Here is a 142,062-nt window from a genome sequence, read left to right as displayed (position 1 = left end):
AACCGCACAGTTTTGTTTTCAGCTTTGTTTTCAAATGTATTTTTTTTTGAATGATTTATTCATATTTTTGATTTGAGTGTGCAAGTTTCTTTTGTTTAATTTGTTTTAAAATGAAACAGTGTCTCAACCACACAACTTTGTTTTCAGCTTGGTTTTCAAATGTATTTTTGAATGATTTATTCATCTTTTTAGTATGCAAGTTTTGCCACTCAACGTTTTCATTTACCTAAGTCTGTAAGTTTCTCTCTCTCGTCTGACATTGACATTTCAGATCATGAGAATACGCAACAAGAACACGGTTTGATTTGAATTTCGCAACCTCACTAAAATGAAAAATATAATGAATAATAGCAACATCAATAAGATCATAAAAATTAGAAATAAAAATAAATGAAAGATGATAAAAGATTGATGACAAAAAAGATTGACGACAATATGGATATTAGATTTTAATCCTCCTTTACTTGAGAAGACACCAGATTGCCATTGTCATTTTCTTGAGAAGATACATCAGAATTAAAGTCAGAATAATTCCCTACTACAGAGTCTTTCTCTTGGGATGTTACACGATAAGAAACTGAAGAACCTGATTCAGAGTCGGACATTGAGTCCTTCACAGCTGAAGGAAAGGGACTTTCGAGACGTAGTATCGAGCGATAAGGATACCAACCGTACTGACTCTCAATCGAGAGTAGAGGATAGAAAGGAAATTGTCTAATGGCAATGGAAGCAGTGCTTATGTCATATATTTTTCTCCTCAAGAAATTATGATATACCAAAATCCCCCAATTTTCATCGCCAGTCATGTCGACAAAAGCTGGCACGGGGAGAGAGTGTTTGATGCATAGGACATCCACTAGGCGATGAAGTCTGTCGTAGTCAAACTTAGAGTTGAGAGGCCCAATCGTAATTAGCCGGAACGGATCCACATCGTCCGCCGAAGCAAACCTCATCGGTTGGTGTAAACGTCCAGATTTGTCAAGGATGGCTTGATAAAGCGGCCTGCATTCCATGTCTGTAAATATTTGCCATAGAATCACACATAAAAGAATCAATTACCTTCTAAAATAGCGTTCCAAATCCAGACGCGAAAGCGTAGGAAGATAGTCCATCTGGTCCACAAGGTCCATGGTGGGTTTCAGCCTATTTCAAATCAAAGCAATTAGTCAGTAAATAGACAACATCCAATCATAATGGACGCCAGCTTAACGACGTCTATCTGGTGGCGGCTTGTATTGCAAAAGCGCAGGGTGTCTCAATGTATCATTTCGCCAGAAAGCACTCATATTGCAGTAAAATGATTAATAGGTCAATAGTTCAAGGTTGCCTGGTAGAAAAGGAATTGATTTGACAACGGGAAATAAGACTAATCAGATCTAATAATCTAGATCATCTTCCATTTGTCACAGCCACACACTGGACATCGTGCTGTGATCGAATCCACGCGCCTGATTGTGCAATAATTGAAGATTTTGAAGTCAATCAACTCGCAACACGCCTGGAGATTGCAGTTGCAGTGTGACAAAATCCAAAGGCTGTGGGCAAAAATCATTGGTTTTTCAACCGATTTCGGTTTTAAAGCAACTTCCAATGAAAGTTGTCATTATTTGTCGAATAACTTTTGAGAATGGACAAATTGCCAAGGCCTGTGGGTATAACCTTCGGTTTTACAACCGATTTCAATTCCCAGATTGTGTGATTTTGATATAACAACAGCGGTTTTACAACCAATTCTGGTTTTAAATGTATAACCAGCGGTTTTACAACCAATTTCAATTCCCAGATTGTGTGATTTTGATATAACAACCAGCGGTTTTACAACCGATTTCGGTTTTAAAGCAACTTCCAAAGAAAGTTGTCATTCTTTGTTGAATGACAACCTTCAAGATTGGACAATCTCGTTTGATTGCCAAGGCCTGTGGGTATAACCAGCGGTTTTACAACCGACTCTCCTTGTTCCTCGTCCAAGAGGCGCTTGAAAGCTCTGTGGGATCGGATCATCAAAAGTTGTCATTTGGAATATTGTTTCTAATGAGCGAGCCAAAGGCTGCTTGTTTGATTGAGCAATTTGAAGCATGATGAGGTGTCAAAGAGGAGTGAGAGAAGAAATCCTGTGTGGAAATGCGAGGATCTTTTTTTGCTTGTCTTATTTTTTCCGCACCCGGGCCCATAAAAAGGGCAGGGCTCTTGTCTTTTTCACCATTCATCAACTCATTTCATTCTTTCACATCATTATCTTTGTATTTTTCGATTTCACCTTTATCCAACCATCATCTCATCGGCCATTCATCATCGACACCTTTCACTCACTCCATGACGACATGACTCGACGCTATCAGCCTAAGCCATACAGTAAAAAAAGCCAGACTGTAAACGACAGTGCTCACAATCGTTCCTCGCGTGGTTCCAAATCAACTCCATCTTCCGCTCCTGCTTCATCGAGTCAACCTTCTGAACAGTTACCACATCAAGTCACCGGAAGTCGCATCCAGATGATGCTAAATCGTTCCAGAAGCACTGTCACTCCGCTGGGTCCAACCAACCCTCCTCCTGATGCCAACCCTCCCAGCCACGATGTCGGCGATGACGACCTGAATGACTTCAACTTCGAGAACAACCATGATGACGATCTCAACCTTCAAATCACCCATGCTCTTCAAGAACGTAAGGTTGTTTTCTTTCCGATCTTTAGAAAACCCCTTTCCTGACCATTTGTACTTTACATCCATCTCTACTGCATACAGAAGCAGCGTTAGAGAATGACGAGCATCTTTCACAGGCCGCCAGTGTATCATCAGGAAATTTATTAGGAAATCAGATCACCAGCTCAACAACCGCTCCAACTCACTTGACAGGTAATAGATTACAAGTTTTCAATCGTCTTGCTACGCGCACACACCTTGATGATGAGAGTCAGAGTCTTGGTCGCTTCATGTGCAGTGTAAGCACCATTCCCTTTTCATTTAGAATGTTCCTTCCCATTCTACTCAACTTTGAATCTTCTGATATTGGTTGGCAGTTTGAGTCTCAAGACGAACAGTTCCTAGCCTGCATGACCACTGTCCTGGCAGTCCATCAAGATGTCTCGTCCATCCGTGATGAGATAATCGAAGCCATCAGAAGAAACTCATTCCCTGGGGAAGCTTCCTCCCCTGAACGTGTCACTTGGAAGGGTGATGGGGCTGAACTCAAAGTAAGTTGTATGTTTGTCTTTGTTTGTCATTTGTGTCCTTCACTATATTAACGGTTTGATTACATGTTATCCTATACTAGCAATGCATGCGTTTGTTAGCAACACAAACCATTCTAAGTGGCAATCTGCAAGCTTATACTGCCAGGGTAGACCCATTGGGAGGGACGGATCAGCTGCCTTTAGGTTTGTATGCTAAAGTCATGGTAAGTGACATTTCCTTTAAATTTTAATACATTTGTGAACCAAACTGAAGGCATATACAGACCTCCATGTTATCCCATCCTAGCGAATGGAAGAATAGGGTTCTGCCACCTGGTTATGGCACTAACCCCGATCCTCGACATACTCGATCTTTGGAAACGACCCTGAGCTATCAACACACATTTTCTGATGTAGAGCAGCTTCTCACCCACATCAACCTTCCAAATTGAGTACACTCGGGCACAAACGCCAACGTACCAGTCCTTGACACAGTGATTGTCAAGGTGAGTTAGCACTTGCTATCTATCAATGTCAAGTTGTACTGAAATTACATTTATACACAGCTTTACCAGAAAGAACGCGGCCTTATTGGGGGACGAGTGCGTGTGCGCGAAGAGATCCTTCAGGAGGTTGATCATTTACAAACTTCTCGATATGCTTGGCTGGTAATTCTGTCGACTGATATCTCAATCAAACCACAATTCAGAAGCTGACAGTGTTACCTGCGATCCAGAGGATGCAAGCCATCCACTGGGGCTTGAACTTTGCAGAATATGAAGGCCGATCTTTTTGGAATGTTGTGGACCGGCAACTGGCCTTTTTGCGATCTCAGACCACGCGGTACCGTTACGCGTACGTTAGGACCTCCTTCAATTTGATATCAACGTACTAACCATTCCACTCTTTTGCATAGCTTCTTTCTGTTAGTATTGCAATTCGACCTCGAACGCATTGATGGCACTAAGACATTTGAGGAGTTGAGGGGGTCCACCAACTTTTCTTTACCTACTGAGGCGCAAATTCAAACCACTATGGACGATTTGAACACGACCTTTGGACAGGTGGTGCAACCTGATGAGGAGGCTTACACGGTGCTTCCAGAGCCCGCTACCCCCATTTGAAGGTGTTTCACTTATGTTCTCTTCGTCTTTTGTGTATGTGTCTCTCTCTATGTTGTTATTTTATCTCTGTGAATATAAATTTAAATTTATTTATTACATAGCCTGTATCTTCTGTTTAAGTATGTATATTCTGTTTTCTCAAGATCGTTTTCTCTCTTTGTGTTATTGTGCCTGTCTCTACGTTGTTATTTTATTTGTCTGAATATGTCATTTTGTGTGAATATAAATGTATTGTATATTTTTCTTATTTGCGTGTTTGTCTTCATTCTATTTTATTTGTGTGAATATGTTATTTCGTGTGAATATAAATTTATTATATATTTTTCTTATTTGCGTGTTCGTCTTCATTCATTGTGAGAAAAGAAACACGCAACTGGCCGTCCCAAAGAGGGTACCGGTGCCATTTTAGAAATTGCCAACTGGTTTGACAGTTGAGGTTTAAAACGGGTGAATAACTACATACAAAAATTGCGTTGGCAAAACCCCGGTTTTAGAACCCTCATTGAGACTGTGCAGGAGATCACGTTGTAAAAAACGCTGGTTTCCAAACCAGGATTCAGATTCTTCTCAGGAAAACCGTTGTCATTGTTTCGGTTTGGAAACCGGCAGTGAAATCCTGGTTTGTTAAATACTGGGTTAGCACACGGGTTTCAAAAGAACCGATTTAGACCGCGCGGTTTAAGCTTGTTGGGCCAACGTAGCCTCTCTGCAAAGAAAACCGGGGTATCAACCGGGGAGATACCCCGGTGGGATAACCGTTTCGGAGGGTTTGTGGTGTACCAGTACAGTATTGAAGATACTGGTACAGTACCTATAACAAAAATACTCAAAATCAAGGTACTCAGTACAGTACCTACGGGGAGATACTGTACGGAGTACAGTACCTAGAAATTAGGTACTGTAAAAAACCTCAGGCAGTACAGTATTTTTGGCCACCCCTGATCAATACTGTACTGTACTGGTATCTTGGGGCGATACTTAGGTACTATACCGTATCGTACCTTGTGCAGGTACAATACGGTATAGTACAGTACCTATGTAAGTACCTGGCACATTAGGGAGAAGCATGTATTCAAATTGAGCACCATAGAATGTAAAACAAATCTTATTAAAGAGACATAAAGATTAAAGCTAAATATTATTAAAAATTTCAATGTTGAAGTAAAATAGAGAGGAAAAGACAATTAGGAAAATAGAAATTATTGGAGGGAACACATTCCCTCAAGACCTTCTTGCACGGATAGATGCATCATTGGAAATGCATTGATTCATAATTTCCCCCGCTTTGACAAACTGGCCTTTCATTTGCACACCTTCCACTGACCACATATGGCCACATACAAGTCTCTCGATTGGTCAAGGCTTGAGCAAGCTCCGGTCTCGGGTGCAGATATCGGCAGCACAGGAGAAACCCCTCTCACAAGCGCATGATGTGCCGCTGATGGCCAGGTAATCACGAGCAAGGCAGCTCAATATCGGATGCTTTCCTTCGTTCAACTGAAGAATGTTATCAAACTTAGTAATGAATTTGACCATGACAAAGAGTGAAATAAAGACAAAGTTACCTTCCACCATTCCAAAGCCAGATGAGGGTTCTCACCAACCTCTTCTGAGGGATCCTCTGCCATCTCCAGGTAGGATCTGAGTTCATTAGCCGTGTTGCGTCGGTTCTTGGCTTTGTGTTTGCGGAATTCCTTGTCTTCTTCCACAGCTCCTAAGCTTTTTCCATTTGTAGCAGCACGGCTAGAGTTAGATGTTATGGGTTCATAAGGCCCATCAGTTTCCATTTCGAGTTTTTTGTTTGCATAGGCTGTTTCGATGAGCTCCTTAGCAAGCAGGATTTCATCGGAGCCTTCTCCAAAGGCAAAGTCGAAATAATCGATTCGTAAACTTGGATGTAATATAGTTGCAAGGATAAGAGCGTGCGATTCAAGTGCCTCTTTAAGATAGGCCTTGAATCGCACGTGCATAGAGTGGTACATTGGAAAGAGCGGCTCGGCCCGTGATTGAGTCGAATCGATGTGCTTTTGAAGAGCTTTCTTGAGCTTCACGTATTCACGTATTACTAATGAGCCAGTGGGACCGCTTTGCTCAAAGAACTTGGTCAAGTTCTCGAACTCCTAGTACAAGTAACCACATATTAATATTGTACAAAACTGTTTCAACCACTAAGACAACAAAGGAAACACAATGGCTTACCTGGAGAATCTTGATCAGTCCTCGCACCTGTTGCCATTCATCTGGCGATATCATAATCTTATTGAAGATTCCTCAAGGTTGGTGAAGGTCTGGAGCTAATGGAGTTTTGACAACTCGGCTTGGTCCAGCCCTGCGTGGAACGTCCATTTGGTCTTCCTTCAAGATTTGATCGATCACCTTGAGTTACAAAAACAAATGTAAGTCTTCAATAATCTAAAGGGATTGATATTGTGAACTTACTTCTCGGGCGTTGTACAATCGTTTCCAGCATTGGAGCTTGATGTTCCAACGTATGCCGTATCCAGGAATTGGCCTGGGGAGTTTTTCCGAGAGCATCGTTTGGCTGACGGCATCAACGAGGGAGCACATCACTGCCGAACCACCAATCTTACGTCCTACAACATCCAGCTTAATTAATGTAACACAAAGTTAGCAAACACATACGCTATATATAAACAAAGTGAAAAAAGTGAGGAAGGTATCTTACTTTGGTCATCAGCAAGGCGACTGCATTTGCAGCATTGCGATTGCTTGGCAATGGATCGATTGGAGGGGTAAGTTCTTCGTGAGGCCCATCGATAACACCATACCAATCAGGACTCTCCACAGCAGGCTGCAGATTGGAGTCGTCAACCTCGCCAGCATCATCTTCCTCTCCTTCACATCCTAAAGCACCTTTGGCCGTCTCGTCTTCTTCAGGAACAGCTTTTAGAGTCGTGTTTGCAATCGGAAATTCCCCAAGCATGGTCGATTTCACAAGAGGAGGTGGAGGGGCCTGGATACCGAGGGATTGAAGACCTCCACTGACAATCAGTGCCAACTTATGACACACGCATTGTACTCGGTGTGTTTTGTGGTTCCACTTAAAAACTTCGTTGTTGTCCTCGGCGTGTTTCTGGAGTCGTATGTTCATGGCCTCAGCTAGTGTATTGTTATTGCTTCCTGAGCCGTGAGTCTGGGAGATCATGTAGATGAAATAAAAGAAACTATAATGATTAGTTAGATTAGAAGTAAAACAATGAGACAAAGTCATAAAACGAAAAACCTATCTTTGTATGTAGCCTGTGCTTGATCAGGAGATTGTTCAATGGCTCAGCCAGCCAATCTCCCTTATGATGCCATGCGATGAGCTTCAAGGCAAAGTGCCTCGTGACATAGGTCTAATCCTTTGTGACAAAGGTGACACTTGCACCTAAGAATCCATATCGATTACCAGGGGTGGTCCAAGCGTCATGTATGAGCCCAAATGAGCTTTTAAGAGACTAATACAGATCATTGATCATCAATCATCAGAAAAAGAGGAGAATTAAGGAAAATATAATGTAGATTTCACACCAAAGGCACGACATGTGGAAGTTTTCCATAGTAGCCGAAGGAGTGTGAAAGGACAGTAATCCTCCCATGTCACATTGGTGACAGGGGAGGTAACTCGCTGACAAGTGGTGAACTCTGACTTAGCAAAATTTTCACTAGCCAGAACACCACTCCCTAGCATCTATCAGAACACCACAAACACGATCCTTAGCCGTTGAACACCTTCAGTTTTTCTCTCTATAGTTTCCTTTTTTTTGTCCCGCCCACCTTCCCTAGGCTAGGACCGGCCTCTCGGGTGTTCACAGGTCTGTCGGGTCTATGGGAGGCCTACCCGGAAACAACCGTCCCGGCCTCGTCCGAGACGCCCCCGGCTAGAGCTGCCCCCATAGGACCCCCCCCCACCCTAGCATGTACCTAGCTGAATGTAGGATGTGTTAGCATGACCTGTAATACAAAAGAAAGGAAGAGAGATAAAAAGGAAAAACTAAGATAAGACGGCTATTCCAAAACACGATAGAGGAGTAGATGGATGACAATAGTGAAAAAAGGAAAGCGAAAGAGGCACTCACCTGGAGTTCATCAATCACAGAAGATCGCATGCCCGAGATAGGCCTCATGTGCGAACTTGGCTACCCAGGTCCTTCCAAAAAGATGGGCGTTTGGATTGGCATATCGAAAGGCGGCGCGTAAATAGGGATCTTCCATGCGTCGCCATGGCTGAGCTGTCCTAATAACCCACATACCCAAAAGTTGGTTGAGAATCTGATGATCGAATTTTGGTACCACCTGAGCAAATGAAGTCATTGAGGTTTGGCCTTGGGTCGAGTTGTCATCTTCAGATCGCTGTTCTGCGACGGTGAGTGGCAGTTTACAGCCAGAAGCGATCGCAGTAGATCTCTTCTGGCAACCTGGTTTGCCAGACTTACCATCCTGCGTGGAACCATCTCGATGGGCCAACAGATTTGTTGCCAAAGACAGAGCACAGGCTACGTTGAAGCCACAGTACTTGCAAGGAAACACCGTGACTGACTTCTTTTTTGCCTATAACAAATTGGCGAGGAGGTGAAAAGTAGAGTTTAAATAATTAAAAAGGGGAAATTAAATTTTGAAGAAGAGGATACATAAAGGGAAATTCAATGATAACTTACATTGATGATTGTAGTCATCTCGTCAAAGTAATCGCGAATGTTATCAAAACGGTGTTTGGTCTTAGGTTTCTTTGCAACCTTTGCATTCTCCTCGTCGGAGTCTTGCACCAAATTGATCTGGAGACCGACAGGCTGACTACTTGCATTGTTGTCACTTGCTTGTGGCGCTTGCTGAGATAGATCAGATTGAGTTTTTCGACGACGCTTTGAATGTGTCTTTGATGATGATTGTCTTGGTTTGTTGGGCTTGGGCTTGAAGCAAGGCTGACGAGATTGTGAGTGGTCCGAGGTTCCGTCATCCGTTGAAGGATCATTGCGCTTGCGTTTGGTACTAGTTGGCTGATAGACTGAACCGTCGGATTCAGAGCCATGATCTTGGTGATGGGCGGAACGGCGCGAGTCAGCAGGAACTTCAATCATTCGGGATTGCTGCCTAGCTGGGGATGGTCGGGAACTGCGACGTTGATTGGAGGAATTGCCTACGGCAGAAGAAGATGGGGATGACATGATGACAATGCGGAAGAAATGGATATAACTATAGTATTGAGAAGATGTAGAGTAGAGTCAACAAATATGATTGAAGATATAAAAATTTAAATGGTGGAAGTGAAAGAAAAATAAGAAACAAATGGGCATACCTTTTGGCGACAAAGAAGCCCCCGCCGATGGAACCTAATGGAAAGGCTTGGTGTTTCCATCGTCGCTTGTCTAAATCGCTGCTAAAGATAAATTAACACCACATTGGTCAGTTAGAGAAGGTAAGGAGGGGGATCTAGATCAAAAAGGGTAGATTGATCCATTGGGCTTACCAATTAGGCAAGATCATGGCACGATCTTTGGTGGCCTTCGTCGTTTGAGGTTGTTTGAGGTGATGTATTGGGAGAAAATCGGGATCGGATGTATTCTGAGCGAGGAGGAAGGGCTGGTACAGTACAGGTACTTGCCCGGTACTTGCCAGGTACTTCGCAGGTACTTTACCGGTAAAGTACCTAAAGTACCGGGCCAGATACCCGGTACTGTACCTAGTATCACGATACTGACAGAGCCGGTACTGTACTGGTACCTTGGTGACCGGTACTATACTAAGTACAGTACCTACACTGAAAAAAAAAGTTTGTACGCCCTGTAGTACAGTAGTGGCAGCCAAGGTACTGTACTGCCAGGTACTGTACTTGTACTTTTAGGTACTTTACTTTACTATACCGATACTGGTACAGTACCGGCTGCTGCGTTGACACCAGCTTCAGCCTCCTCCCAGCGCCCGTCAGTGTCAGCCGGCCGCAACGCAGTCAAAAAGTTTGGCGACCTCCTCAAACTCACAAAAGAGAATGTAGATCTTTTGCAGAAGATGTACGAGGTGAGCTTAAATCGTTCTGTATTGGACTGTCACAAAGGGATCATTGACTGCTCATTCATTCAATGTGTAGAACACACTGCCCAATGAAGAGTATTTAGGGACCCTGGCGTGTGTGGTTTATTTTTCTCAGCTCTCTGGTGGATCGGGTTCCAAGTGGGTACCTGGGCGCCGCATTCGAGTGAGCCCCTCTTTTCCTTTCCCCTCCGATTAAGCACTTGTTTTTAAATTTCTTACAACTGTTTTATCCCTTTCTTCTGTGTATGAATAATCTAACCGCTCTTAGGACACTTTCAAAGACACAATCGGCAACTTCATTCTCCGGCCCACCCTTCAGGCGTTCAGCAAGACTGTTGCTGCAAATCACACTACTCTGGTGGATAGCTTAGAAATATTGACTTTTGTAAGTTATTCTTTCATTCGGTGATAAATCTCCAAACTCACCGAGTCAAGCGTTCCCCTCCAGAACTACCTCAAAGAACTTGACCCCGAGATTGTAGATGAACAATGCGCCGGAGATTACATTGCTGGCGAGGCCTGTGTTCCTGGAACCGCGATGTATTCTTTCATTAAAGAAACTTTGAAGAACCAGCGTAGCAAAGTCCGTTCTGTGGTAGGGCTTATCCTCTGAATTACTTACTACAGACCGCTAATCGCTGACTACGTTGATGCCAAAACCACTAGCTTCTCACCAATATCCTCGGTGTTAAAGAGGATAGCGCTCTTACTGTTCCGTCTGCAAAATCGGTTGTCCTTCTGGTAGGTTTTTCTTTCTTCAACTTCTAAATTCCCACAGAGTTACAAGAACTGACTCTCAAACCCACAGGTTGCACGCACGTTTGTCCCCAAGTTAAAAGATCTGGGGGACAAGGCCTTGATGATCAAGCTGGGGCCTGAGAAGATCAGGTGGATCATATTTATGGTCAGCCTTCCTTATTTACCTCTTTAGTTAAGACTAAGGACGATTAGACTGACCTGGCGTATCATCTTAGCGATACGTGACAGCTTACCACCATCTTAACCACACTGAAAACAAACAACGTTGCCAATGGACCATCATGGACGAAGCTTTGGCGGACCTTCGCGCGAGGCCTGACAGCGATCGACCCTTGTAAATCTTCTTTTTCCAACATATGTCCTTGAGTGCACGAGCCCTGATTGACTCTTTCCTTGTTTCAGGTTTCTCAATCAGATTGTGCGCTATGATCGAGAGGCCTTTAATGGCAAACGAACCTGGGCCACTATCAAAGTCTCAGAACCCCTCCGAGCCCCCATCGCGAGTGAAGTTCTGGCAAGTGTAGAGGCAAATCCAGGAGGTGGGTCTGGCTCTGGGGATATGGAGACAGAGGAGGTAGACGACGGTGGAGGGGATGAATGAAACCCAGATTATGGTAGTGGATATCTTTGTACTTAGCATGAAATCGACCATTCAAAGGTCTTTACCGCAATGAATCCGCTTTTCTCCTCCCGTACATGAGCATGCAAGAGAGGGGGTTTTTAGCAACACAATGAATTGCAGCGCTCGCATTCTCGTGCAAGCGCGAGGTGACATACAGCGCTGCACCGTGACTCGTGCGTGTTTGCCCTGTATCGAGAGGTCACGCGGGTTGCTGGCTCCCCACTGCGCGTCCACCCGACACGAGGTCGATATCATCCAGATGTGACATCCATGACTCTGCCACGGGGCCCAGGACGTCTTGTTCCTGTGTGACGAACACGTAAACACGATGTGTTTCATTCCAGCGTGGTTTGGACGCGGAAGGCCCCTGCCAGAGGATTCCACGTGAATTTCACGTGCCCACCCCTTAGTGGTGTACAAATGGCCTTCCATCCGTTTGGTCACGGCAGCAAGAGGAGCTAGAAACTGGACTAAGTTTTCGACCAAAGCCCACTCTTCGTGATCAAGTTTGAAAGCCTCAAGTTCTGGGTTACAATTAAACTGATACTCTAAGACGACTCGAAGGTGAATGAATCGGGCAAGTGATGCATGGGTTGATGACCATCGAGTTGAAACCTCATGAACTAAACCAACTTTCTGTTCCAACACACCACAGCTTGCAATCGCATTGTCGAGGGAGGTCTTGAGCTGGCTACTGTGCTTGACTTTCTTGTGAAATCCACGGATTCGAGTAAGTATGCTTCCGATCTCGGCAGTAGAGGTAGGTTCAACAAACAAGGGAACAGAAGATGGATCTTGAGGTATGGCAGGATCAAGAGCGTTGACGGATGAAAATTGATCCTTTCGATCAAAGACAGCAAGTCCAGCCTTGGCCACAAGGTTGATGACATGTGCGATACATCCATGAATACTTTGAGAAGTGTCGAAGTGAGGAATCATGGTTGAGAGGGCTTGGCCCATGGTGGTGTTGTTGGATGCGTTGTCGGCAGTGATGCAATATAAGCGCTTGGAGATGTGGAAATAGTCCAAGATTTGCTTGAGGTGAGAAGCCAAGTTGGAACCGGTGTGAGGTCCATCGATTGGCTTCAAAGCAAGAGTAATACCACGGAGCTTAAAGTCGTCAGAAATCCAGTGCGCGGTCACACCAAGCATCGCGATGTTGGTTGGAGAAGTCCATCCATCGCATGTGATACTGATATGCTTGACGGAAGAGAGAAGGTTGATGATGGCTGATTGTTTGGCTCGGAAGGTGGTTAGAATTCCTTCGGAAATCACAGTCCGTTTAGAAAGTATGGCAAAAGCCGCGGGGTTGATCATGTTGATGATCTCGCGGAACTCCCTGCCGTCGACAAAAGAGACAGGAACCTCTCGATTAACAACCAAACGGATGAGAGCCTCCTTGAGGTTGGCTCTGTTGAGAGGTCGAACCTACAAGAGGAAATAAAGAAGGAAAAATGAAAGAAAAGACCAAAAAGGAAAGTAAATATAATAGTCAGTGAAAAACAGAGTACGAAACAAAGAAAGTGTGAAAAAAACATACTTCAACTGGCTCCCCGTCGATGTAGAAGGCCGCAATGCTGGGTTGAATGGTTTGAACAGGCGGTTCAATATGATGTGCACAATCAAGATGTTGGCTCATCGATTTTGTAGAGCCGTTCTTGTTGATAGCAAGAGCTTTGTTGCAGATGACAGTGGGTGCGTCGGCGTTGTTGGCAGCGGTGTTGGCATTGATGAAGCCTTGTTGAGCTCGGCACACGTTCTTGAGGACGCTGTCGACCTCTTCGGTGACAAAGTATTGCCACACCCAAGACAAACATGCGGTAGTTGTAGTATCGGAGGCCACTTCGGAGATGGAATCCAAGGGAGCAATACTAGAAGACATGACAGAACGATGTAAAGAAGAGGCAGATCTTGTGACAGGGATTCTAGGCGATGAGGTTGACATAAAACAATATGAGACGATCTGACAGGAACTTGTTGATCGAGAATCTACTCCGATCGCGACAATTGTGAGAGAAAATGGCCTAATGAGAGTTGGCTGCCCGGGCCGGGCGGGTCGCCCGGGACGCCCGCAGGGCATTTGTCACTCTCATCAGGTTAGGTTTAAGTGCCCCAGAGCGCGGACTGTGAGCTTCCTAGAGACCCTCGGGCAGAGTCGGCCGGGCAGGGCCGGGTCCGGGTCACAGCCCTACTATGGGCGATGAGAAAGTAGCCTTATACTGAAGGTAGGTTTCTCCAGGCTCGCATATGAATTTGCAAGAAGTGGAAAGAAAATCCCTTTCTCCCTCTTCAACTCACGCGTTGACTTTCCCCATAGCCGTCTACCCCACACTCGTATAGGGGAACAGGACCCCGGAAATCTCCTATGGAACCATCTCAGGGGAAATTGCGGAAAATTGATTGATTGATACCTTGAAAAAGTGACTTTTTGAGCCCACGGTTTTTGCCTTGATTTGGGCAGTTTTGACCCTTTTCCACTGGTAACATGCTGTTTTTCAAGGTTTCACCTCCGTGACATGTCATTTGATAGAGAATTGATACCTGTATTGCTATTTTCTGCTGGTATGTTTTCATAGGTTTTTTTGAAAATTGGCGGATTGATACACATTTTGTCGGTACCTCAGCCAAGATCTTGACCCCTGATTGATACATTTTTTGTCAGATGGTTTCATAGTGGTTTTCCGGGGTCCTAGGGGAACCCTCTCACTCTTCTCTCACGGCTTAAGCTCTGACGCTTAGCCTTATTTTTGGACCCACCTGCCGCCCTAAATGGCAAATTTTTGGGTGAAAAGCTAACCACTAAGGAATGTCTAATAATCCTCACAGGCTGTGTAATTTCAGAACAGATATGTATGGTCTTGACCCGGTAATCAGAGTTGGGTAAGCCTTGGTAGCACGTGTTGCAGTAAGTGTATGGTATGTTTGTGAGTGTATTTTGTGTAGATGAGTGCTTAGCCCAGCTGTTCAGCGCTCTCATCTACAGTGCTAGGTGGTCCTATCTCCCCCTGCCTATCCCAGGCGGGGGGCCCCCAAGAAACCAAAAGTATTCATGAATAGATACTCTACGTTTGACTAGGACATGTCTAGGAAACACACTTAACACATATTGAGACATAAATAGATAAGTATAGAGTAATGCATGAGGAAAGAACTAAAATGAATTTGAATCAAATTCACCTTCCTGCTGAGACCCCATTGAGAAAAGAGTGGAAGAATTGATGGAGGGGAGCAAACTTATATAAGTCCTCTTGTGTGGCGGCCCTGGGGTACAAGTACCACATACCTCTGAGGCGCAAAAAGATACCTCAGATTTTTCAATCTGAGGCATCTATGTTGGCTGTGAACTCACCCAAGAAAGTACCATATACCAAGCACAAGGTCTAGTTAAGCCCATAATGGGCCAAAGACCACAGGGCCATCTTCAACACAACAAAAGCCTTTTGGGTCCTTTGCAGGCTCCATCAACCTGAATTTGTACTGACTATTGACTTTGCTGAAAAAATGGATCAAGCCATCACCATTCTCCTAATGGCTTGCTTTCAAGATCAACAACACACTTACACTACACAAAATGTCATCTTTACCGGGCGGTAAAGAAAACTACTGACATAGAAAAGTCCTGAGGCAACAGGAAGAGAGCTAAAAATCTGAAAAAATATGCACCTTGTTCCTAGATGTTGGGGCGTCATGACAAGTACTTTTTTGTATTTTACACACAGATATTGGTTAATGTACTAACAATAAAGGCTGAGAATCATCAAAAACCCACCTGTAACAATACCTGAAATTTGGCCCTTGACTTTGAAGACAGGATTTTGGAATCTTCAAACATCAATAACTTTTGCAGTTCTGAATCAAATCACTCGATTTGAAGTGCATTAAAAAGGGGAGCCTTTCCTCTACATTTTTCATTGAGACATCACATCTGTAGCTGGTCTAAAAAAGATCCTACAGAGCTATTCATGCAGAACTGTTTGAACATATGTAGAGTGTTTACATGACTAGATAGCACCTTACTAACATTATGAAGTGTGAAGGAGAATAGTTCAGCTTTTGAATGAACCAAAAATCGAGTTATTTGGAGCAGAATTGCAAAAGTTATTGAAGTTTTTAGACCACAAAATATTGTCTTCATACTCATGACCCAAATTTCAGGTATTGTTACATGTGAGCTTTTGATCATTTTCAGTGTTTATTGTTAGTACATAAACCAATATCTGCGTGTAAAATACAAAAAAATACTCATCATGACGCCCCAACATCTAGGAACAAGGTGCATATTTTTTCAGATTTTTAGCTCTCTTCCTGTTGCCTCAGGACTTTTCTATGTCAGTAGTTTTCTTTACTGCCGGGTAAAGATTACATTTGGTGTAGTGTTAGCTTCAAACACCAGCAGGTTGACATCATTGTAAAAGGATGACAACACACTGTGTAAAATACCTTGTAGCACGTCAACGTGCACACACGATGAGATTTTTAAAAAAAGAATAATGTTTTGTTGAACTCAGTGTGTGCAAAGCAGCTCAGACCTGCATATTTGTCTCACAAAGGGCTTGATTTCTGAGCACCTGGAAAAAGGGATAGTCTTTGGATCCAAAGATCTGTTCAAAGGGAAAGTCTTTGGATCCAAAGACCTGTTCAAAAGTTCTATCATTCCTCTATGACTTTCTTTTTGTGTGTGCACATTGACATGCTACCAAGAAATTCACACGGTGAGCATGCATGCTTACTTGCTGGTCTATGAAAGACTGGCTGGGATATCTCTCCAAACCAAAGCTCCTCAAAATTCTTATGACAGCTACCATCCAGACTGCCAAAGACTATTGAGCCATGGCATGGCTCCCAACAGAGCCATTGGCATCCTTTGCCAAGAAAATGACCAATATCAACAACATGCGTGCAAGAGCAGCTCTAGGTTCCCTCAGCACCACCCCCACAGTAATTGTCCGCCATGATGTCAAACTGATCCCTCCAAAGCCTTGCCTGCAAGGCCAAACACTGAGTTTCATGGCAAAATCACTTGCAAAACCAAAGGCTCACCCTTTCTTCCAACTGATCCAACAGGCGCAGCACTTGTATCCCAAAGAGCCACAAGAACCCATATCATCAGTTCTTCCAACATCCACTTCACAAGCAGTTGAGGAGTGTGGTACAATTCCCAGTTGGCCCAACATCAACTCTCATCAAGCCTCCAAAATTCTATGGTCCTCCAAGAAGACAAAGAAATTGCCAAAGCCAACACTTTACACCTAAAACCATCACCCCAGCACTTACTCATTTTCTTGGACTGCTCTTACATCCTGTCCAAGACAACAACAGCAGCAGCCTGGTGCACTAACACTAGGTCATAACAATCCAAGCACCTAGGTCCAGCATACTCCCATGGTACCTACTAAGCAGAATAGCAAGGAGTCTAAGTAGGATTGAAGTTTGCTCTTGAAGGAGCTTCTCAACCAACTCACCAAATTACAATTTTAATTGACAACAAGGGGTAGTCAAAGAACTTGAATACAACTCATCTTCACTCTCCCAATACCGCAACCGCAATGCAACACAATGGGATTTGAACCTATCCCGTTGCGTTGCACGGTCTGTGCAATGAAACGCTGCGCATTGTGACCACAATGGTTATTTTTTATCTCTCTCAGGGTGTGGTGCGCCAAAGGCGCAATATATTCGCAATATTGAGCCTGATTGCGCTACACGCAATATTTCTGCAATATTGTGGCGAAGGCGAAATATCGCACTGATATTGATTCAGAAGAGACAAACAAAATTTATCTTTATTGTATATAAAAGATAAAAACCAGACTATTTTTATTGTATATTGAAGACAGAATGAACTTGAAGATGTATAACAATCGGCTTCTTTTTCTTTTTGGTGACACCATCGATATACGCTTGAAGGACCTTTGCTGCTTCTGAAAAATCACCTTTGGGTATAACCCCCTCTTTCAACCAGGCTTGAGATCCCACAAGTTGCACCATGGTCTTGGGGAGCATCCCACCTTGTGACGGGGTGCAAATGTTGGCCGCTGCTGAGAACGTTTGCTTGCAAGCACACAAAGTGGCAGAAACGGAGAGGTAATCACGTGCAAGTTGTGTAAGAACAGGGAATTGATGCCGATGTTCCTGTAAAGAGCAAAAGTCAGCACACTCTGATGTGAACCAAGGGGAGAAGGGAGATAAGACATACCCTCCACCAACCCAGAGGGGTCTGATCCTTCCTCATCACATACTTCCTGTTGAGGTAGTCTTCGAGCTCAGAAGATGTTGCTTTGTTAGTACTGGCATTAGAGCCTCCAAAGATGTCGAAAGAGTCAGTCTCAGTAGTAGCGGCATTGTTGTTGTCAGTCGGGGCAGGCTCTTGTTCTCGAGATTCTTCAAGCCAATTGTTGAAGGCAAGCTCAATTGCCAGATCAGCAGAGACGTCGTGATTGGGGTAATGAATTGAGAAGAACTTCCCTCAAAATTGAGGGTTGAGGATTGTGGCTAATACTATAGCCTCACATTCAACTGCTTTGTCCATATGCTTAGTTAGCCACTTGATCATCTCGGTGATGGCTTTATCAAGGGTTGAATAATCTGAACACTCAGCTTGAAGAGCTGAGAGTTCAGAGATAACCCGCTTGTATTCCATCAAGACTATACATCCGGTAGGTCCGTTTCCCTTGACTTGAGCTGTTGCTTCTACAAATGTCTGTTGATACAAATAAAACGACAGACATACAAGGTTAGTTGTTAGTTGATAGCAATAATTGAGAGATGGCTGAGGATACTGACCTTCAATACCTTATTTACCAGTTTGACAGCATGCCACTCGGCTGGTGAAATTGTTAGCCCCTTGAAAAAAGCAGCCTTGCGATCAGCTGCAAGCATCGAATTGATGACCTAGTGATCAATATACAGTCAGCAAGTGTTGGATAATGTCAATTAAAGAAAAAGAAAGATTAAATTGAAACCTACCTCATGTGCCTCACACGCTACCTTCCTGCTCTGGTAGTGGGAATTCCAACAAGTCTTACAGGGGCACATAAGCATTTGACCTGTATACCCCATTCAAGAGGCGCGAGCCTTGAAATCTGATTGTCTAGCCACACTGCTGGCAATCTGTCCACTGACAGTATCAACCTGGTCTCATGTGATCAACTTGAAGTTTGATAGAAAGAAGAAAACAAAGCAAAGAATACATGACTTACCTTAAACAGTGCCAGAGCAACTAGGTCGTCTTTGTCAACTACATCTTCTGTAGTGTGATCAATACTACCTTCCTTGTCATCAACACCATTGGTTTCATTGATCTCAATACCATTCTGGCCGCCATTCACCTCAAGAACAGAAACTGGGAGTGGAATGCCTTGAGGGGTTGATGGCTTTGCTTTACTCACCTTCTGACCAAGCAGACTGAGGCCATGCCCGACTGTGAGGTTCAGTTTATGGGCGTAGCACCGGATGTGGCGGGCAGAGCTGTTCCAACCGACGGGGTTGTCGGCGCCGGCAAACATTGCTTGAAGTTCCTGCACCATTGGTCTGTTGTTGCCACCGCTGTCAGTGGTCTGGGCCAACATGTAAGTGAAAAAACAATGATTAGTAAAATAATAAAAGACCAAACAAAAAGAAGCAAATTGGGAGGACTTATCTTTTCATGCAGATCATGATGAGTTAAGAAACAGCCAATTGGCCTTGCCAATAGAGCTCCAAACTGTTGCCATGCAACCATTTTGGGGGTCAGATGAGTCAATTGATAATTCCAATCCTCATCGACATAATCTGCCGTGGCCCCAATGAATGTGTAACGGTTCCCTTTGGTTGTCCAGACATCGTGAATCAAACAAAACTTGCCCTTATTCATCTGTTTGAAATTAAAGAGTAAAAAATTCAATTTAGAATATGAAAAGATGAAATACATTTGAGAAGAAAGACTTACCTTGACTTTGTTAATTGCTTGATTGTGCAGGGCTGAATACAGTACCACAGACTGCTATGCAGCCCAGGTTCTTGAACGGATGACAGCTTCACAATTGACTGAGTGGAATGCCGCTCAAAGAGCCTGATCTTCGAAGCGAGCCCAGGGAAGTGCATGTCGGACAATCCACATGACTAAGATCATGTTCAGGAGGTTGACGGTGAAGGCTGGACCGCTGACAAAAGAAGACAGGTTACCTTTGTTGTGTTTTTTCTGAGCTTCCAGTTTGTCTTCATATGAAGGTGCAAGTACCACGCCTGCTGCAATGGCCTTGTGCCGTAGCTTGCATGAAGGACAAGTTGCATTGCCATCCTGATGGCCTTGTAAGTTGAAGTACAATACCTTTGACTTGCCGCCTTTGAAATTTTGGTTACACCATCGGCATTTGTAATCACGGCCCTAGAAACAATCAACTTTGTTAGTCTGGCTAATGAAGCTAATGAAGATAGAAAAGATAAAATGAGACGATGATAATCAAAAACTTACTACGGGTGGGTAATAATATTTGAGGAGGTCTTTTACTTCAAGAGTTTGGACTTGTTGTACCCAGGCTCGTTGTTCTCAATGAACTCAATATTGGACTCTTGGTCCATGTCCACCCCGTCTGGGATCTCATAGACCTGATGAAACAATCATAGGAAAATGAAACAATCAAAGCAAAAGTGTAGGAACTATAAATACCACATAACTTCAAGAAGAGAAACAATATAGAGGTAAACTTACATCTGTATTAGTTTTTTTCGGTGGTTGGGACGTTGTGGTGATCAGATTCACTTAAAGCTCAGCCTTTTATAACTGAAGCTTTGGTGTGAACAATTTTTTCTTACAACTATCATTCTTTTACTTTCCTCACCGGATCAAGATTCTCTCACATGGCTAGGTTGGGGCTCAGCGGACTAAGAAGGCATTCAATAGAAGATACAATTTTGTTACTTCAATTCAAGACTAAATGTATATTATGATCATATTAAATGAGCCAGTAGAATGATATTACATGAATAAAGAAGGAAGTTTTTTTATAATTAAAATTAGAACTAAAGACAATAAAAGAATCGAGTAAGATAAATAAAGTAATCTTAATCAAAGCGAGATGAGAATACAAGAGGAGGGAAGATAAACTAAAAAGAAGTGGGGAATGTGAGACAAATGAGGTGATGAAAGGTTTTAAGTTGAAATCGAATCAAGTGAGGTGGAGATCGATTGATAGGTACCTAGAGGACGATCGAGGAAAGAAACAAATAAATTAAATGAAAAAGAGTCAGTAAAAGTTTAAAGAAAGGGTCAGATCGATAGAGAACTCACAGTTAGAAAGTAAAAATAGAACACTGAGAGATGAATCAGTGATTGATAGCGAGAGAGAGGTAGGATGAGGTGATGGGGCATGAGTGCGAGTGGGGATTGCATATATGAGGATGGGAATCAATCGAGTGGGTACCTAGAAGGAGGATGGAGGCAAACAAATTTAAAAGAATCAGATTGAAACTAAAAATCAAGAAGAGATATAAGGAAGTAAACTTACTAGAAGTTCAAATCCAAGAAGATCAAAATTAAAAGAGAGGAGTGAGACCAACATGCAGGCAGTCGAGATCGAGATCGATTGTAGGAGGTGAAGATTCATGAAGATCAAGATGAAAATCAATGCTGAGAGATAAAATTGGGTATTACATTAGTAAAAGTATAAAGAGGAACATAGCAGGGAAGAGAAAGTAAACGTACGAGTGATGGGGATCAATGGAAGATGTGATCGATATAGTCAAAAGCAAGAGGTGCTGGGATAGAAGCTTAGAGTTGAGAAGGAGATAGATTAAAATCGAACGAGGGGAATGGATCGCGGTGGTAGAAAAAACAAGGGTGTAGAAAGAGGTGCTGAGGATCGATCGATCTGAATCCTACAGTAAAAAAAAAAAAAGACTAGATCAAGAAGAGGAAATGAGGTGATCAAGGTAGAAGTAGTACTCAGGCGTGGAAGAGAAGGAATCAAGAGATAGTTAGTAAATGATAAGAAAGAAGAAAAAAAAAAGGATGAGTAAGAAGAATGGGGACTCACCTGAATAAAAAAGGGAAACCTTATCGAAAATCAAAAGAGAAAATGGACTTGATGTGATCTGAGCAAAGTTGAGTCCAATCGGCGTACAAGTAGATGAAGAAAAAGGTGGGCCTGGTTCGTGTTCGTTTGTTCGAGAGAGAAGTGTGTTTTTTTTTTCTTTTTTTGGTGATTCATCTAAGAAAGAAAAAGAAAGAATTTGTCGTTATTAAGAAAAATAAGTCTCTGAGTGATTGATTTTAAAAGAGTTAGCGTATTATTGAGAGTGTTTGTTCTTTTGAAGAATTAAAATTAAATCAATAACGAGTCTTGTTTGAAGTGTTTTGATTGTTGTCTTTAAGCTTAGTTATTCCTAAATCAAATCAGTGGAGTGATAGTGTTCTTTTAGTATCTTGAAAGATTGAAATCGGTGGTGTTTGCTGAGCTGGGACAAGAGTTCATTAGTTATTTTTTTTTATTTTTTTTATTGCTATATTTCACAATACGTGAAAGTCCTTTACACAGACCTAGCCAGATCCTTGGTTCAAATCCCTCCTAGACCTTAGCCATTTTTTTTAGAAAGTTTTTTTTTCTAGTGTAGTTCTGCTAAACTTATACTAGAGTTTAGAAATTTTATTTTTCTTGATTCTATCCCGTCTCCCTTTATAAAAATTATCTAGTTTTTTATTTTTGTTCAATTAGTTTTATTATTATAAGTAGTAAAACATTACGTCTAACTCGAAACTTACTTAGTTTTGTGTTAATTGTGTGTGTACAGTTGGTAGGGTATTGTTGGATTCCGCGGAATCTTGAGGTTCTTTTAGAAATATTAGATTATTGTTACGTGATAGATTTGTGAAGGGAGAAAAGTTGTTAAGAATTGTTCCGGTGTTAATTTTTTTATTATTGAACTTTTAGTTAAAGGTTGAGGGCAGTCTACGACAACCATAGTATCATCCGTGTGGTTATTCCTTCTGCACGGTGATTCTTCCCCTCTCCAGCTCAGCCTACGCCACACAGCGTAGGAGTTCTACACCGTATCATTAGGGATAATTTCGTCATCAGCGTTGAGATCGATTACTATTGATTGTTTTTGAGGGAGGCGAAGAGCTTCCATTGAGGTGGCCTCATCCAGATCCGCCATTGACTCGATGTTGTCCAGGGGTGTCGCTGATGGTCGATCAGCCATCACCGCATTGAGTTCATAAAAGTGCGGGCACATATCCTCAATTTTTTCTGAGGTTCCAAGGGGTTAGTTTGAGGTGTACAATTCAGAGACACAATCAAAAGTTTTTCTTACCATCATAAGACTTTTCTCCAGGGTACCCGACTAACCCACCACCAGTCCTCTTAGTCTCTTCAAGGGCCAAGCGATATTTTTTCTCGATTTCACGTACCTAGCCATAATGAAACCAAACTGTTAGCATCTGGATACTAAGATTAAGCATGATAACATAGATACTTCACCTGGCAGCAGCAGGAATCAGCTGTCCTGCCAGTGATTCCCCTTTCGATTAAAAAGGTGGATATCTCGTCAGCGACTTCTTTCTTCTTTGAATCTTTCGCACACCATCTGTTGTAATTTCCAGGGACAATCACCCATTCTACAAGTATGCTATAAGCTGATTGACCATTCTCATTTTTATGCATCAACCAATAGCGATGGTAATCAGTCTCAGCATTGGATTCCGCGACACCGTTTGAAGCCGAAGGTTGGGATACCGGAACCTTTTCGGAAATTGGGCCCTCGGTAGGCTTAGGCTTGGCTTTCCTGCCTCTCTTACGCTTTTCCGGAGGACTGGGTATGGGAGTAACCGTAGCAGCTGGTGCAGGAGCTGGCACAGTGCTAGGTTGAGGTTGAAAAGAGGGCACCGGCATAAAACTTGAAGGTGAATAAGCTTGAGATTGGGATAGGCCGTAAGGGGTCTCGTAAGGGGTCTCATAAGGGGTCTCGTAAGGGGTCTCGTAAGGAGAACCATGAGGAGTCTCGTAAGGGGAACCGTAAGGCACTTGATGGTGTGCATCGTACTGAAAATTATCGTAAGTAGGGTGATGTCCGTAAGAAATGTGGGAGGAAGGCGTGGATTGGTAACCCAAGGCCATCTCAGGCGTAGAGTTCGTTGGCGGACCAGAATCTAGGGAACCGTGTTGAACGTTAACATCAACGCGCTGTGATTGAACTTCATCCGGAGGGAAGATCCGTGGTAAGGGTTGAGAGGGGTAGCATGGACGTGAGTGGCCCATTGCGATGTATTGGGTAGGGAGGAACTCCAAGATGCGTGGGGGGAGAGGTCAGCTGGACTTCAAGTTCGGCACTCCAAGTTGACAAATCCAACTTTGAGAGACCCCCCAAAAACTTGAAGTTGAGCAAAAGCAGCTCGCTTCGTACAGCTCATGTACGAACTTATGTAGATCTCATACAAGCTCATACACTCATACACTTCATGTACAAGCTGTACGCAATTACAGAGTTCCAAATTCTCAACTTCAAATTTCCAACTCCAAATTTCTGTTTTATATTTGAACAAGTCTACTGTAAACCATTTACACTCAAAGTTGGACGTGAACCTTCGGAGTGTACTTTTTTAAAATTATACCATGAAGATTGAAATTTGCACTCGAACAAAAACTCTAACAAAAAGTCCTCCGATCGGCACTGCACTGACGGCATATCACCGGAATCACCGGAATCACCGGATCCCCTTTCTGGAAGTTCATATCCCCAAATCACCTTGACACCATCTCAGCTAATACCACACTAGCTGCTACTTTTAAAGAATCAACGTCTCCTACCGACTACATCACCACATTCAAAGATCTCAGCCAATCCAACTATCTTAAACTGACCACATCACGATCTTCGAAGCTATCACTCAATCGACCTACCTGGAACTGACTACATCTCCGGATTCCAAACTATCATCCAATCAACCCATCCTAAACGGACTACATCTCAAGATTCGAAGAAAATTCATCTTAAACTGACTACATCACCAAACGCAGGATGACAACTATCATCCTGCGTCAGCGACTCCCTGGTGTCGATGGCTACCCCCAACCAAATCCATCTAATTACTTTGGCCGCACCCCTTCATCATCTTCTCCAACGGATTCATCTCAGTCTCTCCAAGAGTTAGAGTTATCCGTCTTGATTTCACTCTATCGATCCTTCCAGTTCGATTTTGATCATTCTTACCAACTCTATCCCTATCAATACTGCCATACTTCAACGTTTACTATGTCTGAATACGATTCCGAGAGCTCATTAGACTTACCTGGTCCCCCTGAAGGTGCTCCTTTCTCGCAATACCCAACTCAGACCGCCTTGACTTCTCCATTTGATCCTGTGGTAGCTACTATGCCGTCCACTGCTCCTGATTCAAACACCACCTCACCCGAGAAGATCAAGAAGAAGAAGCGTAATCGACCAAAGAAGACTGGCAAAAAATTCAAAATCCCCGTACCGGCGACTGGCGAACTCAAGACTTACATTGACCATGGCTCCCAATGTGATGGTCAAGGGTATCCAATCTGGCCCAACGGTGAAACTGTCTATGTTCGCGAGCCAGGATGGGGCGATTGAATCACCAACTTTGGCCACTTCGCTTTTGCTCACACTCAAAGGGTCCACGGTGCGAAGCATGGGCCTTGGAAGACGACTTGGTATACTTGTCTTGGGGTACTTCACTGTGACGACAACTTCTGCGACTACGCTGCGCCGCCACCCACTGCTGAGGGGAAAGCAGCCCAGGCCATCGAAGAGTAAGTGTGATCAATGGCTTTGTTATCTTCTTTTGATCGATCGATTTCTTTCTTATCTTTTTTCGCATCATCTTCTGTGACTGTTGAATCTCACACATTCTTTCTTTTCATTTGCATCATTTAGTCATCCGGAATGCCCTGCTGTGGAATGCAGTGGCAAGCACATCTGGACCCAATGTACTCAAACACATTGTCGGGTGGATGTCGAGAAAGCTACTGGGTGGGCGGTCCTTCGCCACTCTGGAACTCACGACCACATCTGGCCAACTCCAAAAAAAGCCGATCCTCTGGCTATGCTCGACCTCACCAATGAGTTGGTCAAGAACCCAAAGGCTGGGCCTTTAGTTCTGAAAGTAAGTGATAGTCTTGGACGCTTTATACCTACGTGTCTGACTTTAGCTGTGGGTTTCCAGGTCGGCCAGGCTGGCGCTAGCCAAACGATCACAGCTCCTCCAATCATAGAGATCCACCCGGCTTTTGCAAACGCAGGACGCCTTGGCTACTTGAGACGCAAAGTGCTGGTAGCAAAAGGACTTATGCCCGAGAAAGAAAGTCTGGGTGGGGGGGATCGGTTGATCATGGACCTCATGCACTGGGGCAGGTTGGTCAATCCCACATCTCACCCAATTATATGACACTGATTGTGTTTTTGTATTCGCTTCTTTTTTGGTCTTTGTTTGGTCTTTGTCTTTAGAAACGGCCTCAGATTGATTTCGACGTCCCTTCTAGGGTCAAACGTACATATCACTTTCCAGACAGAATGGATGGCTGAACAGATTGTCCGACGCGACCAAAATGGTAAAACGTACTCCGGAGGCTTTCTCTCCGACGTGACCTACCGGTTTTTTCACAACGGCTACCTCTTAACGACCTCGATGTACAGTGACATCATGACCCGATGGATCCCAATCCAGCTCACCTGGTTGTGGGGCCTTGAGACTGCTCACTATAGGGCCCACTTTAAGACACTCCTGAATCAGATCAAGGACGCCGATCTCACTCATCACGAACAAGATCTCCTGACTCAACAGGTTGTCGACTTCTCAGTTGCGCAAAAGAAGGGCTTCATTGAAGCTTATATGGAGGTATTCAACGAAGCTGACCCAGGTAAGGCTTTGGATAAGCTGAAAGGCTGCCGAGAACATTATCGTCAATCAATTACTCGCATCAAAAAGAATCGCAACGTGGTCGATGCGAGTCAAGTGGTGGGTTTTCAACAACACTCACCTTCTCATTCTGAAATCTATTCTTATTCATGACTTCTATTCCACTTGCATTCGCCTCATCTCACTCCTGTCTTATTCCATAATTCGTTTTGATAGAATAACTTTGAAAAGCTAGCGATGGATCTCCTTGAACCAGATAAGGAGGGTGGAATGAAACTAGCCGAGAAATTTGATCAGATCGGTCGACTTTTTCCAAAATCAAAGGCCTGGCTCGACTGGTGGAACACGGCGGACATTCACTTGATGCTCTTTTGTTCTCGCACCCGCTTACCCCTTGACGATCCACCACTTGAAGGAGAAGAAGTCGATGACGGCTTGCCTGACACCACCAATGGTCAGGAGTCGATGCATCGACAATACTACATCATATCGTGAGTTTCTTTGGTCTCTATCTGTCTGACATTTGTATTCAACCGTAACTGACCTTGCCGCGTAATGGAAAGCTCTGGCCATTGTACCCTTGTTCAAGGTTTGGTCCAGTTGCTTCTCTTTGTGGAATCGTTGAACAAAGACTTCAACCAGCTCCGGCGTGGTATTCCCGTGAAGTACGGTAGCAACTGGGAATCTGTGGTGGAAACTATGGGGTGGTCGAAAGAACGCACTCGACGCCAACCGGACAAAAATGACGCACGTCCTCCGGATACAACAGATTCACTCATTCGACCTAAGAAGGCTGGCCGCCCTGCTGGGTCAACCAACGTGCACCGCGACCCTTTCTCCTCGTACCAGTCTTATTCAGCCAGCACCGAGCCAGGAAAGCAAAACCGCTGCTGGGAGACGGCAGCCATGGAATCACTTTTGCCAACATTCTCTCCAATGTGGATGGAGGGTTCCAACGGGAAGAGTAAGGATATCGTGTCAAAACTGATACGACACTTTTCTTCAAGGCTCTCAGCTGAGATGCATCGGGGATCTCACCTCAAGTCTGTCCTCTCGCGTGGCCTCAAAGCTTTACAATCTGCTGTACAACAACTCTCTCCGGGATCTTTCGTGACTGATACCTTCTGTTCCGCCGACGGCTTCATTGAGCACTTGCTCACCTCCAGGCGTAATCAACCCTCATCAATGGGACGCTTTTTCTCTTACCAGATGGCATGTGACTACCAGTGCACTCAGTTTTCTTCTCATCAAACTTCTGAAGTCTCGATCCGAACTGTGGTGGTGCTTACAACCGATCTCTTTCACGAGGCCAACTTGCGATACGCTGAAGTCTTGAAGCTTATCGCTCTCTGGCAGACCGACGGTCTGTTCTCTTTGAACCCACGATGTTGCCCGACATGTCTTGCTGTCCATCGGCAGCAAGATACGACTTCGATGCGACCCAATCCCTCTAACGACACTGACATCGACATTCTCACTACTGATCCTTCCGGTGATGTGCCTCGTTTGTACGAACGAACTCGTTTGGACTTCACCACGAACCCAATGCACGTTTATTTCCACCTTGGCGGTGTTGCTGGCCTTTCCGGTGACGATCGGGCCACTTTCATGAACGAGATGGAGTGGCCTGAAGTTTTGAAACTCAATGACATCGAGTATACCATTGTTTCCCGTGGTTTTTGGGCCTACAACCATTACTGGTGTAAATTGGTCAGGTATCTCAAGGGTGTTCGTGGGGTTTGGTTTTTTGATGATCGCCAAGACGATGGGCGAGCACAGCTACTCGGTCGAGAGCTCAGCTTGCTTTCGGGAGCGCAACCATCAACCAGCTGGCTGGTCTACTCTCGCAAACCAAGCACCGACGAACAGAACGTTATTGATCGTGGTATAGCCAAGATCATGAAGGCGAACCCTGATCCTCTCGGTGATATTCCATTTACCTCAGCCGCCGACTTGGAAGGTCTTGAGGAGCAGATCTTGGAGGTGTCTGCTGCGACTCAAACACTTTCTGGCTCTGGCTTTATTGGTAATAAAGCGAAGGAGGCTTTTTCATCATCAGGTATGTTTGATGACGCTTATCTGTTTGGGTTTAATCCAATCCGAATGGTTAACATAACCTCTTAATTGCAGCTCCGCCTCCTCTCCCAGCAGTCAAGATCGAACCGGATGTCAAGGTTAACCTGGCGAAAGCTATGGAAGCTTTTTCATTATCAGGTATGTTTGCAAAATGTGGCCATCTGTTAGTATCTAAATCAAGATATTAACATGTCTTGTCCTTCTTCTCCCAGCTCTGCCTGCTCCCCCAGCGGTCAAGATCGAACCAGAACTTAACGAGCGTCTTGTGAAAGCCAAAGATGCTTTGGCGTCTGTGAAAGCGAAGGAAGATCTTGAGTCATCAGGTAGCATGTTTTTTTTTTAGTTTTTGTGGGTGAATTCACGTAATTCACGAAGGTTTTCATCAGTAGTGAAGACCGAACCGACCGACACAACCAATTCCGGCAATGTATTGCGCCTTTGTATCAAGCGACCACAACATGATAGCCCGAGCAAATCCCCATCCGTATCTCCTTCCAAAGCCGTTGTGGTCAATGGCAAGGGTGCCACCCAACCCAAGAAGCGCGCCAAAGCTGAAAAAGATCAACAGAAATTACCGGAGGTAATTCAGGCAAAGCCGAAGGCTAAGGCCACCAAGGGCAAGAAGAAGAGATAAATTGTCTTTGTTTCAATCCTTATTTCACAAATTTTAGTTCTAATACAAGTTGTTAACCAATCATCTACTTGGCAATGATCGTGACGGTAAGCACAGGAGTCAAAGTTTCCTTCTTACTTCTCTCTTTTTGTTTGTTTGTATCTTTTGTTGTTAGTTAGGGGGCCTTGTTGACGTAATGTAACTTGGCAAATAAGTGGTGGAAATCCATTGTGAGGCGAGTAAACACACGCGGAGTACACACAACTGCCTCAACCGCACTCTTGCGCGCAATTTGAACAGTAAGTGAGGTGTAAAATTCGACAATGCCACTTTACACTCTCATCGGAACTATTTTTTTCAAGTTCAAATTTTTTTGATCACTAAGTGATGTGTAAAATTGTAAATTGGCGGTACGACTTTACACTTTTGCACTCCAGTGATTTGCAAAGCTTATTGAGTGCAAAATCTAGGAGTGCAAAATTGGAATTTGGCCTACGAAATTACAATTTTGCACTCCTAGATTTTGCACTCAAGATTGAGTGTGAAATCTTTGGGTGTAAAAATCTAATTAGGGCCGGGTCATTTAGGATTTTACACAGAATCATTTACACTTGATTTTTTGCACTCGAGAAAAATCGAAATATTGAGTGTAAAATTCTACTTGACCCCCGTGTAGATAGATTTTTACACTCATCCGATTTTACACTCAAAATTGAGTGTAAATCGTTGAGTGTAAAAATCTATCGACCCATTTTCAATTCATTCGGTGAGCGAGACCGGATGTTTTTGATTGATCATGTTTTCAAAATGAAGACATCCCGTGATCCAAACGCAACTTTGTAGTTATCAGAAGCAGAGAACAATAGACCTAGAAAATGGGAGGAACCATATCTCTTACCGCTGAAGCCTGCGCGTAGATGTAAGGGACCAACGCAGCGTAGGGATTGATATCCGGGGGGAGTGCTCTTAGAAAGGCCGTGATATTTGTATTGACTGTGTCGACCTTTCGATAGCGGACAAATAAATAAAAACTCCATGATCTGCAGGCGGTAAGATTCTTTCAGTGAAACTCACCATTTCTCGAAAGATTCCAGTATGATAAATAATGCAAGATAAAAAACTATGATGATGAGACTGGAACAAGAACTTGGATGTTGTATAGGCTTTTTGTACTGAGTCGAAAAAAGGCCTTGCTCCTCTAATCAGCGAAATCTATGCCTTGGTCTCTCCCCTATGACCGTGAATTGTCGACTACTCGATCTCTGTGATCATTCTCGTTAAGGTGAGGCCTGATGAGGACGAACTGAGAGGAAATGACACGTGACATGGGACGCCTGTGAGCTCATGTACCCAGCTCGTGCGCCTAAGTGTTGAAGCGCGCGCAGTGTGATGGTATGTATCATGGAGTTCCATGAGGAGAAGCTCGCAAATTTCGTTGATGGAAATGAAATGAATCGATAACATCGGAAGATAGTGCTGTTGGATTTCATAATAGATTCCAAGTGTTGGAGGTTGGAGCTCAGAAAACTTCGGAGCACCCTGTGTAAAATTCTCCCACTTGTCTTTTACTAATTGAGAAACTCAATCAAAAGCTCTCTTTACCTTTTACAGAAATCCTTGCCAAATTGTTACCTTGCCTTGTAACTTCAAGCAGGGCGAGACGAAGAAAGAAATGCAATGGATTATTATTTTAGAGTCTAGACAGGACTCTCTAAACTGCAGTTTGATTAATTACGACGAAAGTATACGAAACCGTCGGTCTCTTGACCATTCTTCCTTGAGTTTCGAATCGGTTAATCGACCTTGTGATGAGAGGCCTACTAAGCTTAAGATAAGCCCCTCTTTGCGCGTTCGCCGCGCCCTCGCTACCAACTTCAAATCGCTCCCATCCACGGCTGAAATCGTCTTTCCGGGTTCGGTCATGTCAGCGCTTATCATATTGAGACACACAACTCGGCGGGACGCTAGAAATGTCATCTCGGTTTTTACGGCGGATCGCAGATCAGGCCCCACAGGTCATCGAGGAACCGGATTGATGAGAGACGATGCTGTCCAGTACCATCCATTCCGAATCGAATGAAGTACATGTATAGTCCGAGTCGATTCTGCTCAGCATATCCTCAGGCAGGAAAACGTATTACGATGATTCCTTGGTTTGGAAAAACGTTCCAGCTGACATATTTTCGCTTTTGGAAGCTTTTGATTTGGGAAAGTTGACACGGCTCGGGTCGAAGCACACCAATATCTTCCATAGGCTGATGAGTAGAAACCCAGATAGCTTTTCGATTTGAAAAGTAATCATCTTCTTCAACTAACGATATGACTTTCATTTGTGACATTTTCCATGATATATTATCACTTACTTTTGAATTCTGGCGAGGAATTAGCAGCCGCACTTTTTAATGGCCGAAGAACTACGCTTCAATGTTACGCTTGAAGTTGATAATGAACTTTTCTCGAAATGCGGTTTTCGTACGGGAACAAGCTTTTGCATTCCCTCACTGTGATCATAAAATGTTTCCATGCCATGGGACGAGTGGGTCAATATGTTATAAGAAGCTATCACCATTTATCCAATGTTCAAGTATTGATCAATAATTTCTATCCAATCATCATTCACAATAATCTACAAATCAAACTCAATACATCCATCAATCCTAGGCTCAATTTTAACCGTTGACAAGATGCTTGACCAATTACCCACAGAGATTCAAGAAGCAATAATCTACTATCTAATTGATTTGGATAGTCAAGGGCTCGTCCAAGTCCGTAATCCATACAGTGGAAGGAGTGGAACAGGTAAAAAGAATTCAGAACTTCGTCTCATGCAATACATTTCACCCAAAGCTAATTCACTGTTGATTGACTCCATATGATTTCACAGCTCGCTCATTTTTGGCACTATCTCAAGTAAATTGGAAACTAAGGCGTGTCTGCGAATCTTTTCGCTGGAAGGTAAGCACAATTTTTATGGACCATGTCCCTTGATGCACAATGGATACTGATCTACAATCCTTACGAAATTTGTTAACTTTGCACCGATAGACAATACGCTTTAGCCAATCACAAGATCTTGATGCGCAGGCGGCTCATTCAGATACGGAATACCTAACCAGAAATGTTCGCGTGTTGCAAGCTAGCGTACTTCTCTCCACCCCGGACGGCCTCTTTGACCAGACCTGTTTAAATACTTTTGTTCATCTCAAAGATCTCCTAGATCATTTGTCTCAACGCACGGTAAAGCATATACGTCTTTACACTCCTGCTGAGCTCGACGCTACCAGGATCGCCATACTCAACGATCCCGATAACTTACTCTCTAAACATCTCAGGCTCGCTCATAGACAAATTACGTCTTCTCTAATCAATTTTCCCCTTCTAACTTCTTTAGACATTAGCGGGGTTTGCTATTCTTTCATAGCTGAAGATGATATTGCTCAATGTGTTTGGCAACTACCCAATCTAACTCGATTTCGAGCTCATAGTTCAGAAGCTCCTTCGCAGCTTAATGATACTGATAGCATACAACTTGGTGAGTCTCTCGCCTCTCGTTGCTCATTAGAATATCTTTCTCTTGGATGTCTTCAAGGTCCAAATGAAAGATGGGCCAGACTCGACTGGAAGGGTCCTTTGAAGGTTCTATCTATGAAGTTCTGCTGGAACATTCAGAATGATGGGCTTTATGGATTCATATCTAGATTCCCGACGTTGAAGAAGATTCGGGTCGAAGGTCAAACCATGGAGCTTTCTGGCGGTTTCTCCCTCACTGATCAAAATCCATTTCCAGTCTTAGAGAGCTTTACTTTTTCGGGATTCGAAGTTAATCCCTATATCTTCAAAACCTTATCAAGCGCCCCTAAGCTCGAAAAATTCCACGTCCATCTCGCTAGGCCCCGAAAGGCTCTTCAAGAAATGTTGGATTGCATTGAAAAGGACACAAACGCTTGGCCAAGCTTGAGGTTGGTCATTCTTTCACAAATCTTCCCTCTAGATCAACAAAGGATCTCGCTTGAGAATTGGGGCCGTGAAAGACAGATAAGTTTCAAGTTTCATCACCGTCAGAACTTACATCAGGAAACCACCGAAGCTGAAGCTTTAACCGCAAACCCAATGGAAGTCGACGAGCAAAACCAAGAGCACATGGAAGCGGACGATGTTCCCCTGGGGGCTCTTCATATCGAAACCGTAGACACAGACACGGTAAATCCCCTTGATGAAGCGGAGACCGATGTACCAGCTATCGAAGGTGCAGTACCTGACTTGAACTTATCCAATGTTGAAGAACCAGAGCAAGATCTATCTGATGTTGATACTAACATTTCCGAGGAAGACTTATCTGAAGAAGAAGAAGACGATTTTTCTGATGACCAGAGTGAAATCTCGGTGCCAGGTTCAGACGATAGCGAGTTAAGCAAAGACGAAGATTGGACAGTTCCAAGTTGGATCAGAGACCATGAGTAAACTATCAATTTTCGAATTTATTTTACATCTTCAATTCTTTATGCTCTGTTTGTATATATTTTGTTTCTTCTGTTGTTTAGTTTTGTTACACGAGGAATATATTCAAAGTTTCCAATAACAGCATCCATGGATTTTGTGCTTCAAACTATGCACAACAATTTACGAAACTTGCATTCTCCTAGCTGATAATAGAAGCTGATACATATTTGAACACATTTTCATAAGGCACTCGACCCATTCACCAAGTACCAATCCTCCCTAATCCTCCCTTATATGTAGGACTTGATTCAAACCTATATCTCTCTTCCCTTCAAAACGTAGTTCAAAATTAAGTTTGAAGTTGAACAACCGAGTCCCGAAACAAGTAGCACTGAATAAGCCCATAAGTCATAACACCAGTCAAATTTTATCAAGATCACCTGACATGGTCATGAAAACCACAAAACGGGATTTCATGACCTTTACAAATCTTGTCACCAAAATGCTTCAAAATTGGTATTTTATCAAACTGACTAGATGATCAAGCTAAGTCTCATCGGAACTTTTGCTATTCATAGCTCAGAAACCCATAGGAAATCAGAAGTGCTGATGGCTCGAATTTGATGATTTGGAAGTCTCGATCACTTCTGGGGTTCAAAGAGTAGCAGGTAACAAGCTACAGAAAATTGCTCTTGTACAAAAAAAAGCTTGTACATGTAGAACTTTCAAGCCCATTTAACTTTGATTTGCTTGAAGCCTAAGAGTAAAAAAAAGAAAATAGATGATTGAGGGGTTTTTTTGGGGGAGGTAAGAGGATTTTAAGAGAGATAATTGGCTCAAAACTACAATTCAATGAATTACAAATCAGATATGCGAACGATCTTTAGGTCTTCTTCTGTTTAATTCTTTAGGTTTGATCAAATGTTTTTTTGATTAAATTGATCTATTCTTTTTTTAACATTCAGAATCCTGTTCCGATTAAATAATCTGCTAATTGTTCAACACATTTGGTTGCATCGCCTATATATTCATTTGGATAAGGTTGAACAACAATTAGTTGGATAGTCAGCTTGAGTTTAGTGCTGGTTAACAAATGCAACGATGTAGGGTTAGGGTAGGCCGTACCTGGTTGGGCACCGGCTTTATAGATGGCTACAATGATAGCCTGCTTTGTTTTCACACAGATACATCCCGCACCCTATTCAAAAGAGGTTTCAAAGGCAGGAACGGTTAGTCCAGACGGATGATATATGTTGGTGACTGAAACAGATCTGTAGGTTGATGATGAATAATAGACTCACTCCTTTCCTTCCATAAATGCTTCGCTCATTTGCTTGTAAAGTTAAATACTTGACACCAGCTAAATGAACCCCACTAGCTTGAACGGTGGATTGGTCTTCAAAACCTCGAGTAAGAGCACTTTGTTCCTCCGGCGAGACCTATAAAGTATAATAACCCATCAGAATGAATCGTGATGAGTGGCGTATATGCAAATTGAAAATGGTAAATGGGTTCTTTACTTGAAAATTAGATGAGGATGCCCATGAACCACCTGCTTGACCCAAGATAGCAGCGTCGGAGAAGTGACCAGTCAGGAGCAAATTGGAGTCAACGTAAGCTATAAAGATGTATCAAACAAAACATTAAAGAAAAGGTTTAAGTCAGTGAAGAAGGTCTAATGTATGATTCGAATCAGCTACTTACTTTGCCAAGACATGATGCTACGATTTTGAAATAGATTTGAAGATGGATGATGATGCTAAAGATGATGAGAAGTTAGAAAGATGTTGTAAGGTAAGTAAGTAAGAGAAATGAGAAAGTTGAAATACCTTTTGATGATGATGATGAGTTGTAAATACAATCACTGCCGGTCTCTCGGAGATCCTTTGTTCTTGTCACCGAGACCGGTCACCAAAGTGGTGTGTGTACGATTTCATCATCGATCGACTGTATGTAACAGGCCTGTAACAAACCTGTATACATGGTTCACAAGATCAAAAATATCATCCATGATTCAACGTATATCTTTGGCAATCACCTATAGTTACCATAATGACGCATTACAAGCACTTTGTAAGAAATGGAGTCTTCAAAAAGAGACTCACAGTTTCCATAGTAAGGCGTGATCTTATCAGCAGGACATAAGCATGTGTTCATTCTGCTTTTTTCACAAGAGTGGCAGGGATAGAGTGTAAGCATAGAAGCTTTCTAGATCAATTCTGAGGAAGATCACGAGTTTTGATTAATTTTGATGCCTGGTTAGGTGAGGTGAGTAAAATTAACATCATATCAGATCTCCCACAGAAATGATAGCCAGATTCTTGCAAGCTTGATACATTTCCACTTTGAAAGCTCATAAAAAGCAAGAGCCATGAGGGACTTCTAATTGTTTTCAGTCATGATACTTTCAGTTTCAAGGCAAGATAAAAAGATTGAAATTTCAATTTCTTTCCAGATAGAGAAGGATAGGTCCCGAGTGCCTTGAGGTAGGTATATATGCTCCTCAAAGTTGCATTTTTTTACATTCTTGAGGGTCTCATCTTCTGGAAAGTATCAAAAATCTTCCAACCTCAATTTAATCGGAATTATATTTTGGATGGATAGTTTGAGAGCTCAACTGATGCATATTGATCACAGTTTAGGTATATCCGGGATGCTCCCAAGCATTGTAATATGTTATACTAACACATCTTGGCCCTTTGCATCAAGCATCAAGGGAAAACAAAACAGTAGATATGGATAGTTTTCAAAATGAGCTTGCACCTTCATTCAGCCCAGGAACAGAGATAGCCAGTTATTTTCCATCTAGCATTGGTTATGTATTTATTTAACTGCCCTGTCTGGAGAAGTGGTGGGTTCAAGAGCTAATCATCGCACCAATCTGAAGTTAAGCTCAGTGGAATAGCTCTCTTTCTCCTTGGGCCAACTCTCCTTACGGTCTTTGGAGACTTCGTGCTTGGAGCACGTCTCTGATATTTAGCGAAAGTCAAGTTTTCATTGTATCATATCATATAACCGCTGGCGTGTCTCCCATGGATCACTGGGCTCTATTGAGCTGGGATTTTAAGCATGTCCATGCATATGTTGGTAGAGCAGGGAAGCTCGACTCAAATCTCATCCCAATCTATTATAAGTTGAACTTATCTGTAAGCCCGCTACAATCTGCCAGATAGGAAGGTAACTCGAACCTTATGAGAGGGGGTGCTCTCCGATCAGACTTTTCATTGCAACCTCAATGCCAGGAGAGTCTATCACACAGCTTCCATAGGTATATATAATATATGTTGTGGGTTGGGTACGCTTCTTACCTCCTCCTTCAAGTTAGTCTTGCGCAAGGGCACTGCACAAACTTTACATCGCAACTGTAATGGAAAGTTCGAGCTATAGTATTGAATCCTTTCACAGACTACCGGAATTGAAGGATAAAAGATGAGAGCTTTAAAGGTAACAAAATCTGATTCTCTAAAAGCTATCCTTCTGATACACGTTATAAAGCCATCTCGCATTCCGGAATGAAGGACATTGATAAGTTTGGTTTTGCTGAAATGTGGGTACACAAGCTGAAAAAAGGTTTTCGAAAGAGTAGATGACAATAGAACTTGAGGAATGATTCTGATCCTGATCCTAATGGTTCTCGTAAACTTCAAGATAGATGCTCTCAGGGCAATCGGGTCTGAAAGAGATAGTGTCGTTGAAATACCATGTATCGGGACTAGTGTAGACTGGAGAAGAGTGTCTGATATATATCATTCACAACCGAATTGATCAGATAAACAAGTTCTCCATGAATTTTGTGGAAAAAACAGATTTCAACATGACTTACGGATTCCAACCTGTCGTATTAGTTCCCAAAACCATACTACAATCAGTCAAGTTAACCCTAGTTTGAGCATAGCAAATATGACTTTTGGTCGTTCCACCTAGATCAGTCGGTGCTTTGATTCTTCCTTCTACGGTTGCATCTACGATTCCTTCTGTAGCATGCTTAGGACTTTTCCATTTCACATTTGGTTTTTCCCAAGAATTTCCATAGGCAGCTGAGTTTAATGTTGCTGTACATTTCCGATGTGATTTAGAAATCGAGATGGAGATTGAGAATAGAGTAAGAGTTACGAGATGAACGAGTATCTTTGCTGGGTTCATTTTGAGGTAATATTTGTGTGAAAGGAATGTATCGAGATAAAGGAGTGTAAGTTGATTGGTGAGTTCCCTTACTGGGGAACGTTCGGTAAGATCTTTGTAGCAGATGAGAGACGATCAAGTGGGAAATGCCACGCAATCTTCAAACACAAGCAGACCTGAATTCGAAACACTACATCAGCTTGAAGCTTGATTCACCCCCCATACTGCGGTACTGCCGATTCGAAACACGCCTTGCACCAGTGGCCTGGTCGCGAGCTTTCCGCTATACATTGTATATACTGAAGCTGAGACCTTTGAGGCAGAGAAGCGCAGTTTGTGGGACGACCGAAAAGTAACTAAAAACGTGAATAGTATGACTGTCAATTGATTACTGAGCTTTAGCCTGCTTCGTTACACTGGAAGCAAAAATGATACAATCTTGAAGGCTATTAGTGGTTTGAGAAAAGTATTGATCCATACATGAGAAAAGTTGCAACAAAAAACGCTGGTCAAGGGAGGTCAGAGGGATTTCAACGTCAGCGACTGCGATTAACTCGCCCAGACTTGCTCGATGAGAGAACTGTGGATATTCTTGCGATTTGGAAGCCATCATCGATCCTGCAGCCGAACCGTTTGTTTCTTCTGATTTTTTTGCCTTACTTAAAGCAAACTTATCGTCCTACGGTATATGCAATTTAGCCAAAAGTACTTTTTTCAAAGAAAGGGATGCACACAGAGTCCCGGTCTGTCCCGGTGTAACTTGGTTCTCTTCAGGACCTGGTCGATTTCGGACGTCATGGGTACTCATGAGGTCCAAAGTACTTCACTGTGTTTATTACTCATTATTGCTCGCAGTACTTGGCTGTGTATGGCTAAACCTGATGAACTTTTTCATTCGCCTTGACTCACAAGTCAGTTTATGTCTTGATGATGTTTCTATCATGAAAATGTTCTCTCTCCACATCACACTCAATCTCAATCTATGTAACTTCCTCACCAGTTCAAGTTCGACTACCTCACCATAAGTTGTCATTTGTCTATCGAACTACATCAATAAGTGACTCGATACACGTATGAATTCCCTGCTTTCTCCTCATGAAGGCGTGCTGGACAGGTGCACACGGCAAGGGACGTATCCCATGAGCTACAAAGGTCGAGGGTGAGCTTTCGAAACATCGCTATGCGCATTGTGCAGCGGGCAGGACGCGAGCTATCATACAGTCGCGAACAAGCTACAGCAGAGCTGAACGGTATGTACGCGTTTTTTTTTTCGAAAAAATCCCAATTAAAAGGACATCTGCTTCAGGTCTTCAAACTCATTCCCATCCCTCACCTCATCAAAGACACAAGATCCATTACATTTTTTTCACATTCCATCACACAAAGATTCCATCATCATGCTTGCATTTTTCCCAACCACATTTTTGAAATTTGCATCAGTGGCCTTCCTTCTGGTCATGCAACAGACCACAGCCCAACTGCCACGGATTCAGCTTCACTACTCTGGTATGTGATGTAAACTTCAAATAAGGCGACATAATCCAGGCAGATTTATCCAACTATACGGAGCTGATACTCTTTGCGCCTTCGAATCTTCTTGCAGCTCTTCCTCTTTCAAAACCCCACTCCGAATCCTCGAATCCATCGCACCCTGTCCCATCTAACTTGGTGAAGCCCGAGCCTTACAAAAGAGAATCAGATCAACGACGTACGCATCAACCGGGAATCATCCATCTGATCTTACTATAACTAACTCGTAGAATATACACTAAACTTGCTTTCTCTCTTTCCCCATTTGTAGCCGAGTTGTCTCTACCATCTTTCACCTTGGAAGGTCGACCCAGACTCCACAGACCGCAGTCTGCACCAGATGAGACGAGGAAAGTCAAAGGGCTTAGAACGCAAGAAGCCTCGTACCTTCCCCCGTCTCCCACTCGGCCCATACAGACCGGATACTTACGCTCACCTATGAGCTCTGTGGACAAAAGACCACCTATCAAACGTCGCATATCCATCGGACATTGGTTCAACGCTTTGATTCGTCTTGTGGTAGCTTAAGCCTCTGTATGCTTACAAGACAGTTTGGGGCACCCGACATGTGCTTTAGCTCCCCTTGTAGAACTACCCCTAGATCTCTCCGGCGACAAACCAGCATTGATTTTTTTTCCACCAAGTTTTTTGTAGTACTCCCTCAGTAAAGATGATTCAATTTTTTAATATGTATAATGAAAATTGGCTGTCAAAATTATTGACTTACCCTGAACTATTATTTGGATAAGCTTCTTGCCACTCATAAGTTTCCATAAGCCCAAAATGATAACGCTTGGGGTGCAGGTTGAGATGACTTTTAGATCTACTCAGATTTTCCAGAGGTACAATCGGACTGAGTTTTAAGAATATGTACATAACATCAATTTATAGCTTATTTGGTGATAGGCGCACATCGCGGGTGTCAGGCTGCATACAAGGAGAAGAAAATATAACTCTTGTTACACATCGAAGTTGAGTAACTTGTCCATCAGCGCAAGAACATTGTGTCTCCAAATAGCTCCAGCATGATGAAAACGCAACGCATGGGCTGAGGTTGAAGGGGGCTCCCTGTGGGCAATGTAGCTAAAGTTTTTTTATGCTCAGGTGCCCGTGTGGGTTGGGATGTGTAAATTTTTGTATTGCGTTGCGCGAGAGTGTTCATGAGCTCGAGGAGGTCTAAAACGGCATGCTGTTATCAAAATCTATTATCAAGTTTGTGTTTCTTTTCTTTGCCTGCATTTTGTCTGTAGAACTAAAAAGGACGTGTGGAATTCACAGAATGGTACAATGTGGGTTGAGAACTCATTATTATCTAAACCTTTCTTGATCATAAGGGGTTGGCCATCGAGGTGGTAGGGTTCTCCAAAGTTGCAACGACTAGATAACTGGCTGCTGCTGCTGCACCTCCTACCACAATAGTCGAAGCGCTCGCCTTCATGTAGCCAAAAAATCCTATTTCGGCACCAGTGAAGTAGGCCTGAGAAACGCATAGTCAGTTATCACGATGGAGTGTTTAGGTGCAGATGGAAGAGCATTACCTTGAGAATCCCAAAGATGATGAGAGTAATTGTCATCACCCCGACACTCCATCCTAACGCGTCTCGAGCCTTTTCAACAAAAAAGTATGGGGCCTGAGAAACAGAGTTGTTTTGTTGATGAGCTGGTTGTAAGACACAAGCGTTGATGAAAGGCGGAAACTTACCATTGGGATGAGACCACCTAAGAAATAAGCGATACCTATGGTACAAGCGGATATGTACAGACGGATTGTAGGAACTTCTTCTTGTCCCTCTCCAAACTTCAAAAGGAAAGCTGTCATGCCTGCATCCTCTGAGCCTGCCTCGGAGGTCGAACCATTTTCGACTTCTTCTGGGCTTGAGATTGACTTGTAAGATTCACGTCTTTTGGACAGCATGTTTGTGCATGTGTTCCAGAGTCCAGTACGAGGAGGTTCGGTTGGAATCAGTTCGAATTGGCTTTCGACTTGGAGTAGATCATAGGCAACGGCGCTAGAAATATCAGATCGAATTCCCATGGGTGCCAAGATTGCGTCAACTTTGGTTTCCATTTGTTGTGGAGTCGAACGAGCGACACGAGCTCTAATCTTTCTTTGCATGTAGCGGAACTGATCTCGCTCTGCTTCTGAAGCGAGATAGCCTCCGATGCCCATGGAGATGGCGCCTGAAATGAGCTGTGAAAGTTGGATAGCGATTGTAAACATGTGGACGACTTCATGATATAAAGTAATTCATGACATACCTCAGCAAGGCCTGCGACCACGACTAATTTCGAAGACCCCAAAGAAGACAATCCGGCCGTGAGCCCGAAAGGAACTGTCAACCCATCACTTAGACCAATAATGCTACGGAAAAGGAAGTCATCAGTAAATCTCTGCTGGGATGGGTGCATAAGAATGGATTAAATGCGCTTACACATCGCGAAGTACATCGGGGTCGATTAACGTTCTCTTGTCGTCATCATCGTCTTCGTCGTGATCTTTGTTGACCAAAATTTTGCTGGTTTCTTGATCGTTTTGAAATGGTGGGTATGTGGAAAGACCTTCGACCATAGGTGACTCGCCGGTTTGTAATGGATTTCTGTTATCAACTTCCTGAGGCACTGAGAGTTGCGGAGAGGTGTGTTGGTTCATTGCTCTTGACATTCTCGAAATGTTTTCGTATATAGTATAAGGCGAAAGGAATGGTATTCAATGTCAACTATAGGTGAGTACTAGCAGTACAACTATCTTCACAGAAGAAACAAAGGCAAAAATTATTAATTGATTATTAAAGGTGTTATAAAAATGTTCCTTCGAGGAAACCAACGATCACGAGGCGAATAAAGATGTACTGGTGAGTAACGGCAAAGGAGCCATCGACAGGAGCATAGTTATAACCCTCCCAGATTGATTGAGGTCTGTGAGAAAACAGATTATCGAATATGTTAGAATTACGACGGCCCAAAATGAGTGTAGACCAGGAGAATGAAAATTATATCATCACGGAACAAGGCGAAGTGAAGTTGGTCGAGATCAGCCGAAATCGATCCGGTTCATGTCTGCAATTCGAGCTCAAAATTCCAGCTCAATCTCGTCATGTCAACAATCAATTTTCATCACTGTCCACACCTCAGCTTGATTTCAACTCGACAATTATTCTACAACTTATCTTCACATAATTCATTAAGTCACCAACCGAGCCAGCTCATGGAGAGCTGATGACATCAGAGTCCGAGGCAAGCAGCCCAGTCTGAAGCTTTGGTGGAGATGCGGAACGGGGTTCAAAGGCTTTGTGTATGGCCGCTTTGTCAAGAATTGCACTGACTATGTATGTGGAATCAATCTTCAATCTGGGTTTGCATTTCCATCGAGAGTGGGCCAGAACCATCCAAGAGCATACGGTCAATATACAGCGATTTACTTCGATTGAGACAAAAATCGTTGCTTGATGCATACCCGAGTGATAATTCAGAGCTTTTGAGTTCTCCTCCTGCGCACGCGCCCATAAAAGCATGGCTGTTGTACGACTTACCTCATTGATTTCCATTAAGACTCTCAACAACAAAACAACCAGATTGGAATAATGAAAAATCAGAAAAGCAAGATTGAAGACAGCCAATACCCCATATCTAACCAAAGACATAGTTAACATTGAGGGGTCTTTGAGACCGCGATCAAGCTGTGAAATTATCTGGAAGACATGTTTCTTTTTTTTGCTGGTAGGATGGCTAACAAAAATCCTCAAAAAGTGAAGAATATATCACAATGTTTGAAATTGTGGGTTTTTGTTCAGTGGTAGTCTCAAAGATTTGACTTGGTTGGTTCCTTACTGAATTAGCTTGATTCATTTACATATAAGCTTCTCCTTCCATTACCCGTACTTTGAAGACGATTCAGTAAAGTCGAACGACAATTTTGCCCGCATTTCTCTCATAAAAGGTTCTAAGACCATAAACAGAGGAAGAGCAAGATTCAACGAAATAGAGGTAATTATTGTGGAGTGATAGTCAAAATTTATGTAATATAGATGTGAGATGGAATTGAAGCAAGGCGTGGAGAATGAATTGAGAAGATGATAGGGAATGATTGATTGCAAAATGATGTGAATCAACCAAAGCGCTAAGTGAGATTTGATTGCTGCTGGGTGGGCTGAAAGTCAGTTTCTGACAATCGGTGTTTGAGCCGACCGATCTCAGCTCAGATCTGAGGGCAGTGGAAGTGTGTGTGGTCAGAAGTGACTGTGTCTGGTGAGATGGTCAGTCCTTGATTAATGAGCAAAATGAAACTTTCAAGACTCAGTTTAATTTTAATTTTTATTTGGATGAGTCAATTTTGAATTTACATAACAGTTTGCACTTTCACGTTTTTTATTTCTCATCCACTTTTTGTTACAGTTCAGCGGTACAACTGTATTGTATTATCAAAATAAAAGCTGGGATTTACATCAATCAGCGGCTCCTTACCGAATCCTGCGTTGCGAATGCGATTCACAATCCGTCAACAACATCTCTTCAGCGGGTGGTCAGTTCAATGACCGCCTCCGGTCAATTCTCAACTGTACTGCCAGCTTCTAGTCCATTCAGTTATGTCTCACATCCAACCAAGAAGCCTGCAGACGAGAACATAGGCTGACATGGCCTTTGGAGCTGTGATGATTGAGCAACGTAGCCCACATCGTCTTGCAGAGGGCCTTGAAGGGGCCCTCAAATGTAGAAGTCTTTCCTACTCCGGCTCTTCAACATTCAGCTTAATGGACTACTCATCATTCAGATCAGTTCCGAAGATGCGACGCATCCCCACTGATTCCCTACCCGTCTTGAGACCTGAATTCCTCTCCGCCCCCTTTACACGGAAGCTCTCAATCTGCTTTCGATTAATTTGACAATCGACTCTAGCGTCCGGCCAGTCGCGGCTTATAAATGAGAATACGAACACCGATTGAAGATTCGATCGTCATATAAATACTGGATTTATGAAAAGCAAGCTCAGTGGCTTGACGGATTTGCCCACTTATTCCGTGCAAATCCTCATCATCATGTTCAAAGTGCAAGCCTCTATGACTGCATCGGCTGTGTCTCTCAACTCTTCTCTCGCTTGCTTCATGGATTCACGGCCACTTAGACTATCATTATCGTGGACGACGCACTGAGTCAATCAATCTCGGTTGGTTCCGAATCCGTACCTGCAGCTCTTGAGCTTTTGCCTCCAAATATCAATCACACTTTGTTTCAACCACACTGATGATCGGGGTGGGTTTCATAGAATGAAGGCAAAGGATGAGTTCTGGGAGACTGGCAGGCACCCACAACTCTAGCTGCAGAGAGCCGTCCTCTCACCGCGCTCGGACCCCGAAACCGGCGATCCATATTTATGTGCGGCCAGGACAATCTTCCTCATTCAAACAGATATCTGCCATCTACTCTTCTTCCCCTTTATACTTGTGTTTGTGTGTGTATTGATAAAATTAGCTGTGGTAATCCCGTTTGGTCCTATGCCCTGAGCTTCCTTGGCAAGATTGATACAGTCAAATTGCACTTACTTTTCGTTTGGAGGTTTTTTTTCTGCCTTACTTGAATCCCACTTCCATAACCTCAATACAAGGCGCTTCATACATCCGTGTAATGGATTCGCGTCTTCTCTCACCGGGGAATTAGTGATCCACTTTCCTAATACTCAAATTCATCATATCCTTCAGAGTTTGCTTAAAGGAATCACTGAAAGGCATCGAAGGTGATGTAATTGAACTCATCTGGAAAATATGTCTTCGGAGTCTTTCTTATCCTGTGTGGCGTCCACCTCCCATCGTTTCACACCCAATTTGTTAATATGGTTAAGTAAGCAAAGACGTCAAATGCATCAATTCATATGAAGATAATCAATATTTACCTAAAGCTTCGAGTTGGATCCTAGAAGAAAAATCCTCAAGCCTTACCTTTGTGAAGTCCCTTTTTTCCTCTTCATGATCCTCTCGAGAGCCTTCGGAGGGAAAAATTAGGTATCTCCACGAAAAAACTATTGTCTTGACTTCGATATCAAACAGGCGTTTATCTTGTCTAAAACTTACCTCGGCAGATTTTTTTCTGGTTATGGTAAGTTGTTGGTGGGTCCCCAGCCCAAGACGATACAGATCCCTTTATCCTTTGATGCGGGTAGTGGGGATGAGATGATCAAATTATTTGTTTACAAGAGAACAAGGGCCAAGATCAACGGTCTCTTTGATCCCGGCTCGAGCTCTGCATCTGGGTCTGTGTACAAAGTTGCCATTGAAAAAAAAGGATAAGCGTTTGATCAAGGACGCTTGGGCCTTTCACTTCGTATCATCCTAGATCTCCGGTGGGTACTAATGCCTTTACTTGGGGAAAAGCATGTACCAGATATGTTGTTCAGCTGAAAACAGTAAAGAGTATAAGAGAGAGTGGTGAAGACTTCAGCTTTACGCGCTAAACATCTTTCTCGTAAAAAAACGTCATCTTCTTCTTGTTTGTATTTGAGTATTCATCATTCATTTTCGCTTCACCACTTCTTAGTCCGTTAGTTTTTTGTTTTAGTTGATTCTGTTGAGGTCTGATAATTCTTCTATATTGCATCAGTCTTGATTTTACTTCTTGGCACTTTCTCTTGGATTGATTTATACACTTCACATAAGCTATGGATTCCGCTACGACATCTCAAGCTTCAACGCGTTCATATATCCCTTTTCATGGTCATCCTCCAGTGTGTAATGTTTCAGACCTAGTCGAACATGGTGAGACCGTGTTGCGCGTAATCCGAGAAAGAGGCGAAGGTACGTCATGTTCTCCTCGTTGAATAGCTTACTGAACGCGTCCATAGATTGAATCATCGCTGATGCTGTAACTACTTCCTTCACCTTTGATCTTCTGCACTCTTGCTTATCACTCTCGAAAACATCTAGAGAATGAGGACTTGGTCAAGTTGTACGAATCTGGAAGAGCTGGACAGCACATCCCGCAAGGCAGCATCAAATCTTTCCGTCAATACGCAGATTATATGACCCTCTCCTCTATACCAATCTGGCCTATCACGCCCATCAAAGTTTCATTTTTCTTACTCTTTAGATTACTTATGGGTGATGTGACCAACGGCACGCCTCTTCGAAACGCATATCTCCGCAGTCTCGCACGCTCTCTTGAGCATTACCGCGAGGAAACCGCTCGTTATTTCTTGTCTAAGTGGCCTGAAGCCGGAAGTTGGATTATTCGCGACGGAAGAGGGGACCCTGAAAGTCGCAATGATATCACTCACGACATCTTACGTATCTGCAAACAAGGACAACATCGTCCAATAGAATCCTTGCTAGACTTTCGAGCTGTCCAGCTGATTGTCACCGGAGACAATCCGGCCCTTACTCCGGATGCTTGGGCAACACGAAGACGACTCTCTGCTCGCTGGGTACGTGATCGAGAGTCTGCCAACCTTCCGGAACGACAATATGCCGGTGGAAAGTTTATCGGAGAGCCCCCTAAGCCACCTCCATTGAGTGCTCGTAGTACGCATTGGAATCGACATCTACATGATTTGAGAGACGGAAGCGAGGAAACGAGTTGGATTGCGAACACACCTCGAGCACGATCTGATTTTCCTGATAAACCGACATCCCCTTATACCGGATCAGATTCTCGGTCTGATGCTAGATACAAAGCAGAAGAACAAAACAATAATATGATGACGTCTGACACCGAGGCTTCAGATTCACAAGCCTCTCGCACCCGGGTATACCCTGCGCATCATCCTCATCCATTGCAACTCGACATCGGACCTCCTTCGCCCTTATCATACACCCTTTCACCGGATTCTGACACTACATCTGCTAGGTCGTTTGATAGAGATAACATTTTCGAGTCTGCTATTCCTGCTTCGATGCGTGGACTTCCTCCAATCACACCTTTGACCTCGGACTTATATTCTATGAACGAAAGGATCCCTCCGTTTTCACCCTTGACTCGAGGGCTTCCTAGTTTGACAGAAGCTGGTTTACATCCATCCAACTTTCCACTTCCTTTAAGCCCAGCTACCTCCATCAATCAAGATCCTTCTTCTTTCTCTCCAAAACAATCTAGATCTCATCAAAATCTCATGTCAGGTAGAGGGAATCAAATGCTTACACCGCCTCCTACTGGTAGATTTGCTCCGCCGTCTAATCTTCATTCTTACTCTTCTAATGAAACTTCGCCAAGCTCTACTATCTATCGTTGGTCATTATACCCTGATCTTGATTTCGCTACTCCTCTCTGAGCTAATGATTTGGCTGTTCAATAATTCAGAAGTCAAGCTTGGTCACCTCGTAGTGTGTTTTTTCTACCCCCCCTCAAGGGTTTTTCTGTTACTTGGTTATGATTAGGTCGTGTATATATCAAAGTGCTCTTCTTGTTTAAGATTTTTGTCAAAAGTTCAATTTTCAGTGTTATATATTTTTTCTCAAAACAAAAATTAGGTACTTCTGCATGCCTCGTCTCTCTTTATTTTCAAAATGTATATGTGAATATTTTGTTGTTTACAGTTTTTTTTGTAGGATTTCTTGTATATCTTATTCTATAGTCATGTGTGTGTTTTTTCATCTGTGATTGTCTTTTATTGGAAGTGATTTCGAGGGTTATGGATATATCTTTCCTGTACATGTTTCTTGTTCGTGATCTGATCCACTGAGTCTCTTAAGATGTAGCGCGCATGTTTGATGCAGGAAACACTGCCTTCTTACCTTGATATGCTCCCGGCAATGATGTTCATTCAAGATCTGAGTTACTTGAGGTGTGCATCTGTTTCATAAATAGCATGGCACCGGCAGACAATTTGACTCGGATCTGTTCGAGCCCGAGGAGTCCTCGTCAGTATCCGCCCTGCTCCCGAGCCAGGATGCCTTGGATGCCGCATCCGAAGAATCTTGGTCCCGCCATGGCTCGGGTATATTCCACCAACCTCATCTTTGCAATAAAACTCGCCAAAGCGATGGGTATCGCAACCCAATCCAGGGGTATGGATCAAAAAGATTGTGACCATAAAACATGTTCCTGCCTTGATGCTTACTCTTATTTCTTTGAGTCTTGACATGAGAATCTAGACTAATCATTCAAACACGAGAGCCAGCAAGTTAAGAGTCTTTAAACTGTCCAACAATTGTTATATTTGCTTTGCAGAATGAAAACAAAATTGAAAACCCCTACATCTGAATACGACAAGAAGATACAGCGAGTTGAGATAGTTAACAAAAAGAATCACTTCTACCTTTCTCTTTTCATGACAATCATAATAGTTCACATCAATTTTTAGATAACTCGAGAGATCACCAAGAAGAGCCTCTAAGAGTTGAGAAAAGATCAAGAAAGTTAGATCTTTGAGTCATCAAAAGAAGCCCGCTGCGTTGATTTGATAGCTTTGTAGAGTTGTTGGGTTAAGGTTATAAGATTGAAAGACTTGAGCGGTATTAATACCAATACTTCTAGACAATCTAACAAAATCTTCGAGTGAATTACAGAATGGTTGCCAGTGAGCTGGATTTTTTTTGTCGAACAACGTCAGTTGGATAATCTGATTATATATGTTATACGTAGCATTTTCAGGAAGGAAACCAAAATCAAAATTTATATAAAACCTACGCTGTAATACGGCACTCCAGGAACTCCAACGACTGAAAGCTGTGATCCAACCAGAAAATTGAGCAATCAATTGATTGATAACACTTTGTAAGACTCCCTATAAATGAAGGATTCGTGGATAAATTCACCAAATAAGTGAAATTGTAATCCCACAACGATGGAAGATAAAAAGAAAACACTTACGAGATCTTGATTTTGAGCACAACCACCACCACATGATGAATAAGTCTTCACGATTTCCTCAAATTGGCTTCGAATTGAGGCAAATTCTTGTAGCGCAGAATTGTAATCTACATCAGGTCGTGAAACGATTTGAGTAAACCTGATGAATCTAGGGAGTAGTTGTTGGCAGCTCTCAACCAATCCTTGGTAACTTCTAGTGGTATCGCGGGATTGAGTAGTTGTGCTGGTATCAATGGCTTGCTGATTGTTTTGGCCATATTGAGCACCATTGTTTGAAGTACTATCAGCAGATTGGGCTAGCTGAGTCCTCCCAGTAGCTCCGGATGGAGTACTTTGAGTACCTGTGGTTTGTTGAGTGTCTGGAGTACTCTCAGATTTTTGATCGGCGAGTCCTCCAGGCACCGTGTTTGCGGCAGATTGATTGGCAGTTGTCTTCGAGGAACTGGTGTTTTGTGAATTTTGCGAGTCAAGGGTTTGAGCAGCTGTACCGGTGTCACTGGGCGTATCAGTACCATCGACTTTGTTGTCAGCCTGTGTGGTGCCGCCGGCTTGATCAGTCGTAGCGGTCCCAGCAGCTTGGGCTTTTCCACTATCCAGAGTGGAAGTATCTGGATTAATGAATCAGATCAGAAATCACAATCACCACGTCTCTCTTGATTATCGTCAACTTACCTTTTTTGGTAGCAGCCTGTGTGTCAGCATTGCTACTACCAGGGACTTTCGAAACACTGGCCGGTGGGGTGGATCCAGGAGTTGATTGGTCAGCCGAAGTTGACGATCTCGAATCTACCACAGTGTCTCCTTTGCTACCGCCGTATGTTGATGCATCAGTCGCACTTTTACTTCCGCATGAATCACATCGGGTCATCAAGCGAGGTTCTTGAAGACTTCCAAGGTTTTGACGAGCTACTTCATTGGCTGGCCTAATGATTTGATCCAAATGTCAATATCAGATAACAAAACTAAAGTGTGGAAAGTAAGTAGTTTTTTCATACCTAGTTTTCACCTCAGAAGAAGCGATGACTAGGAATAAAATTGCAAGAACAAGATTCAGCAACAGTTAGGTCAACATATGTGACGTCTTGAATCGATTCCTCACCTGCAAGGGTAAGTAATACAAAGCTGATTGAGACGCGCATAATGTTTGGATTTTGAAGGATTATAAAGATATTCTAGGATGAGATCGTTAGGAAGGGATTTATAAAACGTTTCAGAGTGTGTTAAAAAGCAAGATTTGTATGATTCAAGAAATCGATATCTAATTATCAAGATGAGATGAAAAAGCTTCGTAAATGGCTCAAAAGCCTTGGGTTTTTATACCTTACCATCCTTTCTGGATCACGCAGACAAGAACTTTTGATCAAGGATATATTTGGAAGCACTGTCTTCTTCATCACACGATTTTGGTGCCCACTCCAAGATTTTCTTTAGCCTGACAACGATGTAAAACGAGGCAATGTTTCTTAGCTCAGTAAGGCAATGTTCTTGCACCGCCTGGAGGTCGGTTTCTTTTTGATTCCGCACTGTCCTGAACAGAGCTATTACAAAGTCTTGATTGATGATGCAAGATTTGTTTGTTCATCTTCATCAATTTTACACGTCCTCATCGCCTTGCACTTGTCTAATCATGAGATTGAAAAGAAAACATAAGGGTACTGTCTTCTCGAAAAGCTGAAGGAGAACTTGCACCGGAAGCGTACCGAGTGGAGATCAATAAGTGATCATAAGTTATCTTACGACACCTCTATATCACGCTTGGAGTCTTGCAAAGTTCAAACCAAGTCTACAGACACGGTCCCACGGGGTGTGGACATAGCGCTCCCGAGCAATCCATAGCATGGCTAAAGGTGAAATTTTGCGAATCATATCCCAGATTGCAGGTGATGGCGGTGTGGAAAGTCTACATACCAGAACTGTTAGGATTGCGGCCGAGACAACCACGATTTCCAGATCTTTACAAGCTCCCTCCTTTCCACTCGAGAGTCGAGAGAGGGATTTTAATGAGGCATAACGCTGAATGCACTAAAAATGGTTCCGAGTGTCATGGCCAGAGTCAAGGAAGTTGGGCAGTGCCATTGCAATGCTTTGTGGATTTGCTTACATTGCGCTTTGGACCCCGATCTCAACATCCTCGGCTTGATGTGGATTTTTCAAATACCACGATGAAAGTTTTTGCATGCGACAAGGTTTGGAGTCTTCATCTGTAGTCTTAACTCTTGAGGCGGGATTCGGACTTGGGCAGTTCTACATCAGATAACCATGAAAAACATGTTCCGTGAGTAAAAAATACATGATCATAAAAATACCAACATCAGCCGGTCGTTCTTCAGCTGTCATTTCAGATGCAAATATAATATTCCCAACTTGATGGGGAACCAAAGTAGTACCTACTCGATCGCTCATGCCTTTATCCGGAGAGCATCTCCTTGTGTCTTTGTTCAACAGTGGCTGAACAGGGTCTTTCAGATTGGCTGACCGCCTATTCAATATTTGCGAGTCGTTTGAAGCTTGAAAGAGACTTTCTTGACCGACACAGTCTTGAGAAATCCTTAAGTGTCTTGATGTCGAGATCTGTTTGAGTTCAGGGAGGTATTATAGACATGGTGCTCGGAATTTGGGTATGGCACAGTTGATCTTACTACACCAGGGGGTAAATGGCACGTCCCAAATCTGAATCGACAGCGTCACAGGCACGTGTCACTTTTCTATTGATTTGGGACGTGCCTAGAGCGTGTCCAGCGGGGACCGAACAGGATTGATTCCTGGACGGATCAATCACTGGATGTGAATCCGCCCGAGACCATTTCAATAACTGTTCCAGGGAAGTTCTGAACAGTGAGTTCAAGGCCGGAACGAGACTGACACGTGGCCTCGCTGTTCCTGGCCTGGAACAGAATCAGCGAGAGGGCCGCAGGTACGGTATCGTTCGACCGCTTTTGCGGTGAAAAGCTACGGTGAAACGATACGAATGCAGTGAACGTTACAAAGCATCGATGGGATTGTTTTTTCTTTCATTTCAAAAGACCGAATTTCACAAAACATGCTTTTAGCCAGATGAATTGTATGTAGTAGGTAGGAAATAACTACAAGATCTTCCTGCTGAAGAGGTTATGAAGTAGTTGGAAAAGGTGTTAAAGAAACTTGAAATCAGATGAATGAAGAAGTTAATGAAAGAAGCGACACGAGTCTTCAAAATCATTCTTCCTTTACATGTTTTTAGGTCGTTGTATATTATTGTTTATCATGCTAATGGTGGTTCACCTTGCATGATCCACTCCTTTAAGGCCTCTTGGGTTATAATCTGAATGTCATTGGATGTTTTGATACGTTCAAAGGTCTCTTTGCCTGTGAAGATTCGGTTGTCGTACTTAATGATCCATCTGTAAAAGCTACGACAGCGTATAATGTCAGTGAAGATCATACATATAGTAAGAGAAGTACTTACGCCTTTTGTTCCAGGGGGGGAGGTCTCTGGCCCAAGCCAGGCGCTCATCAACTGGGTCCCATATTGATCGGTCGGCTTTATCCTTTGGACCGCTGCGTGGCTGGGTTGGGTTCTTGGCGTGGAGGTGGAAAATGGTACCTTCAAGACGCTAGATAGAGCAGGTGTGTACAATGACTATCAGCCGAGTCGTGCAGACAGTCTTTGACTGTTGGTTCAACCTCACCAGAAGTGCAATCCTACATTTGTCAGCAAGATTGATCGTGCTCCAGATCACATCATTAGATATCGTTAAGCTCTTAGGAGCTCGTGTACGGCCAAGCTGAAAGTACAGATCGTACAACTTAGGGACTAAAGAACCGACTGCCGGTTTATTGATACCGTCAAGGAGTGCACTTTGGAATTTGCTTTTCTCTGTTTTAGCAATCTCCTTAACAATCTTTCGTACTAAACCTTCTGCATTCAGATCACTGTTTCGAAATCCTTCTGGCAATTCATTGGCTTTGACTTTGCAATCGACAGCCATTAGTGCCTCCTAGGGTTGGGTACAACATCAGCTTGAAGGTTGAAATCGAGATATAATGGAACTCACAATCACTAGATTCTCGAGTGATTCTACGATGGGATGCTTGCGTAATGAGTTTGATGTTGAGTAGGCTTGTATTGATGATTTCATAAGCAGGTCTTTAATCAAATCTCGAATGAAAGTCTATACTATGTTCATGTTAGTATAACATAGAAAAATCATTGTGTTCCTGGATATTGACTCACTCGAAGGCGATCTTCAGCTTTCCATAGATCACCCTTAGGTTGAACCATTGGGGGGCCAACCGTAACTGTGACTTGATCCGCGGAGTTGGACTGGCGATTGGCTGGAAACTGTGAGGCCAAGAAGCAAATCAGTGCTATCTGGCGGCTCTGTTCATTGGGTTGCTACTTCAACAAGACCAAAGCATCAGTTTCAATCTCAATTTTGGGCTACAGATGCTACATTACCTGAAGAACTTTGTCCACTTCAGAGATTGCTCTCGGAGTGAGACCGAATTGAGCACCAATTGTGCTAACCATATTTGATAATGCGAGTGGGTCAACCACATTTTCCTCAGGACTGATTCCTGATGAATGTGGTCTTGACTCGGATCGCATCATATCGGGTGTGAAAAATGTGTCACCTAACGCAGCACGATAATCAGGCTCATCTTCCTGGATGGGCCCATTCTGCGACGAGCGGTGCCGCAGGTTAGGGGTGTTTTGGTGGCGGCTGTCCAACCCAAAGGCATCAGACGCTGAGCGGGTCCTGGGTATGATGGATGTCGATAGTCGATCGTAATTGGATCCCATTGGGCTCCTTTGATAACGTTGAGAGCTGGGAAACATGAGTTGTGTGTAAGTCAAGGTGAGTCGCAGGTGGATGGAACTTGTGTTTTTTGGGACAAATTTCATTTCCACGTCCTCAACAAAACCTCAACAAGTTCTTTTGACAGGTGGTTGTATTTTTTTTCAATTGATCGAGGTGGATTTTGTGCAATTCAAAAAAAACTTGGCCAAGTTTTTTGCTTTTCCTGCCGATTGCAGTTGCTCGTCTTCAAGTCATCACCTCTCACCTCATCACCTTCAACCTCCAATCAATCAATATCTCAGGTGCAATTGTGACAATGGATGACCCCAATTTGGCTTCAGTGAGCGGTTTAATGTCCCATCTGAATCATCTCTTTTTTCAATATACTCATTTTTTTTTTCGATCAAATCATCCGAAGAACCAGTCATTGGTTGAGAACTCGTCACCTTGCCGCAATGCTAAAAGAGCAGCTAGTGACACAGACTGCGAGAAGGAGTCTGAACCTCCTACCCCCAAGAAGATGGCACGCTTGACGGGGAACGGGGGACCCAATACCCAGTTCGATGATGCGACAATTGATTATTTGGAGTTTCAAGGCTGCTCGATAACGGTGGATCATGATACGATTGATTCGCTGAGAAGCAAAACAACAATGAGAGATTATTTATCTTACGTTGACATTTCACCAGACAAAATCAATTTGGTGATCGGCATCTTACGTCCACACCGCATCAACTCATTCGAAAAATTTCTTTTTCCAGCAATTCTGAATGTTGATCACTTGGTACAATGGGGGATTCCTTATGGAACAGCAATGGACCTCATCTTCATGGCACGTCAGTATTATCAAGACCTTGTTAAATGCAACATCAACAGCCTGCCAGACTCTGTGAAGGGTGGCTATGTTGAATTTCAAGGCCGATCGATCTCGGTGTCTCGTACCATGGTCAAAAACCTGATCCAAAAGACGAAGAACAATCTCAAGGATTATCTTGAATACGCCTCTGTTCCTCGTGATGAGATTCAAGATGTGATGGACATTTTCCGACAACATCGAATTAATAACTTTGCCAAATTCCTGTACCCACGGTTCTTGAACGTCAATCACATGGTCAAATGGGGCATTCGTTTTGGAACCGCGATGGATCTAATGTTCAAGGCTCGAGATTATTATCAACATATGATTGATAAGGTGCTCCTTGAAGGGAACATGTCATCTTCACCGTATTGACCCACGGCGACTGTCAGAGCTTTCAAAATACCTTTGAAAATTGGGTTATCTTTTTTTTAAAATTTCATTTGGTCGATCAGAAATCAATCAAACAAGATCATTTTATAAGTTCAAGCCACCTTATATCTTTTTCCTTTTTTAAAAAGATAGATATTCATTACACTTCAGGTCGATCAGAAAGCAATGGATCGAGATGGTTTCATCAGTTCCAAAATCATTTTCTTTTGTCTTTCAAGATACACTTCTTTCACTCGATCAGAAAGAGAAGTCATTGAATATGACAGAGATGATAGTTGTAATCTCCTTCTCTTTTATTACATTCAAATCATCTTATATTGTTTTCTTTTGTTTCTCTTAAAAAAAGAATGGTTTTTGTTTGTTTTTAAAAAACCCGATTGTTACTACACATCTTTTGCTCGATCAGGAAGCAAATCCATTTGAATGCGACTGAGAAGATAGCGGTAATCTATCCTTTTATTAAATTCAAATCAACATCTTTTGCTCGATCAGCACAGATTAGTCTCAGTATACTGTGAGGAGAACAAGTGCGAACAATTGGGATTGGTCTGATAGGGCGCTTCAGACAAACCTGATGACGAATCCAGTTTTTGCAAGATCGGACAAACCTGGGCATTTTCGATCATAACGGTTCGTAATGAAGCGTTATGATCTCATCTCACTCCGCCTTGGTGGCTGCGTGAACGACTGCACACAGCCAAACTTGGGCAGGAGCGGAACGGCATCTTACCGTTTCACATCCGTAAAACACCGTCTCGGTCACGACCTCATCCCGTTCTGACATCTGGATTGTTCCTGAGACGGAGGTGGGGACCGGTCGAAGTACGTGTGTTTGTCAAACGTGGTTCAACCGGTGTCAGGCAAGCTCTAATTACGGCTCTCACAAATTTCGTGACTGGGCCGGTTTTGAAACGCCATCTCATCGAAATTCCTGGACACGTGTCCAGAACCATCCGAGGCCGAGGACATTTACCCCCTGGTGTAGACTAGGTTGTTTGTAAAGATGTGTGAATAACGCAGGACGGCCCCGGAGGGTCTGACTCCTAGTTGCAGAGAAAACCGGAAAAGCCCGATGGGGCGGCCACTAAACAACTAAGATAAAATAATAATAGAACTGAAAACAACTGCACAAACCAAGGGAGGGATGGCGGGAACAAAAATTTTTTAAACGGTTTTACTAAGGAGATTAGATTTAATATTGACTAAAAAACCGTTGATAATAGAGAGCGGGCGCAATTTCCCAGTTTTTTTTGCTTACAATCGTACGATCCGGGGCTCGTTTTCCACGTTTTCTCGAGTATTACGTCTCGTATGGGAGTTTATAGTCACTTTGTAACCAGTTGTGCAGTCAAATCGACTACGCAAACGGTTTCTTGATGTCGAGCCTCCCATGGTTTGGGTGAGACTTGTCAGGGCCAACCCCTTGGAGAACAAAAGTAGTTGCACCTCATCTACTGATCTTGCATCCTTGTCAGCCCAACAAAAATAATTTTAAAGAAAAGCAAACTCGTATTCCTAAACTTGGAATTTTCTTGCTATGCAAGGAGGTCTCATATGATTTCCCAGGTTTTTTGCAATCCCAGACGGCTTTGTGTTGCACATCTCTCCTTTTGTGATGCTTCGCATCAGGTTCGTGACGTAAACTGAAGACTTAAAGTTATGGATCTCAAGAAATGGAGGTCCATGTCGCAGACTGAGATATCTGTGAAAGGTGTCAGAATACGGGACAAGGCTATATATGCAAAATGCATATATAGCCTTGCCCTTGTCGCTTTCCGGTGCCGCCTTCCCAGCAATAATTATTGTTATATCTCCATCTTGGTGTGTTTTTGTCTTGATTCGGCCGTTTGGCCACATTAATTGGCACCGCTGACATCCGCCACCTCCATCTAGCTATTTTTTATTTTTTGAAATTATAATCCGGTACGGTTTTGGGGCCTGGATTATATCTCTCGTTGGGTGTCAGACTGACGAATTCGTCGTTAGATATACTCAGCATTTTAACAGATGTCTTCCCAAAATCATCAGGCGAATTGGTCACCAACCACCGGGCTCAATTTGGCGCGGGGTTTGACAGTTCCGGTGTGTCTTTTTGGTCTATTCGCGTGGTGTATCCTAGGGCTGCACGCTGACAGGCTCCCCTGCCAGGCTGGCGAAAGCGGCAGGTTTCCTTTTGTACAGACCCCGGTATGTACACCAGTGCCGACTCAGGGCGCAGAACGGGTGGCGCCAGGAGGCCTTCGTGACGTCTTCGCTTTCGGTTCCCTGGAATTTGATCGCAACATGTCCCGGCCGTTGACACCTGTAAGTATGACTGGTGTCAGACGGAGCCCTGAGTGGCAGTGCTTCTTGGGCTGACTTTCCTGGGTCTTATTCGCCCTCAAAGGTTCTTGGGCGAAGCCATGGCCATTCCCAAATCGCAGTTGGCCATACCGCTGCTGGGAAGGACGGTCGAGTAAGTTCTCCATTCCCTGGTTAATGGAGAATAGGCGGGCCAAAGTCTGACTGCCCTATTGATCTATTTTAGGTTTTGGGGGGGCCGACAGTGCCCTCTGGGCCCAGCAAAAGATGTCCAACGGCGATGGGGCCACCAGCGAGGCCGAACCCGGGCGCGTCCGTAAGTTTCCTGTTTCACGGCGAGGTCTTGATTCGCCTCAGCAGTCACATCTAGTTTTTTTTTGGAAGCGAGCTGACATGTGAGATCGATAATGTTATCGCAGGTGTCACATCAAATGGGCGTAGGACCAAACCGGTTGGCCCAGCAATCTCATGGGACTCTTCAGAATGAAGGTCCCTTGTGTCCACCGCGCGTTAGGAAGTCAAACCCGATGGGAGCTGTGTGGGTACCGATCAGCACCCAGTAAGTGTTTATCTAATAACCAACTTGTTCGACAATTCACGCTTCAGAAATTAACTCGGTTGGATTGGTCGTCCTGGAATCACTTAACTTACAGAGATCATGCGGCCCCCACCACGTATGTCCACGATGTGTCACACCCACCCTGGCGTGGCAAGGAAGACTATGACAGCATGGTCGACTGGAGGTCAAACCATTTCATCACGGACGACAAAATCGCAATCGATACCAATTCCGCGTGTATTGAGGCCAGGCGTCTAAACGGCCTCAGGCTCGATCACCGTTCCGACCCTCTTCCGTGGTGTCGGAATGGGTCTGATCCCTTGCGTGAGGTGGCCGCCTCAGGAATGTACAATTTGCATATGGTTCGCGTGGGCAGTCACTCATCCTCACCAAGTGAGGATGAGTGCCTGAGACACCTTTTGGCGGAGTCAGACGAAGAGCAAGTCACGCCGGGTCGATCAGGTAAGAGCATCCACTATGGGTGCTGTAACCAAGTGATTTATCGTAACTTTGACGCTAAATTATACACAGGTCCACTATGGACCTGTTTTAGACTTGCAGTCCGTACGATTGCATCAAATCATGCTTCAAGCTTGTGTAAATGTACACAAGCCTGAAGCACGGATTATTGTAGGATTTGACGCATCATTTTGGTCAACAGCACACATCCATCCATCCAAATTCCATACGCTGTACTCTGCTGTTGTTCAAAACTTCGTCTCTCTTCCAAAGGTCACTCCAAAAACCTCTAGATTCATCACTTCAATGTCTGTTCCACCGTCTCAAAACACAACAACACAAACACCAGAGCCCGACAGCCAGATTCGTGTCAACTGGAGTGAACCCGAGCAGGAACAACTAGCTGTCTCTTGGGTTGCCACAAGCACTCGACCAGAGCACTCGAACAACATGAAAGGGGACGCCTTTTTCAAAGCTATTGAAGAGCATTTCAAGGCTCACTCGGTCACAACTCGAACAGCCAAGCAGTGCAATGGACAGTGCGTACTCAATTCAATCAAAGCGTCTAGAAACCAAGCTCTGACAAACTTTCTTCCCTCAGGTGGCGAGTAATGAATCCACAAACCCAGAAGTTCTCTGGTGTCTATGCTTGTATTGAGCACGACCCACCATCTGGTTCATCTCCTGATACTTGGATTTCCGACGCGATGAAGATCTACCAAGCTGAGCAGAAACATCCTTTCAAATTTCTCGCGGCTTGGCAGAAGCTTCGATACGAGCCCAAATGGGATCCTCACCTCATCAATCAACAACTTCATCCACCTCCACCACCACCACCAGAACTTCTTCCTTCCTTGACTCGTACTGAGGATCCTCTCACAGACCAATCAGTCAATCATCCACGACCTGAAGGCAGTGGGGAACGACCAATGGGTGGAAAGGCAGCAAAGAAACAACGTCTCGATGCTAAGCGAGCAGTTGTTGATGAATCAGGACGATTAGAGGCAATGGCGGCATCAACTTTGGCATCGACTCGACGAGCAGCTGCCAGCGAGGAGTCAAATCGCATTGCAAACAGTCTCATGATTAGTGAAACCAAAGGAAGGGATCTCGAGATCGCTCAGGCTAAAGAGGAAGATTGTCCAGATGAGCTTTCAAAGAAGATCTTACGTAGTATGAAGGCAGAAGTAGCTCGAAAGTATGAATAGGCAGGTGTTATAAATCCTATGTATATTATTATCACTATCTCATAGTTCATGTACATACAGTGTAGCTTTATGATTTAGGCAATACAAAATAGTTATTATTATCAACCAATCTACTGACCTGCTGCTTTCAACCAGAGATCCATTGTGAGGTCGTGCTGAAGCTGTGAATGAGCGTTTGAGTCTCTCAAAAGTAGAGTGTTCTGAAGATAGGCAGCGAGTGTATTGGCGACCGCAGGATCTCGAACTCTTGGTACTATCTGTGTCAATGAGTTGTATTCTTCAACAACTGGATCGAGTGAGCCTCGATCTTGTACTATCATGTTGTGTAGAACGATACAACACATCATAGCGGCGTGCATATCGACCAGTTGCCACATGCGACATGCTATTTGAAGGAATGCGAATCGGATTTGAATCACGCCAAATGCCCGTTTGATATCCTTTCGAGCAGCCTCTTGAGCCGTAGCAAACATTCTCGCCGCTGGAGCTTCTCGATCTCGGGGAGCTTTGATAATGGTTGGCCAGTTTGGATAGATGCCATCTCCGAGATAATAGGCATGTTTGTACTCGTGTCCATTCACTATGAAATGGACTTCATCTTCATGTCCTGAACAAGCCAGGTATCAACTTATGAACTCAAAAGAGAAAAAAAATGAACTAACCTTTGAGAAAATCAGCAAAGAGAAACGATCGGTTCAATACGTTGATATCGTTCAACGAACCTGGCGTTCCAAAGAACGCATGCCAGATTGTGAGATCTTGAGAAGCAACCGCTTCAAGAACTACAGTTGGTGTGTGTTCTTTTCCTTCAAACTGCCCGCTCCATCCAAGTGGGCAGTTCTTCCAAGCCCAATGCATACCATCGAGGCTTCCTTTACAACCAGGTAAGCCACGTAGTTCATATTCTTTCGTAATCCGAATGAGCTCCTCAGCATTTGGCGGTCGAAGGTAATCCGGTCCGTATATTTCATTGATATGCTTCATGAAAAGCTTGAGAGTCAAGATAGCTGTTGTCTCTCCAATACCAACATAGTCGTCGGTTGCATCCGCTGGAACTCCAAGAGTGAGCTGTTTTAAAGCGCAGACAACCTTCTGATACACCGTGAGTCCCATCACTCCACACGCATCCGGTTTTTGAACCCAGAATCGGTCATGTAATTGTAGATCTTCGATTATTCTTAAACACAGGTCTTTGCTCATTCGGAATCGACGTTCAAACTTGGATTCGTATCTAGCATTAGGTGCAAAGTAGTCATCGAACAGTTGCTGAGCACGTCGAGCGCGGTCTCGATCTATGTGAATGCGAGTGTGGGCTTCTAGAGGAGGCGTAGGAGGGCGGTCAAACAGGAAGTTGAATATCATTTCATCATGGTCTTGTTCTTCTTCATCATCGTTCATAGACTCGAAAAGAGCATTGATTTGTTGTCTTGCATAGGTAGGCATTGGAAGGAGACCGGCGGTTTTTGGGAGTTTAATTATTTAACTCGTTCCAAAATCAAACCACTGTGGATCTGATTGATTCACAGTGATTTATCTACGATAAATCACACCTAACATCATCCCATAGTCGATTTCATGCGGTTACCAACTTAGGTAAAACACGCATGATCAAATTTCGCGGTCGGGACCGCGAAATTTACGATAAAACCCTTCCACCATAGTGGATGCTCTAAGCATCACAACGTGCTGACTGATTAGTTACTATTGCTGAGCTGAATCTCACGAATTCGTTCGGAACAGTGGCACGTTTGTCTGCTGCCAGAAAGCATCTGGTCAGCCCGGCTAGTTTGTCTTCCTCCAACCCCTTGTCCACTCCGACTCGTCCTCAGGGCAGCTCGCCTGAAACGAAAGACCTGGTCCGGAAAACCTCACCGGTCAAACATCGCGGGGATGTTATCAATGTGCCACTCACCCGACCGCGAATTGACGTATCCCATGAAGGCCTGCTGGATGACGGTGCTGAAGTCGACGAGCTCGAAGAGGGTGAAGGGATGTTGAGAACGCCTGCACCCCCCAGGAGGCAGTCCCCTCCAAGGCCTACAGGGAAGGTTCGCAAACCTCCTGCCCGTCAGGCAGCACCAGTCCAAGGTTCTGCGTTCCCAGGGGCGCTTCCCAACCACGTCTACCCCACGGTGTCCCAGCGTCCTCCGGCCTCGAATGCTGTCACGGTAACCCCCGCGCCGAGTCGTCATCCATTTCCGCGCATCTCACACCCCCAAGGTCCCACTGCAGCGTTTGCCTCACTGGGACTTCTCCCCAAACAACCCTCTCACCCTCATCCCACTCTACCAAATCAGGCCACTCAGGCTACTCAGAGAGCCCTTCCCAATTCTGATTCTTCTTCTGGATCCTCAAATGCGATTCCCGGCCGTTCGGAAGTTCCGGACACGTCTGAACCTCCACCTCGTTCCGGGATTCCAAGAGCAGGTGAGGGCCCCGTGGTCAGGGAGAGCACCCCCATCAAAAAGAAGTCCGACACCAAAACGACCTCGACTCGCATGGTTTGGGGCGACCCAGGTGACCTAGACGTACTCTGGCTATCACACCTGATGTCCTTTGAACCGTTTGCGGGGAACAAAAAGGAATCCGTGCAGCGATTCCGTGATTGCGTGATTCATCTTAAGGCAAGTGTTTTTCGAATGATGACATCAGTCGAAATTCACCTTCTCTAACGTTGGGTGCCTTCAAATTTATACAGGAACACCCGGAGACGATGGATAAATTCGAAAATTTATCCACGGCCAAATACACTCAGGCCTTGAGCTCAAGGTTTGACAACCTCAAAGCATGGCTTAGAAAAGCCGAGGCTCAGTCTGCTCGGGCTTCCAGTACCCAGGAAACTGATGGCGAGCTGCGAGAGTTATTACGCAAGTTGGTTGAGGCAGAAAAGGTGAGTGTTGCACGTGTTAGGCATATAATATACAGAGTGCTTACTCAAGGGCCCCTGTTTGATTTTGCCATGTAGGAGATGACGAGTCTCGCTGATGACGCGAAGGCAGCGAAAGCTGCCGCGGCCAGTGCTGTGGCCCGTGCCAACGACCTACGAGACGCTCGTGCCGGAGCGGTACGACCTCAATCAGCGCCTCCGATCACCGGGGGGGACGGTGATGAATCGGGGGAGGGGAGCTCTGAGGAAGACCAACCTAGGGTCCCGCGAACTTTACGGGCCTTGCGTGAGGGACTCAACAAGAAGCTGGAAGGTAAAGGCGCCGCTTCTCATATGGTGAATGTCACCATGAAGAGCAGCGAGGCCGCCGAAAGGGCCAACGAACTCACGGCGGTGGCTTTGGAACGACACCAGGAGCAGGTGGCAGTTACCAATGCTCAGCGGGAGTGTGAGCTTGCCCAGTCCGAGGCTCGGTTGGCACTGGACTCCAAAACTGCCCGCGAAACGCTGGAGTTACGTCGTGAAGAGCTCCTAGCTGCCGGTGCTCGCGAAGATAAGAAAGATGACGCAGTTAATGAACTCAAGTCATCTTTGGCTGACGTTCAAGGTACGTTGTCGGACATGGGACGCGTGCTCAAAATGCTTGCAGACCGAACCCCTGCCGCCAACCCTTGAGTTTTCCAAATCACATTGGGTAAGTAGTGAAACTTTCTACTCGTTTTAATCAAGTCAGTCAAACACGACGCTGATAGATCGATCATCTCATGTTTGACTTGGTAGTCACAGTTAACGATGTGGCTCCATTTAGGTCTGATGACGCTATTCCCTTTATGTTGTAATTTATTATAAACTCCACTTCTTAATCTTACCCCAGTTGTCACCTTCTGAATCAAATGTGATTAAGAAATCTTTGACATTGAACGCTATCAAAGTCAAAGTACCCAAAGGCTACGATTGTGTGTTTTTCAAAAATGACAATTACAAAACCGCATTCTGCGTGGTCAACTTTATTCGATTGCCTTTGCCTTTGCCGTTTGTTCCGCAAAAGACAAACTCCCCAGTCCTAAAATAACCCCAAGTGCCCTAATAGACCGTCTTGGCCCTCTTATGTGTGTACGCATTTTAACAGACAGCCACGCGTGATCCAACCGGTCTGTCAAACGCAGTGCGTGGTGGCTGCACGAATGGCTGAACTCATACATCCTTCATGATCAAGGATGTATGAGTTCGATCGAGAGGTAACTCATCTCGACAAGGTTAGGTTGATATATCACTTGAAGTGGAATCATTTCACATTTTTGACAGAATCGTTGGTGGAGTATAATAGTAATAGTATAATAATGATTCACATGAATACACTTATAAACAAGTATCAGCTCGCACAATCACCGTGGTCAACGGCAACGTTCAGCTCCAACTTGGAAATCCCACTCCTCTCATCGACCACCTAAGTAGACCTCGAGCGAGGGAGGTTGAGCCACGCCACCCAGTGGCCCGCGTCCACAACATATCAATAAATTTTTGATTATCACTGCACAGTGATAGAAGGCGTTGAGCTCGTTAACGTAGAACCTCAGATTGTCTAACTCAAACGCGCGAGGAATCCCAAGTGAGTATTTCATCGTCATCGAAGTCATCTACACATTAGATGAACTACTTACCCTTGTATTGTGTCATGCGGAATATGTTCCTAAGACGACCAAATTCGTGCTCAACTGCAATTCTAACACTTGCCATCACCCGATTAAACCTAGCTTGATCTGGGCCGAGATTTAAACCAGGATATGGGGTTAGCATAACCGCCGAGTTGCGATAGCCTTGGTCACCATAGAGCATCATTTGCCTTCCATCAAAGCCTTTAGCATCTTCCTCTAATACCTCGCTCAGTCCTGACAACCTTAATATCGCCGTGTCATGTCGAGAGCCTATGTACGCCTCCGTAAGATCGGCGGTGATCCCGCTGAAATGTGAAGAACTTTCACATTGTTAGCCAAGCCAATCAACACATATTTGCGAGTGATTCACTTACTCGGGGGTCACCACGGCCTGGTACTTCAGGCTATGAACACGTTTATGTCCATTATAAAACAGCCTTTGGTTATATTTAGGTCTCGCAATGCGCCACACCGTTCCTGGCACGAGGAGCATGAGTCAGCCTGGTGTCGAGTGTGACATGAGTAGGAAGCCATCAGACTGACCGTCTAGAAAACCTACACAATTGTCCATTGGACAATCCTTCTCGGCCACCAGCGTAGCAGCAAAACGTTCCAGCGTTTTGGGGGGATACCTTTGGGCACTCCATTTCAACAAAGGACCCCAGTGCTCGTAGATCCAAGCTTGGACCCACCAAACAATCCGACCGATTATTGACACGTCGCGCCCAAACACTTGGGACAAATCAAAGTATCGAGATGGTGTCGCCAAACGGGCCATAAATATGGCTAGCGCTGTCGTTCTGTTCTCTCGAGCGCGATTCGGCAAGACAATCTCATCGGGAAACCCTCCCCAGTGATGAATGGCCCGGATTTCATCAGGATAAAATCTCGTCGTGAGCTTGCTGATATGAGGGTGCCATGTCGAGACATTAACACGGCGGTTTGTTAAGTCAGGTAGAGGGTCGCCGCCGAGTCGTTCCATATAGGTCAAGTACTGCAGGATTTCGCGTAACTCTTCGATCTCGTAAAGATACCACCAAACAAACATCAGAGTTGAGTTAGCCAAAGCCGGAGACCGACGGATAGGGAGCCCGTTCGGTTGAAAGAGTAGGGAGTCGGTTTGCATGGCGTCACAGGCTGAGGTGAAGGTTGGAACAGTGAACGGAATAGGATAGAGGTGAGGTTGGAAGCCTTGGTTGCGTTCGTGAGATCGGAATGGACTGTCATTGGAAGGGACATTTCAACGTCACATGGCTTTACAGAGGCCGGCGAGTGACACCCTGTGCTCTGTCACTCGAACTTAAAGGCACTGCCTCGAGCTTAAGTGAAGTGGTGCGCTGATCCTGAAGGCTAAATCCACTCTAAGGTTGGAAAATAATTTCGAAAGTTCGAAATTTGCGCCTGGACCTTAATAAAATGGATGAACTATTATTAAATGAATAGATTTGAATAATAGTGGCTCTCAAACCTGACCCAGTTTCAAAAAACCCGGTTGCCCCAGTTGAATTTTTGGCTGGGAGCTGTCAACAAATGTCAACTTGATACACAAAGTTACTGCCAAAAAACAACTGGGTCAACTGGGTTTTTTGAAAACCGGGGCAGGTTTGAGAGCCACTAATGGGGAGCACTTGAGGATCGGGGTTTTTTTCCTGATAATCCGTGATAATCTGATAGTGAGAAAATCCTGAGAAATACAGCATACAGCCACCCCGGTAAAAGCCTACACACAAGCATATTACAGGGGGAGGTAAAAGTCAGAAATGTCCAAAACCTTAGTGGCAGGCAAGCACGGGTGCATGTCACAGACCTGATATATTGTACCGTCCCAGAAAAACTCCTCCCTTTTCCCTCGTTTGATCACCACCCAACGCGAAAGAATTTTCACGCAAGAACACCAACCACACTGCATTCGGACTATGGATAAAAAGTGCCATCCCTAATCTATCCAACGCGCCTGATTTGATTTCAATCCAACACCCTAGTCGCCATCGGGTATTCATTTGCCTCTGACCCGCCACATTCACAAACCATTGATTCACATTCTGGATTCAAGTACCACTCAACATTAATCTTTTGATTCGATCACTATTCTTTTTGTTTTTGGTCGCTCTTGATCTGGATTCATCAATAATGCTGTTATCATGGTCTGATCAATTATCATCAGCAAGCACTGTCAGTTGGTTTTCCGTTTAGGTTTATTAACAACCAATGAACATGTGGATCTAAGGAGCATGCTGAATCTTCATTTCAAAACGCAGGAAGGTTTTGGCTTGATCATATATGGAGATCTTGAGCACCTCTTTGGAACAGTAGACGTAGGTATGATAGACATTCAACAACATCACGAATAAGCAGAAGATCTTGCCCCTTCTGGACCTCAAGGTTTTGATGATGTTGAACATGAGATGAGGGAGATTGGGAGACATGTACTTACTCTCTATGAAGTGTAATCATTATTTACCCCTCATATGGTTCTATGTAATGCCATTTCAATTCAATTTGAAGTTTGAAAAGTGTTCGCTTCTGAGAAAAAAAGGTATGATGGTATTGTTCTAAATCTTTATAAACCAAACATTTGTCTGTCAAGACTTTGACATCCCAACCGCGCCAGTGATGAACAAGAAAAGATTCTGTCCTTAGTCTCTATCTTATAATCCTTCGAAAGTTTTCCAATCACTTTCAAGTATAAAGCTGAAAGCTCACATAATTGAGATCAGAAAAGGAGATCAAAGGCATAATCAAATGATATTCTTTTAAAAAGGAGAACACTCTAGTATAAATCATTGCAAAGGCCATTGCCCACCATCTATTTTTGTTCCGCTCAAATAGGTCTCTTGAGCGTTATTCTCTGACCAATACACTATTAACTTTTTTAGAAAAAGAGAACCAAAAAGGAAAACATGCTGATCAGTTTCTTCCATCAAGATAATAAATCTCTTCAGCGGTTTCTATTTTGATGAAATCAAAAAAGAAGTAAGATGAAATTAAGAGACTCACAAGCAAATCGGAGCTATATTTGATGTGCTCCATCTATCTTTACAGCATTATAATTACAGCAATCTGGTGCCATATTGACCGACATTCATATTGCGATTGACTTAGCGTCACGTACTGGATCACTTTGACCAATCAATAAACGAAGATCATAGGGTGGTCCTCAGTTGAGGATGCGCGGTTGTGAGATGGGTAACAAGATCTGTTGGGAGCGTTGGATGGTGCTATCCAGGAGAGAATGGTTGATCCAGGTTTGATCATTCGGCGAGGCTGAGGGTGGTGAACCGTGTGTGCAAAAAGTGGTGATTCACCCAATGACTGCTGAGGGTGAGGGGGGTCGTGTCGCGAGGCGTGACAGGTGAAAGATTGTGACCACAAGTCTGTAGGCCAGATGATCCGCCTGACCTTAAGAGAGGGCAGATATTGACCTTGGAGCCTAGAGTCCTGTGGAAATTTATGGGTTTGTGAGGGTTTCTCAAAATTATCAGGTTTCTCAGAACGATCCTGAGCCAAACCCTGATCCTATAGTCTACCCCACTAATGGAGTAAAGAAGATCGTACATAAAGAACCTCAAGTAATACAAGTGGTAAAGAGTACAATGACGACATGCTGTGTAGGATTATGAGCTTCTTAGTAAGATCTTCTTTTGTGAAGAGGAGAACAATCTTTCCCAACAAGTGATCGTCTCAGCTAAGCCAACTTGACCAGACCCCGATTCCAATTCGTTAAAACAAGTTCCAACTACAATAACGACTCACAGACTCATTCGGCTGAGACACTCCATTCACAATGGAAACAAAAGACGTCAAATTGCATAACTCGACAGGTTCAGATTGGCTGCGTTTGTTGGATCACCTCAGCATAAAAACCCACATATCGGTTGACTCTTGTCATCACAAAGAGAGACCAACTTACTCAAGCTGTGAATGAGACTTTTGAACGCCAAAAGAACCCTTTCCAATGTATATGGATTACAAATCATCACACTGCTCCGCACGCTCATGTCAGCAGCTCGATATTTTCGCTTTTACTTCCTTTTGAAATCGCATCAGGTCTTGATGGTCCTGTGTATGCAGTCCAAGCTACCAATGTACATACATCAGTTGATTAGCCAGCTCGCCATCTTGCCAAGTCACACTTGTTTTTACATATCTCTACACCAGACCTAGTCCAAAATGCTATTGATCAGAGCATTGACCATCTCTTTCCGATCAAGTTCTATCAAAAGTTGTGGTCAGGCACCCATGGAAGAAAAATTAGCTATAAAGCGACTTTAAACTGCCCTTTCCTCGATTTCTCCTCTTTCATCCCAAATCTTTTTTGATCCTTCGAATATCTCTTCAACATCAAGATCTCTTGTCAGCCTTTCCACAACCTTTCAATATCCTCTCTTGCTTAGAGTGCAGATCAACTTCGAATATCAAGAAATATAACTTTTCATCTTCTCTTAAGAAACACCCAGACATCATGAGCCTCAACTCTGACTCTTCTTCTTCCTGTTCGTCATTTTTTTGTAAGTCTAATTTACCTATCTTTCATATCTCTTTGGACCCGTTAAGTGACACCACCCTTTGCCTCACCGGTGCTTTCCCCCGACCGAACCTGACAGCCACAACCTCGAGCGATGAGGAAGTGACTCGGTACTCGGTAATCGAGGAGAGCGCCGCGTGCACGAGTATTCCCATCTACGGTGCCTTACCCGACAGTCAGCGCGGTCCATCAGCTTCTTCTCATCGCGTCGAAAGGTGCAACTCAGCACCTGCCGAGCTTTCTCGACCTGTCCGACATGATATTTCTCAGGCTCAGGCTCAGGCTCAATCCGAATCAACTTCTCAGCCGGATTTGAGCCTTATATCAATCTTTGGGAATCGAGCATATTTGTACGTATCTCAGACATGCAATCTCACCGAGCTCATCTGATTCAAACTAACCACGACTTCCTATTGGCTTGAAAACAGGTGTCCAGAAGATTTCGAAGCTGATAAATCTGATGTTGAAACTTCGAGATCTTTCTGCACTGACGACTCGGACAGAACAGCCACAAGCAGTTCTGACCAGACCCACCCCTCTGGAGCGGCAACACCTGACGATGTATCATCCTCCTTGACCGGCTCCAAGGTTGATAAATTCTTCGACGACGATGTAACCTTCCCTGCTCCTCCAGCCATAGTCGAAGGGTCCTATTTCCCCCTATCAGAAGAAGTGAAATGGGAAGACTGGGCTCGACGGAGAATATTAAAGATGATCGAGAGAGAGCCTTGCGGGGACCACATTCACGACGTCAAAGCTTCTGCCTTCCCTCATGCTATCATGCAAGATGTCATCAAATGGTTGATTAATGTACGTCTACATGCGATTTTCCTGACCTCGCGTTGTACTGAACCAATCACGTGCTTTTTGCATCCACAGTTTGAGCATTGCTTCACGCGATATCCGAACCTGAATCTTCCTACCAGACACCGAGCCATCATGCTCTTTTGCCGCTTTTGCTCACTAGCAACTGTACAAACCGAAACCGAAGAACCCAAAGTCATAGCCCACAAAATTGGCGTGGCTTGTCTAGCACTGGCTTGTAAAGTCGACGTTGATTCCCTGAGACCATTGACTGTGGTCCAGTTGAAACTGTGGGCAGAGTGTGTACTGCGTGCTGGATGGGTTGCTGTATCTTCGCAAGAACTTCGTGTTCGTGTCTTCTCTCTCTATGCGCATTCATATGGGTCTTGAGCGCATTCTCTGATTACGTCACTACATTACAGGCATTACTGTCAACGATCTTGCAGACGTTGTCTTATCAGGTCACATTCCCGACTCCATGCGACTTTCTCGCTGAGCTCGTAATTGCGGTACCGATGCTGGATAGCTTGACGAATCATTGCTTAGAAGACTGGGAGATTATTGGTGAAGAGTTCAGCTTGACATATGACCACGCATTTCGTCGTTAGCATCTCTACTTCCTTTCATGATCAAGCTTGATGATAGTCACCTTACTGACCCTATATGTGCGTCTTCTTACAGATCCGGAGTATCTCCATCATCGCACCGCCGTCTTGACAGTTGCCATCGTGTTGCTCAGTCTGGATGAATGTATATTTGATCATCCAGGTCCACGAACTAACGCGCGTGGGCTAGCTTGGTGGAGGGGTGATGATGGAATCTGGACAAGAACAAGGGAAAAAGATTCACTGGAACCAACACACTACAATCTTGCTAGCGATGTGGAGGAGGGAAGCTGGGTTACCCTGATCAGAGAGGTCATCAAGACATCAATATGTGAGATCATGGGCTTGGATGAGGTTGGTTTCTTTTCCTATTTCGCTTGGTTCTGTGCATGCTACTGCGTGCATCTCAACAAAAATTAACCCTTACAAAACCTATTGAGTTAGGAAGCCAGTAAGACTGACACAATCGCTTTCTTTTTTTTGCTGTCTTGACAGAGTGAAGTAGATCGGTGTAAACAGTGGTGTGTTGCTCTTTGAGTGGGTGGATATTCATTTGTTCAGTGGAGGGCCGATAAGCTACGATTTTTTCTAATCAATTCATCAATAAGTCAATCATTACCATATATTAATAATCCAGTGAATTTTGCTGATGCAAAAAGATGACAATCGTAGTGAGTGTCCTCTGATCAGCTGATATGCTGAATTGAACATACCTTGTGATTCACAAAGATATGGGCCTGATCCAACAATTTGTGGATATACCATTGGTTTCAAGAGCTGCTATGCAATGTGCCTTTGTTGATACTGAATGCTCAAGCATCTCACTAGGGATAGCCTTTCACTTATCAAATACCCAAGGGAGGCGATTGGGTTGGCAGCTGAGGCAGCATATTTAAGCTCTGATCAGATAGGTCCAATCAAATTAAGAGTTGGCGATTGAGGTGGCCACCAGATTAACTTGACAATGTCTCTTCAATTACGCCAAGAGTATGTAATCTTTGAACAATTTACTGCATCACCCTCCACCAAGATGAGACCACGTGCTCCTGGTGGATTTTGAAGTTTGCGTATTGCTTAGTGACAATTGTTCAAGGGCCCTGGGTGGCCTTTTGGACCCAAAGAGAGAACCTTTTCACTTGCAGGGTTGCTTACCACAAGGTTCTAAAATTCACCGGTCAACCTATTTGGTTTTGTCATACTGTGATCGAGTGGTTGTCAGTTGATGACTTGACTTGGTATGATGTTTTCTTGAATTATGTATTTGACGATGCATTTATGTCGATGACTTGTCAAAATGTGATAGCATCTCAATCTGAACCAACTCAACTCAACCTCAAACTCAAGTTATCTTTCTTCCAATCGAACGACGAAAACCATGATATCTTTTCATAATCGGAACTTGATGAGGTTAACAACTCGTTCTACTCAGATTTCAAACTTCTTTACGACTTTACATTATCATCAATCCAATCGATCTCCAGCAATAGGTTCTAGGTTAAGCAGGTGAGCAATAATGAGATTGTAAAGAAATGGCAAATTATAAGACTTCACTCTAATGAAGTCAAGTTGATAGTATGATCTAGTTTTATGTAATCATCTTTGATATTTCCGATCGGATTGAAACTTGTATGATTTCATTGTGTATTTCTTGATTTGTTTGAATTCCCTTTTGAATTGAGAGATTGTTTTCCTGTTAGTTCCGAAAAAGATTGATTTGTGGCAACTGTATTTGTTAAACACTTTTGTAACTGACCATTTCGACTTTGTTCATCAGAACTTTTCATTCTTCAACCATTATGACTCAAAGTAAGTGTTCGATGTTCTTTCAGCTTATCTAATATGTTCTTGATCTGACCTCTGATTTGGATATCTTCGATAACCGATAGCTCAACCTTTATCGATCGATAACATCAACCCAGCAGTCGTAGAGGCTCAATACGCCGTCCGTGGTGAGATTGCACTAAGAGCCGAAGAGTATGTGTCAATTAGCCTGTTTTCACTTAATGCCGATTTCTAATCGGATCCTTATCTATAGACTTCGAAATGAGCTAGCATCAGATCCTCAAGCGAAAGATCGACTTGGTTTCAATAATGTCATCAGTTGTAATATTGGGAATCCTCAACAATTGGGTCAAAAACCACTCAGTTTTACTCGTCAAGTAAGTATAAACCTTGCATTATACGGACTTGAATTATGCTAGATATTGATTTATACTCAGGTCGCATGCTTAACTGAATATCCAGATTTGATTAAAAACCCCGATGCCAAGTCGTTGTTTCCATCCGATGTAATCGAACGTGCTCAGTTACTCTTGGGTGCTATCGGCAGTGTTGGAGCTTATAGTCACTCCAAAGGTGTTCCGCTCATTAGACAGCATGTCGCTGAGTTCCTCCAAGGTTCGTCTGCCCATTCCTGATCTTTGGTTTGATTGGATCACCAGAAATCTGACTAAATCTTCTAAATCTTTCTCCTCATCACAAACCTTACAACCGATAGAACGAGATGGATTTCCAGCTGACCCAGAATCGATTTATCTCACTGCTGGTGCCTCAGCTGGTGTCTCCAACATCCTGCAACTTTTGATTTCTTCACCTCAAGATGGAGTCATGATCCCAATTCCTCAATATCCACTATACACAGCAGCTCTTGCTCTCAACAAAGCTCATGCAGTAGAATATTATTTATCAGAAGAAAAGGATTGGGAACCTGATCTAGAATCACTTGAAAAAGTTCTCGCTACAGCCAGTGCATCTGGTATTCGAACTCGAGCTATGGTAGTCATCTCACCTGGTAATCCAGTTGGAAATGTCCTAAGTCGTTCTGCTATGGATCATATCATCAGTTTCTGTCATCAACATAATCTGGTTCTTATGGCAGACGAGGTTTATCAAACGAATCTCTTCGAAAAAGAAACTAGACCATTCATTTCATTCAAGCATGCATTACTTACTCATCCCAACGAGAAATTACGTCAAGAACTTCCATTGGTTAGCTTTCATTCGATTTCAAAAGGTCAATCAGGTGAATGTGGTCGTAGAGGAGGGTTTTTCGAAATCATGAATTTTCCTAACTCAGTAGCCGAACAAGTTTATAAATTAGCATCAATCCAACTTTGTCCACCACTCTCAGGTCAAATTGGAGTAGATGTATTGGTTAAACCCCCTACACCAAATCAAGCAAGTTATCAAACTTGGTTAAAAGAAACTAACGATATCAACCAAGCTCTAACTCAAAGATCTTTACATCTTTTGAAAGCTTTCAATTCACTTTCTAATTTGTCTTGTAATCAAGCACAAGGAGCTCTTTACTTGTTTCCTAAACTTCAATTAACTAAAAAAGCGGAAGAAGTGGCTAAATCTAAAGGAAAACCTGTGGATGCGTTTTACTGTCTTGAACTTCTTAACCAAACTGGAATTTGTGTAAGTGATTTTTTTCTGTATTATATGTCATCTTCCTGGTCTTTGAGTTGATTTTTTCCCTCTTTGCATTTTAGGTTATACCTGGATCTGGATTTGGTCAATCACCTGGTACCATGCATTTCCGTACTACTTTTCTTTCATCTGAAACTGATGATTATGTTAAAAGATTTGAAAAGTTTCATAATGAATTTCTTAAGAAATATCAAGATTAAAGATGATTATTTTGCATTTTGTATGAATGATTTCAATTTACTACATAAACAGATTTTGAATAGGTTGGGAATGTTTTTCTGCATGATTCAGTTTTGAATGAAATTTGAATGAAATTAAGGAATTGAGGAAATGAGATTTGATGTTTTTTTTTGGATATGGTGATTGGGGATGGTACATATTGTGAAGGGTTTTGTTAGACTGTGTAGGGAACAGAGGGACAAGCCTATCTCACGGGGACAATTGAAACATACTTCCTTCATCCTGTTGGATACCTCCTATGCAGTACATTGCCCAATGCAATGGTTAGATCTGACATCCATGTCATGGTTGATTACAAGAGTTTCAAAGCAAAGTCTATTACTTGCACTCCTTTGACAGACTCAAATACAGGTCACTGAATATATCTCAATATTCAGTGATAATCTGGTTTTGAAAACTTGTATTACAAATTGTAATTTTATTTATTCTTGGAGCTTCATAACAGATGTGTTTGCAAACAATAGATTTTTATATTCAATTCTTACTACAGTTTGACTAGGTGTATACTTATAAGCTACTATAAGTGGAGGTCTTTCTAAAGTATTTGGCAGAAATTTGACTTGTCTGACTAGTCATTTGAAGTGGCTTGCTGGGGTCCAAAAAATTCCCACAATATGGGATTAGGAAGTCCTGACACCTAGACAAAACTACTGAGTAAACAGGAAGAGCATAATGGAGGGGTTAGTGATATACCCCAAACTGGGTGTTGATGATTTACCTAGAAGTCCACAGAGTAAGGGAGGGTAGGATGATACCAATTGGTTTTACCATGAGTTGGGTCTGTTGTAGACTATAACTAATAGTATGGGGATAAAAGGAGTCAAGACAGGATAGCAGTGGACAAGGTCAAAAGGGGAGCTTTGCTACCTCTTGTGTGGCAACTCTTATACTCTAGGACATGTGTTTGTACCCACCGTGAACCTTCCGGAGTTGGGAGCCTTTCTACTACTACATAACAAACTAGGAATTTGATATATCCCAATTTGGGTCATATCCATCGGGTTGGGCTGCAAATGTTCAGAGGGGACTCTTGACATATGTGAGCATGGACTATAGTTTAGCTTAACAAAACCCTCTCTGCGCAGCCGCAGCCGCACCCTTGCAGAGGGGCTTATGAATAATTGTTGATTTTTGGCATGAATAATTGACAGATTATGTGTCCTTATGCAGTTTTTTGTTGTTATGCCGCTTCCCTTGCAAGCAAACATCACTATGCTTGGCAGGGAAAGACATTCAGCATGACTTTCATAATCTGGTTGCCTCAAAGTTGGTGTCCCAATTAACTAAGTGGAATCAGTACTGGAAAATAGAAGAACGTCTGAAATGATTATCCCGGTAAATCAATCCCCAGCTGAACTAGGAAATTACCATAAGTTAAACTAGGTTCCCCAATGGTTGGATTCTCAGATGCCTTGCAACACCACAAGCTAGAAAGTCATGGAAGGATGGATTCTAGCCCTTGAGAGTCTAATCTCCCACGTGTGTTATTATTTGTCTCCTCCTCCATCCAAGAAGATCAAATTCATATTGACACAAGATTAACTCAAGTGCAAGAAACACATCAACACAAGCCATTTCATAGTCAATCTCAGTTCAAGACATTCATACTATTTTTCAGTTTCCCACCCTCCCACACCGTCTTCTGTTTTGTTAATTCTTGTCTCAAGGTGGTTTTTTAGGTTCTCAGGGTGCATTATCTCTCCTCAAAAAGTGACACAGAGCGTATTTGAAAAAGTCAATACAAGTCACATAAACTTTTCAAAAAAAATCTAACTCTTTACAATAACAAATAACAAATGTTATTTTCTTTTCAGTCTAATCTCCATTAATTTCATATAGTTAATATACAATAAAATATAAAAAAAGACTAGTTATAAGTTTCAGTTTTCCAACACCAATTAATCCAGATAAGTTTCAATTGTTCAAGTTTTATTTTTTCATTTTTTCCGTCACGTACCTGTGGTTAAGAGAAGAGTTATTCAACAGTTGTCAAAGAGTATCAAAATGTGTATAGCCTTATAAAGTAGTCTACTCTAGAGTTAGTGGGCCTCTGGCCACCCCATAGGGGTTTTGTTGTTACTTAGGTTGTGAATGTTTCTACCACTCTCAGTATAGGTCTCAAGTAATTTGAAACCTTGTTTGTGCGGGCCGCTTCGCTGCTCCACTCCGCGTACCTCTGGCCACAAGTGTCTTACATAAAAGTGCCTCCATTTCCCGGTTCTAATTCCCAACATCATAGGCCCTCTGGTGAATGCAGCCAAAGAAATGATGTGAAGATTCTTACAACACACCTGTAATACAGCTGGGTGCAAGGGAAGAATCTGAGATAATACAAACTCTGAATTCCATAATTTGAGAATGGATAATGGTGTAAAGGTTTTCCAGGTCAATGAGTGGTGGCACATTGAGGATTTGTGTATCCAAATTCTCATTTCCCACAAGTGATACTCTGACTCTGAGTTATGGGTTTATACCACTTGCACCAAAATTATTCATGGAATCACACCCTAAGCTGCTCATTGGTTAAGACTAGGAATCCAAGGGATTTTAAGATTCAAGAAGCTTTAGTTATGAAATAGCAGAACCGCATTGGTCAGCAACAACTTTAATAATGGGGATTGATAAGGGAGGAGTGAAGTTATTCAAGAAAGAGGTAAATTCATGGATGGTAAACAAGGGTACTACAGGATTTGATCATACGTAATGATGTCATTGAGGGATTTAAGGGTGCCAAGAGATATTTGAGAGAGATTTTTATGGTTATTCTTATGAGTGGATTGATCAAGGATGATCTTATGATGTAGAAGAGATCAATATTAGATGAGAAAAGAGGTGAAAATGGTCAAAAATTGTTGAAATTGAAGGTTGTTGCTTATGACATATGTCAAAACTTGTCATAACAGGATGAGTAATAGTTCATTTGATGTAGAATACTTTATTTTATAATGTACAACCTTTCAATCAATAGTAACAGAGATTTAATATGAAAGTTATAAGGAAGCAAAGGAAATGGTGTGAATTTTGACTTTTATGCTTTTTTTTGTTACTTAAGTGCTTTTGATTTCACATATTCCACTAACTAGCTATGGATGTATACTGTAAAGTGAACCTATTACAACTTCTTGTGGGTTTTCTAATGTACTGGACTAACAAGCCTTTAAAATGGATTCAGCATGACCCACAGACCAAAAACACTCCCAATAACAAAATACAGAGAAATATGAAGGCATCATGTAGCAGCATATACATGAAAAAAAGTTTATTTTCTCAATCTCTACAGCTCAATAACTCATTCATCACACATCAGAAGTGGGCCATATTGTGGCAATTATTTCTCAGCATCAAGAGAGCTATAAACTGGGCTATAGTAATCCAAAATTGGACAACTTTACAAAAACAATGTAATTCTAAAAAATGGTTTCCAGCTATGAGTATCAGGAAGGAATCACCTTTATTCATCATGAAAAGATCTGTTCATCATTTAATATCATCAATTGATCATTTTCACAGCTTAAATCATGTCACACATTGTAGTAAGAATCCATCATAGGATCACATCAGAGGGTTTTTGTGGGTTTTTAACGGCTTTTGTTGATTTTTGAAGTTATTAATCATTGTATTGGTGTTATATATTGTCAAATGGAGGATTTGGGTGTTGTTGTTCCCCTTTTTTCTTTATCATTTACAACATTAACATTTTGTTTATCATCATAAAAAAAACTGGACTTGTTGCGCTGTGGCAACACACAGTGGCATGCTGTGGTGATAGATTTATGGGATCAATCAAATAACCTTAGTCATAGCAGTTTACCAAAGTTATTGGAAAGGTTTTAGTGTAAAGGAAAACTTGAGTAGGTGGAATCTGATCAATAGAAGCTCTTTAAGGGTTATGTATTGCACATTACATTGTGATTAGGTCATCTTATTTCAAACAACTCATTAAGATCAACATCAATCATTAAGAAATGGATTACAAAAAGAAAAGAAAGAAAAACATAAGAAAAATTCAAAAATATAGGTACAGTCAAACCCGCGCACATGCATACCCGCGCACATGCATAACCAGCGAAAATGCATGAATTTTGCCTTCCACCCAGCTGGTGCGGGCAAATTTTGGTCTTAAATGCATAATTATGTCAAAAACCATAATGCATACTTTTTTTTAGATCCCTAAAGTCATAACGCATAGTTATAAACCACACTGGGAAGATTTTTTTCTCCGCAAACTCAAACCAAACCTTCTTTGTTTACATTCTTTGCAATGTCAGCCAGCAATTCAACCTCTCTGGGGGTTGAACCACTCAAATTCAACACAGAAGATCCTATTCATGCCACTCGAATTGGAAATATAGCATTTCTTGCACCATCTGACCTCAAGCCCTCTCAATTCCCATCACATTTACAGTTTGAAGAACATGATTTACACCTACTCGAGAAAGGGCTTGAAAAGCTTAAAGAAGAAACTCAAACACGTGTTGATCAACTTAAATCCGATCAAGAGAATGGCCAAACTCTTTCTCATGAAGACCAAGACTGGCTTGATGACGGAGGAAATTTGATTACCGAGCAGCTTATAGTAGATATACTCTTATCTCTTGATGAATTCAAACCCTTAAAACTTAGTCTTTACGAGTTCAAAGCAGTACAATCCATCATCATCTGTTATCAATCAAGTCTTTCTAAAATTGCCAAAATCAAGATGGATAAAAAAGAAGAAAGTAAACGAAAATCACCTAACAAATCTCCAGATCCCGGAAGTCGAAAGAAGGCTCGCTCTTCTCTATCCAAACCAATCGAGTCAAAAAGGACCAATTGGAAATCTGGAGCCACCAAACAGACTTTGACTTACAATCAACGTGTTGAGGTACTCAATTACTACCACAAAAAAAGTGGTGAAAGTCAATCTGCAACTGTCCGACACTTTGCCAAAGTGTGTCCAGAATTAGGAATCACACAGCCAAACATCAGTCGTTGGCTGAAAGAAGAGGCTTCGATTCAAGACACTGCTGAAAGTGTTAGTAGTCTAACCAAACGCAAGTCCGAGCTCAAGTTCCCTCAAGTTGAAAAGCTTCTTGTCGATTACCTCCGTGAATGCGAAAAGAGAGGTCAACTTTTTACCGGCGAACAAATTAAAGAAAAATGGTTCCAATTTGCTTGACTCGAGAAGATCCCAAGTAAGGACTGGCTGACCTTGAGTGGTGGATGGTGTGACACATTCAAAGCACGTCACAACCTTCGCGAGATCAAAAAACACGGCGAGGCTGCATCAGACAGTCCAGAGGCAGTCGCGACTGAAAGGAATCGAATGCTTAAGATCACTTCTGAGTACAAACAGTGTGATATCTATAACATGGATGAGACGGGTCTGTTTTACGCGTAAGTCTTCTGTTGCTTCTCCTCTTCCTCACTTTTCTCTGATTGCTTTATCATATGTTTTAGGATGCCCCCTGACCGTGGCTTAGCGAGTCAGAGTGCTCCAGGTGTGAAAGGATCCAAGGCCCGTATAACTGTTGTTTGTACTACAAACGCCGATGGGTCGGACAGCCGTTTTCTGACCTTCATTGGCCGATGGAAATCCCCACGTTGCTTCAATAAGAAGACAGCATCCGAGCTTGGAATCAATTACTACAGCAACTCAACATCTTGGATGACCTCAACAATCTTTGAGCAGTGGATCACAAAATGGGATAGAGACCTACGAGCTGAAGGCCGAAGGATCTTACTCTTACTCGACAATTTTGCTGGTCATACAGTGCCACCAAATCTCATCACAAACATCAAGCTTGAGTTTTTTCGACCAAACCTCACAGCTCACGTTCAACCACTTGATGCTGGCATTATTCATGCCTTCAAATGTCATTATCGCAAAAGATTCCTCACCCGCTCACTTCGACGTCTTGACAGCAAAGATAGTGCAGGTAAAGTCTACGAAATCGATGTTCTCGCTGCGTGTCGCTTGGCAAAGCTCGCTTGGCATTCTGTCACCAAAACAACGATTCAAAACTGCTGGGGCCACTCGGGAATCATCAAATTGAAGGATGATGTTGTGTAAGTCCCTCTTTATACCCTCTTTAGCTCGCTGATCATGTTTCTGATATTCCTGGATACTCTTTTGCTTGTCCTCTTTATCATAATTGTAGGCTTCCAGTGTTCGATTCAGCCAACCCACCCGTTCCAGAAGGTTTAAACCTTGAAGAGGATTTGCAATCCCTTCAAGATTTGGGTTTACTCTCATCCAGGAATCGGATGTCTTTATCTGAGCTTTTAAATCCTGAAGACAAAACATTATCTTTTTCAAACGCTCCAACTGCTGAGGAGATTCATGAACAAGCTCATGTCTCTCAAGAAGAATCAGAAGATATTTTGATCAAAGCCGAACCAATTCCTACCACTGCTGAAGCCTTAAAATACCTAAATGGTCTCGTAGCTCACATCGAAGGGACCGCGACTCCTCTTGGTCTCAAAGTAGATCATCTTTTACAACAGTACAGTCATCAACTCAAGTCCGACCTGTTCTTTTCCTTTAACAAACAGTCATCGATTTTGGATTTTTTTCAAAAGGATCCCTGATCAACTTACCTAAACGATTGGGTCATGTATGTACATACATTAAAATGGCCTTTAAATACAAAATATCCAATTTCTTTCTCTTTACACAGAAAAAGCACACCTTGCCTTTTGTACCGACTCGAGATTCAAACATGTTAATGCATGATTCTATACAATTTCGATGAAAACCCTTCATAATGCATATTTTCTATGCATTTAGACTAAATGCATACAAATATGCATTATGATGGTTTATGTCTATTTGCATAACCCGCGATAATGCATAGCTTAATTTGTCTCCCCAAATTATGCATTAGCGCGGGTTTGACTGTATACAGGCTGGGAAATGGTTTTTAGGGTATTGATATTAGGTTTATGGGTATTGGGAGGTTAGAATATGAAAGATTATGTTATAGAGCAACAACTTCAATTGTTGATAGGGAGGAATAGAGGTTATCAAGAAAATGGTACTTTTTCAAAATTGGTAAAGAAGGGTTTACAGGTAGTTTACATATGTAATGGTGGTATTAGTAATATTCAAGGTTGCCAAGAGGATTTTAAAGGAGTTTTAAGGCTATAGATGATGATGTAACATCACAGGGGCAGGAGAGTGTTAGCAATGGCTGTGTAAAGGGGGAAAATGTGTGAATTTTGTCAAAAATGTAGGTTTTTTAGCTGATTACAATTTTCAGATGACATCAGAATTGGATGGTAGATAGCTCATTCAACGCATAAGCATTGATTACATAAACCCAAGCTTTAAGCCACTAGTAACTGAGGTGTGGAAAGAAAGTTATAAGAGGAACAAGGAATTGGAGTGAACTTCAAATTTTACACTTACATGCATACATGTAACAACATCCACAAACAAAAACCTTAACTTCACAACTCAATAACTCATCCATTACTCATTGGAAGTACATGATATGACACCAATTATCAAACAGCATCATGATCTCTAGAAGATGCACTTTAGTAATCAAAAATTGGACATCATTTGAAGAAACCCGTAACTTCAAACATAGGTTTTCAACCAGATTATAAGGAAAGAATCACATGTAGTCATCATAAGAAGTGCCATCTAACATATAATTACATAATTGATTGCTTTGGCTGTGTAAATTAAGTAACAAAGTCATCACATTGTGTCATTACATGGTTTTTAGGGGTTTTTGGTCAAAATTGATAGCCTCTTGCTCAAGGCACGAGGTGCAAGACATGTCCATGAAGGGAGTAACCTTGTAAGTTTAGGTAAGGCCAAGGAGCCAAGGGAATTGGAAATAGAACCCAATCTAGAATACATTATGTACCAAGACGGGAAGAGGTCGTGTGTCACCTTTTGACACAAGGAGGAAGAAATACCTAGTTGAAAGACTCCTCCTCCTCTTCCAACATAATTTTTCCTTTCCTACTTAAGAAATCCCCCCATCTGTTTTCCTTAACTATCCACCCTATCACATTATTGACTAATTCACACTCAATTTATAACACCTAACATTACTAATAATTAATTTTGGCCCCCCACCCACCCTTCTCTAGTGTTACAGATATTCGAGGAGGCACTCAAAAGGTTGTGTGTTGGTACAGAAACCACTACAACAATTAAGAGAGATCTACAAAGAGATCTCTCCAAAATTGAACCTTTTGTAAACCTCCTCCAACTACCAGGCCCCGCGGTAAGGAGAGTTCAAAAGGAACTATCTGTACAGGCGGTGCCTAGCCCCCGTTATAAGAAACTTTCCCTCACTTAGGTATAACCTAAGCAACGGAAAGACAGTGCCCTTATGAAATAAATGATGATGTTATAAATTTTAATGGATTGGTTTTTGAGGCTGTTGACCATTGTAAGAGTTGTAAGGCATCAATATATATAATCATGGATGATTTTGGTATTGTGGTTCCACTTTTTTCTTTATCATCTACGCATTTACAGTCAATCCAAAATAGCTTGGCCCGCCAAGTTTTTGTAAAATAATATTTTGCCCAGTACAGGCAAAAATATAAGCATAGCCTTCAATCGAGATGAGTGAGATCTCAATTGAATTTGGCTAGTTGACTGTTGTTGACCACTCGACTCCATACCCTCCATACCCTCCAGCCCACCACGACTATACCCTTGATCCCACCACACCTATTCCAACAATCTGTTCCACATCCACCATGGTTAAAAAACCAACCAAAAAAGAAATTCTTCTCGAAGCTGAACGGAAAAGACGTGAAGCACTGTGAGGATTCAAATACCATTTCTTATTGATGATGATTCACTGACCAATGGTTTTTTCAGTGCGATTCGCCAAGCAAGACAAGCTGGACCCGAAGGCCTTAGCCCCGAACGTGGTAGGGACGGTAGCCCTTATCAAATGTACAAGTAAGCCTTCATTGATTCCATTCCATTTCACTCGATTGAAGTTGTTTGGTAGCTGTTGACCTTCAATTTCTCTCCGCAGACGTGGCCATCATTTCGAAAACGTTACCGGCGGCCCACGTCAATATCAAGATAACAAACTGATCCATTTGGATCCAAGATGCGAACCAGGTTTCCGACAATTTCAGTGTACACTTGGTAATGGACCGCCGCCAGGTGAGTTTTTCCACCCATCTTGAAATCTCTCTTTGCTTCCATTCACTCATCTCGCTTTTTATTCTCACTAGCAACTTAGCGGCGGGCGCCGCTTTAGCGGCTGACGCCGCCATGTCATGTATAAGTATTACAAAACCCTAATTGCACCCACATCTACATATAATGACTTCAGTGGCAGGCGCAGCCCTTGATGACCTCAACCTGAAAAACCTATTTGCAACAGAGGAGTCAAAAAATTGAGGCACACAGTGTGATGCTTGAATATATTTGGACAATGCAACACTTACAAAGTGATAAACAAAGTATGGTAAGTTTCTTGAAGCTCAATGTAATTATTAATACTGACAGAGAACCTGTACATACCAACAAATTAGAACTTCCACCAAAAAGTCTGGAACATTCTGATCTTTTAAACATCAACAGGGCATCAATACTGAGTCTACTGAAAGGATGTGGTTGCAATCCAGGTGATTCTCAACATGATCAATCCAAGTGGAGAATTAAGCTTTTCACCATATTCTAAAATCAGCCTATGTCATACAAATACATTTGATTTTTGTTGAGCCAATATATTGATTCATTGAATGATCACAATTCAAGTTTTGAAAGTACCCTTCTCCCTCAACCACTGTATATGTCTTTCCCTGCGTTGCATATGTAGGTATCACACAATTTTTAAATGTGATTGACTTAAATTTCCCAAATCTTATCAAAGAGTATGAAGCATTCCTCAATTTAGTTTCTTTGTAATAATGACTTAAATGGGTGTTGGCAAGAGTGTTTCTCAATCATCTCCAGTAAAAGGGTATTATTGGTTTCAAGATTGAAGTGGCAATCAAAAACATGGCAAGCTGACCTAAATACTTCAGAGACCAAAGAGCCTGAGCAGTGGGTATGAAAAAGACCAATGAGATGTATATGAAAAAACCATAAATGAACAGCAAAATTTCAGAGCGGACAACTGAATTGAAAATCATACCTGCTTGACTGTCTTTCAACTGTGGAATTATTGAGAGGTATACATGTACACTGAGAATGAAACAATTTCTGTGTTGGTCTGTTGGTGTACACAGAAATCAGTTGTATAGATCCACTTGAATCAAATTTTCAATCAAAGCATCCAAATGCTCTGATTGAGTAAGGATCTCTAATCTGACTTCAAGGACAGAAGCAGTATGGCATGGATCATCATATTTATATAAGATTTGTAAACAAACTTCTTGATTTGATTGGAATGTCACTTGTGAAATGGATTTTGGTTTCTGAATGTTTAGGCCTGTTGGATCTGATAAATTCATGATGATAAGATGGTAGATAGTGATGGTGATGGTGGTCCTTATTCCTAGTAGAATTCAAATTCAAGGAATCAAAGTGGAACAAAAAAGACATATATACATGATAAACAAATTATGCACTTTCAATTTCTGGGTTTCTTAGCATAGTTCATTGACCTTATTTTTGTCACTCTTGGTACTTGACTGGGTGTGTGATGAACCAGGGCAATATCTCTTGGATGTGATGTATGAATTAGGATCACATTGGTCAAGAATAGATGCAATTAGAAATTGTGTGATAGCAGACTACATAGTAAAAAGAGTGAGAAGAGAAAAATGGTAGAAGAGGTCATAATACTCTTTGAAAGCTTTCATTTCCAGCAAACCAAAAATAACATCATGAACTTTTTCAAAGTCTTGAGCTGAGCATTTGTTTTAATAGCTTCCTCTAATAATATCATCAGGCCTTCCATAATGGGTCTTTTTTTAGCCAACTATTGTTCCAAATTAGGCTTGTTATCATGAAGTAGACATGATCTAAAAGATCTGAAGCAAAAGAATCAGATGTATAAAACAACTTGCCCCTTAGACCCTCTTCACCCTATCATTGATGATTGGTGGAAATCTTAGAATAAGGTGAAATATGCTGTCAGGGAAGAGATAAGAAAAATGGTCATACTCGATCAAGGGCTTTGAGAACATCAAAGAGTTCTTCATTAGGATCCCAAAACCTTCATTTGAATCTCAGTTTGTTGAACAACTGTATTGAGCTTTGAGTCTGATTTGGACCTGTGATGATGGACTGAGGTTGTTTTTCTTCCTGTGAATGTGGGTCTGAGAGGGATGATTTAGTCAGAGTCTCAAACTTGATGAGAAAAAAGAAGATGAGTAGTTGATAATTTCCAAGTATTAGATTGACAATGTTTGGGATCACAAAGAAAGTTGATCTGTCTAAAAATTTTTGGTCTGATGAAAGCCTTGCTGGTCCGGTAGGTTTGCCTAGTGCCTTCAGAAAATATCTGCCAAAATCAGAAATTGGAAAAGAAAGATGGATATTGAAAACTCTACATCATAATTATATACAGCAGGATAATTGTGATTCTGATGATGAAGTTATGCTGATGAAAATAAAGCATGTAGATGAGTGAAAGAATTCAAAGACTTCTAAAAGAAAAGAAAGTCAAATTCAGATTCAAACTCACAGCTAGATAAATAGATCAGGACTGAAATTCCATGATTATGTGAGTGCATTATCTAGAATCTCCTTGATATTTTTGCAGATTGAATAATATCAGGATGATGATCATTTGTGGACCTGACATAGACGGAAACAGATAAACATGAAGAGTGTTTTTTTGAACTGATATGTTGAAAGAAGGGTAAATACTTGTTGTAAGCTTGTGCAAGTTGATAGACATGAGGATCTGAAGATGAAGAATGACTTATATCTTCTGTTGTACAGATTTTCTTCAAATTGTAAGACTTTTATGGGTTGTTTGAATTCAAGGTTTGAGATATTGAGAATTGATTGATGAATATAAAGACCAATTAGAGACTCTTTATGAAACTCAACAGCTTGATGTGGATGTGACTATATTTGAGGAAACATAGGAACAAAAGTAAGAGACATTTTAATGCAGCAATCCTATGGTCATTGGATCATGTCTTGAATAGGAGTGCTTATGATGGTTGAGTCCTGTGACATCAATGGAGAAAAGATAAGTTTCGGTGACAACGTTTCAAGATTGATGAATGACAATCGATTGCCAATGGAATGATAAAGTGTATTGATTGATGATAATAGATTAGATTGTATGGATTGATGAAACGAGGTGATGAATGCTTTAGAAGTCCTTAATTTGATAGACGATGAGATTGAATCAATCAAGTTTTTACGAATTTCAAGATGGATTCAGGTGCTGATTGAGGCTAAAAAGGGAACCTCCATCAACATTCATTCTAGTTCGCTCTCCCACTGAAATCGATCATAGAAAAATCAAAACAAACTCCAAATACCAAATCCGTGGTCATAATCAATAATCAATTCGGAACTATCGTTCTTCAAAGTTTTGAGTTTCATTGAAGCAGATTCATTTCCTTGATTCTCTAGATCATGCATTGTTCTTCAAATTTTGATATCTTTGATTGATAAGCTAATTGATTGAGATTTGATTGAAAGTGCTAATGTTAACCACTCAATGGGTTCGATTCCAATGGTTTTATTACTTCTTGATCCCATTCCAGCTGAGGTAGCCATGTTTATTGAATTTTGATTAACTTCCAATTAGATATTCATCTTTTCAAAGAAGAATACCGAAGTCAATCATGTCACTCAAATGACGATGATTAGTTATATGATTCATCCAGACTGAAACCTCAATCAAATGATGGAAAGTTGGCTCAAGAAGCCATTGGTTTGCACTGAGATGAGATTCTGACTTTCAAGTCTTGTGAGTCGTAGTGTCTTGAGCTGAATCGAATCGCAATGTCAAACCAAAAGTTTAGACAGTAGTTGGGACAACAACATGACTATTAGGTCAAAGTTCATTCACCTCGAGCCAATTCATGCTCGATTTCAATATCATTTTTGGCCGCCATCGAGTAAAGCTGGTTGACCGAGTATCGATTCCCATCTCTGATCATTGAGATTCAAAATTAAAGTCAAAAAGCATGATATGAAAGCTGAGTTTAAGTAAAAGAAGTTTGTACATACCATATTGTGTTTCCCAAATTCAAATGAGTTCATAATTCTCAATACAAGAAACCACCCTTGAGAAAAAGAGAACAAAAAAATATTAGATCTCTGAAGGTATCTGTTGTTTACATGGAGAAAGGTACAAAAAAATACCAAGTTCGATTTTCAAACATTTCTTTTGATTTTGGCCATTCAGATTTTAAAATCGGAGCTAGATATTTTGGTGAGTAAGATGAAGATTCAAAGCCTGGCAATTTATAAATAACTTTTATGATTAATGGTGATAGACTATTGCTATTTAACCCAAGGAAACTTATCACTATAAGGAACCCATGTACGAAATCAACACAGATCGATAAAGAAGGATGGATGAATATTCTGCGAGATTCATACCTTCTGTTGGGTTCTTGTCTGACCGTCGTTTGATTTGGGTCGAAAGATCAGGTAAGGAAGCTTTGGTTAACAAAAGATATCTGACAGTATACATTTTCCGTGTAGGGACAAAAAATAAATGTGTATTCAAGCTTATGATTGGGAGTTATTGTTCATTGTGAAGAGAAGGGAAAGACCCAGAACATACATTGTATGAAAGAAATGGATGACTCCATTTTGATTTTGAAGTTGAGCAGTTGACATTCTCACTTGTTCATTTAATTGTGTGATAACAATCCCTAATATTTTGAGGAAGACGTTCAGTTTGGACTTAAGACTGAAGGGTTTTGTGGTTTGAGAACAAGAGAGGAAAGCTTACAATGCAACAGTTTGTAAAACAAGAGATAGAGAAAGAAGATTTAGCTGAATTTCAGGGGTAGGATGAAATCAAAACGTTGGGAATTCCTTGCATTAGCTTGCGCTCAGCTTTGAAAGAAAAAGACAAAGAGTACACAAGACTGCATCAACACTACTGTTTTGAAATCGATGATTGAAGTTTAAGCTCAAATGGTACCTTTCAGCCGCTTGAGATAATGCTTCAACCTATAGGAAGGATTGGTTTTCCCAGAGGTCTTTGCGAGGTTCAACCTTCTTTACGAGTAGCTTGAATTGCTTTCAAAAACCTAGTGGTACCTAAACTACCTCGAAAGAAGGAAGAGCGAATCTCAAACTTATGATCTTGAGTTTTGTGATCGGGCGCTCATTGCGGGCTTTAAAGTGGCAGAGAAATTGAGAATGTTGAACTGCTATGGGATGTAGCTAGAAGAGGTCCTGTCTATAAAGTTTTAAATGATAAGATAGTCAATTTTGTTTATCATCCGGCACTAAGCTTGAGTAGGCTGAACTGACGTTAGGATGATCAGAATTCGTGTCCAGTATCTGATTCAGAAGTGATTACAGTGTTTGTTGAGAATAGATGCAGCTGTCAAAGGTACTGTGGATGTTCCACTCTAATCTGAAGACATTCGACAGTTGTTAAAAGGTGAATGGTGGATTTGGTATTGTTTTCAAGCTAGGTTTTTGATGGATCAGATCTTACGAAAATTTGTTGATGGAGCTCGGTTTCAGATAGCAATGATAGTTTCAATGTGATGAGCTGGGACTCACATAAAGGCCATCAGTCTGGGAATTCATGTGATACGCGTGCAGAGGGGGATAAGGTGCTTGGAGAAGGTGGGGCAGAGTTGGTTTGAGCAGCCAAATGTATTTGATGGTTGATAGGAGTTGATAAGGTCCAATGGAGGGTATCTAGTCTATCATCGGGTAGATGGTTGCATTTGTGAAGAAAAATGATTAAGAGTTACGCGGCCAATTGTTGCCGAAATAGTTTCTGACCCTGGACAAAACTGGAAAATCACGCTAATGGTGGATTTATGGTTCTCAAACCTATGCAAAAATTTGTGCAAGTTTCGAGCAACTTCTGTGCAAGACATGAATAGAACTTGCACGGAACTTGCACGGAACTTGCACGTCGGTCTCGCACGGTTTTCGTACCAGTTGGAACAAAATAGCTGGGGTCGTCAAAAAATTTAATGCGCAAGATTGGTGCAAGAAATCTTGCACGGATCTTGCACGTCGGTCTTGCACAGTTCTTGCACAGGTTTGAGAACCATAATTTTGTCCAGTTTTGTAAGCGAACCGTCTTTGGGATTAAATGTTATGATGATATGATGATTCTTTCTCTGTCCATTGCTCAAATCATTCAGTTCCAGCCCCACCAATATCTTTCAACGCCTTGATCGATCAGGCTCACGTCGACCCAATGCTTGAGAATCACGATATTCAAGGTCAACCTCGAGCGGTGAGCGGTAAGTTCTTTCATTACTCTGTTGAAAATATTCGTCATCAATTTAACTGATGTGATTCTGTAACAGAACCACATGTTGACATTGACTTGACCGTTACACCACCGCCACAATCCCCTGCAGCCACCGTTCAACCTAGCTCGGATGCTGACAAGGCCAAACCGAGCCTTGTCAAGATCTGGTTCCATGTGTACACTCCAATCCCAAAGACCAAGGCTGAAAAACAAGCCGGAACCGCCCAGAAGTACACCGATCTCACGAGTGATCCGGCTTTCAACTCCATGATTCAAATCCACGGGGCTACACTTGTCGATGTCAAAGAGGCCGTCTTTGATGCTTGTGCTGAAGTCAAAGCGGTATGCAGATCGCTTCTCAGAGAGGCTGATCAAGATGGTAAGTTGGCATTCAAGGGATATGTAGCTGGCCGTGGACCGTTTCTCAAGTCGGCCTTGAGAGTTATCGCATTGGAGGTAGTCCTTGACCAGTTCAAGGAAACCATGAAGACCAACAAGTGTAAGGAAGTTGGCTTTAAACTTCTTATGGACGTAAGTAACAAGTTGATATCGGCTCCATTATAAACTTTTACTGATCCCCCTTTGGTTACAGGATATCAATGTTGATCCGGAGTGGCAGAGGATCCGAATCAAGCTCATGAAAGACTATGGATGTGTCTCAATTGGAGGCAGGGAGTGTATGGGGATTATCAACCCGGAAAATACCAACGAGGCAGTCCACTTGAGCCATTTGATGATGGATATATGGGCAACTGCCTTGGTAAGCATTTTCTTTTTCATCATCTCAATTGTCTTTTATTGACCCTTTGCCTTCTTCGAACCAGTTCAAACGCAAATCTGGAGTGACCGAGATGATACCACCCAGGCTACCTGAATTCCAATTTCGCCGCATTTCCAATCAACCTTGTCATCCTCATCAACATCATGCTGCCCCTGCCGATAACGTTCAAACTACTTCACAAATTCCCAACAATCGTACCGAGTCACCTATTCCGGGTCCTCCTCCACCTCTTGAAGACTTCCTTACTTGGGCCAAGATTTCACCAGACAATGAAAACACCCGTGCCCTTCTCAAGAAGCTCGACATCATTGATTACAAAGCGCTCCTTTCATCTTCTTTGGATGTTCCAACCCTTGCTGGGTTGGGATTTGTGTATGGAACCGCAGTACGTTTACATGATCAAGCCCCACTTTATCAAGCTGAACTCAAGAGACACAAGGATCCCGGCTTTTGGGATTAATCCAGTCAAACAAGATCAAAATCTATAAAAAATGTTATTGTAGCAAGCACTTGTGTAGCTTAGCAAATATTGTATCCATTATTAATCCTTGTAAAAGATCGACTGTTTGACTGCTACTGCTGAAATGAAAATTTATGTATGAACCTGTGAAAACCTGGTCTATAAGACCATTAGCCTTTTGCCATAGTAAGATTTTTTTTAAAAAACTTGAGTGCAATTGAAGACTTATTGAGGTGAATCTTTCATATGGGTTCATTCGAATTGTATTCAAATTGGATCTCAACACACTTTTGACTATTCTGATTTGTGACTTCATCATCTCACAATTGATGAATTGAGCAACTTTTTGAGAAATAAGATGACCAATTCTATGGAGATTCATAAAACTGATTATGGAAGTTCCTCAATCAATCCTAAAAGATTTTTTATGTTGCAATCTGCAGTTCAAATTTGGTTACTCTTAGCTCTGAGACTCGATTAGGAAAAGTGCATGTGAGCTCTGAGATAAGCTCTTAAAGAAGTGGAAATTCTGGCTCGTTTTTGATCAAGGTATTCAAACAAATAAGAATGGGTATAAAAACCCTTTTGATTACTCAGGACACAGATATAGAGAAATTTGTTTTTGTGAGACGATACATGACTTCTCCTTTTAGGGTTGAGATGAGAAGATACAATCAAAAAGTTATCCATACTATTGATCCATTCTTGCTCGTCCAGATCATATCAATAATATCCACATGTCCCATAAAGCTTCTGGATCAGGCTACTTGTGGATACTTCACTCATAATCACCAGCAAACATCTCAGCTTATTGAATGCATCCTCCAGAGTCTGATTTCTTCTGAGTCGATCTTTGAAGACCTTGAAAATTGGCTTGATCGGGTTGAAATCCGGCGAGTACGGTGGTAGATAACGGACAAGGATGCCCAATGATGCGCACAGGCGTTCGATTGCTCCCCCATGATGGATGGTGCAGTTGTCCAGCACTAATACCGAATTACGAGCTGGATATCTGTTCATGACAGGCAGCTGGCAGTGGGATGGATCAATTGAAAAACAATCAGTTTCATTGAATGCATGAGAAGACAGAAGAAAGAATAGAACTTACCAAGATGTGCTTGAGGAACGCTTCAAAATCCTTTCGAAGGTATGCGTTGACCTTTGAGTGTACTGCGAGTAACCCCATTTCGCATATGGCTGCAAGCATGCTGTAATGGGGTCCGCATCGTTTTCGCTTCAATTTCGGTGGTTGTCCGCCTTTCTTCGATCTTACTTTGTTTTGCATGACCTCTAGGGATGTTAGACCGGTCTCGTCTTATGGAAGAAAAATAAAAACAAGTCAGTTAAGAAGTCATTCATTGAAGACATAACAAAGAACTGAACTTACCCAGGAAGACAAGGCATTTGGGATCAATGTTGGCAATCCGCACGGAATAAGTAGCCCGACGTTCCGCCGATTGGTTGGGATCAACCTTTGAAACGGTGTGAACTGTTAAGAAGAGTCGCTCCTTCAAATCGTTCGCAATAGTCTGGCGACAAGCAAGTAGATCAGTGTGATCATACATCGCCACTTGAACCTCATCCAGGAAAAGGGTTGGATCGTTGTCAATGAGCTCGATCATGAACTCGCGGTCTTCTCTGGAGTACAAAGTCTGACGGCCTTGTCTCTTGTAGGTCATGGTGTTTCTGATGACAGAGTGAGTAGTTTCGTAAAGGTTTCTCCATTGTCTGAATGACTTGGGAGATACATCGGTGAGAAGCTCGATGTTGATTTCTGAAATTGATTGTCCTAGAAGCCATTTGTTGAGGGCGACAACTTTGAGTTGAGGGCTGTATTTGACAAACCCCATACTGTAGTGTCTGATGAATCTAAAGGAAGGAGGATTGATGATGTTTTAGGCGATGAGGATGGTTGAGTGTAGCTCAATAGCGGTCAACTGGCCAGTGGCCAAATTCAATCGAGATCTCACTCATCTCGATTGAAGGCTCATTACAAGCATATTTTGGCCAATACAGGCCAAAATATTATTTTACAAAAACTGGGCAGGCCAAGCTTTTTTGGATTGAATGTACCATTTTTTTTGTCATTATAGACTTATTTTAGCAGTACCTGGTCACTTGAATATGCCCTTTATTACAGTTATACAGAGAAATTTACTTTAGTGTTATAGTCAAAAATACTTATTGGAAATAATATCAAAAAGATATTGCTTTGTTTTTTTAGTTGTCAAATTGGAATAACACTATAGCAGTGTTGAGAGAAATCAAATTGTGCTTTTTGGGTTCAAATCCATGTCCCTCCAGACCTTTAAGATATTTTTCTCTGGTGCCTTATCAGTACTCAATTCAACAGAAGTTCTCCTTTATGATTGTCTTGTTTTAGGAGGGCAGTCCTTAGACTCTTTCTGTATAGTCATTACTTGCAGATTGTACCCTTCACACTCTGTATGACCCTTGTTGGGTTATAAGTTCTACAACACTGCACAACATAATTCTGGATGCTGTAGTATTTAAAGCTCAACAAGAGCTTTAAAACACCTAAGAAGGGATAATCTACTACGTTTAATATAGTAGAAGTCGCCTAAAGACTGCCTTCTTCAAAGAAACCAGCACAAGGGCACTTGCTGACCACTTTGTGATAACAGAGAAAAAGATAAAGCACCAGAGAAATAAAGCAATACTGTTGTGTAGTATTATTCCCAGTTTTAAGCGCAAAAAGTCCACACACTATGTTATTACTATCAATACTGTTGTTAAGGATTATTCCCAATTTGACTTATAGTCTTTAACACACGTAAATAAATTTCTCCTTGCTTTGAAGGGGCGAATTTAAGTGATCTTAGTACAAATATAGTAAATAAATGATGATTTATAACACTACAACAAAGGTATAAGATGCAGAAAGGGGAACAACAATCCCAAAATCATCAAAGAGTACTTATATCCACATGTAACAACTTTTACAATAGTCAACAGCCTCAAAAACCAATCAAATCCGCCTAAAGAACCCTAAAAACCATGTAATGACACAATGTAATGATCTTGTTACTAATGTATTATGTAATTTTCACATCCAAAAGTGATCAATGACACAATGATTCAATGTACAGCACTTCTTAAGATGAATACAGGTGATTTTTTCCTTGTAAACTAGCTGAAACCCAATTTTTGAGATTACAATTTTTTCAGATGTGGTCCAATTTTGATCTACTATAGTGCATCCTGTAGCCCCCATGATACTGATCATTTATGACACCCATGTGACCTATTTCTGATGAGTGATGAGTACGATATTGAGTTGTGAAGTTAAGGTTTTTAGTGTTACATGTTGACTTGTGACTGTAAATTTGGAATTCACACCAATTTCTTATTTCCCTTATAACTTTTTACATAAACCTCCGTTACTAATGATTTAAAGTTTGTACATTATGTAATACACTCTTCTGCGTTAAATGAGCTATTTACCATCCTAATCTGACGTAATTTGACATATGTAATTAGCTGAAAACCTTCATTTTCAACAAAATTCACCTATCTTCTTCACTTTTCACAGCTGCTACTCTCTTTTTCTTGCTCATGTAGTATGAAATCATCTTCCACAACCTTCAAAATCCCGGAAAATCCTCTTGGCAACCTTAATTTCCATCACTACCACCATTACATATGTAAACTATACGTATAACCCTTGTTTACCATCTTCAAAAAAGTACCTTTCTGCTAATAACTTCTGTTTTCCCTTATCAACCTTGAAGATTAAAATTGTCACAGTATAATATAATTTTGTTCTTTCATATTCTAACCTCATAATACCCATAACTTTATGTTTACTACCCTAAGAATCATTTTCCAACTTTTACACCTATATTTTCAAATTCTTCTTATCTTTTCTTTTTCTGTCTTTTTGTAATAACTTTGTAAGTACAGTCAACTCTCGATATAAGCAAGCCCCATGTATGCATATCGCGATGTAAGCAAGGGTTTCCACGCGATTTTTTTTGGTATACGTGAGTGCTCCGCCAAAATCAAATTGCTTGATGCATAATGATTAAAGCATAAGATTGGCGAAAATATGCTCTTATCGCAAGTTTTTCTCTGTGTATACAAGCATAAATCTCACAGGAGAGGAAAAATATGCTTTTATGGTGATTATTTGTGTGGTAAGTCCGATTGCAGGGCGGTACCATATTGACTCGGCGGGGCCGGGCTGGCTCTGCCCCGCTCAAAGCGGGGCTTATATTTGCGCGCCGGGGGCCCATTCTCACCATAAACGCATAATTCAAGCCAAAAAAGGGCAAAACTTGAATTATGCTTACTTTGTGATTATGCATCGCTCGATGTAAGCACAGCAAATCTGTCGACGGTCGATATGCTTACATCGAGAGTTGACTGTAAACTATATTGATCTTGAGAATATATTTGAAATGAGATGACATAATAATGAGCTAATAAGTATACATAATCCTCTAAGAGCTTCAATTGATTTGAAAACCTGCATTTCAAATTTCCTGCTATACTGAAGTTTCCTAATGACTTGGTAAAGTAATGATGATTAATTTTCTTGATTGATACCATAAATAGATCACCACAACGCTGCACGGCATTGCGCAGCATTTGAGCCTTGATGTGTTGCACACTGCGGATTCTTGGCGTCTGAAGAGTCTGCTGTGTTGCCACATTAGGTGTTGCAAAACCCGTTGCAAGCATTGTTGCTCAGGCACTGCCTACTGCCACGCTGCATTGCGCTGCCAGCACGTTGTGTCTCCAAAGCCTGGTCCCAGTGCTGTCTAGCTGGGTTTTTCCTTCCAGCCCAAGCCCACATTTCAGTCCTTTGATACCTTTGAAACTGTGTCAGTTCATCCAACTTTAAAAAGTCTGCAACGTGAGCAACACAGCAAATGTCACACACTTTGACCCTGCTCTGCTGTGTTGCCGTTGCAGATTCTGCAACAGCAATTTTTCCGCTGTGATGTGGTGCATGCAATAGATATTTCAGCTTCCCTGTGCTGCCGGGTTTTAGAGAAACTGGTGGCCCAACTGCAACACAGCGCAATGGTTTGCAACACGGTGCAGCCCATCAGCCCAGCATTGTCATAAAGCTATTTTAATAGTACCTGGTCACTTAAATATGCCCTCTATTATAGCTACAAAGAGGAATTTACTTTAGTCTTGTAGTGTTTGTGACTTATAAAATCTTTGGGATTAGTATCAAAAGGATATTGCACTTTTGTTCTCTTAGTTATCAGATTATAATAACACTATAAGTTGAGAGTCAATTAAGTACTGTGCTGTTTCATTTAAAACTTGTGCTTTTGTTCCTTTGAAAGTCAGATAAAGATTCTTTTCTCCTTTGATAGTTATCGGTACTCCATTCAACAGAGTTCCCCTTTCTGATTGTTTTGTTTTAGGAGGGCAGTCTTTAGGCATGTTCTACTAGTCTCTTTGGTAGATTATCCCCTTGAAGCTCTGTATAACCCTTGTTTGGTTATAAGTTCTACAACGTGAAACAACCAAATTTTGTTAATCTGAATTGAGATGACCAGAGGGGATGATAGACTGAGATCAAAGGGATCATCCGGTGTTTGAACTCACCCAAATCCTTTGTTCTGATCATGTGGATCTCTTCAGAGGCTGTCAGGAAGCTCTATCCAACACATTTTGTGTGTGCACATTGACATGCTACACAAAAACTTACATGGTGTACCTTATACATGAAAATTTGGCAACACTTGCAGAGTAATGCAATTGTGAAGTTTGCAAAAACCACTTTTCAAGTCAATTTTCAGTGTGTTCCTGAAGCCAAGGGAGAATATTGAAAGGATCAGCAGTTGAGCAGGTGCACAACTTCTATCTTTGGTCTAAAGGACATTTGTATGCAGGGTATGCGGGTATGGAGGATTGAAAAACTCCTCAGCTAAAGTTTTCCGGCCCAAAAGCCAGATTTGATGTTTAAAGTGTTCCTAGGTGTTCCTTTCTCGTCCGCCTCTCTCAACTACATACTCGTGCGTCCGAGAGGGACTCTGTTATATTAGGTGGCGGCTACTTGGGGATCACCCTTCTTGTTCCCACCTCCCGCCTCTACGATGGACGAGAGAGGAGGGTGGAGGACAAACCTCAAAACCCAAAACACAAACCTGTATTGCCCTGTACAGATACTCAATTTTCAAGTAGCTCTGATCAAACCTCGCCAAAACGTCGTAGAAACAATCCAGACGAAGCCAGAGACGATTCCAGACGGCTCCCAATTGAGATACAGTTTCATCATCACATCATGATAACAAGCAAGTTTTTAAATCATCTAGAATGAATTAAACTCACGATTTAACTATGGTTTCTTTTGACCTTTTTATCAAACAAAAAGATTTGCTTTGAAATATACACTCTTTAAACATCACAGACAAATCTCAATCAATTTTTGTCTCACCTTTCCAAAATCAAAGGCACTCACATTCTGACTGACTTGGTGAACAAAACATTTCACTCAACAGACAAACAGCCGCAAGAGGGACTTTGTTAAGTTAACATCTGATAGATGTTCAGTTTCCTTCTTGTGCAATGATACCAAATAGGAAAATCTCAAAGTTTGAGTCTAGAAGTCGGTGCGTGTATTGACATATGGGAATGGGTCGGGGAAAAGGTGTCGGATAATGAAGTAGCCGGATCACAGCACTTCAGCTAATCTTTTCAGACGAATGGCAAAGTATCATTCTCTTAGTAATGAAGAATAGATGACGTCTCGAAAAGAGTTGGATGTTTAGGATGGCGAGATTCCCTAATTCCCAATCCTTATCAAAAAATTAAAATTCTGATATTATAATCTTTTATTCATCCAATCTTCATTATCCTAGAATTCTTTTCATACATCGAGAATTTGTTACTACAAAATTATTCACCTCCCACCCGCCCAACTTATTTCTCTTTTACTACCTTTATAATTAAGATTATGTATAATACGCAAATAATCTACACAAGATCATTTTTTCTTACAGATATTAGACCATAATTTAAAGACTCAATTCATTGTCATTTTTTCCAAAAAAGTAAATAGATAACTGTTGTAAGTGGCGCGAAAAACGCACAAGCCGCCCGCTAGAACTCGTATTTAGTTTCTTCTCACTTCTATGTCTAGTTGCGTTTTTTATTTTCCGTCAGGTTACATTACTATGCGTTAATTCAACCTGACCTCAGCGGCCGTTTAGTGTGATCAAGATACAACCAGTATCCAAAACAAATGAGACCCATTCCCAATTGAAAATTCAACATTGATGTCGAAACAAAGATCAGAAACAGACTCAGAAACAGAAATCCAACCCAAGAGACTAATTGCATTTGAAGTAGTGAATTTCATGCCCTGCTCTCCTGATCTGGTCAAAAGACAAAGCTTTTGATGTCTTCGATTATAAACTCAAATCAATTAAACTTGCACTTGATTCCTGGATGTTTGTTGGGTTTTTGCAAAACTTGTTGAGTGATCTGGATCGTTTCTACGACGTTTTGGCGAGGTTTGATCAGACCTACTCGAAAATCGAGTATCTGTACAGGGCAATACAGGTTTGTGTTTCGGGTTTTGAGGTTTGTCCTCCACCCTCCTCTCTCGTCCATCGTACGCCTCGACCATCGTAGATCATCATCACATCAGTGACGTACTTTTCAAGAATGATATTTTAGTCCAGTCCTGCTTGTGGTTTGTTAGTCACACACAAGAAGTCATCGGCGCAAGAAGTAGTCAAACTTATACTAGACGCGTGCGAGTTTGACATAGCCACTCTCTGTTCTGTTAAATCTCACTACTATAGAATCTAGATCAAATGTCCCTCTGTTCAGCATCGGCGATCTCATCGAGGAACCTTGTGGAGGTCCCAGCTCGTCGTGCTTTACTGCAAAAGTGCATACACGATTGCTGCGCCACCTGTTTCGCACCAACTTAGCCCCCAACAAAAGCGACGAAGATCGATAGCAGCAGATATCGCAGCGGCTTATGTACCGTGCCACTGATAAGCGTACAGAAGGCTCCGTCCAACAGACGCAACGCAGTCCAACTGTGTGATGAGATTTTGGTTGTGTATCGAAAGCAGCAGATATCGCAGCGGCTTATCTACCGTGCCACTGATAAGCGTACAGAAGGCTTCATCCAACAGACGCAACGCAGTCCAACTGTGTGCTGAGATTTTAGTTGTTCATATATCCGAACATTCTTATATTCCAAAGACCAGTCAATGATCTGGGTAGGTGAGTTAGTGGCGAGATCCTGATTAGTCTCTGGTCATGGTGAATCGTTACACCATCTCGTTTCGACATTCACTATTCACGTTATCAGATGTTTGATCAAACTTTAAAACAATCGCAGAATAATTATATGGCCCGGTTCAAGTGGAGAGACTGACACGTTCGGGAAACGCCGGGTAAATTGCAACTTCAAGTCATTGAGAATCGGTTTCACTCATGAAGAAGGAACATATAACAGTGGCACCGTTTCTTCATTGAGAATTGTCCATAGAGATCTTGGGAGCCTTTGAATTTCAGTCATTGTATCTTGGTGTTGCACAGACAATTTTTTGTTTACTTAACTTCGTATAGTATTCAGATTTTGTGATGTCGCCAGAGAACCAAACGCCGGTTGCAAGATGGCTTTGGTTAAAAAAACTCTTCATCGTCTCTTGTATGCTGGCAGAAACAGCGCAGATGACATTTCCAAAGTGGGTCTATAACAATGATATCTCATAAGCTATCAAAATCTTATCATTCTTCATCTTTCACATCTTTTTTGTCTCAGCTTTGTCGTACAGCCGAGCAAAATGGGTTAGTTTCACCCTCCCAGACAGTCGTGGGTTCGAGACAATTGACCAGGCGTAGAGCTTTTGTTTCTATCATCCTCGCAACTTGACCTTCAAAGCTCCGCTTTCCCTCGAGAACATCAACCCAGGCGTACTTGAAGCGCAGTTTGCTGTCCACGGCGAAATACCCCAAAGGGCTGAAGAGTTTGTCTGTTCTCCTGTAGAGATCACTTCCTACATCTCTGATTAAGTGATCTCTCCATAGACTCGGTGCAGAGCTGCTGCAGTCGTCCGATCCAATGAAGGAATTTGGTTTCACTTATATTTTAAGGAACAACCTTGGTAACCCTCAAGAGATGGGCCAAGAGCCAATTACTTTTGCTCGTCAAGTAAGTCGCTGCACTTTGCTTCAGGTTTGTGGACCATAAGAATTGATACATTTGGAAACCTTTTTCTAGATAGCAGCTTTGGCAGAATATCCCCAACTAAGCACATTGGTAAAATTCCCTGATGACGTTGTCAAGCGCAGTGCGGAGCTCGTCAAGGCCAACGGAGGTAGCATTGGGGCATACAGTTCTCCCCAGGGGATTTCACTTATCCGGGAACATGTCGCTGAGTTTCTTGGAGGTTAATAAGTCGTCTCTTCCTCAATTTCAACGTATATCTAGTGCTTGGGGATATTGAAGCTTCGCATGGGACTAATTGTGTGAAATGAACGTTGCATCAGAACGTGACGGGGTTCCGGCTGACCCAGAATCCATATATCTTACGGCGGGTGCTGCCGTTGGTATAAAATTAATGATTCAGCTTCTCGTTGCATCAAAAGAAGATGGAATTATGATCCCTGTACCGCACTATCCGCTATACTCGGCCGTTCTATCTCTTCAAAAAGCGCGGGAAGTAGAATATCGACTTTCAGAAGAAAAGGGGTGGCACCCTAGCCTAGAGTCTCTTGGAAAAAGTATACAGGACTCTGCTGCTGCTGGTACACGTACAAGAGCTATGATAGTCACCTCTCCCGGGAATCCAGTGGGAAATGTGCTCGGTCTTGAGGCTATGAATGAAATCATCAGTTTTTGCGCTTCGCACAACCTCGTCCTGATGGCTGATGAGGTTTATCAGTCAAATATAGCAAATCCTATCCTGAAAGATTTCATCTCCTTCAAACGTGCTCTCCTCAACCATCCTGATGAACATATTCGAACTCGAGTGCCGCTGGTGAGCTTCCATTCAATCTCCAAGGGTCAGATTGGCGAATGTGGTCGCAGAGGGGGATTCTTCGAGATTGTCAACTTCCCCAAAGATGTGGTGAAACAGATCTCCAAGCTTGTGGCTATAGATGACGCACCAGTTCAGGGACAAATCGGAGTCGACGTACTAGTCCGCCCACCTAGACCAGGAGAGTCCAGCTATGATTTGTGGTATCAGGAAACGACAAGAATCCAGCAAAAAATGAATGATAATGCCAAGAAACTCGTGGAATCCTTCAAAAGACTTCCCGGCATCTCATCCACCGAAGCTGAGGGTGCGATGTACCTTTATCCAAAAGTAGAACTTCCTCAAAGAGCTTTAGAAGCGGCTAAGAAAGCTGGAAAGAGTCCTGATACCTTTTACTGCTTAGAACTCCTCGGAAAAGCCGGTATTTGTGTTCGTGCATTTGTCCTTTTTACTTGTCTTTCTTACCATCAGTACTAAACTCAAAGTGTTTTCCTTTTTCAACAAAATCAATCGACACTTTGTTTATCACAAACATCACTGCAGGTTGTCCCAGGTTCAGGATTTCGTCAAGCGGATCATAGTTTCCATTTCCGTACCACTTTCCTTGGACAACACACGGACGAGTTTGTTCGACGCTTCACGAAATTTCACAAAGAATTTATTGCCGAATACCAGGACTAGTTCTATCTCAAGGTGCGCTGTTCACTAGATCTAAGCTATACTCTGGATATAGCCTTCGGTCCATCTAGCTGCTTCTCCAGGCATGGATCACCAAGACGTATCAGAGCTGTATCTTTATACCCCATTGTGTACTCTGGTAGCCTTCTACTTTAGAATGGTACTCATTCCGTGCCATAGGATGCCATTGACACACGAGGATTATTTCATGAGCTCATCTGTAGTAGATCAAGCCGGCATCAATGCTCACGTGTATCTATCATACTACATATCAGAAGATTGAAGTACGCAAGCAAATGATATACCTTGTGAAATTCCAATTCAATTCCTCTCACATATCAGGCTTGCTTGATCAACTCTTGATTGGAAGCTAGCATAAACTACATATACTCATACCTGCTATCATTTCCAAGGAAATTTCCACGTGCCTATGTTACAGAAAGAGCCTTATGAATTCGGTGGTAGCTATCGCACTTCTAGCATAATGACAAATTCCCTGGATATCACCTTGCAGGATATTCTCAAAAACACTCACTGAAGATATTACCATGTCCAATTGAGCCTGATGACCCGTCCGAAAAAAGCTAGAAATATGTAGCTGGAATCACATCACTGTCAGCCCCCAAAAACAGTTTCACGCGGCCGCCGCTATTTGACACCGCGACTTCAGCAGCCAGCTCAAATCATAAGAAACACAGGAAGTACATTGCAGATGTCACAAGTATGACACAGCATGGCACAGTATGACACCGGCACCATCCATATCAAGGGGCATATATTATGCATGCAAAGTGAAGATTTTGGTTTTAGTCGGCTCTGCAGATGATTTCAATTTTAATACACTGCGTTAACAAGTTATACATCAAGGCTCTATCCACTTTGTCAACAAGTCACTCACAAAGCAGAATTGCTCTTCTTTCCTGAGACTGAGGCGATAAAGGCTCTTGATTGGCAGAGTAATCTCGTCATCAAGAATCTAATTTTTCTCTTACCTGACTCCCAGGCTTTCTCTTGTCTAATCTTTTCCATCTCATTGAAATGTTATGGGGTTTCCAGAGGGATTATGTATAGCTGTGTACATACATATGTCCTCAAGTCTTCTCACCTCACCACGACCGCCTCTCTTGAAACAGTGAGAGAGTCGACAAAGTCTTGATCCAGCTTGATCCTCTCCCTCTGAAGTTCTTTTTCTTATCCTGCCTTGTCTTGAAGACCATCAAATGCCTCACTTTGGCTGGATAAGGTAGAATAAGGTCCCCGTATTTTTCCCTTTTCCTTCCATTGCTTTGTATTTTTGTAGAAAATGGTCACACTTGGGGTATTAAAGGGTGTTGGTTGACCCGCCTTGTAGGCCTCCGGAAGCACCCCCAAACCTCATCCGTTCATCTACTGAACAGTCCAATATGTAGTTCGCTGCCCAATGCCACCCGATTTTGCGATTGGACCACCCTCTCTGAACCACAAAGGCGGGCTTTAAATGTCCATACAGAATAGTTATGTTTAATTTAGCAACCAACATCTTCACATCCTTTCTCCATCTTCATGTTACACGCATCTGATATCTAGGTGTATAACTCGAATTCAACATAAAGTTGGATCTAGCAGGATCCTTTACTGTATGTTTTATTGCAAGTCTTTTGCACACCATTGGTGCAAATTAGGGATCTTGCGGGATGTACAATTTCGGAGGAAGTACGGCATCGTATCAAAGACAGAAGACATTAGAATTCCTATGTACATTAGGTGACGTACAATTATTCAAGCGGCTTCTTTCCACCGCTCCATTACCGTCGATGATTGTAAGGTTTTGCGTGCCACACCATAGCCTCACATCAAGGCACAAACCTATAAAAACGGGGTGTTTGTCAGCCCCTTCCCTCCCTCCGTCTTGTCTGCCTGACTTCATCCATTTTCACTGACAGCAATAAGAATATTGCTCTTACATTCATTCATTTTTTCCATTCGCTATAAATTTATCAGCTTTATTTATCTCATATTTATCTCATATTTATCTCCTCGGACACTCCACTTCAATATGTTATCTCTATCTTTCTCAGTCTTACTTGCAAGCATTTCTTGGGTTTCCCTTGCTACTGGCCAAAAGGTCAAAATTGTCTCTCCTGTACCGGGCTCTCCTGTCGTTCCCGGAACCACTCTCAACTTAACTTTGGAAGTAGATGGTAAGCATTGTGAACATCAAGTTGTCTGACGGTCCTACTGGTCAACATTTTGATGAACAAATTTACATTATCATAGGTGACGTATGCCACCAGGTCGCTCTTGGATTTGGATTAAACTCCAAACCTACCGACTCCAAATCCCTTGGACACTTACTGCTCGGTACCCTCGACACTACCAAGACTCCCTTCGATCCATCCACAAAGCAGCTATCGTATCCTCTTCAGATTCCTGCAACTGATAAATTTACAGATGGTGTCACTGGACCGTAAGTCCATCACAAGCTTTGCTCCTTCATCGGCGTCAAAAATTGACCTTGAATTCATCTCCCCAGATACTCGTTGGTTGTATCGCAGTATTACTTTACCGGTGTTCGTGATATTGATTTATGTATAATCTTGATTATTAACTCACCAAACCTTTTCCCATTCACTCTGCTCAGCCTACCCACACTCCTGAATGCAATGTCGTCTCAGTTCCAGTGACAGTGGGCTCGACTCCCAACGGACCCTCTCCGAATGTAGCTTCTCCCAAGGACGGCCCCAAAGGTGCCGCCTCTCCCGACGATCAACCCCAAGATCACGGCTCACCTGCACCCGCTGTTGATTCACCAACTCAACAAGGCTCAAGTGGCGATATGCCTAACCCCTCCGGAAGCGGTAGCGCTGCCCCCACACCTTCATGGAGCCCTGCCAATGGATCTGTCGCTTCTCCCGATGACCAGCCCCAAGAAAACGGCACATCAACTCCTATGGATTCGCCCACTGACCAAGGTACAAGCGGAAACATGACTGACTACCCCGAAACCTCCGGAAGCGGTAGCGCTGCCCCCACACCTTCATGGAGCCCTGCCAATGGATCTGTCGCTTCTCCCGATGACCAGCCCAAAGAAAATGGCACAGCAACTCCTATGGATTCGCCCACTGACCAAGGCACAAGCGGAAACATGACTGACTACCCCGAAACCTCTGGAAACGGAAGTCTTGTCCCCACACCTTCATCGAGCCCTGCCAATGGATCTGTCACTTCTCCCGATGAGCAACCCCAAGACAATGGCACAGCAACTCCTCTGGATTCACCCACTGACCAAGGTACAAGCGGAAACATGACTAATCCCCCCGGAACCTCTGGAAACGGCAGTGTTGTCCCCACACCTTCAAGTAGCCCTGCCAATGTGACTACACGCCCTTGCGCAAATGGCACAGAGTCGGCTGCCAATGGAACAGATTCGACCGGTGACGATACTCCGATCCCCACCAACGGAACCAATCCTATCGCTGGTGATGATACTCCCTCGGCTAATGGAACGGATTCTATCGGCGGTGACAATGGTCCGGCCATCAACGGTACTGATGGCATGATGAACGGCACCTCTCCCGACGACACCCTTCCCACCGACAACGGAACCGTCACCTCGCCTCTATCCAAGTGTACAGGCTCAATGCTCAACTCCTCTGACTCTAGTGTTAAATCCACATTAGGCGGTCTCAACTCGACCGGAAATGGGACTGACGGATTATCTGATATGTCGGATGGCTGTCCTGTTGATGGAAACTCCACCGATAACTCGACTGCAACTCCCGAGAATCCTGATGCTACTGGAAGCAATTCAACTGACACTTCAGCGGCCAGCTCCATTGGTATCTCCGTAAGTCAATTCCACTTAATAGTGATCGCTTGACCAACTATGCGACTGAATTGACACGAACTTGGAATATTTTTTCGCCTTATCAGTATCAATCCGTCGCACTTTCATTTGCAGTCGTTCTTGGTAAGTACTCTTCATCTTGTTACAAAAAATCCTTCTGACTATCTTTTTTCTGGATAATGTAGGTTGCATGAGCACATTAGCTTAGTGCGAAGACTTGATTTCTAATCGAACAAACACGTATCAGATCTATCCCTACCTCACTCTGTATCTATGTTCGCCTCCAAGAACGTCATCTTCCTTGACTTTTTCTTATTTGGTTTAACATGCTTCTAGCCTAGCGCGGACCAATAGATTTTTTTTATTTAATTTGCATCTATTTGTTTAGACGAGCACATCTTTTCTCGTCGAGTTATGTCAACTTTTCTTTGAGCCTCACTTTTCGTTCATTCGTAGGAGTCTTGTTTTCTTTCGGAACATCATTTGTTGTTTTTTCACTTTTGCCCCTGCAAGTAGACTTTAAAAGCTTCTCACAAAATAGCCCTCTGGGCTATTGTCATCTTAATTTACTTCGGACCCATTCCTGCTCTCTACCGGACCTGAACCCTGTCTGTTTGCTAAGCTCCCCGCGTCCATCAACAACAAGTGTTACTAAGAGATGCACTGCATGTCGAAACTATGTTTTCTGCGTGTGCTAATGAGATGATGATATTTGAGTTTTGGGTGGTCAAAGTGAGCCCAGAGGCCATGAAGACATTACCCGATTGAGCAAAAAGATGGTAGTGCACATTCAGGTCCATTCCAATAATCGTGTGATAGATTGAATATGAATGATTAGAAGAAGGCTGTAAGTATTATACATGTAAAATAATATAGACAAAGGTAGCAAGCCAATTGATCAAATGACCTCCTCCATGTCATCATCATCATCACCGTCGTCGTCATCTAGATCAACATCATCATCTTGACCATCAGGCAAATCTTCATCCATTTTCACAGGACTGGACTTTCTAGCTTCTTCAGCTGCCTCAGCTTCAGCTGCCTGGGCAGCAGCTTTCGATCGATTGAGTTGTGCATATTGAGGCTTAAGCACCCAATGTCCAACATATGGACCAGCCTTCAGAAGTGTGGCGATATCTGATAGGACCTCTCGAAGATAAGCTTCTGGTTGCTTTGTTTGATCCCTGTAGTATTTGTTATATCTGTCAGCTTTCGATTCAACATAGCAATGCGAGCTTGTTGCTTCGCCAATACATCAAACCGACCTGAGTGATTTCATCGACCAGTATTCGTATCGAAGAAAGCCTGCAAATAATGCATCGAGAAGTTCGGTGCGAGGCATTCTAGTGAATTTCTCTGTTGACTTCGTTGACGGTCCTGCTGCTCTCTACGTGAAGATTAATTGATGTGCAGGTAGGGTAGCAAAGTCATACGGTTAAGCCAACCTGAAAAGACTTCTTGATTGTAGCAAATATTTATGATTTATGGAAAGGACTAACAGTGAAGGCAGCAAACTTGTTAGCCTGAACTTGGGTCGATATACCACTCGCCATTCGGTTAAGTGTTCCTACATCCTCATTCACCCGCTTGATTGTTCGTTTAGGTTGAGATGCTTTCTGTTGTCGAGCACGCATCACGGCTCGATATGAGTCATTGATAACGGGTGAAACGAGACACTCGTGCATAATCTTCCCTGTAACTCGGGGTCGACCTAAATAAATGTGATGCACAATTAAGCCAACAATCCAGCAGAGAGTTCAAAAACTCCAATGGGTAAAGTCAAGTAAGATAGACCAACGTGCAACCTTGGGGCGCGGTCGACGAGGCTTGTTGAGCTGATTATTAGCAGATCCAGAGGCAGGCATTTCATTCTTCACGGTGCTGGTACCAACCACCTCAGGTTTTGAAAGCTCATCAAATACGTATAGGTTTGTACTAGCTGGATTTCTGACATCAAGAGTATAGTTCGTCGGTACAGCTGGAAGGTCTGGAAGATCTGGGAGAATGATCTCAATTTTTCGATTACCAGCGGCATCCCTACAAATCATCCGGGAACGAAAAGGGCGTCAAAAGCGAGTCAATAAATCAGAAAAGGCAGGTATGATGATGAGAATGAAAAACTAAACTGATCATGTACTCTCATACGAGCCAATTCTACCCCATCTCCACTTGCTTGGGCGTGTTGCTGCCATCGTTCGGACAAAAACTTGGGCACTTTGACTAACCATGTACGCGCGTCCATTTGTGTTAAATCAAGATCCTTTTCAATCGTAAATAAGGAAAATCAGTATGCGTTCATCAGTTAGATGATAAGGTAGTTTATGGTTTGAAAAGCTATAAACCAGATGTTCAAAACGTACCTCATCACAATCTTCCTCATCAACGTGAGGAGTGAGTGAATCAAGATCAATTGAGGAGGTTGCCTTTTCATCTTCCATCTTGAACTATTTTGTCTGACGAAGGAGGGTGAGGTGGTGATTATTGAGGTCAGACTCTCAGAATTCAGAGGAAAGGTGTTGTGAAGGGACTTTGGAGGATACTCGCCCGAGCCGCCATAGTCGAGTACCAAGTCATGCTGGCTGCCGACTCCCGAGGGACGTTAATCCCGAGTACCCGACTTATTATCCACATGCAGTCGGGCAGGACCACTGGGTCACATTGAAAATCAGATGAGACGAGATTTGGCTATGAGATTTCAATGTTCTTCAAGTTCTCATAATTTGACTGTTTTCCTTCCTGCACCACCAAGTTTTACTCGGAGCAGGGAGATGATTAAGTTTATAACCTTCAAGAGGACATATTTCTAAAATACGAAGTTATTTGCATCGCCGATTCATAAGTCTCCGATAACATCTTTTGCTTGTGGATATCATGAGCAGCTTGTTGGCACTTATTCTCGTCACTCAAAGCGATGACACACCTACTCTCACTTTTGCTTGGCCACCCCGTCCACGACCGATACCTAGGCTTGATCGCCCGGTCTATAAGCCTTCGCAGCCTCGCGTAGGTGGGGTAGATCCCGTGGCATTCTCTGAAACTAGATCAAACAGCCGGCCATGCTTACCCAAGGAAGACCCAGCTGTGCTTCATTATGTTCGTGGCTTCAAGAAGGACGGAGGTTCATCCGAAGAAGAGTTGGACATGTATTATGAACCTACATCACAGCCTTCGGGTCGTAATGCCACTCAAAGAATGATCTCTGGCGGTAGCCTGAATAGCAGCTTAATCCGTCGCAAGGCCAACCTCGAGGGGTCAGTGACAGGAGACCAGGATGAAGACCCGACTGCATGTCCTGGTTCATTCTACTGGGCAAACGCGAATGAAAGCCTCCATCAAGATCGTTCAACAGATCATTTGGATGCCGATCAATACCTTGGCTTCGCACGGGATGACTGGGCTGACATGCTGAAAACCAGAAACACTGGCAAACACACACAAACTAGCAATCGTGCAGCGGGTAGCGGGCGCAAACTCGAATTAGTGATAGACTCGCTTGCCATCATTGGACATCCTTCAGCAATCAGTCAACAGTCTGCCGCTATCAACATCGAAGCATCTTTCGAACGGGGGAGGACGCGAACGCGCTCCGGAGGTAAAGAATTGACAGACAGACAAGCATCTACTACTACGAGATCAGATTCTGCTAGTGATTGTAATCCGCTGTTACCGCCATTCAACAACCACAGGAACGCCTCTTCTTCTAGAGAAGGGGACCGCATTGTAGATGTGGGCAGCGCGCGCCCTTCCCTGACTAGCCAGACTGTTCCATCCGAGGCCACGCCTCTTGCTACCCCATCGATCCCCGATACAAGCCTCTCACCACGTCCAATCATGTCACCTACACCTTCTCGCCCCCCTCCTGGGCCGGTTTCTCAGCTGACGCGCATGATGACACCTTCCAGATCTTCCCATGTCGAATCATCTCCCCTACAATCCTTACACCACTTAACCTCCACCTCCAATCGAAGCGCTTCTAGTCCATCCCCGACCCCTCTACAAAGAGTCGCATATCAACCCTCTTTAGGCTCCGGTCTGAACCAGACTCGTTCCATTTTGGCGTACTCCCCTCTCGATTCCTCGCGATCCATCGCCACGCCGGCTCCTGATGACGATTTTTTAGCCACCTCAACTCGTTTGGTACCGCTTCAGTCATTCACATTGGCTCTGATCATCGATACACCGCCTGCCTCACATCTGTCACAGCACCTCGAAGTGTATTATCAAGATGTAGTCTTGAAGGTGACAGCAGCTCTCAAGAGACTTGAACGCCAGTCATCTTATCTTACCCGCGAGTCACAAAAGATCAATGGATATGAAATCGATCGCCGTGATTTGGAGTCACATGGCAGCAGGACCCGAAGTAAACATACTAGTACCGAGGAGATGTTTAAGCTTCTTGAACGTCACTCAGACCTAGCCAGAGCGCTTGCACAGATCTTCGACGATCTGAAAGAGCGTGGTCGGACGAGCGTCACATTTGATAATCAGCTTGATCTGGAGCTTTTGCTACACCGAGAATTGTTTGATCATCGAACTGGATCAGAGAATTGGTTGAATGTAGATGAGTTTCCAGGTGATGTTGGAGAAGAGGATAGGTATACTCACTTAGAGACTTGGAAGAGTCTGTTACTCTTGGAAGATCCTCAGATCTTAATTGAACAGGTTCCGCCTCAAAGTTTACTTCGAGATTTCATTGCGATTATCAAGCCGGCATTAACGTAAGTGTTCCAGAAAAACCTACAACCTTCAGAGGCCCTTAATCTCGGCCCAAAACACATTCACAAGTTTGTTGATCAAATTACATACCGTCACGTAGTCTATATGAATACAAGTTCCTATTGGACACAGACTCTAAGACGATAGCTGAGATGACTGAGCACTTGATCTATTGGCGAAAGGCCAAAATCACCGACGTGGTGACTTTACGGAATACATACCAACTCGCTTCGCTTTTACATTCACAGGCCGATTACATTGTTGATCAAGATCTTCCGCCTGTACTTCCATTCTCAGCATTAAATGAAGAATTCGCAAATGCTTTCCCCACCTTACCTCACTTAGTCTCCGTGCTTTCATTAATAAGCAAGCAAGCGAGACAACCTTTCTCTTCTATCTTACCGAGCTTGCAACCTGGATTAGACAAGGCAGAATCCATGGCTATCTTGGTGTGGTTGTTAAAACGTGATCTTGTTTGTCGAGAACGCACGCACGTTCGACTTAAGGTAGACGGCCGTACCAAGGTGAAAGTGAAGCAATTGGATCAATATCAAAACAAGCGAAGTGACGAAGAGACCAATGAGAATGAAGATCTAGGATCACTTTCACCTGAATTTCAAATTCGGACTTCACGCGATGAGGCATCAACTTCACCCGCCACTCGTCAAATATCCATCCGACCTTCTTTAGCTCCCATACGAGGAAGTTTTCATAGAGGTTCATCTCCATTAATAAATTCCCTCAATAATCGTTCAATTTCTAATCTCCAGCGTCAGCAATCTCAAAGAATCATTCCTAATCTAGCCGCCTCTGCCACTCAATCTACATCAGATTATAGCACTAGTATTCCTTCAAATCATCATTTCCAGAGACTTGAACCTGGATCAGCAGATTCATTGCCATCTTTAAATGAACTTGGCAGACGTCATCGAAGAAGGATTAGACAACTTTCAGTCCAATCTGGTGGCACTTGTCACAGTGGAGAAATCAGTAGAGTAGAAGAAATTGAGGATGGGTATCTTGATGAAGAAGATGAGATCTTGGGTGAACCTGGAAAAGCTACACCTACTCAACGTAGATGGTTAGACGAACTATGCGCTGAAAAGGCTGAGACAGTGGTAACTACGTTCAATTTGTGAGTCATGAATGTCCGGCTTGGCCTTACGCTCGTGAGTACCAAATAGACTATGAACTGACGGGCAGACTAAACCTTCACTTTTTGTTTGGCATGTGGTACTAGAGTTCTGAGGTACTTTAATGGACGATATCCTTTAGAAGAAATCATCAGTCGTAGTGGAGTGACCCGAAGGGCGCTAAATGAGGTGTTACAAGAGTTTGATTCCAATCTGATTTTGTTGATACATCCATAATATCAACCTTTATGGAGTGGTGAACAATGAAGAGTAGATTTCGGAGTCGTATGTATTTTACTCAACGACAAGCACATAGCCAACCTATGGTAACTGCGCGCCAAGAAAAGTTCAGGGGAACAATTCATGAGAGATGTGCAGTGAATGCTCAACCGTTTGTTTGCCTTCCTTTCTCGGCGATTCTACTCATGGAACAATTCTGTCTTTATCTGACTTGTCATGTCGTGAAATCAATTAAGCAATAACGAGGAAATGTCTCAAAGCTGGTCAAGAGTGCCCGGTTTTCATTTTGGGATACATAATTCAAACCATCTACATCTTTATTCTTGTGCATGCGTGACATCTGCTCCAGTAGCTTGGACATTTCATTTTTGAAGGAGGAGCTTTTGCCAGCTGTGTTAGGCTCGACAGCAAGAGGGTTTTATGTAACGCTTATCAGGCCTGAGAAGAATTAAAAGTTTGACTTGGTTAAACCTCCCCCAGCAACTTCAAATATTGGTAAAAAAATCACAAAATCAAGAAAAGAAAGATGCACTGAGATATTTTATAAGGAGTGCTCCGCAGTTATCTGTGTCTGAATGTTTTGAAATCCAGCATGCCTTCATAGCAAGGATATGGGGGGAGACATAAACTCAACAAAGTCCCACACCACGTCTCACATGCTTTGAGCGCAGGAAGGGACTTGTGACCATGGACCATGTTTTGGCCTGTGGGAGGAATCAGTTTTTGCAGTATAAATTTGCCTTCCTTACAAAACTTTTTCCCCCATTTGCAGATTTTCATGAGGCAGAGAAACAAACTGTTTGCCTCTCTGAGATGCATTGATTGATTGAAAAAATATTGAGGAATCCGAGGAATCTGAGTAATCCTTGCTCTACTGGCTTCTGATCTTTGAGATTTTGCTCAAATTTCCCCGTGTATCTCCAATGTGACTGTAGGTTGACTGCAGGGACAAAATATTGGAATAAATGCTTATGTGTTCCTTCTATCAGTAGTCAGATAACTGTAAGCACAATCTGTGAAACCCTTTCAGCCAACTCTTTGAAGTGCTATCACATTGACCTTGTAGCAACACACCTCTTTGCCTCAATTACATGTTTTAATAATGCTGTTAATGCAAAGCAGATCAATGCCCAATCTTTCAGGTCAGATGTGCTCTCCCAAGTCACAAATATCTCATTGTGTAACCCTTCCACATACAATTGAAATTGCCACAAGCAAGAAACTGCAAGATATAATCATTCAGAGGTGTCAAGAGCACTATGGCAAACAGCATTGTATCAAGCAACTATACTCCACAGTATTTTAGCTTGGTTCATGGCTGGAACTGGATTTGGAAAAAGTTGTGCGGTAGAGCAAATTATCTTGGTTCTGAATCCATTGGACGCACTTGGGGATAATCAGGGGGATATTTTTCAATAGTGGTTAGGTGTTCAAGTGGTTTTCTGATTGGGATCTACCCAGGTTGCCAACAGAACTACTTTGGTCTGTGCCCCAATAACAATGTGCAGTGCTGAGCATGTCTTCACAATCATATCCTAACATCAGTGTAAGTAGTAGGTCTTTGATCTGTATGAATTGATCCTTGAGGTCTTTCAACAGATATACAGCTTCCTCAATGACTTGCAGTGGTGGTCTGAAGTATCAACATGTTTGCCCACAGGCATTTTCATATGGTAGGTTGAGATGTAAGAATCACAAGTTTTGATCAAAGATATCATTACTGTAGACAGCCCAGTTAAACTGTGTGGCTGTCATGATCTTGATGTAACAAATTTATACAATAGACAAACTATTATAACCAACTCATCATTATTTAGGTTTTGACTTATTACCCATACCATGAAGCTGAAACTAATTCTTTTACCTAGGGATTAGTTGATGAACTGGTCCATTTACCCCAGGATCAGTTGAATAGCTGATGCTTTTGATCAATCAGGTAATATTCTAGGACTACTACACAAAGATTTATTACTCAATGTCCAAGAATGATCAAGAAATCCATCATATAACTAAGTGGGACTTTGTTGAGTGTATCAAAGACCACCTGAGAAACAGTAAGCATCACAAGTTTGTGATTGTCTAATCTATGTAAATTTTTCATTTTCTAACCTGAGCACATAATTTAGTGTCTAAATACAAAGAATACAGATGAGAAATTTCTATCTTTTGAATGATTTTCAGACTCATTCTGTATTCTTTTTGTTCCTTTATATTCAATATCTCACATCTTACACTACAACAATTGACATCTTTACCCAGGGGTATAGAAAAGTAGTGTGGGCATAGAAAGCTATTGGTAGGGTACTTTTCTATACCAATAAACAATGCTTTTGATACACCTATGTAAGATATTTGAGATTGAGAAATTGAGGAATCTCAATTTTCTGTTTTTTGATATTTTTATCCTGAAATACAATTCTATGCTGATAAAAGAAGGATTCCACTAATTAGAGCCCCCCCAGGTGATATCCGGAGCCCCTTGGGTTTATTCACAAACCCGCGTGGCCCGTTGACACCCGACAAAACTCAAGCCAAAATTCACACCCTTGGACCTCGAGGGCTCCTCGAGGGCTCCCAAACAGGGCATCATATTGTAAATGAGCCTCCTAACCTTCCTGAGAGGCCATATATGATGCCCTCTAATCCTTGATGGGGCAACAAACAAGGATCAGATTAGACGAGAGGGCACCTCTTTTATTTGGTGCCCGGACCGGCCCTTCACTCACGGACTTTGGCCCTCAAGCAAGGATCCACATACTGCATAACAGAGGATCTCACCTCTCTCTCAACCTTTCTCCTTGTCCGATTTTTTCACTCTTCCTTTCTAGTTATCGTCTTGCCACTGCATCCAACCAAACCACCAAACCAACCTCCAAACCCCACCCTTCCTTCCTTTAATCGCATCCTTACCCATCCGCAATTCAGTCAAAGGCAGATCTCCCAAATCTCAACTTTAAAGCTTGAATATACCAAAGTACAGTATGACCCACGATACCCCCGCTCCCCCACATCCGGTAATTACCGAAGCTGTACAAACCCAACCAAACACTGCTCCCATGCAACCCAACCAATTGAATCAACCAGCTCCAAGCGGATTCATTACCACTCAACGCGAAGGTTGGTATCCCCCACCTGGGTTACCATATGATCACGCTGGCCTAGATCCCTCAGTTGGTCAGCACCCTTTTGCTCCACCACATTCATCGTACCATCAACCACAACTACTTACCTTGTACTGTCATCCACCTGTCTTGTCTTTTGCTCCACCATCTCATCCATCTTACTCTCAACCACCTGATTTGTCCGTCGTTCCACCTCATTCTCATTCACCTTACTCTCAAACTACAGCTGCGTTCTCTCATCAAATACCTGTTTCTTACCCTCATCCTCATTCAGCGTACTCCTCTCAACCACTTGCTTTGTACACGTACCCTCCTCATCCACCTACTTCGTATCCTCAATCAACACCGGCGTCGTTTACACAAACCGGACCTGGCCTTCCTGGCCCAATGTGCGCACCGGCCTTCCACTATCCCAGCATGTATTCGCACGCTGGGAATCACATCAGAAACAATCACCTTTACCATCATAATCACGGTCAAATACCTCTACCTCTCGAAAATCACCATTGGAACCCGTCATATTCTCAATCTCATCCTTATCCTAATTCACATCAATTTCCTGCGTCTTCATGTTCTCCACCAAACCCGCGAACTGTTGATAACGATCCACCAAACATGAAGTTAACTGTCACTCACACGCCGTCTTCTAGCCCTGATGATTCTCCCGCAACTCCAAATGCTGTTATCGAACTTCAAACTCCATCAAATCAAACTACTGAAGAATCAGTTTCAAATGAATCGGACGAAACTTTACAAGACGACGGTGGAGATGTGGAAGGTGGCGATGAAGAATTTACTGAAAGAGACGAAGATTGGCCTCCAATAGGTATGTAACTTTCATCAGCTTGATTTGTTTCAAGAAGTTCAAACCAGCTTTGCATATTGATGTAATGTGATGTGGTTGTAATGTCTTTGATTTGTTCATTAGGTGTGATTCCTGTTTGCTTATTGGAAGGACCAAAACGTGGTAAACAGTTTGTAGAGATGCAGAACGGCGTAATGTATCTTAACGCGGTTGCTCGACATCAAGGTTACGCGGTTGCAATCAAGAGTCACAAGAAGCTTAAGGAACACACCGTTCGACTGTATCTACGATGTTCTCTGGGTAACAAAGTACCCTCAGTGGCTCAAATCCGCTCGTCTTCTTCCAAAAAGACTGGGTGTCTCTTTGAGGTCTCTCTCAATTACCGAAGCAGTGTGGACCGATGGGTCGTATGTCAAGACACGAAGAAGCCTGATAAACTTACTCATAACCACCTAGCATTCGACAATCCTCACAACATGGCCATTTACCGACGTTTCAATCCTGCCAACCATCTCCAAATTGATCTCTTATCTTCTGCCGGCTGTCGTGTGGCACAGATCAAGTCGCTACTCAATGTGGAACCGGGTTCTCAGCCATTGTTAAGGGATATACACAATGTTCGAACTCGACTTAGAGACAACTGGCTCAATGGGCGAACACCAATTCAAGGCTTATTCGACCTCATCATCGCTAGTAATTGGGCTCATCGTACCTTGACTGCCAGTGACGGAACCCTCCAAAATCTGTTCTTCGCGAGCCCGTCAGGAATACGTTTAGCTCAACGGTTTCCAACAGTGTTAAGTATGGATTGCACTTACAAAACCAACCGTTCCAATCTTCCCCTCCTACATATTGTAGGAACCACCAATACTCATTGCTCTTTTACTGTTGCTATGTGCTTTCTTACCAACGAAAAGCAAGATCAATATGAATCACAAGGACCGCCAGATCCCCCCTCGACGTCGAGGGGGGTCAGAGTCTTGCAGTTGTCTCCAGCCTGCATTGCAATCGATTTCTATCTGAGCAGCTCAGATATGGATTGTTTCACTGCCTTCACAATAAGCCTTAATGAACAGCCCTGCACGTTCAGCCAATCCTATAGGGCTATTCTTGAGAGGCCCAAGCCTGAGTCCCAGTTGCTGAGACTGAAACATTTCACAATCTGACACACACATAACACTTGTGTCAAACCTTCAATGATATCTCTCCTTTGGCTCGGTTCCTCATCACGGTTCTCCTGTCGGACCATTGGCTAGCCGGGAAACCAATCCCCGCAATCAATTGTGTACATACACCTATGGACCTGTTCGTGATCCATCTGTACATAGCCAATTCGTGAACAAGACATCTTGACCGACATGAACAGAAAGCAGCTTCATCAAAACTTCAAGCGTATCTTACCTCATTCTAATCGACTTCAACCACAACCACCACAATTCACTACATCACAATTTCATCCAGCACCGCATCAACTTCCAAGTCATCCAAACACAACATAATCAACAACCACATTGTCAAGTTGAAGATCAAAACTTCAGTCTCACCTCATACAATCAATACACATCCATTATCTAGTCGTACTGAATCACAGAGATATCGTGCTTCTCCTTTGCTTAATACCAATAAAAACAAAAGCTAGTCCGCTCAGGCAGTCATCCTCAAGAGCTTACCAAGAAGATGGTGATGGCAGATTTATTGACTGATAAGCTGATGGTTGACAATACTGTAAGTCAAGTAGTTTCTGCTAGTATCATGATGTTTTCATCTCACTTACATTTCTTGGCTTCCGGAGCATCAAGCAACCAGTAAAAATGGTGCTAGTTGTTATGATTCGACTGATCAGCAAGGTAAAATTCAATGAACGATGATGATAATTTTGTCAAGAGTTTTTGGAAAGAAAAATAGTCCAGATTGAAAAAAGTTATGATTCTTAAATAGAGCAATTTTCTTTTACCTAGTTTTCTCTTTAGCTTGTTTGGTTGTTTTCTCTCTTTCTCTTCTTGTTTTGATGTGATAACAAATTTCTTTGTTATTGTTTGTTGTTATTTACTGAATTAATGCAAACCCTTTTCACTTTCTCTTTTAAAAATTTGTTTTTTCTATAGACTTTTTCTCTTTTTCTTTGAAATGTAAATAGTAAGTATTGAAATGAACAGATGAAAGATCAAACAAACAGAAGGGTATGCCTTGATTGTCTTGAGACAAGCAAGCGTTGGTGACCAGAAGGAGAAAGAAAGATAAGCCTGAGGATCAGTCCAATCATTCAACTATTGGTTGTTTTTGTTTATCTTCTCTCAGCTTTTTTACGTATTGTATCAACTTATTTTAGGATAATCTGCATAAGGGACTTTCATCATCTAAAAGCAAGATTGCATCAATTTACAAAAGTTTTCATTTTAGATCCAATGCAAACTATTTATATTTGATCAGTAGTACAGATCAAAATAATTATCGATCATGATCCGACTCCATCCCATTCTTAGCAATTTGAAACACAACAGGTTTAAGACTTCAACACTGAATGAAACGAGGGAAGTGATCATTTGTATTCAAAGTGAAAAAAAACATATCAAAAGTAAATCAAAGTCATCTAAAGAAAGATAAGATCTAGAATGATTTCTAAGCCACGAGTAACTATTGTGGCATGCCATCAAAAGGCTAAAAACGGAAAGCATTCACATCATTAGATTATAGATCAAAAGAATTCATCTGGTTTTTACAGAAATCAAGACTTACCGATTCTAATTTTTGGGTGAGGAAAGGTAGTTTGTCTTTACAGTAAATTTCCAACTAATTGGACCCAATCATGTCAATCAATAACAAAAAGGCAGTTAGTAGAGTGATCAAATTGACGTGTCAAGGAAGTTCAAGAGAGAAAGCAAATTGATTTTTGAGACACTCAACAGTTGGTTTTAATCCTTGTTTAATCTGTTTAGTAAAACAACCAGCTTTGATGGCAGCAATCCCTGAATTCGATCAAGTTTATCAAATCATCAGTCTTGATAAAGTCAAAATATTGTATTTTGTTAAGATGAAAGACTGACCAGGAGCAGCATCAGGTTGAGCACATAGTTCATCCGCATACGGTGTCTTCATCTCTTATGATCAAATAGATTGACACATACACGTGCTTCGAATCTAGCCACTAACCACACGATAGCCAACCACTTTCCCCTCAAGTCCAGCGGTGAGAAATTCGAGACTCGTAGACATTTGACATGGCTGACTATGCAGTAGTTCGCTAATGGATTGGTGTTGTAGTAAGCTTATAATCGGGTCCCCTTTCCAATGAGTAAAACGACTGACTCTAATTCCATAGTTCGAGTACTGCCGGACCAGGTCTGAGAAGTTTGGAGTTGAGACAATCCTTGAGTTCAGTGGCATTGATTGGCCCTCGAGAGTTGAATCGTATTATGTCGCATCAGCAAGGCCTTCGGTCGCCCACAGCTCGTCTTTGGTGGCTAATGTAACCATTGATGTCTTGATGGTAGACCCTTGACTCGGGTATGAAGTCGGTTCGGATAATTGGGATCCAGTTGGAGGCAAGCTGCTGGATGGAGAAAGAGGGAAGATGGACAAAAGGGCTGCAGGCAAAAAAGGGGCTAGTTGAGGACAAGTTATAAGAAGGTCAGAAAGGTCTTGAAGATTGAAGCATTGGGGACACAGAATGTCTTGCATGTGACATATGGGTTCATGGAGGTATGTTGACGTTTCCCCGCGTGAAATTCCAAACTTGAGTTTTCCAGATAGGCTCATCCAGTTTGCTAAGCGGAATTTTTGTTGCATGAGGAGTTCAGCCCAAGCTGAGAGCTCGAGGATGGTCAAGCTCTCTGATCACAAGATTTGTGACTAAGCGCTACCTAAGGCTAGGACACACAAAGGCAGATGAGATTAGATGCATTATGGACACAATTGCGACGCTGTCAACCCCCCTCGACGTTGAGGGGGGATCTGGCGGTCCTTGTGAATGGGCATTGTCGAAACTTAAAGAAATCATATATCAAGATGAAAATGATCAAAACTCTATCAAGGCGGCCGAAACATTTGTCACTGACGCTGAAACCGCACTTATCAACGCAATCACCACGATTTTTCCCGAGTCAGCCCACATACTCTGTGTGTGGCACATCAACCACAACATAGCGAAGAACTGCAAGACCAAATTCTCAGAACCCGATTGGACTGCTTTCATGAAGATTTGGAACTCTTTCATCTCATCGACTTCCACCTCTGAATACGATACTAACCTCGCAGCCGTTACCAAAGTTGCGAGAGCGCATGATATACTCGGTTATCTCGAAAGCACTTGGCTAAGTAGAACCGACAAATTTGTTACACTATTCACTTCGAAAAGCCCTCACTTTGGCAATTCTTCCACGTCGCGTACAGAAGGCAGTCATTATAGAGCCAAACGCTTCCTTGATGGTCGAAACAATGACTTCATCACATGTTTCAACGCTTTCAAAAGGTTTGAAGATCATCAAACCAGCAAAATCACGGTTTTGGTCGGCATTGAACAAACGAAGACTCTTCAAGGACTTCCTAACTTCTTCAAAGATCTCAATGGCGTTATATCTCACTTTGCCCTCAAGAAGCTCAAAGACCAGTTTGATTTATTACCTGATTCGCTGCAAAAACCCTGTACTCAGACTTTTCGAGGCGCCTGGGGAATCCCGTGTTCACACGAAATTGCCTCAGCTCGAGACAACATAGATTATCTATCTCCAGACTCAATACATCCACAGTGGAAACTTGTTATGCAGCTGGCCCCCGATACGCACGATGGACTCCTAGCTGCAGCACGTGTCAAATTCAACCAATTACTCGAGATGCCTGAACATACCTTGCGAAAGCTCTTTGGTGAGATCGGGCAGCTAGAATCTGGTCAATATTCTCTAATTCCAATTCTGAACGCTGAGATCAAAAGTGACACTCGTGGTCGACCTCGAGGTAGTACTGCAAAGGGTAAGCGTCGAGCTACTTCTGAAGGGCGATGGAAATCCGATATGGAGCTAGCCGAAGACGCGAAACGGCCTCGTGTTAGCAAGTGCAGCTTGTGCTTGACACCTGGTCACAAAATCACTACCTGTCCACTTCGTCAAACCGAAAGATCAGACCTTTCAAACAGGGTTGTTGCTTCGACTTCGAATAGCTCTAAAGTCTCAAAAGATAGCAAAGTATCAAAACCCTTTGAACTTACCAAAGAAGAAGCTCTTCTGGATGATTACTTTGAAATGATAGAAGCTGAGGAAGTGGACGACTTGGTAGATTCTGACTCGGGGGAATCTTTTGATGTGTGTGATGATTCAGACGCCGACGAAGATGAACATGAGGAAGCCGATGAGGATCTATGTCCTTTCTGTGAAGATCCCCTCCCTGCTGCGCCATCAAAAAGGTTGACTGATCTGAAAGCTGTTCTCCTGGCAATGCCAAACTTCCACACTTTGTCAGTGAGTTTTTGAGATAACTTGTCTTTACATCGAGTTCCTTCTCACGTGTCTTTTTATTTGATTTTGAAAAGTGGACCCAAACTGCCGAATTTTGTCAATTGCATCAAGCTGAATGTGAAACTATTCCCTATGGAGTGACACAAGGGTGGCCTACCAAGATCGATTTTGCCAGATTGCCAAGGTAAGTACAGTCAAGGATGATGCTACATACTCCTTCTATACTCCTTCTTTCTCATCATGTCATTGATGTGCTTTAATCCACTCAGCCGGATCGAGAAGTATACGGAGCTCTTGAGTAACATTATCAACAAATCTGAAATCTCGCATTACCGTGACTACGCCGAAAAAAAATTGAAGAACCGAGGTCGAATTGATACTGATGTGCTGGGACAATTTGAGGTGGAGCAACTGGGATAGTAAGTATTCCTCTACTTTGCTCCACCCTTTGCCTATTATCTGATTGTATTTTGTCCTGCCCCATCCAGTTATGGATATCAAGGATTTGAAGTGTTTGTGAGAACACTGGAGGCGATCTTCATCAGCGATAAAACTTCTCCCCATCACCTTCTTTCATCGAAAATCACACCTCTCACACCGGATTCATTCCTTCATCAAGTGCTCGTGCCCGAACTTGCTACCTGTTTGATAGCTGAAGATATGAAGTTACCCCGAACGGACCAGCAAGTGAAGGCAACGTTAGAATCAAGCCAAAAATTTGGTGTCGCCCTGTTTCCACTGCCTCAAGAGATGATTGGAATTCAAAAACGAAACTGTCCTAAGCAAAAGGAACAGCCTAAGTTGCTCTTGGTCGCAGCTGAAAACTCTGAAATAACACCTCGCGGTTTGGAAAAGAGCACACTTGTCAAACCGGCCGAACAACGAATCTTAAAGCAACTACCACATATAGTCATACCTCACATCAAGGCTATTTATGACCCTCCACCATATGGCAACTGTGGCTTTTACGCCATAGCTAACGCACTGCGATGTAATAAAGAAGACTCATACATACTAGTTCGTCGCCATTTACGCGAAGAGCTGCTTGCCCATCGAGAAATTCATGAACAGCTCATATCGACGGCCCCTGGAATGCAGTCTCGTCGTGTGACGACTCGACGTACAGCACCGGCGGCAACGGAAATTGTGGAAAATCTCCTTCATCGATTTAAACCTCAGGAGGCCAGATGTGGTGAAGATTACTGGATGCGCATGCCTTATTCAGGCTACGTCATTGCCAGCGTTTACAAGTGCCCGGTCATTCTTTTCAATCCTAAGAAGTCAAATTGTTACACGTTTTTCCCTTATTGCACGCCACCCAACAGGAATAACCCTATTCTCTTGGCCTTTGTTGATGGTATGCATTTTGCAAATTTGAGTTCTGGGTCTGGTTCACTTCCTTTTCCGGAAATTTACGGCGATTCCTCCTCGCCCACCATCACTGCGACTAATATACCTGCTTGGATAAACAAGTATAAAGTCCAATTGGATATGTGGGCTGAGAATGAATGACTGTTTCTTTTGTTTGGTAGTCTGTAGGTTGCTTTGATGTTGTTTTTTTCCTTTCGCTCTTTTTTTGATTGTTGTTCATGAGGATCCTTTCTTGTTGTGCTTTCCTTTTGATTTTGTGTTGTTTTGGATGACTGCCCCTTATTATGCCCTTATGCCCTTTTTTTTGTTCCCTGTTCTGCTTCTTGTTTATTGTGGCTGTGGCCTATGCCCCCGATTTATGCTTTTGTATGAAACCCGTATGCCTCGTAAATTCAAAATATGTTTATGCCAATTAAAATGTGCGGCCATTTGTTTGGACTCATTTATTGAGCTCAAGCTCAATGTTCCCGGATGGGGGACTATCATTGCTTCTGTTTTGTATTTTTGGATTGCCAACCTTACAACTGCAACAAATCAAAATAGAAATAGGAACATGATTATTTTTATTTTGGAGCCCGCTTTCAGGAGCCCCTTTTGAAAAAAGGGGCTCCTCTAGTGTTTGAAGCCTCGGGTCCGGCCCGAGAGAGGGCGTCGGATACTGTTCCGAGGGCTCTAATTAGTGGAATCCTTTTTGGAATGACTTTATGAAAAATCTTTATCAATGGATTATACAGGTTGGATTCCATAAATATTCAGTGATGTGTGCACCTTTTGTACAACTTGCACATTTTCAAGGCATTGAGTGACATTGAATACTCACTAATTTGAACAATTTATCACAACAAATCAATCATGATGTTTCTTTGTGAACACTCTTTATTTTACTGAAGGACCAGAAAGGTAGGGTCATCATTGAGTGACATGTACACCATTTGTCCAATTTGCACAATTTTGGATTTGTGAAAAATGCATTAAATGTCATAAAATACATTCAGTTGAACAACTTATCACGAGGGGACAATCCTGAAACATCTTTGTGACAATGTTTATTGATGAATCAGGAAGTTTGAATCCACATGGAGTGACATAACATACCTGAGTTGATGCTTGCTGCTGCACCTCACTTTAAAGGTAAAGGTATGTGGCTATGCGCTTAGCAAGGCTTACATGTATACAAATACGCGCTCATGGACCATATGAGGTATGGTATTATGCAGGTTCAAGCTCAACTCCGATTCTCGGAGCTGAACTCATACTCTTTGATATCAACCTGCTCCCTGACCTATCTCCATCATGGTGTCCACCCAATCAAAACCTACAAGTCAGGATGCTCCTGTCTCTACTCAGAATCAATCTCAAATAAACAAGAAAAAAAAAAACAAGAAGAAGAAGAGTAACACACAGGGCGAGAACTCAACATCAACTCCTTTGGAAGAAACCACCAATGAAGACAACCCAATTGAACCAACCATCTTTCAGTCTCGCTTTCCGGGTCTGGAGATGGATACATTTGAAAATCATCTAGACAGTTGGACGTTAACTTCCCTTCGCCAGGCCATCACAAAGCAAGATTTGAAGAACAGTAAAGCACCATCTGAAATCAAAACCTTAGTCAAGGGGATTTGTTTGGAGTATGAGAAAAGGATGCTCATGGCAGCGTTGACGGGTGGAGTTCCAGAAGCTGTAGTCTGGCATTTAGTGTAAGTGATTTTACCTCATTCATATTGCTTTTTTCCTGAATTATCGACTCACATATGTAATCAACTTTTTTTACGTGTATCATCAGGGGGGAAGGGGCCAAAAAGGGTCACGCCAATCCATGGATACGTTTTTTGGCCTTTTGCCTTCTTCCGCTAGAAGAGAAATGTGAGCCTCTTGCTTTTGTTTTCACTCACTCTTTCCATCTACATATTTCTTTTGCTTCTATTGTTTCTCTTCAATTTTATTGTTACATGTTTTTACACTATATACTTTTTTCTTCGAGAATTTCTGATTCATTTGCTTTTTTCTTATCATTTGAATTATTCAGTGCCTGCGCCAGGCGACAAGGCAGGCTGGACCCATCATAATCAAGAAGTTTCCAAGATGTGGAAAAAGCTTAGCAAAGATGAGAAGGATGTCTTTCAAGACCCTTACTTCTTTGCTTTGGCAAACTTACCCGACCTCTCAAATGTGCCTGGTGGAGACAATGACTTACCTGATACTGATGATGGAGATGAAACCCCCCTTCAGCTTCTTGATCAAACGACTAACGCTCCGCAGGTACACAAACTGACTGACGAAGAGAAGCTTAAATATCAACCGTTATTCAATCGACTTGTTGAAATTGACAAGCTCCATGTATGTCACGGCAAACCGTCTCCTTCAACATCTGTAGCCACGATCCAGAAAAAGTCATTTGTGGAGCTTCGAAAAGCTCCTCATGCTGTAAGTCCATTGTACAATTCATTTCAAATATTTATACACTGAATCGTTCATATGGGTCCTTGTTCCTCAGTTTGCTGTTATATATCAGCAATATCAAGTTACTTACTATCTAGCTGCAGTCAGTTGTGGAAGTACCGAAGGATGGACACAGGTTTTTTTGAGTAACTCAAATTTCGCCAAGTGGGCGCACGACAATGTCAAGGTCCCGCAAACACTATCCTCTTACATCCACGGTCAATCCGCTGCAAAAATAGTCGAGGGTCCCAGCAAGCCTCAACAGCCAAGTGATGAGCGTAAGAGTCGGCTAGGAAAACAGCTCAATGGTCTAGTTGGTGAGTTTTTAACAAATATCATTTCTCTTACGTTTTGACCATTTTCTATCCATTTTTAATAATGTATTGTTTTTTTCCTGTGTTAGATGCAATTTTTCGAGGTCATAAATTTCCCAAGTGTGAATTCCCTAAGAAGAAATGAAGGAGAGAGGCTTATCAGTCCGACCTGTACAAAAGGAGGAGCTTGAAGCTGGCCATTGTTGAGCAAAGGGTCCTACAATCAAATCATGGCTGGAGGACATCAAAAACGGGGTCTTTGTAGTTGAACATGTTGAACGTACTTCAGAATTGGGAATGAACAAGGAATCTGTCCCAAAACAACGAACTCGAAAAACCTCAAAACGAACTTAGTCTTCAACTCAAATTTCAAATGCTACACAACCTCAGCCATCAACTTCAGGTACTCAAACGACTTTAGAACCTGGTCAAGGAAACTCTCAATTGAAGCGTAAGCTACAAGAACTGGCAAAGGGTGATCCACACTCTCAACCGTTGAAACGTATCAAGAAAAGCAAGAACAAGAATAAATGTTGACACCACGCTGATGAATCTGATACTGCTGAGGAATCTGGCACTTTGGATGAATCTGATTCCTCTACGCCTAAAGGATCTGATACCCCTGATGATGATGATCTTGAACACTCTGATTCTGAGTAAGTCGCTAACTTAACTTGGATAAAATTGATTCACTCAATCGGTTCTGCCCAATTACCTTCCTTGCTTTTCTCTTATTCTCTATCTTTTGTTCCTTTTCTTCTATTGGGTCAATACCCAATCACTCTGGTGGAATATCATCTCAATTGAGCTTATGCAACTGGGAACTTATCAAAGATGCTTTTGCCATGACATATCAAGTGGTGCTATTAACATGATGTTATATCAATCAATACTAGCCAGATCTGGCGGCGGGCGCCGCACTTATAAAAAGGGCTCATCTTGTATCAATTTGGATGCTGGAGGCTATACTGACTCAAATATCACTCATGGAGGAAACCTTCCTTAGGGATGGTTGCTAAAATGCCAATGCAGTATTATCTATTTCATAATTTGATGGAGATCACTTTCTATCTATGTGTAACACAATGCTGGCCTGAGTGTATTATTTTTTCACATCAAGTAGCTAATGGGTCACACTGAGAGATCATGCATATTTTCCCTTTTCCAAGCTACGACAAAAACCATTTCAGGCTCTTTGCCTAGCCCAGGGAATAATCATGAATCTCATTAAATACAGTATACCAATAAGTACTGCCACTTAGGTAAAACAAAATACTCTTGATTTATCTAAGATTTCCCATCTTAGCCATTGAATATTACAAAGAAAAGGTGTATATACCTTTTGTGCATGAATCAATCTGAGGGATGGATGTCAAATTTCTCCTGCTGGCAGCAAGAAAAGCAATAGGCAGGGGAAAAGCAGGGCATGGAAGCCAAGCTTCTTGTGAGTTCTAAATGTGGTGGGATCACCTGGGTGGAATCAAGGATTTGGAGGGAGGATGAGGATTTCAGAAAGAGGTAATGTTGACCCTTGGAGTGGGATGTAAAATATCCATGCCCTAAGCCTAACCCCTAAGCCTAACCCCTAAGCCTAACCCCCTAAGCCTAACCCCTAAACCCTAATGGTTTCCATATATTCAGACTACATCAAGTATCAATTTGTCTTGGCTTTTTAAGTACTTTATAATCAGTTCTAAAATGAAAACACTACTTGATTGCTTGATTGGGTGTGCATAAATTGCACACTCTATCTTGTGTCTTATTATAGGAGTAGCTGTAAATTATTCCACATGCAAAAGTAGTTTGCCTCTTGCAAAAGGCACACATTGTAAGATTTGTCCATGAAAAAGACAGGCACGCTCTTGAAGGAAATTACCCACGATAGGTAAATTAAGGAGCAAGACAAACCTCTTTGGAGTGATTACTCTTGAAGGATTTGTTCATTACTATCCTAGGTGGATTAATCCCAAAGAAGACAGAAAACATCACTCTTCATTTAAGATCCAAAGAAGGGCTGTACATATGTTATATACAACAATGTCATCCCCTCTTGGTTTGTCTCCCCGTCCTTATTCCTCTTTATCAATTTTACCATTGTCCTCACCATTTTCCTTTACTTTTTCTGAAATCTCTAATCAAGAGCTTTACATACTTAAATTGAATAACCTGATATAATTTCTGCCCAACCCTCCCTCCCTACATGATTAACACGACTGAAAAAGACTCTCTTATAATCTAGACAGCGTACACCATAGATATGGAGAGCAATTCTCTACAAGTCCTTCTTTCACAAAGAAGGCCTTCCGATGAACTCTCCACAGGAAGTATAATAATATACTAACGGGAGAGATTTCCTACACCACCTTTATAAGAGGTGAACCCTCCATGTAGTATCATACGTACACTATCTAGACATCCAGGTTTTGGGGACATAAGAACTTCCCCAAAACCTACCACCCACATATGTTCTTTCCTTCACTTAGTAGAAACTAAGCAAGGGAAAGATATCTATGGAATTATATGAGAGTCACAATTTGAGAATGGAGGTCTATGACAACACACCAACAGTAATGCTTATGCATAAAATGTATGTGTGGTTTCTTAGGCTATTGGGATTAATACAGTAGAGTCCTCTGTCCGTGCATTAGGATGAAAAGATATACAAAGTGTGGGATGTGCTCAGGGTGCTTGAACAACTGTTTCTGAAACATACAACCACCAAGAACTTTATTGTCAGCAGTAGATTGATGAGTAGGCTCCCTGCCTATAGTAACACTTACAACTTCTGAAGAGTGGAGTCATGATGTTGACCTAGGCTTGCTAGATCTCAGGATGATATAGAACTTGTGATTTTGATACAAGAGAGCAAATGATGTGAAAAAATGGCTGGTCATCACATCAATGGTTTGATGAAGGATTGAAGGTGCAGTAATTGTAAGAGTGAAATTGATGCCTTGATCAATGTATAGAAATTTGGGTTTGTCAAGTGGAATGATATAATCATGGTATTTGGTGCTCCTTCAGATGCTGATTTGAATTTACTGATATTGAAGACAAAGAGCTTGGGAAATATCAAATGACATATTCTCTGATGCTGTTACTTTGTGGTGTGAAATTAAGCATTTGGGGGAGTCAGATTTATACATGTAAGACTCAGAGCTCCAAAGTTTCCACATCTTAAAACTTGTACAGGGTCAGTATTTTGCTTAGCTGAATCAATGCTGTGCCAGCAACACACCGTGCCGCAACATGCATGATTTTTGGTGCGTTGCTCCGCAACACACAACAAAAACCAGCATCAGACACTGTCTTGTGGTAAGTACCACAACAATAAAAGGTGATGTCAGGTTGTGTGGTGCCTTGAACATTGTGCAACACAACAGGCGCAACAGCACCAAGAAACACTGAATTGTATTTTTTTGGGCAGCAACGCAACAAATGTTGTTGCAGCCCAAAAAACCACTGGTTTGACAGATCTTTTTGCGCAGCAGATCATGCCGCAACCTAGAAATCGATTCTATGTTGCAGTTCAGTCAGAAAAAAAGCAACACAGGCGCTGCACAGAACAGCACACAACACATGCATTGCTGGCCCAGGGTTGGCTGAATACATACTCCAGGTGTATTTGTTTTGGGGAGTACATGGGGGTTGATTTCAGGTTTATGCCTTTGTAAACAAATGTTAGTCAATATTTCTCAATTTCAAGTGACAATATGTAATGGGTTCTCTCAATTTGTTTAAGATTGAACAAAGGCTATGTTGACAGACTGTTGTCTGTAGTACCAGTCTTCCAGATGTTGTGAAAGGTAGTCTGAACATAATTACTTGAACACCCTGATAAACCACTCAAGTTTGAATATGGAATTTACATTAGAACTTTAACTTTAATCCCAACCCTAAGATTCACCCTTATTTGAATTGTGCCTCCCTCACAACACATGTATACTCTTTTCCTCATCCTTTATTCTGAAGAATGGAAAGAGTAAGCCACAATCCCTTCACTATCATCACATATCATTTCATTTCTATTATTAGTCTTCTCCTCATTCTTCTTTTATGTCTCACTTTAACATTTTACCAACTTTTTATATTAATTCATCTATGTTGTTTCATCTGAGCTTGTCTCAACACCAGATTGAGGCTGAATCATACACATCAATTCTTTTCTCCAAGTTGTTCTTTTACATGATCAAATCTAATAGGTCAGATCATTTTTGATTATACAATACTGTTTTCTTTCTTTCTTATCTTGTTTGTTCCATATCTGATTGTGTAGGTTAGTGATCAGGTGTAGTGACTGAGGTGATAAGAGTCTAACCTCTAGATTTGTGACAGGTCCATCAGGTGAAATATGATCTGTTATTCTATGGAAGGAATAGAATTTAGACTGAATCATATGCTTCCATTCTTTTTTCAAAATTATTCTTTTACCAAATCAAATCTAATTGGATAGTGATGAGGTATAGTGACTGAGGTGATAGGAGTCTAACCTCTAGATTTGTCACAGGTTCATCAGCATTCAGGTCCCTCAACAGATTTTGTCACTTTCAAGGCCCTTACATTTGTCATCACCATCACAACTGAGCTGATTTTTCAACTTGTATCATGATATCTGAACCTATGATTTTTCCTGGTGGGTTGATACAGCTATACCCACATTTAAAGTGGATGGAGCTGAACTTGTAAAAATAAATTCATTGCAAAGAAATACACCTTGACCTGATTACTCAGGGTCAATTGTAAGAAGATAAAATGGACACAGAAATAGATGTTTCATGTGAATTTGTCCTGGTAGACCATCATACAAGAATGAGTGCAAAAGGTGTGATGTTTGCTGATTCAAAAAGGGGTCCAAGACAGGAAAGTTGCTATGGTACAATGTCGAATCCCAATCACACCTGAATATTGTAGATTGTTGGATTTCGCACTCCAGGGCTTGAAGTTATCAATTGGAAGATGTGTGATCTAAAAAGGCCAATACAAAGACAAACTCAGGGATTAAGCACAGGTAGGTTGACAGGGATATATGTTGTTCACTCAAATCAGTTTCTGTAATACCAAAGGTTAAGACTTACAAATTATAAGAAAACGATAAGAAGAGACAGGCGATAATTAACACAGCCTACTTTTGGACAACTGATTAGATTTTAGATCCAATAGTGATTTCACTTGAAACCTATAACAAAGCTCCCAGTAAGATGTTGAAAGAGATGAGTTACATATTAGTAAGAATAAGTAATGCTGGTGGGCCTAAAAGCGACTTAAGAGCATCCACTATGGGTGCTGTAACCAAGTGATTTATCGTAACTTTGACGCTAAATTATACACAGGTCCACTATGGACCTGTTTTAGACTTGCAGTCCGTACGATTGCATCAAATCATGCTTCAAGCTTGTGTAAATGTACACAAGCCTGAAGCACGGATTATTGTAGGATTTGACGCATCATTTTGGTCAACAGCACACATCCATCCATCCAAATTCCATACGCTGTACTCTGCTGTTGTTCAAAACTTCGTCTCTCTTCCAAAGGTCACTCCAAAAACCTCTAGATTCATCACTTCAATGTCTGTTCCACCGTCTCAAAACACAACAACACAAACACCAGAGCCCGACAGCCAGATTCGTGTCAACTGGAGTGAACCCGAGCAGGAACAACTAGCTGTCTCTTGGGTTGCCACAAGCACTCGACCAGAGCACTCGAACAACATGAAAGGGGACGCCTTTTTCAAAGCTATTGAAGAGCATTTCAAGGCTCACTCGGTCACAACTCGAACAGCCAAGCAGTGCAATGGACAGTGCGTACTCAATTCAATCAAAGCGTCTAGAAACCAAGCTCTGACAAACTTTCTTCCCTCAGGTGGCGAGTAATGAATCCACAAACCCAGAAGTTCTCTGGTGTCTATGCTCGTATTGAGCACGACCCACCATCTGGTTCATCTCCTGATACTTGGATTTCCGACGCGATGAAGATCTACCAAGCTGAGCAGAAACATCCTTTCAAATTTCTCGCGGCTTGGCAGAAGCTTCGATACGAGCCCAAATGGGATCCTCACCTCATCAATCAACAACTTCATCCACCTCCACCACCACCACCAGAACTTCTTCCTTCCTTGACTCGTACTGAGGATCCTCTCACAGACCAATCAGTCAATCATCCACAACCTGAAGGCAGTGGGGAACGACCAATGGGTGGAAAGGCAGCAAAGAAACAACGTCTCGATGCTAAGCGAGCAGTTGTTGATGAATCAGGACGATTAGAGGCAATGGCGGCATCAACTTTGGCATCGACTCGACGAGCAGCTGCCAGCGAGGAGTCAAATCGCATTGCAAACAGTCTCATGATTAGTGAAACCAAAGGAAGGGATCTCGAGATCGCTCAGGCTAAAGAGGAAGATTGTCCAGATGAGCTTTCAAAGAAGATCTTACGTAGTATGAAGGCAGAAGTAGCTCGAAAGTATGAATAGGCAGGTGTTATAAATCCTATGTATATTATTATCACTATCTCATAGTTCATGTACATACAGTGTAGCTTTATGATTTAGGCAATACAAAATAGTTATTATTATCAACCAATCTACTGACCTGCTGCTTTCAACCAGAGATCCATTGTGAGGTCGTGCTGAAGCTGTGAATGAGCGTTTGAGTCTCTCAAAAGTAGAGTGTTCTGAAGATAGGCAGCGAGTGTATTGGCGACCGCAGGATCTCGAACTCTTGGTACTATCTGTGTCAATGAGTTGTATTCTTCAACAACTGGATCGAGTGAGCCTCGATCTTGTACTATCATGTTGTGTAGAACGATACAACACATCATAGTGGCGTGCATATTGACCAGTTGCCACATGCGACATGCTATTTGAAGGAATGTGAATCGGATTTGAATCACGCCAAATGCCCGTTCGATATCCTTTCGAGCAGCCTCTTGAGCCGTAGCAAACATTCTCGCCGCTGGAGCTTCTCGATCTCGGGGAGCTTTGATAATGGTTGGCCAGTTTGGATAGATGCCATCTCCGAGATAATAGGCATGTTTGTACTCGTGTCCATTCACTATGAAATGGACTTCATCTTCATGTCCTGAACAAGCCAGGTATCAACTTATGAACTCAAAAGAGAAAAAAAATGAACTAACCTTTGAGAAAATCAGCAAAGAGAAACGATCGGTTCAATACGTTGATATCGTTCAACGAACCTGGCGTTCCAAAGAACGCATGCCAGATTGTGAGATCTTGAGAAGCAACCGCTTCAAGAACTACAGTTGGTGTGTGTTCTTTTCCTTCAAACTGCCCGCTCCATCCAAGTGGGCAGTTCTTCCAAGCCCAATGCATACCATCGAGGCTTCCTTTACAACCAGGTAAGCCACATAGTTCATATTCTTTCGTAATCCGAATGAGCTCCTCAGCATTTGGCGGTCAAAGGTAATCCGGTCCGTATATTTCATTGATATGCTTCATGAAAAGCTTGAGAGTCAAGATAGCTGTTGTCTCTCCAATACCAACATAGTCGTCGGTTGCATCCGCTGGAACTCCAAGAGTGAGCTGTTTTAAAGCGCAGACAACCTTCTGATACACCGTGAGTCCCATCACTCCACACGCATCCGGTTTTTGAACCCAGAATCGGTCATGTAATTGTAGATCTTCGATTATTCTTAAACACAGGTCTTTGCTCATTCGGAATCGACGTTCAAACTTGGATTCGTATCTAGCATTAGGTGCAAAGTAGTCATCGAACAGTTGCTGAGCACGTCGAGCGCGGTCTCGATCTATGTGAATGCGAGTGTGGGCTTCTAGAGGAGGCGTAGGAGGGCGGTCAAACAGGAAGTTGAATATCATTTCATCATGGTCTTGTTCTTCTTCATCATCGTTCATAGACTCGAAAAGAGCATTGATTTGTTGTCTTGCATAGGTAGGCATTGGAAGGAGACCGGCGGTTTTTGGGAGTTTAATTATTTAACTCGTTCCAAAATCAAACCACTGTGGATCTGATTGATTCACAGTGATTTATCTACGATAAATCACACCTAACATCATCCCATAGTCGATTTCATGCGGTTACCAACTTAGGTAAAACACGCATGATCAAATTTCGCGGTCGGGACCGCGAAATTTACGATAAAACCCTTCCACCATAGTGGATGCTCTAAATCAAGTCGGAACTGATCAATGAAGGACAAACAACCCACCCTGATTCAATAAATAAGGATAGAGAGAAAGATCCAAAATCGAAATGAAAAGGTGGACAGTGGATCTAACTGTGATAGAACAGAATGAAGACAGAAGGTACAGAAAAAAGATCCTTAGCTTACTTCGATCACTTGAATAAATGTGATTATGTCTTGGGGCTGGTGAGCGACTTCCAGAAGACAGATGAGAGTTTGGTACCACCATCTTGAAAGTCAACTCACAACCCTGGGCCTTGACCACATCGACCGATTCACACATGGGTCTGTTCTCGTTTTCGTTCTCAACTTTTGATGCTCGCTGTACCTTTAATTTCGGCCAAGTCCTAGGATGAGACAGTCTGAAATCATTCGATATCGCTTGCGGGAATTTTACATCCGATGACACAATTGGTACTGTCTGTGTCCTTGTATGTGTTCAACAATGGTGACTGATCACGGGTCCTTGAAGTACGTGCGAGTTCAAGCATGAAGTTGATTGGGATCGTGCGTGCTCGTCCGATGCAGATTGAGTTAGTTGGGCTTGTGGACAGAGAATATCCTCAGGATGAAGTTTTGAGAGATCATGAGGCCAACATCAGTTGATGGAAAGTAGGTTTCTCGAGGTCGGTGATGCATCGAGAGCATAAGAGGGGAGTCGCTATCAACTCACCAAGATTTCATGAATGCCTTTCTGAACTTCCTTGAATAGGGTGTTGACCGAGAACCGACTTCCGATATGATGATCAAGATCCACAAACATTAAATTCAATTTAGACGCCAACATCCTCTTCAGCAAATTGAAGTCCGCATCTTCCGTAGTATTCTTATCCTGATTTCTCTTAGTAGTCAGATTGTAATGAGCTTCTTGCACTGCGGATTCACGAGGTTCTGATACCATTGGTGTCTCTGATTGAGACGAGTCTTTGATTGACCCTGTCGCTTGTGAGACTAAAAGATGGAGATGCCTCGTCCGTATTGAATTTCGAAAGTGGCAGTACTATCATTTGGAAAAAAATAGGAGTAATCAGGAAAGGATTTCAATCAAGACATCTGAAGAAATTGACTAAACCGAGTTATGAAGATAACAGTGCAATATACTGACCAATCCGATGCTTTTTAGCAAAACCCCCATATCACTGAACTACTCGATGTGATTCCTGTGGTAAAGGGAGTGGTGTTAGATGTCAGTATGGTGTCATCCAATCACAGTCTATTTTAAGTCAATCAAAAACAAAATATCAATGAATGGAAGATTGAATGGAAGATTTCAAAACAGACTTCTTGTATCAATGTCCCTAGCACAGGCTGTGGATAGTCCAAGGATGACGAAGGATTTTTAAAAAGTGTAAATTAGTTGTCATTCCAAGGGGTGTAGGTGGATTGCTGACCGTTAATTTGATTTGGTAGTGGTTAAGCTTGAATCACTGAGCAGTTGCAGACCGAAAAAAGCAATTACGTCACAGAAAATCAATAGTGATACACCACGGGAGGGTTCTGTGTCTGCAGACCGCCTGCCGCGAAGGCCGTCTGTAGCTGGACCACAGGGTGTCACAGAATGGTCTAATGCGGTCTCAAAAAGGTCGGGGTTTTTGCAGACCATTTTGAGACGGGTTAAGACCATTTCAGGACGCCCTGAGGCCCAGCTACAGACGGCCTTCACAGCAGGCGGTCTGCAGACACAGAAGCCTCCTGTGGTGTATGAGATTGGAAAGTTATTGTCCCGAGGGCGAAACTTCGGTTGGTCAAAACTCACATCTCCTCAGCCAAAAAGTGGAGGTTTTACCAGGTTTTGTCTGAATTCATTGTTTGCCTTTAACTTGAATGATGATTCTTTTGTTTTATTGTCTTCCTTTATTTGAAATCAAGATTTTTTTGTTTTGCTCTATTGTTTTCCTTGAGAATTTGAAATCAAGATCGTTGTGTTTTGTTTTTTTTGTTTTCCTTTAGAATTTGACCGGTTCTGGACTCCTGTTTTATGAAATTTCAAGTTCCCTGTTTTGTTCAAATTTGCTCAAACTCTTGACACAATGAAAAATCATCAAATAATGAGCATTGGGAGCACCTTGATTTGATCTTAGAAATATCAAGCGAGGCTATCAAATTGGTACTCTCAAGTTAGGTCAATTCAAACACTATGTATTACTCAAACTAAACTGTTGTGTGATTGCCTCTTACAAAAGGCACGAGTTGTGAGACTGGTCCATGAAGGGAATGCGCGCTCTTTAGTTAGAAATCAAAAAGAGAACAATTAAAGGAATAGCGGACTCACCAATAGAGAGCTAGGTTCCCCGAGGAACTACGGATTAGATGAAACAAGTCATTCCAGATACAAACGCAACAGTAGTCAAAGAGGTATTTGACCTAAGGCTCTCCTTATTGGTTTGTCCCCTCGTCCGCCGTTATTTCTCAATTTTCCCTATCAATTATTTCCTTACTGTTACATCAACGTTTAAAGAGTGTAAGAACCCTATCATTGCTCCTTATATTTTTCATCCACCCTCCCACCCCACAACACTTCAGAGAGTCTAAACAAACAACTCTCCCAATTACTCCCTCACAGAAAACATCGTGTGACGTGTCAAGGAGAAACGAGACGCTATTGGTAGAGAGTTCAACCTTAGAGAGATGAACTCTCCCCTTAGCTTCAAGTAACATATCCATGCATCAGGTTCCAGAGGAAGGAGAAGCTTCCCTGGAACCTACCGCCCATATCTGATCCTCTCCTCACTTAGTAACAAAACTAAGCAAGGGGAGGATACCTTACTGAGAAAAATATAAGAGCCTCTCTTGAGAATGGATTCCTAACTCAAGGAACCAACCAAACTCTACCAAACTTCATCCTTTGCCAATCATATTTGAACCAACCTCATTGATTCAATCCTATCATAATTCAATCAATAACAATGTAATTACACTAAACCGTAGTATGATTCTCAGTTCATGAGAAATTAACTAAACTTCGTCCTTGATAGTTCCAATCAACCTTATTGATTCAATCATATTGAATCATTATTGAAACTTGTTTCAACCTTGGTTAATGATGATTGAAATCATGATTCATTCAATTGGTTTCGAATCAATGAGATCAATGATTCATCATTCATCAAAGTCTACATTGATCAAAGACAGCCTTCCACAGCCTTCCACCCATTCAAATGTTTGAACACCTAGATTTGGTGTATTTGACATAGTAAGGGTATGCGTATGACAAGACAACTAACAATACAGTCATGACTGTTGACTGTTAGTTTGATCGATACCTGGTTTCAAATAATCTTCTAGGATTAAGCGTCAAGACCTATTAACCAAATCAATGACTGGAAACTTGTGAATTGGATAGAAGTTCATTGTTGCTTTGGCTTTGGAACACCTTATTTCATCTGTAAAAATTGTTCTTGAGATAAATTCAGAGACCTCAAGCAGCTTTGAAATAGAACAAGGAGGATCCAAAGTCAATCCCAATTTGGACTGGTACCGATTTGAGCAGCAGGTACAGACTTGAGTGAGAGCACTTCCAAATCTGCAAAAGATTTGAAAGCCCGACTCAAGTCCCATAATGCATTGGGCAGAGACTCATGAGAGCGCCCTGAGGGGGAATCAGGGCAAGATGGGTGAGCAGTGCATGGAAGGTGAACTGAGAGTGCTCTGAGGGTGAACTTGGAGCACGCTAAAGGTGAGCTCTGGGCGCTCTGGAGGGTCTCAGAGCGCTCTGAAGGTCAGCTCAGAGCGCTCTGGGGGTGTCTTATTTTTGGACTTGGAGGTCAATGTCAAAGTTTGTGCGCATATGATCAGCACTTCCTGGATTGCAACAATATGCTGAAAAAGAGTGGAAAACTTATGATCTTCATGACTTATCACAATGAAAACGTGTGCTCCAGAACTTTGGAGTGTTCTGTAGGCCAAAGTCCGGCTTCTCAGTTGGTCATAAAGTACACTGTATGACTGACTTGTAAGTCTCTTCATACAGGTGCCACAGGTGAAGCGTTTTCATTTTTGACTGTAGCTGGTGTGGATCAGAGGCTGTTGCAAGGAGTATGACATCGTCAACAAAGCCCAAAGCCTCTGCCCACTCCATCAAGTTAGCTATGTCAAGGAGTGATGAGTTATAGATGAGGTACAGGAGGGGAGATAGCGGTGAACCTTGAGGGAGGCCGTGCGTTAAATTGAAAGGGGTTGACTTGTATCCGTTGAAAGCTAGTCTAGTCAATCTGTTTGAGAGAAAGTCGTTGATTATGTTGATTGTGGTTCAGGATGAGCCCCGACCCCCAAATGCCGGGGATTGACCTGCCCGGCCTACCAACTTTTTTTCAAAAGTCAGAACGGCAACCGACCCCGCCATTCCCCAAGGTTTTTTTTTCGCTGAGATCCAGAACGACTCCCGGACCCTGACCCCCAACGGGAATTGCCGGGCTACGGGGATTTACCGGGAAACCCCGAGTCCCCAACAATTCCCGGCAGATCCTGCTGAGCGTGCCGTCACCTTTCCAAGACTTCAATTTCCCCTGTCCGTTGGTCTTTGTCATGGAATGGGACTTATCAAGATTGGCACATTTCACGCAGGGATTGGATTCTTGGGTAGAAGCAAGCAAGAACGAGATGACTTATGAAATTGAGTGGATTACTTATGAGAAGATCCATATGTGAAATTGACCACTCGCGATTCGAGAATCAAGAAGGATTGTAAAATTTTGAGTACTTAGCTTGTTCTTCCTGTTTTTGTACATCTTTCTCATTTTGTATTTACTTTTACACACAATCCTGCTGTTCAAATTGCACATTTCTCAATCTTCCTGGCAGGCCATTTTCCTCGGGTTCCCCAAGGAGAATTGCTTTTTTGTGTTCCTCAGAACGACCCCCCGGACCGAGCAGCCCCGAGGGTCTGGGACCATCCAGAGGCCAGAACGACCCCCCGACCCGCCGGGACGGACCGCGGGGATTCCCAATTTGGCGGGTCTCGGGGCTCATCCTGAATTGTGGTTGAGTGTAAACCTTTAGTGAGGACCCTGGAATGCCCCTACCGAGGTATCTGTCGAAAACGTAGCAGAACATTGTAAGGTTCGAAGGAACCTTCACTCGATACTACGAACGGGACACCGTGAGAACACGGCAAAGGGTTTTCTAGAACCCAAGAGATCTAATCTGTGAATTGCAATATCAATGAAAGCACTGGTTCCGAATGATAAAGGGCAAGAGATTAGTCCCGATATCTCTAAGGAAGGCTATACTAAATGATAAAAGAGAAATGTAGAGAAATATAGAGAAAGAAGTCCTACCTGGTTCCGAATGATAAAGGGCAAGAGATTAGTCCCGATATCTCTAAGGAACCAGAAATCAGAGGGACGCGTGAACAACTTTATAAGTAAATGAAAACAAGGCTTAAGCTTAAGTGTTAAGTATTAAGTATTTGTATTGGGTGATGTGTAATGACCGTAGGTCTTACAGTCTCCCCTCCTATAAAAGAATAGAGCATGCCTTGTACGGAGCCTCCCCACAAGGCTTGAGACTTGAAAATAAAAGAAGAAAGAAAGAGAAAGGAGAAAAATTAAGCATACTCAAGAGAAAAAAAATTAAACAGAAATTAAAAAAGAAAAAATTAGAAAAGAAAAAATAAGAAAGGAATTAAATAACTGAAGGTTTGACTTGTAGTTGAGCTTGATAGGGTGAATAAAATTGAATATGCTTCTCCGCTGTCCATTTGCCTCGGTGACCTAGAAAAAGAATACCGAAAAGGTTGTGCTCACAGCGTGGCCGAGGTGTTGTTTTGACGGATTTTTACGTAGTATACTACGGCGGTGCATACAGAGGAGAGGAACTTACTTCCTGACCTCTTGAATCCGACGTATTCACCCCTCCCATAGCTCTCTCGACGTACGGTTTCACCTTTGAAACATGAAATACATTGTGACGCCTGTCTCCCAACGGGAGTTCTAATTCGACATTTTGACCGTGGTTTGAAGACTTGATGACTCGGTAAGGGCCTTCAAATTTCTCCTCCTTGATGACGACCTCTCCAGTCACCTGAGTCCAGTAACGCCCACGAATTTGGTTCTAATGGCTCAGTGGTCCTACAGTGTTTGTTATGTTGTATCGCCTGCTGAACGCGACTAGTCCATAGGGCGTCTCGAGCATTTGCCCAGGCGTCCTGTCTCGTCTTGAACCAACGTGTCAGAGCTGCCGGGTCCGTTTCCTCGGCTACACCTGTTGCGATTAACCACTGTTCGCGTCCGAACATGAGCTTGAACGGCGATTTCCCGATTGCCACATTAACAGCCCCATTGATGGCGTACTCTACCGCCGCCAGTGACTCCAACCACTTTCCTTGTCTTTTGGACGTGAATGACCTCAAAACCTGTCCTACAGTGCGATTGGTACGCTCGCTCCGACCGTCCGCTTGTGGGTGAAATGCGGTTGACATGTGAAAACTGATCCCACTGCGTCGCATCAAGGTTTTCCAAAAGTTCGACGTCCAGGTTTTATCGCGGTCGCTGATGATCGTGGTAGGGGGTCCAAACAGGCTGGTCCAGTTTGAGAAGAATCGAGTAGCGGTCTTTTCAGCTGTGTCAGTTTGGCCACATGGGATGAGTTTAGTGAAGCCCGTGAGCCTGCAAGTCACCGTCAGTATCATGTCATAATTATTTACTTTTGGCAACGGTCCTACAAAATCGATTGCAAGACACTCGAGAGGTTTGTTGGGAATACTTGGAGTCAGCATTTTTCCTAACGGTGCTTGCGTCGGACTCTTTGTCTTCTGGCAGACATCACAAGATCTCACGAATTCATTTACGTCCTTCGCCATCCGTGGCCAAAAGAATTCTCGACGTAAATCCGTTATAGTCTTGAGGTATCCTAAGTGGCCTAGCCTCGAGTGAGTTTCGTCTACTAGTTCCATGCGTAAATTATCAATACAGGGTATGTATAAACGGTTTTCGATGAAAAGAAGGCCTTCTTGAACCGAGCAATCGTCACGAAGAGGTAAAGCTGAGAGAACCGCGCTATAGAAAGAGTCCCTCTCATACCCTTCACAAATTCGCTTTCTCAGTTGAGGCGAGAGGGTTGGACCAGCTTCTACTAGCGCTGCAATGCACTCGATTCCATCTATTTCCACTTCATCCTCATCACATCCTTTTCGTGATAACGCGTCCGCTACACCGTTATCTTCACCTCTCACATACTTGAAATCTACATCAAAATCCGCTAATGTTTCAATCCACCTGGCTTGTCGTCGACTAAGGTTGAGTTGTTTGAGCAGGTAGGTTAAGGAATGATGGTCGCTCATAACATTGACCTTCATACCTAACAGCATCATGCGCCATTTCTGCAAAGCGTGCATCACCGCTAGCAATTCCTGCTCGTGGACTGGGTAATTCCTTTCCGCTGGCGTCATTTGTCGTGATTCGTATGCTATTGGCGAGGCCAGTTTCCATTCCTTGCCCTGGAACAATGCAGCTCCTAGTCCTGCCCGACTTGCGTCCGTAAAAAGCCACAGCGGGTCCTCTGAGTCGAAGTTGATGTTTTTCAAGTGAGGTAAAGTTGCCATTAAGCGTTTGATGTTCTGAAAGGCCTCATCTTCTGCCGGTCCCCAGACAAACTTTGATGCATCGAGCTTAGTACTGGTGAGCGGCGTGAGTTTGTTCACGTATTTCTCTAAGCCCCAGATGAATTTCTTCATCCATTGTACGGTACCCAAAAACTTCTTGATACCTTTAGCTGATTTAGGTTTCTTCCAATTCAGTACCTGTTCCACTTTCTCCCCATCTACTCTAATCCCTTTTGCTGATATCCAATGTCCTAAAAACTTTATCTCATCTCTAAACAATTTAGTCTTCTTCTTGCTACAGTATAGATTTGCTTCTCTTAATTTTTGAAGTACTTTGCGAGTGTGTTCTTCGTGTTCTTCAGGTGAGTTTGAAAAAACCACAATATCATCTAAATATACTACACAGATTGAATTCAAAAGATCCCCTAATGCCTCCTCTAGACGTCCCTGGTGTGTGCTTGGAGCGTTCGTAAGTCCCATCGGCATAACACACCACTTGTATAATCCCCACGGAGTGTATACGGCCGTCAAAGGTATGTCAGCTTCTCTCATTCGAGTTTGAAAAAAGGCGTTGGTGAGGTCAATGATGGAAAAAAACTTCCCTGTAGCCACCAGCCTGACCAACCTGTCCACATTTGGCAATGGCGCGCGGTCCCTCACGGTCAGGCTATTCAAGACACGGTAATCACATACCCATCTTGGAAGTTCGGTAGGGTCCTTCTTTGGGATAATCAAACTCGGTGAGGCGTATTGACTAGTTGAGCGGCGTATCCTTCCAGCAGCAACGTGTTGATCAATGAGTTTCTTCCACGCATTCATATGTTTAGGTGGGTAGTTGTACTGTTTCTCTTTGATGCACTGCAAACATCATTCGGGTTCCCCAAGTGGGCAGGAAAAAATGATTGGGAGTATGATTTGTCATAAAATGGTCTATCACTCCACACCTGAACCATAACACCCACACTACATATGTGTAGCAGGCTCAGTGAATATGTGGTTATCATGTACATACAGTTCTGCTCAGTTATCTGCTCATCAGGATAAGTTCTTCATATGTAATACATGCTGTAACTTCTTTCAGATTGAAAAAAGCTTCCAAAAGATTGACTACATACACTGACTCAATGTTTTGGTGTGATCTCATCAACTCAACTGCATGTAACACACTTTCTGTTACTAAGACATAGCTTCAACAATATTGCTTGAGCAGCTACAGAATGATATGTAGTAAATTTTTGGGAAAAAAATTCCAAAGTCGAAAAAGTTACATGTGGTATAACATGTGATTTATTTATTCTGATGGGCAAAAAACTGAGCAGACCTGTATGTACATGATAGACAACTATTGACTCAGCTTGCTGCGCATATGTAGTGTGGGTGAAATGGCTCAGGTGTGCAGTATTAGATTCTTTTATGAAAAACTGTGCTATTAATCATTTTCCTCTTCCAAATTGGGGAAGTTGAATGATGTTTACAGTGATGGTTGCCTCTGGATCCTTCAAGATGATTTTATGACGAATCTTTGAGCTTTCATTCTGCATCTTCTCAGGAAATGAACCGTCTACAAACAGTCCCTCATCTTCTGCTTCATCTGATACCGCCGGTATGTCAATCGGAAAAAGATCTTTGAACTCTTCAAGCAACTTTGTCTCGCTATGCTCATTCACACTCATTATTGATAGGTCCCCTTGTGCTCGCACTTCTCTCTCCCAGGGCTCACGACACTCTCTCATAGGCTTGGTTATGCGTGGGATCAATAACTTGGTGTGTTTTTCTTTCAATTCCTCCAACACTCGATAATCATAAATTTTGAATCCTGTACGCTCACAAGTAATAGCACGCTGATTGA

The 142,062-nt window shown here is 42.6% G+C and overlaps 25 protein-coding genes across 25 annotated transcripts; 12 read left to right on the top strand and 13 right to left on the bottom strand.

The window, feature by feature from the left end:
• Window positions 1–449: 449 nt before the first annotated feature.
• Window positions 450–1,130, bottom strand: MELLADRAFT_63028 (uncharacterized protein; the record flags this gene model as incomplete). Its single annotated transcript, XM_007409716.1, has 2 exons — window positions 450–1,002; window positions 1,060–1,130. 2 exons carry the CDS (start codon window positions 1,128–1,130, stop codon window positions 450–452), a joined length of 624 nt encoding a protein of 207 aa, XP_007409778.1.
• A 1,362-nt stretch (window positions 1,131–2,492) lies between these two features.
• On the top strand, window positions 2,493–4,296 carry MELLADRAFT_86232 (uncharacterized protein; the record flags this gene model as incomplete). Its single annotated transcript, XM_007409842.1, has 9 exons — window positions 2,493–2,664; window positions 2,745–2,941; window positions 3,020–3,193; window positions 3,274–3,396; window positions 3,457–3,508; window positions 3,626–3,678; window positions 3,739–3,840; window positions 3,882–4,027; window positions 4,089–4,296. 9 exons carry the CDS (start codon window positions 2,493–2,495, stop codon window positions 4,294–4,296), a joined length of 1,227 nt encoding a protein of 408 aa, XP_007409904.1.
• A 6,009-nt stretch (window positions 4,297–10,305) lies between these two features.
• On the top strand, window positions 10,306–11,689 carry MELLADRAFT_86231 (uncharacterized protein; the record flags this gene model as incomplete). Its single annotated transcript, XM_007409843.1, has 8 exons — window positions 10,306–10,314; window positions 10,385–10,492; window positions 10,598–10,714; window positions 10,760–10,924; window positions 10,996–11,070; window positions 11,138–11,233; window positions 11,304–11,422; window positions 11,491–11,689. The coding sequence occupies 8 exons, from the start codon at window positions 10,306–10,308 to the stop codon at window positions 11,687–11,689; spliced, it is 888 nt and encodes a 295-aa protein (XP_007409905.1).
• An 11,212-nt stretch (window positions 11,690–22,901) lies between these two features.
• MELLADRAFT_86230 (uncharacterized protein) lies at window positions 22,902–23,943 on the bottom strand (the record flags this gene model as incomplete). The annotated part of the gene is made up of 3 exons (XM_007409715.1): window positions 22,902–22,924; window positions 23,000–23,096; window positions 23,167–23,943. 3 exons carry the CDS (start codon window positions 23,941–23,943, stop codon window positions 22,902–22,904), a joined length of 897 nt encoding a protein of 298 aa, XP_007409777.1.
• Window positions 23,944–24,937: 994 nt separating this feature from the next.
• Window positions 24,938–29,277, top strand: MELLADRAFT_86229 (uncharacterized protein; the record flags this gene model as incomplete). Its single annotated transcript, XM_007409844.1, has 11 exons — window positions 24,938–25,255; window positions 25,340–25,461; window positions 25,586–25,814; window positions 25,875–26,062; window positions 26,156–26,666; window positions 26,799–27,058; window positions 27,234–27,531; window positions 27,987–28,626; window positions 28,698–28,781; window positions 28,856–28,966; window positions 29,030–29,277. The coding sequence occupies 11 exons, from the start codon at window positions 24,938–24,940 to the stop codon at window positions 29,275–29,277; spliced, it is 3,009 nt and encodes a 1,002-aa protein (XP_007409906.1).
• Window positions 29,278–31,940: 2,663 nt separating this feature from the next.
• On the top strand, window positions 31,941–33,717 carry MELLADRAFT_63024 (uncharacterized protein; the record flags this gene model as incomplete). Its single annotated transcript, XM_007409845.1, has 3 exons — window positions 31,941–32,055; window positions 32,141–32,211; window positions 32,302–33,717. 3 exons carry the CDS (start codon window positions 31,941–31,943, stop codon window positions 33,715–33,717), a joined length of 1,602 nt encoding a protein of 533 aa, XP_007409907.1.
• Window positions 33,718–34,657: 940 nt separating this feature from the next.
• MELLADRAFT_35827 (uncharacterized protein) lies at window positions 34,658–35,312 on the bottom strand (the record flags this gene model as incomplete). The annotated part of the gene is made up of 4 exons (XM_007409714.1): window positions 34,658–34,716; window positions 34,822–34,894; window positions 34,998–35,135; window positions 35,217–35,312. Coding segments are annotated over 4 exons (366 nt in total), but the record flags the coding sequence as incomplete, so codon positions are not given.
• A 1,248-nt stretch (window positions 35,313–36,560) lies between these two features.
• MELLADRAFT_106322 (uncharacterized protein) lies at window positions 36,561–37,839 on the bottom strand (the record flags this gene model as incomplete). Its single annotated transcript, XM_007409713.1, has 3 exons — window positions 36,561–36,665; window positions 37,005–37,236; window positions 37,520–37,839. The coding sequence occupies 3 exons, from the start codon at window positions 37,837–37,839 to the stop codon at window positions 36,561–36,563; spliced, it is 657 nt and encodes a 218-aa protein (XP_007409775.1).
• A 1,538-nt stretch (window positions 37,840–39,377) lies between these two features.
• Window positions 39,378–40,224, bottom strand: MELLADRAFT_106321 (uncharacterized protein; the record flags this gene model as incomplete). Its single annotated transcript, XM_007409712.1, has 5 exons — window positions 39,378–39,499; window positions 39,563–39,679; window positions 39,779–39,811; window positions 39,893–40,008; window positions 40,076–40,224. 5 exons carry the CDS (start codon window positions 40,222–40,224, stop codon window positions 39,378–39,380), a joined length of 537 nt encoding a protein of 178 aa, XP_007409774.1.
• A 653-nt stretch (window positions 40,225–40,877) lies between these two features.
• Window positions 40,878–41,709, bottom strand: MELLADRAFT_29221 (uncharacterized protein; the record flags this gene model as incomplete). The annotated part of the gene is made up of 4 exons (XM_007409711.1): window positions 40,878–40,979; window positions 41,051–41,188; window positions 41,333–41,539; window positions 41,608–41,709. Coding segments are annotated over 4 exons (549 nt in total), but the record flags the coding sequence as incomplete, so codon positions are not given.
• A 4,174-nt stretch (window positions 41,710–45,883) lies between these two features.
• Window positions 45,884–47,975, top strand: MELLADRAFT_116425 (uncharacterized protein; the record flags this gene model as incomplete). Its single annotated transcript, XM_007409846.1, has 2 exons — window positions 45,884–46,130; window positions 46,260–47,975. 2 exons carry the CDS (start codon window positions 45,995–45,997, stop codon window positions 47,597–47,599), a joined length of 1,476 nt encoding a protein of 491 aa, XP_007409908.1.
• A 967-nt stretch (window positions 47,976–48,942) lies between these two features.
• On the bottom strand, window positions 48,943–50,279 carry MELLADRAFT_63019 (uncharacterized protein; the record flags this gene model as incomplete). The annotated part of the gene is made up of 5 exons (XM_007409710.1): window positions 48,943–48,996; window positions 49,141–49,748; window positions 49,813–50,063; window positions 50,136–50,163; window positions 50,240–50,279. The coding sequence occupies 5 exons, from the start codon at window positions 50,277–50,279 to the stop codon at window positions 48,943–48,945; spliced, it is 981 nt and encodes a 326-aa protein (XP_007409772.1).
• Window positions 50,280–50,889: 610 nt separating this feature from the next.
• Window positions 50,890–51,477, bottom strand: MELLADRAFT_106317 (uncharacterized protein; the record flags this gene model as incomplete). Its single annotated transcript, XM_007409709.1, has 3 exons — window positions 50,890–51,115; window positions 51,242–51,384; window positions 51,451–51,477. 3 exons carry the CDS (start codon window positions 51,475–51,477, stop codon window positions 50,890–50,892), a joined length of 396 nt encoding a protein of 131 aa, XP_007409771.1.
• A 1,031-nt stretch (window positions 51,478–52,508) lies between these two features.
• MELLADRAFT_86222 (uncharacterized protein) lies at window positions 52,509–53,959 on the bottom strand (the record flags this gene model as incomplete). Its single annotated transcript, XM_007409708.1, has 6 exons — window positions 52,509–52,529; window positions 52,586–52,759; window positions 52,809–53,117; window positions 53,175–53,291; window positions 53,354–53,515; window positions 53,579–53,959. The coding sequence occupies 6 exons, from the start codon at window positions 53,957–53,959 to the stop codon at window positions 52,509–52,511; spliced, it is 1,164 nt and encodes a 387-aa protein (XP_007409770.1).
• Window positions 53,960–68,540: 14,581 nt separating this feature from the next.
• On the top strand, window positions 68,541–70,979 carry MELLADRAFT_74783 (uncharacterized protein; the record flags this gene model as incomplete). Its single annotated transcript, XM_007409847.1, has 7 exons — window positions 68,541–68,747; window positions 68,844–69,114; window positions 69,193–69,574; window positions 69,644–69,916; window positions 69,991–70,171; window positions 70,250–70,527; window positions 70,669–70,979. The coding sequence occupies 7 exons, from the start codon at window positions 68,702–68,704 to the stop codon at window positions 70,708–70,710; spliced, it is 1,473 nt and encodes a 490-aa protein (XP_007409909.1).
• A 943-nt stretch (window positions 70,980–71,922) lies between these two features.
• Window positions 71,923–73,796, top strand: MELLADRAFT_43385 (uncharacterized protein; the record flags this gene model as incomplete). Its single annotated transcript, XM_007409848.1, has 6 exons — window positions 71,923–71,979; window positions 72,060–72,147; window positions 72,209–72,332; window positions 72,393–72,570; window positions 72,671–73,593; window positions 73,668–73,796. Coding segments are annotated over 6 exons (1,452 nt in total), but the record flags the coding sequence as incomplete, so codon positions are not given.
• Window positions 73,797–86,793: 12,997 nt separating this feature from the next.
• MELLADRAFT_106314 (uncharacterized protein) lies at window positions 86,794–87,431 on the bottom strand (the record flags this gene model as incomplete). Its single annotated transcript, XM_007409707.1, has 3 exons — window positions 86,794–86,884; window positions 87,074–87,263; window positions 87,338–87,431. 3 exons carry the CDS (start codon window positions 87,429–87,431, stop codon window positions 86,794–86,796), a joined length of 375 nt encoding a protein of 124 aa, XP_007409769.1.
• A 1,707-nt stretch (window positions 87,432–89,138) lies between these two features.
• On the top strand, window positions 89,139–90,436 carry MELLADRAFT_106313 (uncharacterized protein; the record flags this gene model as incomplete). Its single annotated transcript, XM_007409849.1, has 3 exons — window positions 89,139–89,184; window positions 89,251–89,425; window positions 90,061–90,436. The coding sequence occupies 3 exons, from the start codon at window positions 89,139–89,141 to the stop codon at window positions 90,434–90,436; spliced, it is 597 nt and encodes a 198-aa protein (XP_007409911.1).
• Window positions 90,437–99,228: 8,792 nt separating this feature from the next.
• Window positions 99,229–101,106, top strand: MELLADRAFT_106312 (uncharacterized protein; the record flags this gene model as incomplete). The annotated part of the gene is made up of 6 exons (XM_007409850.1): window positions 99,229–99,232; window positions 99,327–99,411; window positions 99,473–99,596; window positions 99,666–99,834; window positions 99,935–100,854; window positions 100,969–101,106. 6 exons carry the CDS (start codon window positions 99,229–99,231, stop codon window positions 101,104–101,106), a joined length of 1,440 nt encoding a protein of 479 aa, XP_007409912.1.
• Window positions 101,107–103,138: 2,032 nt separating this feature from the next.
• Window positions 103,139–103,677, top strand: MELLADRAFT_106311 (uncharacterized protein; the record flags this gene model as incomplete). Its single annotated transcript, XM_007409851.1, has 3 exons — window positions 103,139–103,283; window positions 103,360–103,549; window positions 103,638–103,677. 3 exons carry the CDS (start codon window positions 103,139–103,141, stop codon window positions 103,675–103,677), a joined length of 375 nt encoding a protein of 124 aa, XP_007409913.1.
• Window positions 103,678–105,730: 2,053 nt separating this feature from the next.
• MELLADRAFT_77731 (uncharacterized protein) lies at window positions 105,731–107,383 on the bottom strand (the record flags this gene model as incomplete). The annotated part of the gene is made up of 6 exons (XM_007409706.1): window positions 105,731–106,113; window positions 106,195–106,316; window positions 106,429–106,640; window positions 106,728–106,966; window positions 107,056–107,189; window positions 107,290–107,383. 6 exons carry the CDS (start codon window positions 107,365–107,367, stop codon window positions 105,828–105,830), a joined length of 1,071 nt encoding a protein of 356 aa, XP_007409768.1.
• Window positions 107,384–109,745: 2,362 nt separating this feature from the next.
• MELLADRAFT_77730 (uncharacterized protein) lies at window positions 109,746–111,084 on the top strand (the record flags this gene model as incomplete). Its single annotated transcript, XM_007409852.1, has 2 exons — window positions 109,746–110,780; window positions 110,886–111,084. The coding sequence occupies 2 exons, from the start codon at window positions 109,798–109,800 to the stop codon at window positions 111,013–111,015; spliced, it is 1,113 nt and encodes a 370-aa protein (XP_007409914.1).
• Window positions 111,085–117,579: 6,495 nt separating this feature from the next.
• On the bottom strand, window positions 117,580–118,041 carry MELLADRAFT_86212 (uncharacterized protein; the record flags this gene model as incomplete). The annotated part of the gene is made up of 4 exons (XM_007409705.1): window positions 117,580–117,603; window positions 117,682–117,735; window positions 117,850–117,911; window positions 117,990–118,041. 4 exons carry the CDS (start codon window positions 118,039–118,041, stop codon window positions 117,580–117,582), a joined length of 192 nt encoding a protein of 63 aa, XP_007409767.1.
• Window positions 118,042–123,407: 5,366 nt separating this feature from the next.
• MELLADRAFT_86211 (uncharacterized protein) lies at window positions 123,408–124,664 on the top strand (the record flags this gene model as incomplete). Its single annotated transcript, XM_007409853.1, has 5 exons — window positions 123,408–123,463; window positions 123,550–123,629; window positions 123,793–124,190; window positions 124,261–124,522; window positions 124,609–124,664. 5 exons carry the CDS (start codon window positions 123,408–123,410, stop codon window positions 124,662–124,664), a joined length of 852 nt encoding a protein of 283 aa, XP_007409915.1.
• A 7,719-nt stretch (window positions 124,665–132,383) lies between these two features.
• MELLADRAFT_71838 (uncharacterized protein) lies at window positions 132,384–134,074 on the bottom strand (the record flags this gene model as incomplete). The annotated part of the gene is made up of 5 exons (XM_007409704.1): window positions 132,384–133,216; window positions 133,347–133,673; window positions 133,746–133,833; window positions 133,955–133,981; window positions 134,065–134,074. 3 exons carry the CDS (start codon window positions 133,806–133,808, stop codon window positions 133,208–133,210), a joined length of 399 nt encoding a protein of 132 aa, XP_007409766.1.
• Between the last annotated feature and the right edge of the window lie 7,988 nt (window positions 134,075–142,062).

Source organism: Melampsora larici-populina, assembly GCF_000204055.1.
Source record: "Melampsora larici-populina 98AG31 unplaced genomic scaffold MELLAscaffold_17, whole genome shotgun sequence".
In the NCBI taxonomy this organism is placed as follows: domain Eukaryota; kingdom Fungi; phylum Basidiomycota; class Pucciniomycetes; order Pucciniales; family Melampsoraceae; genus Melampsora; species Melampsora laricis-populina.
The sequence above is the reverse complement of the archived record's forward strand: the minus strand, read 5'-3'. Positions and strand labels throughout refer to the sequence as shown.